The 144179-nt window shown below is 40.2% G+C and overlaps 2 protein-coding genes across 2 annotated transcripts; one reads left to right on the top strand and one right to left on the bottom strand.

Annotated features, from left to right (window-relative positions):
• Positions 1-29496: 29496 nt before the first annotated feature.
• Positions 29497-30958, bottom strand: LOC129412040 (sialidase-like). Its single transcript, XM_055164759.1, has 2 exons — positions 30927-30958; positions 29497-30298 (listed from the first exon to the last, which is right to left on the bottom strand). The coding sequence occupies exons 1-2, from the start codon at positions 30956-30958 to the stop codon at positions 29497-29499; spliced, it is 834 nt and encodes a 277-aa protein (XP_055020734.1).
• A 3379-nt stretch (positions 30959-34337) lies between these two features.
• Positions 34338-128600, top strand: lrrc7 (leucine rich repeat containing 7). Its single transcript, XM_055164758.1, has 34 exons — positions 34338-34347; positions 34715-34917; positions 42832-42949; positions 45301-45379; positions 47127-47216; positions 49460-49516; positions 53346-53409; positions 55624-55698; positions 55833-55977; positions 58510-58582; positions 58680-58697; positions 68112-68241; positions 69481-69596; positions 70702-70771; positions 72564-72663; positions 74478-74602; positions 77113-77217; positions 77260-77370; positions 80050-80172; positions 81561-81672; positions 89769-89973; positions 90739-91227; positions 91377-91598; positions 91667-91898; positions 92047-92394; positions 97527-97772; positions 107682-107894; positions 110517-110657; positions 112509-112628; positions 115523-115721; positions 117716-118005; positions 120286-120378; positions 126037-126111; positions 128487-128600. The coding sequence occupies exons 1-34, from the start codon at positions 34338-34340 to the stop codon at positions 128598-128600; spliced, it is 4911 nt and encodes a 1636-aa protein (XP_055020733.1).
• Positions 128601-144179: the final 15579 nt, after the last annotated feature.

The raw sequence follows: 144179 nt of genomic DNA, 5'->3' as shown, positions 1-144179 counted from the left end.
TTCTTTAATATGACACATTTGATTGACGGATGAAAAGGAATAAAGGAGAAGGAAGCGAGGAAAGAGAATTAAGGCGCCAACAAAACTAACAAAGCTAAAATTAGGGAGTGATTTAAAGTAAAAGTGGCCGAATTCTGGAGGCGCTTCTCTTGTCCTTGTTGAGACCGTTTCAGTGACTCATTTGTGGCCCTTCTGATGATGGAGTAGTATGTTATAGTACAATACAGTATGTGGATTTTGAACAGATACAATAATGAGTAAAATGCCCCACAGATGCTTCAGATATTTGCCATGTTTCAGTGTGTGTGTGTGTACAGAGGGTTTTAGTGTGTCCCTGCAGACTCCGGCTCAGGACAGACCCATGTGCTCCGCTCCATCTGACGCCGTTACTTTCCATTACAGGCAAATGTGTTGTATTTTGTCTGAATAAGCAACATATTTATTTTCCCGTACCGATAAATCTTTGCTACATTCAGCTGGCTGCGTGGTCGGTAATTGCAAATTTAAAACCCGCTCAGGGGGAGACAGAATCGCAGATAGGCTGATGCTACGGCCTTCGAGCTGCAATGTACAATTTCTAATCTCCCAAGTAATTACGGCAGATACAATGTTCTATTTGAACACTTTCCACAAAATTCACAAAATAGAAGGTGCGTGGTGTAGGTGGCGCTGTTCCCCTCTGCTATAAACGTGAGTGCAAATAGTTTTTAAAGGTTCTATATTACGAAAAAATTACTCTTGTGAGCTTCATGTCGTGTTATAATGTTCATGTACTTCATCAAAAGCAGAGCCGGAGCTGTGTTTTGTTTCATTTACACATGGTTGAGTAATCCTTTAAAATTAATCTGTCTGCGTCTCCAAAGCTCCAAATGGTCTGTTCCACCTTGTGATGTCATGAAGTAGTAGTTTTCAAGTAAACAGCTCCTTTGACCCTTCCTTAATTACTGAATGATCCAAAATTATTCTAGTGAAGGTGTGTGGAGTTGAAAAAACACACTGGAGCACTTCCTGTATTACCACATGACATCACAAAGTGGAACAGAGTGTTTTCAGTTTGGGAGAAGAATTGAATAAATAAGCAGGATGTGTTAAACGTGTGTGAATAAAACAAAACACAAGGTCCAGGTACACTATATTGCCAATAGTATTAACTCACCTATCCAGATAATTGAAATCAGTTGTTCCAGTGACTTAGTCAGGCTGGCGTCACCTAGTGCCTCCGCTCAATTTCATTTCTCTCCAGTGACTAGGTCAGGAATCAGAATACACTAGACGGTTCGCAAACACCCTGGAAGTGCGAGTTCAGGCACCAGCCAATCAGCAAAGAGACAGACATTCTGTGTTGGCAGCGATTCCCGAGATCGAGGATTTAAAGCCGGAACAAAGAGAATGTTTGGTGAATTTTATCAAGGGGAAAGACATTATTGTCCTTCTTCCTACGGGAGCTTAAAAGCTTAATATACCATACATCATGAATAAATAACAGCAATTGGTTAAATAAAAAAAAAGTACCCGCCTACCATCGAGCGAACGAATTCTAATGCTGCAAGGTCAGATGGTTTCTACGAAGTGAAATTGGCTGATGAATCAGGATCACTTCCATGGCTTTTCCATCTGTCAGTCTGATGGACGAGTCTGGGTTTGGCGGTTGACAGAAGAATGTTTTTTGTCTGACTGCACTGTGTCAAGTGTAAAGTTTGGTGAGGAGGGATTATGGTGTGGGGTTGTGTTTCAGGAGCTGGGCTCGACCCCTTAGTTCCAGTGAAAGGAACTCTGAGTGCTTCAGCAGAGAAAACTGTCCAAGACAATTGGACGATTCCCTGCTCCCAGCTTTGTGGGAACACTTTGGAGATGGCCTCTTCCTCTTCCAATATAACTGTGCCCCAGTGCACAAAGCAAGGTCCATTAAGACCTGGAGAAGAGAGTTTGGTGTGGATGAACTTGACCTGCACAGAGTCTTGACCTCAACCCGATAGAACACCTCTGGGATGAATTAGAGCGGAGACTGAGAGCCAGGCCTTCTCGTCCAACATCAGTGTGTGACCTCATAAATGTGCTTCTGGAAAAGTGCTCCAAAATTCCTATAAACCGCCTTCCCTTGTGAACCGCCTTCCCGATAATATGACCAATGTCAGATTAAACCCTATGGCCTAAGAATGGGATGTCACTTAAATTCATATGCGAGTCAAGGCAGGTGAGCGAATACTTTTGGAAGTACAGTAAACAGTACAGTATATTTTTGATGGAGATAAAGCATTATAACTTAGATCAGGAAAGTGTAATATAATAAGAAATAAATTAATGAATTAACGCACTCACAGGAGCCTATTCTACGCAGCAAAGACTTAAGAGATATTTCATACACTTAACCAAGGTTTGACATTTCAAGTGGAACATTTCATTGGTATAATTATGACAAAACTACCTCTAAAATCACTGTTGACTTATTTTAATAATTGGGACCATGAACACATTATAACACTACAATTTGCAACAAAAAACGTTTTTATCACAAAGACAGCACTATAATTTGAAACCAAAATGACACAAACGATTATAAATGTTATAATTTTAACTAAAAATACTCTTTATATGTAAATATTATCTGTTTATAAGCCTCTATTTTGCATATTTTAGGGTTTACAGGTCAAATCCTGCTCTGCACATAAACATCATTGGTTGAGCGGTCAGATCCACTCATCTACAGGTTTGTGGTGCGATTCCAGCTCCTACAGATGAATGCTGTTGTTGTGCGGGCAAGACACTTAACCCTCCTCAACCCCAGTTTTGTGAACTAGTGTTTTCACAATACTAACATTTCTCGATTTTAATACTTAGGAATGGATTTAGGAAGGACTTGATACTCAATACTGATTCCGATACCACGCTGATAATAAAAATAGTCTTTCTTTAGGCAGTATAGTGTGATGCGAAATCCGCGAAGTAGTCAGCTTTATAATTTACAATGAATATATCTGTTTTAAGGCTGTAAAACCCCTCACCACACACTTTATACACTTTTCTCACACAGGACAGTTACAGCCCTTTTTGCATCCTTCTTAAAACTTACATCTGCTGTCGTCCTTATGTTATTTTTGTCCTTTATGTAACGAACCGAAGATTCATTTATTCCGTAATGGAGCCTACAGCGCAGAGTCCTGCACAGGTCCATTTTTGGAGACGCAGTACAGCACCACACCCGCCCGTTAACCTGAGATTATATCAAACTTTTGCGCTGCATACGCAAAGAACTGAACCAAGACTAAACCAGGACTAACTCAGGACTGATTCCAGGACTGAAGAGGAGGACTAAAACAGGACTGAACGAGGACTAAAACTCGACTAAAACAGGACTAAAACAGGACTAAACCAGGACCAACCCAGGACTAATCTAGAACTGATTCCAGGACTGAAGAGGAGGACTAAACCAGGACTGAACTAGGACTAAAATGGGACTAAAACAGGACTAAACCAGGACTAAACCAGAACTAAACCAGAACTGAAACAGGACTCACTGTTGGGACGGGCTCAGAGGTGACCGCAGGAGAAAGGACCTGCGGACCTCAGTAACGGCTCAGCGTCGCAATAGCCCGCTTGCGTTTACGAACACCCTGCTTCAGTGTCAAGTCCAAGCTTAGTCCTGGATTAGTCCTGGTTTGAACCTGGTTTAGTCCTGGTTTAGTTCTCGTGTAGTCCTGGTTTAGTCCTGACCCGCCCATGTGTAATCACTACCCGCCCGTATCAGCAACTACTTGCACGTACCCGGTGCAGGACTCTGCTACAGCCGCATAACTTCTCCCTTCCTTCAGCGTGTCCAGAAGTCCATCTTTTTTGTGCGATGGTTACATCTTCTTCTGCCTTTTGGATGCGACCGCAGGAGCCTTTGTCGGTGCAGAACGTTTTGTCGACATTGCGGGTTTTGTCGGGGAGAAAACTTGCAAACATACAGCACTTCAGAATCACACTGCTAGAGATTCAACATTTATGTAAATTTGGCAGCTGAACACATTCTGTACTGTACAGGAGACACGGCACGGAGGAGATTGATTGACAGTGGTCTGCAGTCCCTTAGCCAATCAGGATGCAAGGGGAGGAACGCAACGCTCGTTCATACTCGGCATTTAAAATTGCACACAAAAAAACCCTGCGAAATAGCGAGACTGCGAAAAGTGAACCGCGGTATAGCGAGGGACAACTGTACTATAGAAGATCATTCTAAAAATATTCAGGTTTCTTTCTGTCCTGTGAATGTGAATTTTTTAGTATTTATATTTGCTTAAACGAGTGTCTACTTTTGATTAGTATCTGATTTCCGATACATTTGAGCGAATGGAGCCTCGTGAAGCATTGACACCTCAGTCGCAATATTGTCTCAAATGGTTGGACGTGTCTGAGGCCTCGAAGAAACACTGACCTCTAGTGGACAAATTTAACCATTGGCACACAGGTGTCTCAGCATCGATGAAGTATTATTAGTGTAAGACAATACTTGTGTGCAGAGCGACACCGTACCAACAACAACAATAATGATGAGGATTTAAAATATTATGTAAAGAGCAACATAAATAGCTGCTGTAAATAAGAAAATAGGTGTTACCTTGTTAGGTGGAATTAGATCAAAGTGATCCCAAACCATGGATCACTTTTTTCCACATGTAGATGCCATCGAAAATGAAACAAATGCCAAAAGTCGCCAAAATCACCACTAATGTCACATAATCCTCCTCACTACCCAACATTTTTAAGAAATATTTGTGCATCTTTTATACTGTAGCAGTTTAGCGCTTGTCAAACCACAGAAGAACACTCTGAAACACTCTGAACCAATCACAGAGCGGAACATTCACTGAGCCAATGAAACGCTTCGATACACTGAAGCGACTGACACGCAGAGCGTGAAGCAGTAGGGGAAGGGACCGACACTTCCACACTTTTGTTTCAGAAAGAACGAGACGTGCTCCGGAGCTCCGTCTCATTTGCCCATCACTACTTTTGACAACCCTACAATGTGCAAGAAAATAAACATTTGACTTTTTAACTCATCAAAATTATAATTACTGACTTCCAAATCCAAATCCACTTTATTTCTATAGCACATTTTACAAACAAAGCAGATTCCAAAGTGCTGCACAGAGATCAATAACATGAAAAGGACAACAAAAATTTGGTCATACCCATCCTAAAACAATAAAACCAGTCAAATCAAATACAATCTAAATCATAAAAATCACAAAATAGCTGTAAATAAGTAAAATAAAGAAATAAAAGACACAACTCACGCGGTGTTGAAACCCAGAGAATGAAAGTGAGCTTTAAAACGAGACTCCTCTGTGGGTTCTGTTGGGACGTGGGGGCCACAGAGAAGACCCTGTCCCTCCCGGTTTTGTGGATCATTAAAATAATAAACTACAGTCCTAATTCCTAGACAGATATAACAGGTCTTCATCTCATCTTCTCCGTAGCGTTGGTATCCTGCAGTATTGTGTAGTGTAGTAGGACAGTTCCCATAGGCCTGTCTCTATAGGTGTTCACAGCCCCGTGTGTGAGACTTAAACATGCACAGTTAACATGCATGAGGAGGAATGGAGCTTCATCGTCTCATTTAAAGTCATATACGGGCATGTTAGTTTCTCTCATGGGGTTGTGATAAAAGCAGGACTGTATACATGTAAGATAATGCAGCCATGGAACTAATCAGCACTGAGATGTTTTAAGTAGGGGTGGGACTTAATAAAAAATGAATGGAATTAATTACAGGCTTTGTAATTAATTCATCTCAGTTAATCGCACCAACAGTATTTGCCTTACTCATTTACTCGTTTTCTTCCTGAAGCCCGTTATTTGTTCAAGTTTGAGCGACTGACAGCGCTTATTTCTTCTTGGAGATGCCAACAGATCCAGTAGTTTCTGTTCTCGCTTTCACATCTTTTGCGTTTAAATGGTATCGTAGGGTTGAGCCGGTTTCACTTCGTGGAAGCCGCCTGACCTCGCAGCATTAGGATTCGTTCATTTGATGGTAGGCGGGTACTTTTTTTATTTAACCAATTGCTGCTATTTGGTCGTGACGTATGTAATGCGCCAAATCCAGTAGGAAGAAGGGCAATAACGTCTTTCCCCTTGATAAAATTCACCAAACATTCTCTCATTGTTCTGGCTTTAAATCCTCGATCTGGGGAATTGTTTCCAACACAGAATGTCTGTCTTCATCTACATCCATCTCGACTGCTTTGTTTACTGTTGTGCTGATCCACAAAAGGGACCCAGACAGACGCGACGAGTTTAACGTCATGGTTTCAACAGCTCTTCGCTGATTGGCTGGTGCGCGGTCTACAACTTCGGTTCTTGCAAACCGTCTAGTGTATTCTGATTCCTGACCTAGTCGCTGGAGAGAAATGAAATTGAACAGAGGCACTAGATGGTGCCAGCCTGGCTAGGGTTGAAGTGCTTTTGTGTTATGAAACTCTTTTCTGTACAGTTTGCAATAAATGACACCTTTGTCAATACTTCCATCAGGTAGTTTTTGGAATAGAAATGTACTGTCCAGCAGACCCAGAGCTAAGGCTGTGCAATAAATCGTATTTTGATAACGGTTTTTATTTGTCAGATGATCTCCAAACTCATATAATGGAGATGAAACCTTTTAAAGCTTAACAAATTTATTTTGGGATATTTTTTTTATAAATAAGCATTTTTAAATATAGAAATCGTAGAACAGCTGGATATAAAGTTTATTTAGGATACTTTTTTTTTCTGCCTTAAAGTTCAAAGTTTATTTTATTGATTTTATGTTTTATACATCGCAAAACTGCCCTAAGGTTCATATTTGTAGCCTATATTTATTTTCAATTTGAAAGTTTTGCGTAAAATACCAATCACAAAGTGTGAGAGAAATGCTGAATAAATGCATTGTGTAACTAAAAAATTATAATTTGAATAATCATGATTTCAATATTGACCAAAATAATCGTGATAATGATTTTTTCCATGATTGAGCAGCTCTACGCTGAGGCTTTCATGTTCCGTTGTTGTTGTAAGTCAGAACTAGTATGACTGTCGTACCATTGACAAATGTTCCGCATTGTTTGGTAAACTGCGATAAAATGCATTCATGGTTTTAATGCATTATTTTCTTTGTAATTAATTTATCGTAATTAACGCGTTAATGTCCCGCTCCTGGTTTAAGTATTATGGCAGTTTAAATTGGAATATGGAGGAGCGGTTGTATCAGGTTTTTTCTGTCTTAAAATCGTGAAAACTGTTGATTTGAAACAGTTTGCAGTGATCCAAAGTTCTTCCTCACTTACCTTCTGCATTAAGAACATCCTAATTATTCACTGTGATGAGTTGATACGAGTTTTTCACACTGTCAGATACATCATATTACAACAACATACTGAATTAATATATTTAATACGATTCAGTTTCATTTTGGATGCTGAATTCCAGCTCCCTTTTGCTCTCCATGCTAAGTCATTCCCCTTTCAGAGCGCTATCACATTACAATAATACAACTTATTTCAGGTCTGGAATTGCCAGTCTCTACTGAATTCATGCTAAAAAGTCGCTATGAACATGAAAATTATCACTACATGACATCACAAGATTGTCTGGAATGTTACACAGTATGGCATTAAACCTTTCTATCTTCATGGAGTCCAAACCAGATCACGTTACAGGTCAGATCTGTGGAGAGGCGACCCTGCTCACAGTCAGAATGCCTGTTTTTCTTGGTATTTCTGAGATATAAAACCACCTGTAACTAAATAAATGTAAAGTAGAGCTGTTTAATGTCATAGTGTGGAACATTCCAGGCAGAGCAATGACATTTCCATAGAAACACGCAGGTGGCAGACCCTCCACCAGAAAAGTTACACAATTCACCTTTAACCAACACATGCTGTAGGTGTTTTTAATGATCAGAGTTCACCCAAAAACATGATTTCAGTTTTGGAGGATGTGATTTTTTATTTTTATTTTTTTAGCTCTGTGACTTGTTCTCGTTTGTGGGGGCAGTGAGGTGAGGTCCAGTTCGTGTCCATGGTTTCGGTCGTGTTTTTGGATCTAGTTGAGTTTCCTGAAATTCGCCCGTTGTCGTGACTCCCGTGTCTCTGTCTGTGACTCACTGTCTGCAGCAAACTCATGTGGAAGTAGTGAGAGCCCTGCACCATAATGGACCTGCTCAGACTCACTCCAACACAGATCAGCAGAAGTACTCACGATACTGATATCTCAAACCCCATATCGATACTGAGTCAATGCTCAAGTCAATGCACCGTTTCCGATACCATGATGTTTGTATTACTATATTTCTATATTTTGTTTTTACTTGTGCATATACATTTATATAATTATGCCTTATTTGACCCCAGTCTCTTGCTATGTTTGCTACTTATTTAGATTTTAGTATGACCATTTATACTTTGACTCTTTGTTACTAAAATATATTGTGATGTGTGAGCTACTGTGGCCAAATTATTTCCCTTTTGGATCAATAAAGTTTGTCTAAGTCTAAGTCTAAAAATAATAATAATAATAATAATAAAACACTCAGAATATGATTTTCAACATTACCGTATTTTTTAGACTATAAGTGGCTCCGGAGTATAAGTCGCACCAGCCAAAAAATGCTTGATGAAGAAGAAAAAAAACATATATAAGTATAGGCACTTATTTTATAAAATCAGAGACCAAGAACCAACATTTCATCTCAAAATGGAAGTTCTAGTAATAACAACAGAACAGAGAACAACAGACTGTTAACGTCACATATGAACAGTTCTTCAGATAAACTATAACATAAACAACAGAACAGAACAAGTTTAACAAACTCTCCATCTCACTCCAAATCACTAAATCCATTCAATTCTTCATCCTCTATATCATTTCTTCTTCTGTGTCGCTGTTGTCAGACTCAGCATCAGTTCCAGTTAGAATTGTTCGGGTCTTTCTGAATCCTGACAGGATGGTTTCGGTGTCACTGAAGTCCAGGCTTTGTCCATCCATCCAGTGACTTCAGGAAAGTTTCATGGTGCATCCTCCCGGTGTCACAAGTTTCTCTTTCACTCCAAACTTTCTTTCTGCTTGATTACCGTTTTCAGCTGCAGATTTCACAACTTGCAGCTTGTAAATCTGCAAAATATGATTTTCTTTTTTGGGGCATTTGTGTTCAGTCTTCTCACTTGTCTTTTTAAGTTTGTTTAAATTTTCAGTGGTGCAGAAGTAATGGTGCGATCGACTGACATGATGCAGACAGGACAGAGGCTCTTTCTGCAGGAGACATGTGCAGTAGAGTGAAGTGACAGTGGTACAAGAGGAACTGGAGCAGCAGATACTCACACACAAGACTAGAGCGCCCTCTCGCAGCTGTCAGTGTGAACATTTTAATATTTAATATATAAGTCGCACCAGAGTATAAGTCACAGGAAAAACCCAAACCATAAAAAAGTGCGACTTATAATCCGAAAAAATATGATAAGAGACACAGCAAGCCTTTGTTGGGGAACAGTTAGATGCCTATAAAACATAAACCATTATCCATTTATCAGCACTAAATTAAGCATCAAATTTTACATTTACAATGGTAATGAATCAAATTTTATTTATTAAGCCCAATACATAGAATTCAGAAATCCTTAGGGCCCCTGGTTTAAGGTGTCATTCATATCGCTATAGAAATGTTATTGTTTTGCCTGGAATGTTCCACAGTATGGCATTAAACATCTTGTATTTGTTGAATTAAAAGTGTTTTCTGGCAAAATACATACTGTACCTTGTCATCTGCTTATATTCATGAAGATATGTATATATTTTTATTGCCAAACGGGCAAGGAAACAGCATCCCCATGGAGACAAGAAAGTGGCATCCCTTCCACCAGAAAAGTTACGCAATGCTCCTTTAAGGTTCAGACTTGGGTGACGGCAGCAGCTGTTAACCTCCCCTAGAGTTATTGCTGTTATTTCGTTTTATGATGGAGTATTTGTGGACACGGCGAGGACGTAGTAGGATGTACTGCTGTGAGATTGTGGTTAGGAGTTGCCAGATAAGGAGCACAGATTTATGGATAGTGACTGCAGCTTGTAAGTTGTTAAATAAAAAGGGATTTTAGTAGTGAATGCAACATGAACTGCCTGACTATTTTTCCATTTAGACAGCGCGGTAATGGCAGTTATTTTTAGAGCGTATGACAGGGTTTCATGTTTTAAGTCTCGTCTTAAGACCCACTTTTATTTTCTGGCTTTTAACACCTTAAGAGTTGTGTGCTCCTCTGTGGCTTTTATTATTATTATTTATTGCTATTCTTGCTCTTATTTGATTGAACTAGTTTTCTCATCGTAACGAGGACTAGTGGAGTTAAATAGAGCTTTGTTTTACATTTCTATTCAATATGTTTTATCTGTTTTGTGCAGCTCTTTGGAAACTGTTTTGTTTATGAAATGTGCTATAGAAACAAAGTGAATTGGACTGGATATTTTGATAATTATTACTTGACATTTTTCATAGTTTTACATCAGTTAAGAGGCACTTTTTTGAAGAAATTGTTAGAAATTAAGAATCCTAAAATCTCTCATAAATTTTTTTCAAAATTCTACTCAAAGTGCAAAGACAATTTATGCAGGATTTTTCCCCCCTGAATATTTAAAATAGATGATCTTTGACTCTTGTTATCGTTATGGTTGCTAGGTAACAGTTATGTTGCATCTGCTGGCCAGAAGGAAGTAAAATTATAAATGTCACGAATTTTTTCAAACTAGGGAAAGTTGGCACAATTTTTCCCAAACTTCTTTTTAAATTTTTTAGTGATTTCTTAGGGTGCACTCACACTAGGACTTGAGAACTGTGCCCAAGCACAGCTCGCCCCTAAAGCGCAGTGTGCTTGACCAGTGTGAGAGCAATCGAACCAGGCCCAAGCAAACACAGCTGGGACTTTGACCCGGTTGGAGGAGATGGGCCAAAGAACAGTACGGGTGCTCATGTATGACTTTACTATACAGCCCTGTGTGTGCGCTGATCTTATTTATACGAGGAAAACAGTGAATAAACTCATCATCATCATCATCTTCAATAAGGACTGTAGAGACAAAAGTTTTGCAGCGTCGTCTCCTCCTGTCCTCACACCTCCACACTGTTTTTATATCCATAAACTCACAGAGGAGCGCGTATCGCAGCACTTATGTTCTCCTCTAAAATGTTAGATCTGCTGCACGACATGTAAACAAACAGCGCCGTGTGATGACATCATCGGCTGTGGCCTGGTTCTGATGTGCAAGTGTGAGTGCGGGCCACAGAAACCACAGCAATAGTGCTTGGGCTTGGCACGGTTCGATACCGCCTCATCATTCTGTATCTATGGAGCTGTCACACTGTGGAACATTCCAGGCAGAACGATGACATCTCCATAGAAACAAGCAGATGGACCCACAACCAAAAACTTACATAGTGCACAATTAAGTACTTTAAACGTACTTGTATTTATACTTCTACCTGAGTGTCCGTGGAGTTGTTTGGACCTAGTTTCCGGGTGACTGGCTCCTTCTGCGTGTGTGCGTCTCGCTCTGGTCTGTGGAGGTTATTTTTGGACTCATTTTTCAGGTTCATTACGTTTCAGTGTTTTTCACCTGGAGCCACTGTCACAAAAATGGATCCTCGTACACCGATGCAGACTCACAGGACAGAATAGGATTATCTTGGACCATAGACTGTGTAATAGAAGAAATGTGTCGTCACCCACAGCAACCAAATGAAGCTCATCGAGGCTAGCAGTTACAGTGGCTAATCTGCAACTAGAGACCATATTTGGAAATCTGATTGTGAAACCAAAGAGCCAATCAAGAGCAAGGATGTTGAAGTTACATGTCTCTTCCTTAACAACACTGTCAATCAAACCTTTTGCTAACACTAGTGGGTGCCGCCCCGGGGAAAACAGGCAGAAGATTTGTCTGTTATTATGTTCAAATTATAAAGGTGCATTGTGTAACTTTTCTGGTGGAGGGTCCATTAAATGCTTTTCTCAGTGTAGATGTTATCAGACTGGAATGTTTCACAGTATGGTATTAAACCTTTCTGTCTTCATGGAGACCAAATCAGGCCATGTTACAGGTCAGGTCTGTGGAGAGGCGACCCCACTCACAGTCACAATGTCTGTTTTTAGGTATTTTTGAGCTATAAAAGCACCTGTCCATTCATTCATTTTCTTCCTCTTATCCGGGGCTGGGTCGGGGGGGCATCAGTCTAAGCAGGGACTCCCAGACTTCCTTCACCCTGGACACTTCCTCCAGCTCCTCCGGGGGACCCCAAGGCGTTCCCCGGCCAGCCCAGAGACATAGTCCCTCTAGCATGTTCTGGGTCTTCCTCAGGGCTTATAGGGGCCCCAGTGGGACATGTCCAGAACACTTCCCAAGGGAGGCGTCCAGGAGGCATCTGGAACAGACCTCAACTGCTCCTCTCCATGTAGAGGAGCAGTGGCTCTACTCTGAGGTTCTCCTGTGGGACTGAGTTCCTCACCCTATTTCTAAGGGAGCACCCAGCCACCCTGCAGAGGAAATTCATTTCAGCCGCTTGTATCCACGATCTTCTTCTTTTGGCCATTACCCAGAGCTCATGACTATAGGCGAGGGGAGGAACGTAGATTGTCTCTACAAACAAATTCATTATATTACTTCCTTATTATTTGCCAATCAGTAAATACTTTTAAGACAATAATCAGGACACTATTCTTGGATATTTTTCTCGCTCATGGGCTGATGGCTGTTATCAGAGAAAAAAAGTCAACATATAAAAGTCATGTACATTGGAAAAGTTAGTTTGGTTGTTTTGCTGTTGTGTAACTGTTCGTTATTATCAATAGTAGATTCGAAGGGAGTGCAACTGAAAGACAATGTCTGAATTCCCAGCCACGAGAGTTCAGTAAATGTACAAATATCCAAACATTTGTACATTTACTGACCAAATACTCCCAAATGTCACAGTATGGCATTAAAACTTTCTATCATCATGGAAACCAAACCAGGCGAAGTTACACGTCAGAAGCATCAGGTTTTAGTTTCTACTTTATAACTCTTGACATATATAAAGACAAAAAATGCATAAACTGTAATAAAATGGAAATTGGTCTCAGAAAAATTTGTCATAGTTTGTCCTATTTAGCACAAGTATAACATCTTGAAAAGCGTGACAGAAGAGCAGCTCGCCCGTCCTCTCCCACATTAGCGTGATGTATAGAGATGCTGTTGTGAATGGACTGTCTCCACATAAGGGACAGTTTGTCATTTTTGTGTCTCTCAGTAAAGCCCGGGCTCGGTTCCAGCAGCACATCACATTAACAATAATGTATGTGATAAATGACGTTCATTAGCAACGCAAAGATAAACACAAGTGTCAGACTGTGGTAGGGCCGGTCTCCGTGGAGTCAGAGGTCCTCTCTTTTTGTCGCCAAGGGTCTAAAATCAAAGTCTGGTTCAAGGAGTTCAAGAAATGTTTCACGGTATGTTTTTAAACTCATCATACATCTTCACTGTTGAACTGTTGGGATGATTTCTGACCAGAGTCCAGCACCGACCCGACGGGTACGGGCAAATAGTTCCTGAAACGGGCGGGTTTTAACGTTCTGAAATTTATATGTATGCGGGTGGGTAGTGATTACACACAGGTGGGTCAGGACTAAACCAGGACTAAACCAGGTCTAAACCAGGACTAAACCTGGACTACACCAGGACTACACCAGGACTACACCAGGATTACACCAGGACTACACAGGATTACACCAGGACTAAACCTGGACTACAGGACACCAGGACTAACACCAGGACTACACCAGGATTACACCAGGACTAAACCTGGACTACACCAGGACTACACCAAGACTAAACAAGGACTACACCAGGACTACAGAACCAAGACCACACCAGGACTACACCAGGATTACACCAGGTCTAAACCTGGACTACACCAGGACTACACCAAGACTACACCAGGACTACACCAAGACTACACAAGGACTACACCAGGACTAAACCTGGACTACACAAGGACTACACCAGGACTAAACCTGGACTACACTAGGACTACACCAGGACTAAACAAGGACTACACCAGGACTAAACAAGGACTACACCAGGACTACACCAGGACTAAACCAAGACCACACCAGGACTACACCAGGACTACACCAGGATTACACCAGGACTAAACCTGGTCTACACCAGGACTACACCAGGACTAAACCAAGACTACACCAGGACTACACCAGGACTACACCAGGACTTCACCAGGACTACACCAGGATTACACCAGGACTAAACCAGGACTACACCAGGACTAAACCAGGACTACACCAGGACTAAACCTGGACTACACCAGGACTACACCAGGACTAAACCAGGGCAAAATCAGGATTACACCAGGACTAAACCTGGACTACACCAGGACTAAACCAGGACTAAACCAGGACTAATCTTGGATTTAAGAGAGAGAAAACCCCAAGCCCATGGAGCAGGGTGTCCTCAAACCGCGATCGGGCGACCTCTGTGCGCATAGAGCTCTGCACCGGCCCTTTCGCTCACGGTCTCTCAACGGACTATGCAGGCCCACCTCCGGACCTGTCCCGACAGTGAGTCCTGGTTCAGTTCTGGTTTTGTCCCGGTTTAGTCCTGGTTTAATCCTGTTAGTCCTGTTTTAGTCCTAGTTCCGTCCTGGTTTAGTGCTGATTTAGTCCTGGATTTGTCCTGGGTTAGTTCTCAGTTAGTCCTGGTTCAGTCCGTGGCATGTGCGATGCAAAAGTCCGGCATCTCAATCAATGTTTCTTCCACTCAGTAAATAAAGCCTGTGGAGTGATGACGTCGAGTCGTGTCTGTGAATTCGTATTCATACTGAAGAAAGTGTAACCGTTTCATTTCATTTCGTGATTGTAATTGTTGAAGTCCTAACTTTTCAATTCGTATTCTGATGGATGTTTCAGTTAGAAAGTTTGTAATCCACGTGTGATTTATCATGGGCATGGGTGGGTAACGGGTGGAATGTTAATAGGTCCGGTGGGGTGTGGATTTAACTTTGATAAAATCACAGGTTGATAGGCGGGTGCGATGCGGGTCTCCAGATATGGACCTGTGCAGGACTTCGTTTCAGACCTGGAATTGCAAATCTCTAACAAACTAAAGATAAATGGAGCTGATCACTTACATTTTTTTTTCCGCTTTAAGGTCTAAAAATACCTTAAAAACATACAGATCTGACATACCTAGAACTTGTAAAATACTAATATTTTCCAAGCTTTTATGGCATGCTGTGGAACAATCCAGGCAAAGCAATCACGTCTCCATGGAAACGGGCCGCCTCCAGACAAGTTACAAGGATAAAAACTCCTTTGTGGGTTAATAATTGAATTCACTCGTGGTTCAAAATCAGACACAGGACCTTCAACTGCTAAGTATAACTCCAGATTTTGCTTTTTCATATTTTCAGCCATCAAACTTGCAATTTTGAGAATGTATAGTCGTCCCAGCCGGCAGTCTCTAACTTTATAGTGGCATACTTACGTTATAAAATGGTTCCTTTATCATTATTTTACTCAGGAGTCAAACTTGTATTTTGATTCAGGCATGTTTGAGTAATCCTGGCTTGAACCGCATTTGAGGCTCATTTGAGTGCTTAGAGATTTCAATTTTCATACCCCTTATCCCCGCCCACAGACCTGTACTTACTTGTGATTATTCCAGAAATTCTGATGTCATGCAGTCATTTTGAACAAGAAAAACACATGAATGAAAGTCTGTTGCTTGTTATGTGAAATATGTGTATCAGCTTTAAACAGGAAGTCACGGGGACTGTTTCTGTTTTCAAGATGTTTTAGATCAGTATTTACAATGTATGTTATAGTTAAAAGGGCCCATGTTAAGCTATTTTCTGATTGCTATAATGTTATAATGTAGTTTCCTCATCACAAACAGACCTGGAGTTGTGTTTTGTTTCATTCACACATGTTTAACACACACCCTGCAGATTAAAGACCTACTCATGCTTCATAAGAAGATAAGAACTTTGTTCTTGTTCTTGAGGTGATAAGAACAAGAACAAAGTTTGTTTGGGCTCTGACATGCTGCTGAACTGGCCCGCCCCCTCGCTTCTATTAGCTAAGAATTAACCTCTTCCCTCCATTTGACTTGAACAGGAGTCCAGCCTAACTGCTCCTTTTTTTGGTGGCCCGCCTTTTGGCTTTCGCTAACTTGTCACGGAGATTAGGCCAGACTTTTCTACACTGATTTTTGTCCGAGCCTAAAATGAATGAATGAGTTTCTTGCCATTTGGCGTCTTTATCACCATTGAGCGTCGTGTCGTACAGATGTTTGTATTTTCTCACCATTTCCTCCAACTGTGACTGAAAACCATCCATATTTTTTCTTGCTCCGCACCGGCAAGGAAGCAGATAAGCCACGCCCACATAAATAACCAATCAGAGCAACTATATTGAACAGCGCTGCCAAACTGTCGCACAAAGTTCTACTCAACTGAGGTTTTGAGAACAAGAACTGCCCAACAGGAGCTGGCCCAACAAACTGACGTCATTATGTTCGGCCAGCCCTGCAAGAGCAAAGTTCTTATGTTCTTATGAAGTATGAATAGGCCTTTGCGCTTCAAGAGTTTTTCTCTCAAACAGAAGACACTAAGTTCCACCTTGTGATGTCATGTGGTAATACAGGAAGTGCTCTACTGTGTTTTTAAACTCCATACACCTTCACTAGAACCACTTGAATGATTTCAGCCAAAACGACCAGAACAGATCATTTTGAGCGTTGGAGTTGCAGACACACTAATAATAAAGGTTTAATCAAACATGTGTGAATGAAACAAAACACAGCTCCAGGCATGTTTTAAGTGAAGTAACATTATTATAACTTGACTTAAAGCTCACAAAGAGTCAAGTTTGTGTAATATAGAAGCCTTATTCTCCCAAAAAAGCATAATTTTTCATTAAGATAGTGTTACAAAAACACTTAGTCAAACTCAGATGTCACTGTCTGAGTCCATAGAACTGGTCTATGCATGGGTTTCAGAATGAAGAAACATTAGGATCATTTCTATAGTAATAAACAATTCAAAACAAAATATTATGTCCTCAAACGTTTCCTATAACAAGAAACTAAAGCCATATATTCTGATTGAGCGTTTTCAGGTCTGCCTCTATAAATACGACAGTTATATTTGAGCTGAATGTGGAGCGGCCGGCTGCTCTGTTTTATCGCACACACACACACACTCCGGAGCGAAAATACACCGCGCTCCTGGGAGACGGTCGCCATGGCAGCCGTTACCGTGACGACGGCTCATCCCACACGTGACGCTCTGTCAGAGAAGTAGGAAGTGAACTAGAAAAGGGCGGCAGTAGCTCAGTTGGTAGAACATTCGCCCACTGATCTGAAGGTTGGAGGTTTGATTCCAGCTCTCGACATAAAACATCTCAGGTTGAGTGGTCAGATCCACTGACCCACAGGTTGGCTGGTGTGATTCCAGCTCCCACAGATGAATGCTGTCGGTGTGTCCTTGGGCAAGACACTTAACCCACCTTGCCCACAGTGTCTGTGTACACTGGTGTGTGAATGTGTGTGTGAATGGGTGAGTGGTTCCTTGTTGTAAAGCGCTTTTGAGTGCCTTGAAGGTGGAAAAGCGCTATAGAAAAATGTGACCATTTACCAAAAGGATTTGTTAACTAGAAAGAATGCAGTTTTGTGGATGGTAACTCAGAATATAGCTCCAGTGAGTCTGGAAATAAAAGAAGCATCATCACCGTATTTTAAGATCTTTGCTCCATTTTTACAGCATTTTTGGAGCGAGAACCCCTCTGTTCCTGTTGTGTGTTGGTTTGTCTCAGGGAAAGGAGAATACTGATTCTGATTGTGTGAGTGTTTTTAGATTTTAGACCAATAAGACTTATATTTTTCCTAAACACGCAGCAGGCTGTATTTGGGTGATTTACAGTTTTTTTTTTCTTGTCTCCAAACTTTGTAAATTTGACTCCTGATGAAACCAAGAGGCGACTTTACTGTTTAAAACTTGATGCTGTAGGCTCATTTTGCCCTTTTCTCCTCACGTTTGGGCTCGTCTTCGTAGGGGTGTGCAAAAATATCAAAATATCACTATATCGTATCGTTTAATGTGATGATACAGTATCAATATCGGGGACTCCTGTATCGGTATATTGGGTAAGAGTGTTTTTTGGTATATTTTTCTAAATTATTTTGTTACAGAGCTACAATTTTGTTGTTTGTTCAGTGGAAGGAAGCTCGTTTACGCGACACATTTGACATTTTCACTGTTTTGAGGATTAAAATGTTTGTGTTTCATACGAACTTTGCACAAGACGTGGTTTGACAAAGACTTTTAGAATCACAGCCAGCATTTAGCCTTTTTTTTTTTTTTAAGAATCGTATCGAATCGATTTGAAATATATCATATGGAATTGAAAGTGCACTGTATCGAGATATGTATCATATCGTGGCCTATGTATCGAGGCATGTATCGTATCGGCAACTTCTTAATGATACCCAGCCCTACCTCTTTGTCACATTCACCCGTCTGCGTCTTTGAATGTGTGTCTCCAGATTTAGGTCCGGACCAAGAGCGGAACTTTTTCTCGGACCGGAATATTACACCCTGACATTTTGTATATTTTTCACTTTGTATGTTTGTTTGTTTTTTAATTTGTACATTATTTCTGTTTCGACCAAAGATAGTTTTTTGTTGCATCCTTGGACAAAATCACACAATGCGTACGTATGAATGTATAATGTGTGTGTATGTGACAAAATGACATATGTGTCTTAACGTATTGAAATCAAATGTAATATAATGATCCCTACTGTTAAAAATGACTCTCACAGAATCAATTTGAACATTTTCTCAGAGTTTATATGAGTCCAATCTGTTCTAGAGTTAATTTAACATTTTTGGAAATGTTAATTAAGTAACACTGGACCAAAGTTCCTGTTTAACCCTGAAATCAAGAGTTATATTAACATTTTTAGAGTGAATGGATAACACTTTGTAGGGCTAACATGAGTTTAATTTTTACACTTTATTTTAGTTAATTTAAGATGAAATTATGCACAAAACTGGTTCAAACTTCTCTTCTCTCACGGGAGTTTGAAGTGGGTAGAAGGTGCCAAATTAACACTAAGGGAAGTTGAATGAATACTTATGCCATATCAACTCTGGTAAATAACCTCAACTCCAACCCCCATTTAACTTTCTAATAGTTAAAATAACACTTCTTTGTTAAAAATAACTCTGAAATATTTTACCTTGAAATTTTAATCGAGATAGGCATCGAATCATGGAAAAACCGTATTGTTGCATCTGATTTGTGAATGAAACAAACGTCATAACATGGCTTAAAGCTCAGAAGAATACCATTTTACAGACCTTTACCATTTTTAGTTACCGTTCTTTGTCTATGACTGATCTCAGGAGCTAAGCAGGGTTGGGCCTGGTTTTGGAAGGCAGACCTCTGGTGCCACAGTAAGGCTAAAATGGTTCTGGTGAACACTGTAACTGTGTCCTCACGCAAGACACTTCACCCACCTATTAAGAATGTGGTGCACTGCAAATTTCTCTGACCTGGCCAAGATTTTAAAACTTACATCAGGTTGTTCATCTTGTTTTCAGATTTATTATCGACTTGCTAGTTCTGAGATGCTTCATTCAAGACGATAGGTAGTTTATTTTAAGATAACTTGATTATCTGGTGCATGGACAGATAATTTCACTACTTTCAAATCATTTTCTGATAGATTTAAGTATTTATATCTTAAATTTTGGCAGAGCTTTTTCGCACTGTGTGTGTGTTGGTTTGGTAGTGGTTTGGTAGTGTTTACACAAGAACGCTTTTGGATAAAAACGACAAAATATTTTAACGGAAGTGCCTCTAGTTTAGATTGTGGTGGCGTTTCTGGGGCTCAAAAATGCAAAACCACCCTCCAGAGTGGAAAAGTTGAATATGCTCCACTAGGGGTGGGCAATATATCGATATTTTAAATATAAACTCGATATGAATTCTGACATATCGTATATATCGATATAATGCTTAGATTCAATTCTGATTTCGCCGCTTTGCTTGTTTACTCTCTCGTCACCTCCGCCTCCCTGACTTTGTTCGCTCGTGTCTCCTTCACTCCTCACTATCGCCTTGAACGCTGAAAGTTGGTGCCAGTGAAAAGCTTCAAGCACCACGAACCTGTTCCACCATTTACAAACAAAACCATCAGCAACACATCCTCATATTCCACCGAGTCGCGTCCTTAAGCCCGAAAGAAGCTAAACGAGCTGAGCTGCGTGAGAAGTGCTGTTTATGCAAATGAGCCATGCGCTTAAGTTTCGTTTCTGTAAAATGTAAACACACGTGCGCAAAACTGCATTAATCACATTTTTATCGCAAACGGGCTGATGTGGCTCTAGAGTCGTTATGCTTTATATATTGTAAAGTTTATTTATGCAGAATATTTTAATGAATAATCTGCTGCAGTGTCACTTGTACATTAGTGTTTGGAAACGTTGGGTTTGATCTGCAGTGGATTGTGGGATTAAACCTCAGAGCTCCTTACTGCTGGATAATAACATGGATCTATTGAAACAAGGAACCTCCTGAGCTTCTTCTGCTAAAGGAGCTCATGGTTCTGGTTCTGGTCTGGATAACAGAGTTAATGCAAAGATGAGCTTGTGTTGAGTTGTTTTATTTATGATTGAAAAGAAAGAAATATGTATTATTTCTTTTATTTTACAGTTAAATGATTGTTTATGTAATTAGGTTTTTTTGTAATCTTAAATGTTCCTATATGAACTGTCGACCTCTTACACTTCAATTAAAAAAAAGACCTTGTGGAATTTGGCAGATTTGTTTTTGCAGTTTTCAGTTTTAGGGGGTTATTTTTTCTTGAACATATATCGAGATATATATCGTATATCGAGATATAGCAAAATATATCGAGATATATTTTTTGATCCATATCGCCCAGACCTATGCTCCAAAATAGTGTTTCCGTCTACTCTGCCCAAGACGCAAAACTCTGGTCAGATCTGCTCACGTCATGTATGCGTTTACGTCACATACATACAGTACCCAACAGATGTACAGAATCTGCAGAGACACTGTTAATGAACAGAGAAGGATCTGCAATCACCTCTGTCAAATTCTGAATGCTGCAGTTGGTCACAGGTGAGACAGACGGATATGGACGAGACCTGGAGAATCAGTCGATGGTGGGACAACTTTGTGGAAGGAGTAGCTGATGAATAGGGGTGTGCAAAAATATCGAAATATCATATTATTTAATGTGATGATACGATATCGATATTGGGGGCTGCCGTATCAATATATCGCCAAAAGTATTTATTGGTATATTTTACTAAATTATTTTGTTACAGCACTACAATTTTGTTGCTTTTTTGGAGGAAGAAAACTTGTTTGTGCGACACATTTGGCATTTTCACTATTTTGAGGATTAAAATGTTTGTGTTTCATTTTCACTTTCCACAAGAAGTGGTTTAACAAAGACTTTTAGTATCACAGCCATGATTTTGCCTTTTACTTTTTAATTGAACCGTATCGAATCGATTTGAAACATATTGTATTGAATCAAAAGTGCACTGTATCAAGGTATGTAGCGTATCGGCGACTTCTTACCCAGCCCAACTGATGAAAATGCGTGGCTGTATGTCTAAAGACGTCCTTGTTGCTTCAAGTACAAGCATACACAATCGAATTCCACACACACTTTTGCGTCACTGTATGCACGCAGATTACCTCCCGAAAAAGCTTGTCTAAACGCGGACTAAAAAGTGAAGACGCGACACTACTTTTGCGTCTTCTGTTCAGACCGTCGTCATATAAACATAGCCTTACTTGCGTCAGTTTGTCCCAGGGCTGCTGTGGCTGCTCAAGTATAGTTACCACACACAGTATAACATGAGTGAATAATGCTCAGAATTGTAAAGCGACTTAGAGCATGTGAAAAAGCGCTGTATCAGACTAACGCAAAATGATGATTATATTAGGAAGGGAAACACAGACTACATTCACAAACATAAAAGGTGCTTCTTAATGATAACCCTTAAATCATCTCTCTGTGTTTCTCTCCTCTTTCTTTGTGCATCTGCAGAGTCAGTCTGCTCACTCATTCAGTTTCCATAGCAGCAGCCCCGGCCTCGGCCAATCGCGGCTCACTTCCTGGTCGGTTCTGATTGGGCCCTTGCTCTGACTCTGGGCTCTCAGTTCTGCTGCTGTACTTTTTGTTCAGACAGGACCCAGACAGCACCAGGCACCGGGCCTCTCCGAAATGTACCTCTAACTAACATGTACTGAAACACTAACTCACCTCTCCTCACTGCGGGTTACAAAGCAGCACAAATATTAGTAACACTCCCAAATCCACACACTGTTACCTGTTTTGGTCGTAAATATATATGTTTAATTGTACTGTGTGTTTATTTAAAGCAGCAGTGTGACGCTAACTGTAAGCACTGCTCTGTCTAAAGCTTTGTTATTGAGTTTTAATTTAACACAATCTGGCCATAAAAAAATTGTAGTATTGACAGGACACAGGGTCATCCATTACATAAGGGTGAGTTGTTGTACAGGTATAGGGAGTATTATCTGTTACATAAGTTTGCAGTTGTAGGGAGTATTATCTGTTACATAAGGCTGAGTTGTACAATTGTAGGGAGTATTATTCATTACATAAAGGTGAGTTGTGTACAGATGTAGGGAGTATTATTTGTTACATAAGGGTGAGTTGTACAGTTGTAGGGAGTATTATCTGTTACATAAAGGTGAGTTATTGTACAGTTGTAGGGAGTATTATCTGTTACATAAAGGTGAGTTATTGTACAGTTGTAGGGAGTATTATCTGTTACATAAGGGTGAGTTGTACAGTTGTAGGGAGTATTATCTGTTACATAAGAGTGAGTTGATGTACAATTGTAGGGAGTATTATTTTTTACATAAGGGTGAGTTGTTGTACAGTTGTAGGGAGTATTATCTGTTACATAAGTGTGAGTTGTTGTACAGTTGTAGGGAGTATTATCTGTTACATAAGTGTGAGTTGTTGTACAGTTGTAGGGAGTATTATCTGTTACATAAGGGTGAGTTGTACAGTTGTAGGGAGTATTATCTGTTACATAAGTGTGAGTTGTTGTACAGTTGTAGGGAGTATTATCTGTTACATAAGTGTGAGTTGTTGTACAGTTGTAGGGAGTATTATCTGTTACATAAGGGTGAGTTGTACAGTTGTAGGGAGTATTATCTGTTACATAAGGGTGAGTTGTACAGTTGTAGGGAGTATTATCTGTTACATAAAGGTGAGTTGTTGTACAGCTGTAGGGAGTATTATCTGTTCCATAAGTGTGAGTTGTTGTGCAGTTGTAGGGAGTATTATCTGTTACATAAGTGTGAGTTATTGTACAGTTGTAGGGAGTATTATCTGTTCCATAAAGGTGAGTTGTTGTACAGCTGTAGGGAGTATTATCTGTTACATAAGAGTGAGTTGATGTACAATTGTAGGGATTATTATTTTTTACATAAGTGTGAGTTGTTGTACAGCTGTAGGGAGTATTATCTGTTACATAAGGGTGAATTGTACAGTCATTCTCTCACTTTTTTGTTGAAAAACTCCTCAACAGAACCATGAACCCTTGTATTGATCACAGGCTTCTGAAAATGTGTTTTTAAAATCAATTTGGTGTCTTAAAACATTTTTGACAGTATTTGCTAACATTTGCATTGTGTCTCCATGGTAAGTGATGAACATTCCACCATTACACATACACGTAGAACACCCCCAGAGTGATGCTATCAATAGTCTTACATGAGTACATATATATAACTAATGATATTAATGATAGTACTCAAGCTCACTGCTCCTGACAGGTTGAAGGACGAGTCAAATGCATCTTCTTCTCTGATCTGTGTTCTAATGTTATTTCAAACATAACTGAATAATGAAACAAAACACAACTCCAGGTATGTTTTTGAGGAGGTAACAACATTATAACATGGCTTAAATCTCACAGGAGTCAATTTTGCGTAACTTTAATGTGCTGTTTTTGTTACTTCACCTGCTGTTTCTTGAATCTTCCAACATGTAGCTGAAGGACAGGTCAGAATTGTGATAGAATTTGCTGTTTAACTCTTAGATTGCAGATTTGTTGACTTTGTTTACGGCTCATATCTCAGTAATTATTTGATTTATCGACGTGAGATTATTTTCAGAAAGCAGTGCCATTATACATTCTTTATTATGTGATTGATTAAACAACTTTAAAGGTAAATTATGTAACATTTTGAATTGGATTCCGTCACCTGATTGTTTCTACGGATGTGTCCTTGCTCTGCCTGAATGTTCCACACTATGACATTAAAAAGCTCTACCTTATATTTATGCAATTACAAGTGGTTTTACAGCTCAAAAATACCTTGATCTGGTTTGGTCTCCAAGATAGAAAGGTTTAATACCATACTGTGAAACAATCCAATCCAATCCTAGAAAAGTTACACAGTGCACCTTTAAGTCTTAAAATAAATATGGCAAGTTTGTGGAGCCGATCCCAAACAAATATCAGTAATTTGTAAAGACGGTTTTAACGGTGATCATCTGGACACTGTTTTTGCAATCAAGATGTTTTGGTTCCCATCCAGAAGCAATTTCCATCTGAAAAACTGTTATAGGCAACATTTGGAGGACTTTTTCCTATTCAAACAATGTCATATTTTATTTTAAATAGTCAATCGCTCTTCCTTGCGCACACACACACACACACACACACACTCTCTATTCTCTCTGCCTCCTCCTCTCTCTTCTCTCTGGGCTTGATAAAAACGATCTATTTTTAGTCTCTCTGTGTGTGTCTCTGTGTGTGTGTCTGTGGTGTGTGTGTGTGTGTGTGTGTGTGTAGAGTGGTGTGTGTGGAGCAGAGTGCAGCATCAGCAGCTCCTGACAGCCTCAGATAACAGCTGAATACAGATGACTTCGACACGAGCAGAGACACAACCCACAAATACGGACCAAAGGAATTCACGAGGATCTCAAAGCTCAAGGGCCTGTGACCTGTACTCACCTGTACTCACCTGTACTCACCTGTACTCACATACTTTGAGCTCATAAATATATTTTTGTACAGAACCAGTTCATTATAAACAGTCTGCAGTTTTCTAAAGTTATTCCTCACTTTCCTATTCTGAATTCCTAATTATAAGTGTTTTCACAACCTTCAGACAGTTTTGCTGTTAACAACTACCATGCTAACATGCACTTCCTGAACGAGATGAGCCGGCTATGAGCTATCAGGTGCTGTGTTGAGGTGCTGCGTTCAGGTGCAGTGTTCAAGTGCTATGCTAAGCTGCTGTGTTCAGGTGGTGTGGTCAAATGCTGTGTTGAGTTGGTGTGTTCAGGCAGCATGTCCAGGTGCTGTGTTCATGTGCTGTATTCAGGTGGTATGTTCAAGTGCTGTGTTCAGATACTATGTTCATGAGCTGTGTTCAAGTACTGTGTTCAGGTGCTGTGCTCAGGTGCTGCATTCAGGTGCTATGTTCATGTGCTGTGTTCAGGGGCTGTATTGAGGTGCTGTGTTCACGTGCTGCATTCAGGTGCTATGTTCATGTGCTGTGTTCAAGTGCTGTGTTTAAGTAGTGTTCATGGGCTGTGTCCAGGTGCTGTATTCAGGTGATGTGTTCAGGTGGTGTGTTCAGGAGCTGTGATCAAGTGCTGTGTTTAGGTGCTGTCTTGAGGTGCTGTGTTCAAGTAATGTGTTCAGGAGCTGTGTTCAGGTGCTGTGTTCAAGTGCTCTGTCTAGATGCTGTCTTGAGGTGCTGTGTTCAGGTGCTGTGTGTAAGTGCTGTATTCAGGTGGTGTGTTCAGGTGCTGTGTTCAGATGCTATGTTCAAGTGCTATGTTCAGCTCCTGTGTCCAGGTGCTGTGGTCAGGGGCAGTGTTCAGGTGTTGTGTTCAAGTGCTGTGTTCAGGTGTTGTGTTCAAGTGCTGTGTTCAAGTGTTGTGTTCAAGTGCTGTGTTCAAGTGCTGTGTTGAGGTGTTGTGTTCAAGTGCTGTGTTCAGGTGTTGTGGTCATGTGCTGTGTTCAGGTGTGTGTCAGTGTGTTCAGTGTGTCAGTGTGTGTTCAGGTGCTGTGTTCATGTGTTCAGGTGTAGTGTTTGTAGTGTTCAGGTGCTGTGTTCAGGTGCTGTGTTCAGGTGTTGTGTTCAGGTGTTGTGTTCAGGTGCTGTGTTCAGGTGCTGTGTTCAGGTGTAGTGTTCAGGTGCTGTGTCCAGACTCAAAACATTTCTGTTTAACTGTGCATATAACTGAAAGGTTTTCATTCCGCACTCTTCTCTCCAATTTATGTCTCTCTTTTTTAATTTTAATCTTCATGATTATTTATGTTTTGATTTGTTTTTATTATGATTTTAATGTATTTCTTATTCTGTAAAGCACTTTGAATTACTTTGTGTACGAATTGTGCTATACAAATAAACTTGCCTTGCCTTGCCTTGCCTTCAGGTGCTGTGTTCAAGTGCTGTGTTCAGGTGTTGTGTTCAGGTGTAGTGTTCAGGTGCTGTGTTCAGGTGCTGTGTTCAGGTGTAGTGTTCAGGTGCTGTGTTCAGGTGTTGTGTTCAGGTGCTGTGTTCAGGTGTTGTGTTCAGGTGTTGTGTTCAGGTGCTGTGTTCAGGTGCTGTGTTCATGTGCTGTGTTCAGGTGCTGTGTTGAGGTGCTGTGTTCAAGTGTTGTGTTGAGGTGTTGTGTTCAGGTGTTGTGGTCATGTGCTGTGTTCAGGTGTTGTGTTCAGGTGTAGTGTTCAGGTGTTGTCTTCAGGTGTTGTGTTCAAGTGCTGTGTTCATGTGCTGTGTTCAGGTGTTGTGGTCAGGTGTTGTGTTCAAGTGCTGTGTTCATATGCTGTGTTCAGGTGTTGTGGTCAGGTGTTGTGTTCAAGTGCTGTGTTGAGGTGTTGTGGTCATGTGCTGTGTTCAGGTGTTGTGTTCAGGTGTTGTGTTCAGGTGTAGTGTTCAGGTGTGTTCAGTGTTCAGGTGTGTTGTGTTCAGGTGTTGTGTTCAGTGCTGTGTTCATGTGCTGTGTTCAGGTGTTGTGGTCAGGTGTTGTGTTCAGTGTGTGTTCAGTGTGTGTTCAGGTGTTGTGTCAGGTGTTGTGTTCAAGTGCTGTGTTGAGGTGTTGTGGTCATGTGCTGTGTTCAGGTGTTGTGTTCAGGTGTTGTGTTCAGGTGTAGTGTTCAGGTGCTGTGTTCAGGTGTTGTGTTCATGTGTTGTGTTCAGGTGTAGTGTTCAGGTGCTGTGTTCAGGTGTAGTGTTCATGTGCTGTGTTCAGGTGTAGTGTTCAGGTGCTGTGTTCAGGTGTTGTGTTCAGGTGTAGTGTTCAGGTGTTGTGTTCAGGTGTTGTGTTCAGGTGTAGTGTTCAGGTGTTGTGTTCAGGTGTTGTGTTCAGGTGTTGTGTTCAGGTGTAGTGTTCAGGTGTTGTGTTCAGGTGTTGTGTTCAGGTGTAGTGTTCAGGTGTTGTGTTCAGGTGTTGTGTTCAGGTGTTGTGTTCAGGTGTTGTGTTCAGGTGTGTAGTGTTCAGGTGCAGGTGTGTTTCAGGTGTGTGTGTGTTCAGGTGTTGTGTTTCAGGTGTAGTGTTCAGGTGCTGTGTTCAGGTGTGTGTTCAGGTGTTGTGTTCAGGTGTTCAGTGTTCAGGTGTGTTCAGGTGTTGTGGTGTGTTCAGGTGTTGTGTTCAGGTGCTGTGTTCAGGTGTTGTGTTCAGGTGCTGTGTTCAGGTGTGTGTTCAGTGTGTGTTCAGGTGTTGTGTTCAGGTGTAGTGTTCAGGTGCTGTGTTTCAGGTGTTGTGTGTTCAGGTGTGTGTTTCAGGTGTTGTGTTCAGTGTTGTGTTCAGGTGTTGTGTTCAGGTGTTGTGTTCAGGTGCTGTGTTCAGGTGTTGTGTTCAGGTGTTGTGTTCAGGTGTAGTGTTCAGGTGCTGTGTTCAGGTGTTGTGTTCAGGTGTAGTGTTCAGGTGCTGTGTTCAGGTGCTGTGTTCAGGTGTTGTGTTCAGGTGTAGTGTTCAGGTGCTGTGTTCAGGTGTTGTGTTCAGGTGTTGTGTTCAGGTGTTGTGTTCAGGTGTTGTGTTCAGGTGCTGTGTTCAGGTGTTGTGTTCAGGTGTTGTGTTCAGTGTTGTGTTCAGTGTTGTGTCAGGTGTGTGTTCAGGTGTGTGTTCAGGTGTTGTGTTGTGTTGTGTTCAGGTGTAGTGTTCAGGTGTGTGTTCAGGTGTTGTGTTCAGTGTTGTGTTCAGGTGTAGTGTTCAGTTTGTGTTGTGTTCAGGTGTTGTGTTCAGGTGTTTGTGTTCAGGTGTTGTGTTCAGGTGTGTGTTCAGTGTTGTGTGTTCAGGTGTTGTGGTCATGTGTGTTCAGGTGTTGTGTTCAGGTGTTGTGTTCAGGTGTTGTGTTCAGGTGTTGTGTTCAGGTGTTGTGTTCAGGTGCTGTGTTCAGGTGTTGTGTTCAGGTGTTGTGGTCATGTGTTGTGTTCAGGTGCTGTGTTCAGGTGTAGGTGTGTGAATCAGAGAGTGTGAAATGCTCTTCTTGTTGACTGCCTGTAATCGTGTTGTATTATTTATTTCTGTAAACCAGGGACTGCAGGTGGGAACGAGCTGTTTATCCATAATCTGGTGCAGAACATTTGTTTTTTATGATCTGAATATCTCTGTGTACTCGTATTGTCCTTTCAAATAAAGACCAAACTCAAGTGTTATTTTTGTGAAAGCTGCTGATCTTCTCGTTTCTATTTTTAAACGGAACGTCGCACTTGTGATGTGACTATAAAACAGAACATCCAACATCTCGGGCTTTGCTTTGTGCAGATTTTGCCAAAGAGAATTATGGAAAAATGAGGTAACACACCTGCTTGTCTCCATGGAGATGTTACTGCTTTGTCTGGAATGTTTCACAGTATGGCATTAAACCTTTCTATCTTCATTGTGACCAAACTAAATCAAGTTACAGGTCAGATCTGTGGAGAGGCAGTCAGAATGCCTGTTTTTCTAGGGATTTTTGAACAATAATACCAGTGTAATTTAAGAAATGTAAGATAGAACTGTTTAATGCCATACTACGGAACATTCCCAGCAGATCAATGACATATTCTTAGAAACAAAAAGGTGATGGACCCCCACTCAAAAAGTTACACAGTGCACCTTTAAAGATTGAAAGAGTTATTTTAAAATGTATTGTGTATGTACTCAAAAAAAAAAAAAAAAAAAAGTCCATGGATTAACTGTGTCCAGGTGTTTTCGGTGATCAGATTTCTCGTGTGCTGTAAACAGACGCCACAAATCAGATCTAGTTATAGCGTTATCAGATTACTCTCGTTATCTGATATTTACAGTCCATGGAAATGTTTCGACTGAAGTCTGTTTATCAAAGCGCACAGTTTAAGAGTGTTTTTGCTTCTTGTCCCTCTGGTCTCATTAGAGTGTGTGGAGTTATCGCACTTACAGGCCCGGCCCCGTCGGATAAACACAAGTCCTCAGGGGTCTGTGGGGTCTGTGGGGGTCTGTGGAGGTCTGTGGAGGTCTGCGGGACTGCTGCGGGGTCTGTAAGGTTTGTGGGGTTTGTGGGGTCAGTGGGGTCTGTGAGGTCTGTGGGCTCTCTGGGACTGCTGTGGGCTCTCTGGGACTGCTGTGGGCTCTCTGGGACTGCTGTGGGGTCTGTGGGCTCTCTGGGACTGCTGTGGGGACTGCTGTGGGCTCTGGACTGCTGTGGGTCTGTGGACTCTCTGGGACTGCTGTGGGTCTGTGGGCTCTCTGGACTGCTGTGGGGTCTGTGGGCTCTCTGGGACTGCTGTGGGCTCTCTGGGACTGCTGTGGGCTCTCTGTGACTGCTGTGGGGGTCTGTGGCTCTCTGGACTGCTGGGGCTCTCTGGACTGCTTTGGGTCTCTGGGACTGCTGTGGGTCTGTGGGCTCTCTGTGACTGCTGTGGGCTCTCTGGGACTGCTGTGGGGTCTGTGGGCTCTCTGTGACTGCTGTGGGCTCTCTGGGACTGCTGTGGGGTCTGTGGGCTCTCTGTGACTGCTGTGGGCTCTCTGGGACTGCTTTGGGCTCTCTGGGACTGCTGTGAGGTCTGTGGGCTCTCTGTGACTGCTGTGGGCTCTCTGGGACTGCTGTGGGCTCTCTGGGACTGCTGTGGGGTCTGTGGGCTCTCTGTGACTGCTGTGGGCTCTCTGGACTGCACTGTCTGTGGGCTCTCTGTGACTCTGTGGGCTCTCTGGGACTGCTGTGGGCTCTCTGGGACTGCTGTGGGGTCTTTCTCTGTGTTTGTCTGTCTGTCTCTGTGTCTCTTTCATTCTCTCTCTCTCTCTTCTCCCTCTACTCTCTCTTCTCTCTCTCTTTGCTAAATTACTGGTATATACCCCCTCTCTCTCTCTCTCTCTCTCTCTCTCTCTCTCTCTCTCTCTCTCTTTCTGTGGAGCTGAGGAGAGATAGAACTCTGTGGTTAATGTATGTGTCCTCTCCCTCTCTCCCTCTGTCTCTTTCTCCCTCTCTCTGTCTTTCTCTGTCTCTCCACAGAGCTTGGGCAGTGTGGTCAATGTGTGTGTCCTCATTTTCTCTCTCGCTCTCTCTTTCTCTCTGCAGTAGTATCCCTCCCTCTCTTCCCTACCTTCTCTCCTTCACTCTGCTGCTGCATTGTGTGTATGTCTCTCTTACTTTCCTTTCTCTCTCTGTCTCTTTCCTCCAATTCTCTCTCTTTTTCTTTCTCTCTCTTCATCTCTTCTGTTGCATTAAGTGCCTCTCTTTCTCTCTGTTGTGTTAAGCGCCCACCTTTCTCTCTCTTTCTCTTTCTCTTTCTCTTCTTTGTTTGTGTGGGGCTGTGGACAGGTCAGTGTGTTGTGTCCAGTGTAGATTCTATCTGAGAGACACCTACCTGTCCTCGTCATGTCCTCGTCGTGTCCCCATTGTCCCCGTCTGTCCTTTTCATCACCTTTGCCGCTCTTTGCTTTTCACTTTCCATCGATCAAAAGCACCGGCAGTGTTGATGTTTATTCATGTCAAACCTTTCTGTGCGTCTTTCTGTGGAGCTATGTTTAATCAAACGATGTAAGTTCGTTTCTTTAGAGGCGAGGTTCTGTATCACACAAAACTGACTCTTGATCTTCAGCGTCGGGAGTAACGCGATATAAAAGTAACGACTTAGTGTAATGCCTTTTTGCTGTAACGTAGTAATGTTCGGCATTACAGGGAAAAAAGTGGTAATATTTTACTCGGTACAAATGTCAGTAACGCGCGTCACAATGCTTTTTTAATCTGGATTGAAGTGGTGGGTGTTTCGGTTTTCTTCATACAAATTCGTTAAAATCACTGCGATATCAGCAGCGGTGAAATGCCGGAGGTGCGCCCGCGTAGACCGTGATCGCGAGCGAAAGGACCGGCGCAGAAGTCCGCGCTCCACTGAGCTAAACGCAGCTGACGCCCGGTCACGTTCAGGGGCTCTCTCAGGGGAGGTCCTAGAGTCCAAGTTCTAGTCCAAGATTAGTCCTGGTTTAGTCCTGGTTTAGACCTGGTTTAGTCCTGGTTTTATCTTGGTTTAGTCCTGGTTTATTCCTAGTTTAGTCCTGGTTTAGTCCTGGTTTAGACCTGGTTTAGACCTGGTTTAGTTCTGGTTTAGACCTAGTTTAATCCTGGTTTTATTTTGGTTTAGTCCTGGTTTATTCCTTGTTTAGTCCTGGTTTAGTCCTGGTTTAGTCCTGGTTAAGACCTGGTTTAGACCTGGTTTAGACCTGGTTCAGACCTGGTTTAGACCTAGTTCAGTCCTGGTTCAGCTCTGGTTTAGACCTGGTTTAGTTCTGGTTTAGACCTAGTTTAGTCCTGGTTCAGTCCTGGTTTTATCTTGGTTTAGTCCTGCTGTATTCCTAGTTTAGTCCTGGTTTAGTCCTAGATTAGTCCTGGTTTAGTCCTGGTTTAGACCTGGTTTAGACCTGGTTCAGCTCTGGTTTAGACCTGGTTTAGTTTTAGTTCAGTCTTATACGGCGCAAAAGTTCAGCGTCATCGCAGTTATTTTGAGAGTAACTTCAGTAATGCAGTAGTAGTGTAATGCCTTCCATTTTAAATGCAGTAATATTGTAATGTAACAAATGACTTTGAAATGACAGTAAAAAGTCATAAATAACACATTACAGCTTTAAAGTCACTTAAAGGTGTTGATCTTTGAATCATGTTATAAAGCCGGTACCTCCTCAAAAACAGACCCGCAGTTGTGTTTTGTTTCATTCACACGTTTGAGTAACCTTGGTTTATTAGTCGGGCTACATCTCTAAGGCTCAAAATGCTCTGTTCCACCTTGTGATGTCATGAAGTGGAAGTGGTGAAGTGGTTGCTTTCAAGTGAACAGCTCCTTTTACCTTTTGTTCAGTAGAGATTGGCAGTTCCAGGTTTGAAATACTCCAACTGATCCTAGTGTGTGGAGTTTAAAAATACTTTTCAGCGTTGATTTTCAGTATCGATACCTGCACATATGAGTATCGATACTAGTTTTTGTATCTATTAATAAATATTCACTAATAGAAAAGACAGGAGTGAAAGGTGAAATCTGAAGTGAGGCCTTTGTGTGCAGATGTGTTTCATGAGAGGAGCAGAGCTGCTGCTGCAGAGATAAATGTGATAAACTTTCAGTGGAGCTTTTAATAAAGCTGTTAACCCACTTCTGCCACTCAGAGTCACAGGAACCGAGCACGAGCCACACTCCAAGAGGAGCAGGGACCAATTTCAGCTTTAAATAGAAATTACATATAAACCTTACATTTAATGGTGTAACTTTTCTGGTGAAGGGTCAGCCTCCTGTTGTCACCATGGAGACATTATTACTTTGCTTGGAATGTTCCACATTATTAGTCTGATTCATCAGCTGGTTTTATTTCCTGGAAACCATCTGACCTCGTAGCATTAGGATTTGTTTGCTCGACGGTAGGCGGGTATTTTTTTATTTAACCAATTGCTGCTGTTTGGTCTTGATGTATGTTGGAAGAAGGACAATAACGTCTTTCCCCTTGATAAAATTCACCAAACATTCTCTTTGTTCCGGCTTTAAATCCTCGATCTTGGGAATTGTTGCCCACACTGAATGTCTGTCTTCGTCCACATCCATCTCGATGCTTTGTTTACTGTTGTGTTGTACCACAAAAGGGACTCAGACAGACACGACGAGATTGGCGTCATGGCTTCACAGCTCACAGCTGATTGGCCGGTGCAAACCGTCCAGTGTATTCTGATTCCTGACCTAGTCACAGGAGACAAATGAAATTGAGCAGAGGCACTAGGTGGCACCAGTCTGGCTACCACATTATGACATTAAACATATATATCAGATTTTTTTTTTTTTTTTTTACTATTTACTTTTTTACACAATTTACTCAGAAATGTTTTGAAAAACATGCTCATGTGACACAGTGAGTGGCGTCGGTGAACTGCAGGTTTGGTATTTAAATTGGAAACCTCTGAGATCCCATGTGCCATAGTGGTAGACTGCTTTTGTGTCTTTTGGCTAGACACTTCACCCCTTTGCCTTCTATGAACATGATGTGTTGGTGGGGGCCAGAGGAGCCAGTGGCTCAGAGTGGCAGTCTGTCCCAGGGCAGCTGTGGCCACAGGTCACTGTAGTATCTAACTACACTGACCATGGAGTGAATGGATAATTCACCAAATGATAAAGGGACTGGAACAGCTCTATTTCAGACCAATGCAGTAACACAACATCATGATGATCATCATTTTGAGCTGGTGAATCTGAATTATGAAGAGCTGTGGAATGAACTGTGTGAACATACTTGCCTGGTCTGTGGATTATAGCTGTTATTGTGTTTTTGCAAATTTACAATATCAAGTACTTTATAAACTGTAATTAAAACTACTTATACATGCAGATTACATAAAAAAGGTTAATTTTCATGTGAATTTAAATTTTGCAATACTTGAACTTTTTACAAACACATTTTAGCATATTTCTGATGGATGCTCACACTATGGTCTGAATCACCAGTGGGAGGAGAGAAGGTCCATGTTGCTCGCTGCTAATGATGGCACGTTCAGCTCCTTTGTGGGATTTGAATGTTTTGGATCTTTTCATTTGAAAGAGACGTTCAGACACTTCTTATATTTATTTATGTGACAGAAGTGAATGTGAGAACTCATGTTATCTACAAACTCTTCACTGAGAGAAATGACCTGAGACTCAGATTTGTTTAAAATGTTTCAGCCTGAGAGTGGAAGTGTTTACGGTTTGAGATGATGAAAATCTAAATAAAATGTTGCACAACAATGACAATAATTCAAAACTGTTATTATGATTTCAGGTATGTGTTTTGTGCACAAAGCTCTCACTCGTGTTGCTTGCTCTGCTTCTGTGCTCATTCTTGTGTGGGATCAGAATTATTCAGTGTAAAAATGCATAAAAATCTAAATCAGAAAGAAGAAAATTTGAGATCTGGTTCCAAATATTCACGTTAAAGGTCGTGTATTATGCAAAACTGACTCTTTAAACCATGTTAGAATACTATAACAATAACATTGCTGGAGTTGAGCAATAAGGAACTCAAGGAGCCGTTCAAAAGAGCCGATTCATTCGTAAATATCACATGACTAACTTCTGTCATTTTCAAACCAATAAACTTTGAACTTGCTCCGTAAGTCTAACCCTGTGTCCTCTGTGTGTGTCCTCAGTGCAGTGTCTGGAGATGACCACGAAGCGGAAGCTGATTGGTCGGCTGGTGCCATGCCGTTGTTTCCGTGGCGAGGAGGAGGTGATCTCGGTGCTGGATTACTCCCACTGCAGCCTGCAGCAGGTCCCCAAGGAGATCTTCAGCTTTGAGCGCACGCTGGAGGAGCTCTACCTGGACGCCAACCAGATCGAGGAGCTGCCCAAAGTGAGCACCACACACACGGCTCTGACAGACTCTGGGCAGGAGTTTACTGACTGAAAAACAGAACTAGGGGTGTTTAAATGATTTGTAGTGAAGCAAAGTTATTCCTCACTTCACTACAGCCTGAGCATCCACATTATTCACTGTGATGAGTTTATAACAGGCCTGTGCCAAAAACTTCAATTGAAAGATCAATAGATCTCCATCTAAACCATGGTACATCTCAATGATACGACAAGTACACGTCTACAGTCTACACCAGTGTTTCCCAAAGCTTTTTTTTCTGGGGACCCATATTTAAAAGTCACAAACCTTTGCAACCCAAGTCAAGAGACATAATAAAGGTGGATTTGACTGTTCTTGAACATTATTGAGGATATTTTATTCTTGCCTGAGTGATCGTGTCTCTGAACAGTTAGTATGACTCAAGTTTGAAACAATGAAAAACAGTCACTGAAGCAGCAATAAAAGGATCCATAAGTCGCCTATTTGGACGTTAAATGTAGAACATTTCTTTTTCTTTTCAACATTCAATTGAACCAGCAATATTAGAAGAAAATAGTCAATAATATAATTACAAAAAGATTAGAAATGATACAAAACATGTCTTAACATTTCAACCTACATGCAGAGCGTGACGAGGCGACCTAAAAAAAATCTCTTGCGACCCACCTGAGGGTCGTGACCCAGTCTTTGGGAAACAATAGTCTAGAGCATCATGTGGCGGTAAAAGTGTTTGGCGCTGTTGGTGAAAGCTCTGAGTCAGAGTCACAGCGTGTCTCTGTCTCCTCATGTGCACTCCACTGTCACAAGTGTTCACTTCAATCTGCACAATTTGACTAAAAGTTCAGTATTTCCTTCTCTCTGTGTCCGTGTGTGTGTCTGTGTGTGTGTGTGTGTGTGTGTGTGTGTCTGTGTGTGTGTGTGTGTGTGTGTGTGTGTGTGTGTGTGTGTGTGTGTGTGTGCTGTGTGTGTGTGTGTGTGTGTCTGTGTGTGTGTGTGTGTGTGTGTGTGTGTGTGTGTGTGTCTGTGTGTGTGTGTGTGCTGTGTGTGTGTCTGTGTGTGTGTGTCTGTGTGTGTGTGTGTGTGTGTGTCTGTGTGTGTGTGTGTGTGTGTGTGTGTCTGTGTGTGTGTGTGTGTGTGCTGTGTGTGTGTGTGTGTCTGTGTGTGTGTGTGTCTGTGTGTGTGTGTGTGTGTGTGTGTGTGTGTGTGTGTGTGTGTGTGTGTGTGTGTGTGTGTGTGTGCTGTGTGTGTGTGTGTGTGTGTCTGTGTGTGTGTGTGTGTGTGTGTGTGTGTGTCTGTGTGTGTGTGTGTGTGTGTGTGTGTGTGTGTGTGTGTGAGGGGATGCACTGATATGATTCTGGTATTGGATTAGTTTAGGTGTAATAAGAGGATTTACTGGACATTCACTGACCCAAACCATCTCATAATATTAAACTTAAACTGTTCTGTAATTACAAAACACATTTGGATCATTTTTTACTTTTTTACTTCACACTGAATCGTTGCATCGCTACAAGAAATGGTAACAATTTTCTTAATGCACTGAACAAAATTCAAAAGAATGACACACACGCTGTAGTTTAATCCTAATGAAACAATCATGAGGCTCCTCTACATGTTTATGATATACAATCTCAAAACCACCAGGACTAAACCAGGACTAAACCAAGATAAAACCAGGACTAAACCAGGACTAAACCAAGATAAAACCAGGACTAAACCAGGACTAAACCAGGACTAAACCAAGATAAAACCAGGACTAAACCAGGACTAAACCAGGACTAAACAGGACTGAACCAGGACTAAACCAGGACTAAACCAGGACTAAACCAGGACTAACCAGGAACTAAAACCGGACCGGACTGAACCAGGACTGAACCAAGATAAACCAGGACTAAACCAGGACTAAACCAGGACTAAACCAGGAGTAAACTAGGATTAAACCCAGTCTGAACCAGGACTAAACCAGATCTGAACCAAGATAAAACCAGGACTAAAACCAAGACTAAACCAAGACTAAACCAAGACTGAACCAGGACTTAACCAGGACTAAACCAGGACTGAACCAGGACTAAACCAGTACTAAAACAGGACTAAAACAGGACTAAAACCAGGACTAAACCAGGACTGAACCAAAATTAAACCAGGACTAAACAAAGACTACACCAGGACTAAACTAGGACTGAACCAAGATAAAACCAGGACTAAACCAGGATTAAACCAGGACTGAACCAAAATTAAACCAGGACTAAACAAAGACTACACCAGGACTAAACTAGGACCGAACCAAGATAAAACCAGGACTAAACCAGGATTAAACCAGGACTGAACCAAAATTAAACCAGGACTAAACAAAGACTACACCAGGACTAAACCAGGTTTGAACCAAGATAAAACCAAGACTAAACCAGGACTAAACAAAGACTAATCCAGGACTAAACAAAGTCTGAACCAAGATAAAACCAAGACTAAACCAGGACTAAAACAGGACTAAACAAAGACTAAACCAGGACTAAACCAGGACTAAACCAAGATAAAACCAGGGTTAAACAAGAACTATACCAGGACTAAACCAGGTCTTAACCAGGACTAAAACCAGGACTAAACCAGGACTAAAGCGGGTCTAAAGTGAGACTTGATGAGATGTGGAGCTGGTGTAAAGTTCTTTGTTGCAGCGTCTTCTTTGTTCTGTTGTATTAATCAGCCCTGATTTGTTGGTCTTCATTGTGCTCGAGCAGCTCTGTTCTTCTGTGATGGGAGGAGGTATTTTTAGATGAACTGTAGCTGGAATCTGTGCTTCTCTCTCTCCATCTCTCTCCCTCTTCTTCTCTCTCTGTTCTTTATGTAAATCCTGTTGTATCTTGATGTCAGTGTTTTCTCTCTGCCTCTCTCCCTCCCTCTTCTGTCTCTCTCTTTCCCTCTCTCTAGCCCCATCACTCTCTCTCTCCCTCCCTCCCTCTTTCTCCTCTCTCTTTCTTTCTCCTCTCTATATCATTCTCTCCTTTCCGCCCCCTTCTCTTCTTCTTTATGTAAATCCTGTTGTATCTTGGTGTCAGTGTTTTCTCTCTTCCCCCTCTCTCTGTCTTCCCCTCTTTCTCTCTCTCTCTCTTCTTCTCCTTCTCTTTCTCCCTCTCTCCTTCTTGTTTATGTAAATCCTGTTGTATGTGATGTCAGTGTTCTCCCTCCCTCTTTCTCTCTCTCCCTCCCACTCACTGTTTCTCCCCCCCTTCTTCTCTTTCTTCCTCCCTCTCCCTCTTTCTCTCCTTCCCTTCCCCCTTCCTCTCTTTCTCTATTTCTCTCCCCTCTCACCCGTCCTTCCTCTCCTTCTCCCTCCTCTCTCTCTTTTCTCTCAGTCCTTCCTCTCTTTCTTTCTCCCTCTCTCTCTCCCCCTCCCTATTTCTTTCTCTCCTCCTCTAGCCCTCCTCCCTCTCTCCTTGTTCATGTAAATCCTGTTATATGTGGTGTCAGTGTTCTCTCTCCTTCCCTCTCTTTCTCTCCCTCCCTCCTCCCTTTTCCTCCCTGACATTCATCCATGTCAGTGCCCCCCCTTCCTCTCTCTCCCTCTTCCTCGCTCCCTCTCCCTCTTTCTCTCCCTCCCTTCCTCCTTCCTCTCTTTTACCCTTCCTCTTTCTCTCCCTCCCTCCTCTCTTTCTCTCTTTCTCTCTCCCTCCCTCCTCCCTTTCCCTCCCTTCCACTCACTGTTTCTCTCCCCCCTTCTTTCTCCCTCCCTCTCCCTCTTCTTCCCTTACTCCTTTCTCCTTCCTGTCTTTCCCTCCTCCCTCCCTCCCTCCTCTCTCTCGATTCCCCCTCTTCCTTCCTCTCTTTCTCCCTCCTCTCTCTCTCTCATTTTTGTTCATGTAAATCCTGTTATATGTGGTGTCAGTGTTCTCTTTCTCTCTCCTGTCTTTCTCTTTCTTTCTCTCCGTCCCTCCTCCTCCTCCCTCTCTCCTTGTGTGTGTAAATCCTGTGGTTGGGTTGTTGTGTTGCTCTGTGGTTGTGTTGTTGTGTAGTTGTGTTGTTGTGTTGTACGTGTTGTCAGTGTTCTCCCTCCCTCCTCCCCTCTCTCTCTCTCTCTGTGTGTAAATCCTGTTGTTATGCAGTTGTTGTGCAGTTGTTGTGTAATTGTGTTGTTGTGTTGTTGTGTTGGTATGTTGTTGTGTTGTATGTGTTGTCAGTGTTCTCTCTCCCTCCTCCTTCTCTCCGTGTGTGTAAATCCGGTTTTTATGTAGTTGTTGTTGTGTAGTTGTTGTGTGGTTGTGTTGTGTTGTGTTGTTGTGTTGTCAGTGTTCTCCCTCCTTCCTCCCTCTCTCCATGTGTGTGTAAATCCGGTTGTTGTGTAGTTGTGTTGTTCTGTGGTTGTGTAGTTGTGTGATTGTGTTGTCAGTGTTCTCTCTCCTCCCTCTCTCCATGTGTGTGTAAATCCTGTTGTTGTGTTGTTCTGTGGTTGTGTAGTTGCATAGTTGTTGTATAGTTGTGTTGTTGTGTTGTGTGGTGTAGTGTAGTGTTGTTGTGTTGTGCTGTATGTGTTGTCAGTGTTCTCCCTCCTTCCTTCCTCTCTCCTTGTGTGTGTAAATCCTGTTATTGCGTTGTTGTGTGGTTGTGTTGTGTTGTTGTGTTGTCAGTGTTCTCCCTCCTTCCTTCCTCTCTGCATGTGTGTATAAATCCGATTGTTGTGTAGTTGTGTTGTTCTGTGGTTGTGTAGTTGTTGTGTAGTTGCGTAGTTGTGCTGTTGTGTTGTATGTGCTGTCAGTGTTCTCTCTCCCTCCTCCCTCTCTGCATGTGTGTGTAAATCCTGTTGTTATGTAGTTGTTGTTGTGTAGTTGTATTGCTGTGCTGTTGTGTTGTCCCTCCATGTGTATGTAAATCCGGTTGTTGTGTAGTTGTGTTGTTCTGTGGTTGTGTAGTTGTTGTGTAGTTGTGCTGTTGTGTTGTTGTGTTGTCAGTGTTCTCTCTCCCTCCTCCCTCTCTGCATGTGTGTGTAAATCCTGTTGTTGTGTAGTTGTTGTTGTGTAGTTGTGTTGCTGTGCTGTTGTGTTGTCCCTCCATGTGTATGTAAATCCTGTTGTTGCGTAGTTGTGTTGTGTAGTTGTGTTGTTGTGTTGTATGTGTTGTCAGTGTTCTCCGTCGTTCCTAACTCTCTCCATATGTATGTAAATCCTGTTGTTGTGTTGTTGTTGTAGTTGTTGTGTGGTGTAGTGTGAGCGTTGTCGAGGTGTGCGTCGAGCCGTGGGCAGTGTGTGTGTGTACGTGGAGAGGATGAAGTTGCATTATTCACTAAACAGCAGCTTTTCCACAACATTAGGGACGAGCTCGTGCCTCCAGCTCTCCATCTTATTCCTCCCTCTGTTATTGCTCCCTCAAAGTTTTCTGTTTTTTGTTTTGTTTTGTTTTTTCTGAACAAAACACGAGGTAGAAATTCGTCTGGCAAGTTGAGCCTACGTGGATTCATTTCATCCTCTCTAGAAGTCTAAAAGTTTTTGTTTTGGTTTGTTTTTTTTCCCGTCTGGATTCAGTTTGAAACATCTTACTCCGCCGTCGACTTTGATGAAACTAAATGCTGAGTTCCCCGTAGAGATGAGACGGATTCTCGCTTCCACGAAAAACGGCTCCTCCCACGTCATTAGACTTTTGAGTTAGTCTAATGTTAAACCGGTGCAGATTTTCATATGCTAAATACTGTGGTATTCTGGTCAAATGGTCTTGGGTCCTCTGCCGTTTAGAGTGGATAAATAACCGGGATCAATACCCTTTACGTGCTTTCTCGCTCCGTCCGTCATGTTGAATTAGTGTTTATTGCCGCCGACCAAAATAATTCCCAGCATGCAACGTGCACTTTTGTCAACATTGAAAGAGGGGGGTCCATGTGAGGCTTCTTGCCCCGGACTAGGAATGGGCATTCGATGAAATTTTCTTAATCGATCGTCGGAAGAATTAACGATCAATTTTCGATTAATCATTAATGTTTTTATATTGAAATGATCATCATTATTATTACTATCTGCACTACTAATCTGCATAAATAAATTCAACTTTACGACATATAAACCGTAACCACTCTAGAGCCACATCAGCCCGTTTGACATTATAATGTGTTTAATGCAGCTTTGCACAAGTTTCACAGAAACAAAACTTAAAACCACATGGCTAATTTGCATAAACTAAGCGAAGATAAAACTACAGCTCTTATGTCGCTGATGCGGTTCAGCTTCTGTTGGATTAAAAGACATGACTCAGTGGAATACAGGTTAGTGTGACCAGATTTGCATTTGTCAAAACCAGGACACCGTACGGGGGGAGGGAGGTGGGGACTCGTCATCGACATTGCTCTACTCTCACCTGGTAAAACTTTTGAATGGTTTCGGTGTCCTGGTGAACTTTTTCCCACTGGACACCGAAACATATGTGCTGCTTTGTACACTGTGCACATGGCCTCACACACTTGTCCCGACCGGAATGGAAAGCATGGAATTTCTTGTACAAGTCATCGTTAAATGTGCATTTGTTCTTCGGCACGTTGCAGACTGACTGACTGTTTGTGTGTCGCTCCTTCTGAGTGCAGAGACACATGTACAGACCTGTTTGGTCACACTACACACAGCAACCTACATTCGGTTTGTCGATTAAAATGAACATAATCAATTAAATTCTTAATGATCAATTATCGATTAATTGACTAATCATGCCCATCCCTACCCCGGACCCCAAACTTTCTGTTGACACGCTTGTCTGAGCTGCAGAGACGTGCGCTTCCACCTGAGCTCGTTCAGTTCACTTAAACAGGCGACAGACATGCCCAGGATGCACTGGATCAGTGTTGAGGAGTAACACATTTCATGTACCGGCATTACGTTATCAGAGTACAAATTATGAGTAACTGTATTTGGTTACAGTTACTGTTTCAGTGAGTGGTAATTGGATTACAGTTACTTTGTTGAAATAAATGGATTACATGGCGGTATTTTCCTGTTTTCACATTTTGGGCAATATCCCTCTTTTTTTTTTTATTATTTTACTTTGGTAATTCCACTCATTGCCGGAAACCCAAACAGAACGAGCACATTAAGAAACATGTAAACATCTTGTTAACGTTGGTGGTGTCAGTTACACAGTGGACGAGGTCGTTAATAATCATCGTTGTTAATCATCTGATTCTGCATCATTCTGAGTAAAAAACATTAAATATTACAGATTTTTACTGGGCTAGCACCTTTATGTTTGTACTGAATGTTATTATTATATATTTTTTTTAATAAAAGATAAGACACCTAACAGTAGGTGGACATAATTTAAAGCAGCAGTGATCTCATATAGAAAGTGTTTCTCTATCAATAATATTTTTAATATGGTTAAGGAAAGACTGGGCTTTTTATTGTCTTTAAACAGACAAAAGATCTTCGTCTTTGCTTCTCTACAGCAAACAAAAGTCTGTTCATGGAGACTTGGGCTCAACAGACAATTTGAAGAGAACAAACATGAATTTTCAGGATGTGGTTGGTACAATCATGTAGTTTTAAAAAGCATGACAATATCAAGTAATCCAAAGTATTCAGATTATGTTACTCACCTTAAGTAATTTAATGGATTCCGTTACAAACTATATTTTGGGGTATGTAATCTGTAATCTGTAGGGGAATACATTTTAAAAGTCACCTTCCCAACACTGCAGTGGATTAATGTTTGTGATTTAAATAAAATGTATTGACACGTTTTAAAGTAACACTTTCAACAGTGTTTAAAGTATTGTCTGGGAAAGGTGTCAGATAACGTAAGATTTAGTTTACTCTTCTTTCTGCTCCTTTTCATTAGTTTCTTGTACATTTAACTCTATGGCACTGTTGATATCTTTTTCTATTACGGTCTGTTCTTTGGAAGCATTCTCATCATAACACATATCTGACTTCTGTTTTTTTTCAGCAACTGTTCAACTGCCAGGCCCTGAAGAAGCTGAGTATGCCCGATAACGACCTGTCCAACCTGCCCACCACCATCGCCAGCCTGGTCAACCTCAAGGAGCTGGACATCAGTAAAAACGGTAAACACACACTCGAAATACACTGCAGCTCGTCTGGTCTAGATACACGTCTGAACTGCAGCCATTTGTGTGAGACGACGTCAAATAAATGCTAAATAGACTATGTAGCGCCAACGCACAGCAGCCACGGCTCTCAAAAAAGGCTTTAACACAACTCTCGCCGTGTTATACATTAGTGTTTTATCTATATATTGCTTAAAAAATGAGAAACACGTTACTCCCGGTGTGTTCACGCTCATAGAAGATAATGGAAGGTCAAAGTGTCTCGTGTGCGTTGGCCTTTACATTTATGTAGCCTGTTGTGTTTTGAGTAGAATACATTCAAGGTATTGTGTGCGTTTACATGCGCTCGAGTATCCTGTTATGATGTATGACGTCCATGTATAGGCCCTTGCCCTAGTCCTTATCTGAAGCACAATTACCGTAGTAACCAGTCTAAATATCCAGGGCACTCTGAAGGCACACGCACACAGGAACATGAGTATCCTGGTTTCTGTGAGCGCCATATCCACAATACTGTCAGAACCAGGATAAGACTCATAACATGGATAAGACCCAAAACCGGGATAAGACTCATAACCGGGATAAGACTCATAACATGGATAAGACTCATAACCAGGATAAGACTCATAAACTCGGGATAAGACTCATAACAGGGATAAGACTCATAACCGGGATAAGACTCATAACATGGATAAGACTCATAACCGGGATAAGACTCATAACCGGGATAAGACTCATAACATGGATAAGACTCATAACATGGATAAGACTCACAACCGGGATAAGACTCACAACCGGGATAAGACTCATAACGGGATAAGACTCATAACCAGGATAAGACTCATAACCGGGATAAGACTCACTAAGACTCACAAACTCGGGATAAGACTCATAACCGGGATAAGACTCATAAGACTCATAACCATAAGGATAAGACTCATAACCGGGATAAGACTCATAACCGGGATAAGACTCATAACCGGGATAAGACTCATAACCGGGATAAGAAAGGGATAAGACTCATAACCGGGATAAGACTCATAACCGGGATAAGACTCATAACCGGGATAAGACTCATAACCGGGATAAGACTCATAAACTCATAACCGGGATAAGACTCATAACCGGGATAAGACTCATAACCGGGATAAGACTCATAACCGGGATAAGACTCATAACCGGGATAAGACTCATAAACTGGATAAGACTCATAACCGGGATAAGACTCATAACCGGGATAAGACTCATAACCGGGATAAGACTCATAAACTCAGGATAAGACTCATAACATAAGACTCATAACGGGATAAGACTCATAACCGGGATAAGACTCATAACCGGGATAAGACTCATAACCGGGATAAGACTCATAAACTGGATAAGACTCATAAACTGGATAAGACGGGATAAGACTCGGGATAAGACTCATAACCGGGATAAGACTCATAACCGGGATAAGACTCATAGGGACTCATAACCGGGATAAGACTCATAACTCATAAGACTCATAACTCGGGATAAGACTCATAACTAAGACTCATAACTGGGATCATAACCGGGGACTCATATAATCGGGATACTGATGCGCATGTAAACGTACTAATTTATTGTACAAACTTACTCTTTGCTAATGTTGTGCTAACTATGCTAACACTCATTCCTGTGTAAAGTAAACATACAGTAGCTAACAACTTGCCTCACATGCTAACTTTCTTTTGTTTTCCACTATTAATAACATAATATATTTGATCAGTTGATGTTTTTTTTATGTTTTAAATTGGAGAAGAAAAAAACAACAACACATTACTTACATTACTATTTAGCAAAACCAGTATAAGTAACAGTCATTTTTACCCGGGAAAAGTCCCAGTTTTGAGCCCTGTGTCTCCTGTCAAAGCAGATTTATACAAAAAACATTTATTTGTCCCAGTTTTTATACAAAACATGTCCTTATTTTTGACCAGTCTGATTAAATGAGGCATAAACTGTCATTTGTTTAGGTAAAATATAGAAAAGCTGCTTAAAAACGACCAAAACACAAAGAAAATGTGACTGTTCTGACTCACATATTAGTCATGAATGGGCTCTGCATAATAATTTTCCTTGATTACGCACTCGTTTCACAATTTTATTATTACCAACCACAAAAAAAAAAAAAAAAAAAAAAAAAAAAAAAAGGGGATGTCGTAGGTTGTTATTTTGAAATTCTGGTCACCTTAAAAATTGGAGTACAGTCTAGTGGAAGTGTATGTGTTTATAATGAGCACGGCTAACCCAGTACTAACCCTGCGTGCGTGTCTGTGTGTGTGTGTATGTCTGTGTGTGTGGGTGTGTGTGGATGGAAACAGGGATCCAGGAGTTTCCAGATAACATCAAGTGCTGTAAAGGCCTGTCTGTGGTGGAGGCCAGTGTTAACCCCATCACCAAGTAAGACTCTAACAAGACTCACTCTGTTGACTAATGATGTAATGTACACACAGGTCCATATGCTGCACTGACCGATTTCTCTTAAAAAGAAAAAGAATATTCTGGGTGTGCTCACACTTGCACACACACACACACACACACACACACACATATTAAAATTGGGACAAAATCCGGATTAAAGAAAACAGGATTAAAACAAGGCTAAACCTGGAGTGAACCTGGACTAAACCACAACCAAACCAGGACTAAACCACAATTAAACTGGGACTAAACCAAGACAAAACCAGGACTAAACCACAGCTAAACCAGATTTAGACCAGGACTAAACCAAGATTATACCAGAGACTAAACCAGGACTAGAACCAGGACAGGATCTGGTGTAATCCTGGGTTAGTCCTGGTTTAGTCCTGGTTTAATTCTGGTTTAATTCTGGTTTAATTAGGATTAGAACAGGATTAAACCAGGATGAAACCAAGACTAAACCAGAATTAAACCAGGACTAAACCAGGACTAGAACAGGACTAAACCAGGACAAACCCGGGATTACACCAGAGACTAAACCAGAATTTAACAGGACTAAACCAGTACTACACCAAGAATAAACAAGGATTAGACCAGGACTAAACCAGGATTACACCTTGGACTAAACCAGGACTAAATAGGACTAAGACTAAACTAAACCAGGATTAGACAAGGTCTAAACCAGGATGAAACCAAGACTAAACCAAAATTAAACCAGGACTAAACCACAGCTAAACCAGATTTAAACTAGGACTAAACCAGGATTACACCAGAGACTAAACCGGGGTTAGATCAGGACTAAACCAGGATGAAACCAGGACTAAACCAAGACTAGAACAGGACCAAACCAGGACTAAACTAGGACTAAACCAGGTCCAAACCTAGATTAAACCATAACCAAACCAGGACTAGAACAGGAGTAAACCTTAAACCAGGACTAAATTAGGACTAAACCAGGATTACACCAAGATTAAACCAGAACTAGAACAGGACTAAACCAGGACTAAACTAGAACTAAACCAGGACTAGAACAGGACAAAAGCAGGATTAAACCAGGACTAAACCAGGATTAGAACAGGACCAAACCCGGACTAAATTAAGACTAAACCAGGTCCAAACCAAGACTAAACCAAGACCAAACCAGGACTAGAACAAGACCAAAGCAAGTGTGAATTCATCTGTATTAACTGTATTATTATAGATATTGGAATCGAACATCAAAAACAAAAATGTCTTAACAAAATATGCCATGTTTGTTTACCAGCGTGCAAACCTGTTAAACTGCAGGGTCCCACTGGTAAATCGGCCTATATTTAATCAGAAAACTTTCAAACGAATACTAAATGTAATGTGTAGTATCTGAAAATCCACATTGTTTTAGCATTTGGAATTAAATAATATGTTGACAAAACCCTGAGCTCTAGAGGCCCGCATCTGCTTTTGAACAGTGCAATTAAGAAATCCTGTGACATTTTATACACCCGTCACCAAATTACTACTACAAAATTACTAAGAGACTGAAAATAAATAAAAATCTTGCTAAAAATGTATCTCTAAGAAAAAAAAAAAGACTGGTCCGCTCTAATTTGCCTGTCCTTCACTGTGTAACTGCAGCGTTATCTTTGACCATGATTCATCCGCTCACGGCTAACACAGCTAACCCCGCGCTAATGTTTCTGTTGTCATGGCGATGTGTCTTTACGGGTTTCACTGTCTCCTTTCTCAGACTCCCAGAAGGGTTCACGCAGCTCCTCAATCTCACTCAGCTTTTCCTCAACGATGCCTTCCTCGAGTATCTGCCCGCAAACTTCGGCAGGTAATTACAATTAATATTACACCAGCAGCAGCTCTCGGCTTGACAAATATTTACACAGAAATACTTATATTCTAACTAAACTTGGTTATTAGTTTAGTTTAGTTTAGTTTGCACCAAATATCGCTTCAGTCGATGTCCTAGTTTGGCATATGAATTCATATAAGACTATTTACTGGTGGAAGTGTTTGAATTTTTATTTATTCAAAGCTCTTCTGTAGTTACTTCAGATATAAATAACACTTAAATAAAACATTTGGATCATTCTTGTCTTATTTTATTTTTGTACAAAGTAAATAAATGCTGTTTTCAGTCCCGGCACTTGTATCTGTTGATATCAATACTCGGCAGATACTTAGTGCTATAGTATCGAAATTAGTATCGGAACTGAAAAAGTTGGATTGATTTTCAGGTTTAACAGCCTTGATAATTATGTCTTCATTTCAAAGTTATCATTTTGAAACTTCTTCTGTAGTTTACTGACATAATTGGAAGAACAGATTTCATCATCTATTGTTTTTATATGCAAATAAGGTATTTGATGTGTAAAAGTTACAAAATTGGGACATATTACTGAGAAAAGATTTAATTTCAGAAAAAAAAAAAAAGATAGGGTTGGGTACATTTCTAGCTTCATTTTGTTGATATGGATCTAAAAAAAAAATATAACAAATTTTGGATTGTGGATCTTTTTTAGTGTTTGTGAAAACTAGATCTGAAAATCTGGTTGCTTTTTCTGTGTTAACTCTTTCCCCCTTGGACGCCGACTAGGAACAACCCGTACATATGTGACTAGGACTGCCCACAGCATAACTGCATAAAAAGAAAACGGACCTCCACGAGTGATTATAAATGATTTTCACTAGGGCTGGGTATCATTAAGAAGTTGTCGATACGATACAAACCTCGATACATAGGCCACGATACGATACGCTTGCGATACAGTGAGCTTTCGATTCGATAGGATTCGTTACAATATATTTCACACTGATTCGATATGGTTCAGTGTAAAAAAGGCGAACTCACGGCTGTTATACTAAAAGTTTACTAAGTTTGTGCGAAGTTAATTTGAAAAACACCAATTTTACTCATCAAAATTGTGAAAATGTCAACACTTCTGTAGCTCTGACACAAAATAATGTAGTAAAATATACCAAAAATTACTCTTGCCGATATATTGATACAGCAGTCCACGATATCGATACTGTATCATCACATTAAAAGATACAATATATCGATATTTCACTATTTTTGCACACCCCTAATTTTCACACTCTGATATTTATTGTAACGCAGACATATTTGTATCTCTGGAAACCTTAGACTCTGAACTCTTCATTTATGGATGTTTCAATGTGATTCAACTCATTTACAGGTTTATAACAGCTCACTGAACATGAGGATACTTTCTCGTGCGCAGAGCTCCACATGTTTGTTTCTGTAGCAATTCCGTCATACATCGCATCTTGGAAAAAAGGACTGAAATATTTCAAAGGACTTGCCTGAGCAACATCCAGATTTCAGGGCAATTTTGGTTCATAATCGAGTATCAAGTCGCTGAGAGTTTGTTCGGATATCGCAGGACTCCACACAGACATTCTCACCTTTATAAGTTTCACTCTCTGAAATTCTGTTGCTATCACTGTTTTCCACTTTACAGTCAACTTCATCATCACTTTGAAATCTATAAAAGTCACTTTCTCCAAAGTTATCGATAAAATACGCCCGCTACTCATTATTTCTAAAACTGTGCGCCGCAATCTTTCCATTGCACGTGTTTCATGTTGTGTTTTTTCCAGAAGCTACAATCATCACTACTTCGGAAAAAATCTGCGAAAATGTATCCTCAAATCCTATTGGTCGGTCTAGTGTGGGTTGTAGTGGCCCCCACCTATCACAGCCTCTGTTTACATGTGAAAAATACAAACTAATAGTTTCTAATAGTCGTCAAATTACGTCTTTAGTGATATAACGGAGGTGTCAAAAGACGTCACTAAGGAAACAAGGGGGGTCGTCAAATGTCGTCTTCGTGGGGGAAAGAGTTAAAGCTTTAATAAATCTGACTTGGAAACAAATTCTTCTGTAGCATGAGTCAGTACAAGACTGTAAAGTTTGGTGTACTTATGTCCCTACAGGATAAAAATGCATTTTGAGTATGTCCTGTATAAATGAATGAATGCAAGTGGTGCAGATTGGGCAGTGCTGTTGTTTCCTGGTGCAAACTTCCTGTTTTGTTTCTCTGTCAGACTCTCCAAACTACGAATCCTGGAGCTGAGGGAAAACCACCTGAAAACATTGCCAAAGTAAAGAGTTTTTTTTTATATATTCATTATGTCTTTTACTTGTCTGTCCTCTTTGACAAAATCTCCATGAGGGGATTCTTGGATTTCAGATTCTATAATGTGATGATGTTATACTTGTGACTGGGGGAAAGAGACAGATTTTCCTACTGATACTTTGCGGTGGCATCATGCTGGAGGTGTTCTGCACAAGTTATCATGGAGACACAGTGCACACATTAGTAAACACTAACAAAAAGTTTTAAGATCATATGAAAACTCAAGAAAAAGCACATTTCCAGGAGCCTGTGATCAATACGAGCATTCACAGTCCTGTTTAGAAGTTTGATTTTCAACAAAAGGTGAGAGTGAATACGAAATAAAAAAACTGTTGACTGTGACTGTAATTTTATATGTGAGAGGTTTGTTTAACAGCACAAATCAGCTCACCTGTTGTAGTTCCAGCTAAATCAGCTCTTTCTGGTCAGATTGTGTTCAAATAAAGCTCAGATTAAGTCTAACTTGAGTAATGTGTGTGCTTTCAGTTAGCCTCACACCCCCAGGGAATGTTGATGACATCTGAAATGTATATATCTACATTGTGTTTTGCCATTCAGATATCCAAAAAAAAAAAAGAATGAGGACTTCGCTCATTAATTACTAGAGATGGGTGCGTCGGAGGAGAGGGAGCAGCCAAATCTTGGGCCATTCAGATATCAAAAAGAATAATTAACCTTTAACCTGATGGTTTATATCAGTGACTATCCCCTACTGACTTCTTGTATTACAACAACAAACAAATATATTTTAACTATACTAATGTTAAGTGACTCCATTTGTGTGAAACCTTATAGAGCTCCTGCAGCCACGGCATTAAATCTGACATGGGCTAGTCAGGCTGGCACCACCTAGTGCCTCCACTCAATTTAATTTGTCTCCAGCGACTAGGTCAGGAATCAGAATACACTAGACCAGGGGTGTCCAAACGTTTTTCATCAAGGGCCACATATGTAAACCCAGATGAAGCAGAGGGCTGATTGAGGGCTGTAGACTGGTGCTCAGTACAGTGAATAATTGAAATATGTTTATATATTATATATTTATATTTATATGTTTCATGGTACACCAAGTAACACATCAAAAGAAACTACAATATATCACAGATGTTAAATTAAACTCTGCCAGGACACACTTTTTGCCTTTGGACATTCGGTACATTTAGAAGGCACCAAATGACAAAAAAATTTGAAAATAAATTAATTTCAAGCTTCATCAAGAGGCACTCCAGAATTCACAGTGATTCCATCCTTGTCCATGTACTCACGACAACAGCATGATCAGTGTTCCCTCTGTTTTTTTGCCACATGTTAAAAGAAATATCTTTCTCACCAAAATATGGAAACAAAACACGTTTAACACATTAGAATGATCCATCAGTCTTTATTCATGCTAAGATCCTCAAAACTACACACTAAATATTAAATATTCACTTTATCAAGGTAGATTTTCAAAAACCTTTCAGTAAAAAGTAAATTTTTAATTGATGCAAAGTCATTTGGACCAATTCACCTGGAAGCCTGAGGGCCAAGAAAAATTTGTCTGAGGGCCGCATTTGACCCGCGGGCCATAGTTTGGACATACCTGCACTAGACAGTTTGCAAGAACCCTGTAAGTGTGAGTCCGGGCACCAGCCAATCAGAGAAGAGCATTCAGACATTATGTGTCAACGATTCTTGAGATCGAGGATTTAAAGCCAGAACAAAGAGAATGTTTGGTGAATTTGTTCAAGAGGAAAGACGTTATTGTCCTTCTTCCTACGGGATTTGGGAAAAGCTTAATATACCAGTTATCCCTGTTAGCGGCACATTACATACGTCACGACCAAATAGCAGCGACTGGTTAAATTTAAAAAAGTACCCGCATACCATCGAGTGAACGAATCCTAACGCTATGAGGTCAGACGGTTTCTACAAAGTGAAACCAGCTGATGAATCAGGCTAGACAGGGACACCATATTGAATGAATGCGTTGAAGCACTTTTGGAGGTTTTTTTTTTTTTTGTCATTAAATTAAATCATTGACATTAATTTATCTTAAAACTAATCAGATGAAACATTGAAACATGAGTGCCCCTTACCTGGCACTGGTGTGATTTTAAAGAGAATAGATTGTGTAGATTTCTTGCCTTAATGCCTTAATTCATATCTGGATGTCTGGTTTTACTTTTCACCTTCTTATATCATCAAAAAGGTCCTTGGAGATGTTTGTGAAAAATAGACTTTATTAAAAAGCCGCTGTACATATAAGCTTTACTGATAGTGGCAGTTTAAATGATGTGAAATTGATAAAATAGTGAAAATACGATGTACTCTGACTAATATGCAGATGTTGTAGAGGACATAGCAGCTAAATCACTTATGTAAATGTAATAAACACACAAAAAGCATTGGGTTTTGAAGAGTGTGATTTTATTTTCTTACAGTCCATATTTCTAAGCAGTTAACGTTAAACATAGTAACAGTGTTAAGCAAAAAGCATTCGGGATCATTTAATTTCAATCTACTCTCTGCGTCATTAATAGACTTTTGTGTTTAAATATAGTTATTGATTTCGCAATATAAAACTGAAAAAACGCCACACACAGAAAAAAAAAGTTTAGTTTTTGAATCATTATGAGACTATGGTTTAATCATTCAAATTAAACCAAATAAAGAAAAAAATTTAGATGTAGGATAGGCGAGTTTCATTGTTGACAAAAGTGCGCGTTGCATGCTGGGAATTATTTTGGTCGGTGGCAATAAACACTATTTCAACATGATGGACGGAGCGAGAAAGCACGTAAAGGGTATTGATCCCGGTTATTTATCCACTCTAACGGCAGAGGACCCAAGACCATTTGACCAGAAATTGGTCGTAAGCATCGATGAAGCCACATCACCCTTTTCAACCCCGACAAAAGGTGGACCAAACCAAATTTCTGGTCAGAATCACCAACTACCTGGACAAATATTCACTTGGGCGATATCCACAATGACTTGGTGGAAACTCCTGGGCAATTCACAGCAGAAAAGATGAAAACCTCCAAGAGTCTCGATGTGTTGTTGAACTTGTTGGAGTCCACGGTTTGTTAGGATCTTCTACGTTTGCTCTGCGAATGTTTGAAAGCCATTTAATTCACCGTCAGCGGTTCTTTTCACTCAGAATACGAAAAAGACATTTTCCTTCTTCCGTGTTTCTATTTGTGCATCCGATAATGCAGCAGGAATTGACCATTATCGGGGATAAATACGCGAGGTCACGCACTGTGTTTGACCGCTATCGTGTTTCTTGCCTCCGACCAAAATATTTCCCAGCATGCAACACGGGCTTTTAATAACAATGACGTCAGCTGAAACTCGCCTATAGCATGTTTAACTGCAGAAATCCACTTCTCCCTTCATTCTGGAGCTTTGTGAATCCTGTAAAAGTTTACATCCCAGTGCAACAATAATCCACAATCCCTGAAACTCCGATAAAGTTTGTTCATTGCGGTTCACGGCGTTAGTTTCTATGGAAGTCTCCACTGACATTGTAGGGTTTGGAGGTGCATGCTGGGATGGCGAGACGACTGCAGGAGCTCTATGGGCCTATAGAATCTTGTGATGTCCCCCGAAATCCAGCGATAACTTTTTCCATCACGCACTTGCTAAACACGACATTATTTTTGGTTATTAACAATCTCGATTTGTGTAACACTGACCCATTTCTTTGTTTGTTAAAATTGTGAAATGAGTGTCCATATGTGGCACATCCTACACACTGACTGTACACACTTCAGCTTGTTTTCATAATACGAGCGTTGTTCTGTTCACAGGTCAATTCACAGACTCACACAGTTGGAGAGATTAGATTTGGGTAGCAACGAATTCTCAGAAATGGTAAGACTCATATATTTGTACTACTGTTCTCAGAAATGATTTTTATGTTACAGTTTTGTACATATGGATGTGCGAGAGTGACAAAAATGATTCTAAAATGTCTCTGTGTAAGTCTGGGCTGTGGTCCACTTACCCCACAGGTTTGACTGACTCAGATGTGGACTGTCAAATCAAATAGTGCACAAATACCAGTATTTTTTAGACAATAGATTTGATATTGTAATTTTGCAAATCTTCAAAAAGCAATTTCAGAGTGTTCTTGTCAACAAAGCAGCTTAACAGTCCCATCAGCTTTGAAAACCGCTGTGTTGTGATTCCAGAAGAAAATTTCCCATCGATTTTTGCCTCGGACTTTTCAAAAAAATTTTTTTACGAGACTAAACAGCTATGTGGTTTCTTTTGTCTATTGGTGAAATGTTTTAATAACTGTGCAAAATAAGTTTGCAAAACACATTTGAAAGTGTTATAGTAGTTTCACCTTCTTTACACTCTCAAATGTTGTATTTGGAATGATTCGTGCATTCGTCATCTTTAAAGGGACAGTCCAGAATTTTGGACATAGGACCTCATTTCCTAGTGAGTCAAAGTGTTGGAGACGTGTGGAGTCACTTTTTAAAATATTCCATCCAGTCCTTGTATTTGCAGAGGTCGTTGGTGCTAGGCTAGTGCATGTCAATGGCCATAGTTCTCCTGCCACTAAAAAATCTATTATTACACCAGACTAGGGATGGGCATGATTAGTCGATTAATCGATAATTGATCATTTAGAATTTTGTTAATCACATTCATTTTTAATCGACAAATTGAACATAGGTTGCTTGTGTTTACATGCACGTCAGTATCCCGGTTATGCTCGAGATTTTGGAGTATCCTGGTTTTGTCATGGTACATGTACAGTATACACAGTATCCCTCTGTCACAGAGAGAACAGTCATATTCCACTGAGTCTTGTCCTTTAGTCCGACAGAAGCTGAACCGCATCAACGCACAAGGAAAGAGCTGTAAAACGTAAACAAATGTGCCAAAGTTGCATTAAACACATTATAAAGTCAAATGGGCTGATGTGGCTCTAGAGTGGTTATGGTTTAAATATTGTAAAGTTGAGTTTATTTATGCAGAATAGTAATAGTAATAATAATGATTATCATTTTAATATAAACACTTTAATGATTAATTGAAAATGTATCATTAATTCTCCCGACAATCGATTAAAGAAACTGAATCGAATGCCCATCCCTATGTCAAACTGTTCAAATAAATGTCTGTGTTGATAGAAAAATGTCTGAAATAAAACTAACCTTGCATCACTTGAATCGTCGCATGTTGAGGGACTATTTTCTCAACAGCAGCGGAATTTTACTTTGCCGGTAAGATAGGTGCTACATGATATCAGTCCGCCACTACCAAACTTTCTATCAGGAAGTACAACTCACTCCTGCTGCTTAGACATAAATTCTTCAAATGCAAGGTTGGTTTTACTTCTAAAATTATTCTATCAACACAGACATTCACATGGACAGTCTGGTGTAATATTAGTTTTGCTTCAGGTGTTTTGTGGAGTGGGTAAGACGATGTTTTTAGTGGCAGGCTAACTATGGCCATTGAGATCCACTAGCCTAGCACCAGTGACCTCTGCAAATACAAGGACTGGATGGAATATTTTAAAAAGTGTCTCCACACGTCTCCAACACTCTGGCTCACTAGGAAATGAGATCCTATGTCCAAAATTCTGGACTGTCCCTTTAATCACTTATTTTCAACTCCTGTTTTCACCTCAACTCTGTACTTACCTTGTTCTGCAATTTTATCTTCTTAATCAGTGATACATGTAGGGTTTATCAGCGTCATATAATCATTTTGGTGAAGAAAAAAATCACTATTCAGTAGCATGATCTGCAGCTATTGATCCCAGTTACGACTCTTTGTTGTGAACTTCGCCTCCCATTTTGCACTGCAGTCTTCTAACACAGAAATCAGAGGACATGTTTCTTTTCTCAAGTCCTTTTAGATGAATAGTGTGATTTAAAATGTGCAAATTATAATGATATACTGATAAAAGTTATAATAATGTCATAGATTATAACTCTAGAGCAGACACGAGCGCAATATGGTAATGTACTTCTGGAACCAAGTGGCAGGCTGATTGTTGAGCTCTATGTGTTGTACCAAAAGTTTTGTGTTAGATTTCATTAAATGTGTGTTTCTCTATTTCAGCCTGAAGTATTAGAACAGATTCACAATTTAAAGGAGCTGTGGATGGATAACAACTCTCTACAAAACATACCAGGGGTAACACACATGTCCACATTATCAGCCTTATCCCATTATTATTATTTCACAGTTTGTTTTTAAATCTCTTCTTTTTCTTCTTCTTTGTCTTCTTTGTCCTCTTCTTCTTCTTCTTTTTCATCTTTTTCGCACAGTCCATAGGGAAGTTGCGGCAGTTGCGGTATCTAGATTTAGCGAAGAATCGGATCGAGACTTTGGATTCGGACATTTCAGGCTGCGAGGCTTTAGAGGATCTGCTGCTTTCTTCCAACATGCTCCAACAGCTCCCAGACTCCATAGGTGAGACTCAGTGAAATACAGTGTTTAGTTGTGATGGAGTGAATGAGAGAGGGATGGTCCAGAGGAGGGCAGAGGTCATTCTCCTCTTTAAAGTCCACAAGTTAGACGACTCATTTCACTAAACTGTGGTTAATACCATTGTACTTAAGATTTTATAAGAAATCTTGCCTTTACATTGACAGTTTTGGCTGGACATGGGCAACAGATGTGACAAACATAAATGTACAAAATCACTTTACAATTTTGTACAATATTCACTCACTCCCTACTGTGAAATATGGACCCATGGACACAGCAACACAGCAGCACATATTTGACCCCAAGTGTCCTGACAAGACTAGTACATTTCACAATCGTATACAATTGGCAACATAAATTTACTATGAATTTCCAAATCTCCAGCTAACTCACTTAATGACCTCTCATCACTGCTGTTGTCCAAACAAACCCTGAACCAGTCAAATCGTTCATCAGCGAATAAGAACTTTGGACAAACAGAACAAGATTCAGCCCTTTGCCAAGGTGGGAGTCACAGTGACGTTATGTTGTGTTTGTTTATGTGTCTCCCACACGGATCTCAGATATGACGTCATGTCCACGCTTCAAGTGCATTATTTTGTTTCGCGCATAGAACGTATATATGAATGGACATAGCTAACACACTAGCCGCCCGTTCACATGTCCAGCTTTGGAGAAAACACCAACCACCACAACACCGACAACCACAACACCAACCATAACACTGACCACAACACTGACCACCATAACACCAACTACCACAACACCAACCATAACACTGACCACAACACTGACCACCATAACACCAACTACCACAACACCAACCATAACACTGACCACAACACTGACCACCATAACACCAACTACCACAACCACAACACCAACCATAACACTGACCACAACACTGACCACCATAACACCAACTACCACAACCACAACACCAACCATAACACTGACCACAACACTGACCACAACACTGACCACCATAACACCGACCACCACAACCACAACACAACCAACACTGACCACAACACTGACCACATACACACCACACCACAACATAACACTGACCACAACACTGACCACCATAACACCGACCACACACACAACACAACCATAAACTGACACAACACTGACCACACACTGACCACCACAACCACAACACCAACCATAACACTGACCACAACACTGACCACAACACTGACCACCATAACACCAACTACCACAACCACAACACCAACCATAACACTGACCACAACACTGACCACCATAACACCAACCACCACAACCACAACACCAACCATAAACTGACACAACTGACCACCATAACACACACCACAACCACAACAACCATAACACTGACCACACTGACCACAACACTGACCACCATAACACCAACTACCACAACCACCAACCATAACACTGACCACAACACTGACCACCATAACACCAACTACCACAACCACAACACCAACCATAACACTGACCACAACACTGACCACAACACTGACCACAATAACACACCACCACAACACAACACACCATGACCACACACACACTGACCACAAACACCAACTACCACAACCACAACACCAACCATAACACTGACACACACTGACCACAACACTGACCACCATAACACCAACTACCACAACCACAACACCAACCATAACACTGACCACAACACTGACCACAACACTGACCACATAACACCGACCACCACAACCACAACACCAACCATAACACTGACCACAACATTGACCACAACACTGACCACCATAACACCGACCACCACTACCATCCCCACAGACAGTAATACAGACGCAGTAAGGTACTGCAGTAATACAGACGCAGTAAGGTACTGCAGTAATACAGACGCAGTAAGGTATTGCAGTAATACAGACGCAGTAAGGTACTGCAGTAATACAGACGCAGTAAGGTATTGCAGTAATACGCGTGACTGGAATAGTCATTTAAACCACCAAAGTGTCCAAACACAATGAAAACACTTCATACTTAAAAGTGACACTGCGTGCAGTCATCTTGGATTCTACCTCGAAATCTTTGCTCGATCTTCTCTGAGCCTCTGAGTTGTTCCGAGTTGCGCTGTCCAAGGAAAAGGGGCGTGTCAGTGCGTGTCGCTAGGCAACGTCGTTGGAGCTCCAAGTCGGATGGATAATCGAGTGCACCATTAGCTTGGGGTCATGAGCTAACTTGGTCGATATCATTTTGAAATGATAACACAAATGTAATTGTTTTTATTATTTTTGTGAAATTAAACCAAGTAACATGCATTCAATTACAGCTAATTTAGATTCTGAAATTATTACATAAGTCGTTTTATTTTGGCAGTGTGGTTCTGGGTTGGTTGCATGGTTACTTTACAGGTTCCAGTCTGAAAATTTTACAAACCCCTTAATTATTTGACAGAATCCCTACAGTCCTGTTGTGACTTCTCATAATTCTCTTTTATGTAGCCTACAACAGTCTAAAACAAATTCTCCTTTTTTCCAGGAATGCTGAAGAAGCTGACGACGCTGAAGGTAGATGACAACCAGTTGACCTCACTGCCAAACTCCATCGGGAGGTAACTTTTAACACCACAGTCTCACTTCTTCTTTTTCTCCTTCATTTGGCTCGGCCTCTGAGTTGTCTTTGTGTTGTGTTTGCTGCCACGGCATTAGCCCAAAGCCCAAGCAAGGGTGAGTAACTATAGTATCAAGTCTCCCAGGGGTGCGTTCAAGGACAGACGATCAATACTGTTCATCTTATCATCTGTAATTGACTATGGCCATTGCATTTTAATTGTAGTATGAATATTTGAGCTTACTGTGTGTAGTTTGCTTTAAATTTGTTTAAAAAAAAATGTTGTTTTAAATGTATTTGAAGTCCTTGAACACATCCCGAGCTATAGTCTGATAAGTTCATAGATAGACCCTGAATAGTTCCAGCCTTGGTCCTTATACTGCAAACTTGCCCTCTCTTTTCCTATTTGTGGTGTGCTATAAATATATACACAATCATGGTGTTTTAGTTAATTAATGTTCCAAACAGGGAGCCATTTTCGTTCTAAATATGATTCATTGACCTTATAATAGTGCTGCTGCAGTAGGCTCTGTGCACAATAGCGCCTGGCAACCACACTGTCCAATCTGATGTGTCTTTTTTTTTTAGTTTCGTGCTAAAATGAGTAAATATTTTAAAGCTCACTGTGTAATTTTTTGTTTGGGGGTCCGTCACCTGCTTGTTTCTATGGATATGTCATCACTCTGCTTGGAATGTTCCACTGTATGACTTTAAACAGCTCTACCTTACATTTATTCAATTACAGATAGTTTTATAGCTCAAAAGTACATTGCAAAACAGACATTCGGACTGTGAGCGGGGTAGCCTCTCCGCAGATCTGACTGTAACTTGGTCTAGTTTGGTCTCCATGATGATAGAAAGGTTTAATGCCATACTGTGAAATATTCCAGACCAAGTCATAACATCTCCACGGAGAAAAGCATTAGACGAGCCCACCACCAGAAAAGTTACACAAGAGTTGCATAGGGTGACCAGACGTCCCTGTTTACCCCGGACAGTCCCAGTTTTGAGTCCTGTGTCCCCCTGTCCCTGCAGATTTATACAAAACCACTGATTTGTCCCAGTTTTGAAAAGAAATGTAGTTAGTTCTGACAATTTGATCTAAATCAGGACTAAACTAAGATTAAACCAGGACTACATCAGGTCTAAACCAGAACTAAACCAGGACTAAACTAAGATTAAACCAGGACTACATCAGGTCTAAACCAGAACTAAACCAGGACTAAACTAAGATTAAACCAGGACTACATCAGGTTTAAACCAGGACTAAACTAAGACTAAACTAAGATTAAACCAGGACTACATCAGGTTTAAACCAGGACTAAACTAAGACTAAACTAAGATTAAACCAGGACTACATCTGGTCTAAATCAGGACTAAACAAACTTAGACTTAGACTTAACTTCATTGATCCACAAGGGAAATTATTTGGACAAAGTAGGTCACAGATACACAATTATATAATAACAAAGAGCAAAAATATAAATGATAAAATAAATTCAAAATAAGTAGCAAAAAAATAATAATAAAATAAAATTTAAAAAAAGCAAGAGACAGGTGTCAAATAAGGCATACATATAAAAATGTACAAGTAAAAATAAAATAGAAAGATAAGTAATAAAATATAAACATAGAAAGATAGGTAATAAAATATAAAAAATCTAACAAACAAAGAGGTCATAGGAAGACAGTGCAACAATGGTGTGATGATTGTCAGGACATAGGGATATCCGTTACATAAGGGTGACAAACTAAGATTAAACCAGGACTACATCAGGTCTAAACCAGGACTATCACAATTTTTGACAAATCTGATCCCCGCGAACACTAAAGAGGAGCATAAATTATCATTTGTTTTGCCAAAATATTGAAAACCGTGTTTGCAAATGACCATAAAGCAAAAAAAATGCAGCATCAGAAGTCCTTCAGATCATGACTGACACGAGAATTCATCATTTTTTTTAGACCAACCATCCAAATCCAGATGTGTCCGAGTTTAGAATTCTGAAAATCTGGTCACCGTAACAATGTACCTTTAAAGAGCAGGCAGCTGTGGGTTTTAAAAGTACACAAATAAAATGAATAGTTGTCTTTAGAAAGAGAGATGTTTGTGTCAAATGCTAATGGAGGCATAATAAATATTACAACAAAGCCACAGACTTAAGCATTTTACATATAAAAATAATGATGATTTTAATAAAAGTGATACAGAGTGCACAGAGCCAACTGAATCAAAATGTGAATGGCCTGAATTATCAAATAGCATAGACTGTAATTAATGTAAAATAAAACAAAATATCCCATCTTATTATTTAAAAAAAAGTTAACTGTGTAGTTTAAACCTCTACAAACATGCTCTGAAATGCATGGGAGTCTTGTATTAGTTGTTTATGCTCCTTGAGGTGTTCAAAGGTGCACTATGTAACTTTTTGGTTGGTTGTCTGTCACCTGCTTGTTTCCATGGACATGTTATTGCTCTGCCTGGAATGTTCTACAATCAGGCGTCTCTGTTTACTCGGGACAGTCCCAGTTTTGAGCCTGTGTCCCCTGTCCCAGCAGATTTATACAAAACCACTAATTTGTCCCAGTTTTATACAAGAAATGTCCCAGGTGTCCCTATTTTTGACCAATCTGATCCCGCCAACATAAAGAGGGGAATATGTTGCCAAATATTTTGTCTAAATACAGAAAACTGTAACTGGATCAGGAGGATTTAGAATTAGAATTTTCTGTTGCGTTATCAGAGTAATAATATTCTAAAACAGTAGAATATTTGTTCTTACATGTGCTCCTGATTATTCCTAGGATTTGTTCTTCCAGAAGAACATTTTCAATAAATAAAAAGTTTTGTGAATTCTAAAAATGTTCATAAGAAGGCCCTAAGTACAAATTTGTTCTTAAGAATGTTTCATGATTGTTCTTAATTATGACCACTACCCCAAACCGGCCGTGCCCTAGTTTTAAGTTTAAAAATCTGGACACCCTATCCACAGTGGGACATTAAACAGTTCTACTTTACAATATCTGGGTTTCACGTGACGTCACAGGGCTACGTTTGTCAGCACGCAAAATCAGATGGAGGGCAGGAAGTGAACTGACTGGAGGAAAATGCCGATGTGTTGTGTCGTTTACGGCTGTGCCAATCGTTCTAACCGAGAGAAGGAAAAGCGATTTTTTTAGAGTACCGAATATAGTCGTCCACAAAGGTCAGAAATGGGAAAAGCCGACAGAACAACGCTGTAAAAAGTGGATTACAAACCTGTTTGTGGTCGGGAGGAGCAGAATTCGCTAATGCTCGTGTCTGCAGTGACCACTTCGTCAAAGGTTTGTTACAAAGCTAAATTGTTTTTTGTGGTTTACCTAAACATAAACGAATCATTAACGACTAACGACTAACGACGTTTGTTGACATTAAATAGTTGGGATAGATGGGTCACTGCCGATACACTGCAGTTTTTCCCATAACAGTTTATACACATAAAATAAGAGAAACACTCACCCCGGCCAAGACCAAACGATAATCATCATTTAGGCGTTTTGCACCAAGGTTGAGGACCCATCCACTGACAAAAAAAGTTCTATGCCTCCAAACTTTTGTACGTCTTCATCTGTTGTCTGGTGTAGAACCATGTCTGAAGAGCTAAATAGTTCGTGATCTCCTCTGCCTCGATTGTCGGCAAATCTTTTAATTCGGTTGAAAATTCTCTCATTTTCAATAAGATGGAGTCACGCCCAATATATTTGTCGACTAACTGCTCGTACTTTTGCCTCGCTACTGGCTCTAAATCCTTACAATAAGAACTCTTCTCCATATCTGTGTTCTCCAGAGCCGTGTTTGTCGTGTTTGTCTTCACTTCCTGCCCTCCACCTGAAATTCGCGCATCATCGTGATCACGTGACTGAAACCCTCCTATTATTAAATTACAGGTGGTTTTATAGCTCAAAAGCACCTAGAAAAACAAACATTCTGACTGTGAGCGGGGTCGCCTCTGCACAGATCTGACCTGTAACTTGGTCTGGTTTGGTCTCCTTGAAAATAGAAAGGTTTAATGCCATACTGTGAACAATTCCAGACAAAGTAATAACATCTCTCAGAGAAACACTTGACAGACCCTCCACCGGAAAAGTTACACAATGCACTTTTAAAATAATGACACCATTTAAACAGTCATTTTCAAATCACAGCTGCAATGCTTGTCAGAAAACTTGCAAATACAGTTTTTTTTTTTAATGCTATAATCTCCTTGGTTAGGGGAGTGAGTTTTGTGCAGCCATAGCAAAACTCTGCATACTCCCAGTAATGAGCTCTGCAGGTACATAAAGCTGCTTAATAAGAAACATGGCAGTGTTCTCTACGCAGGGCTCCCACGACTCCACACATAAAAACAAAATGGAGGGAGAAGTCGCCATCAAATTCACATTTTTACTTTAAAGGTGCATTGCGTGACGTTTCTGGAGAAGGGTCCGTCAACCTGTTTGTTTCTACGGAGACGCCGTAGCAGCTCTACCTTACATTTATTCAATTCTAGTTGGTTTTATTGCTCAAAAACACCTAGAAAAACACACATTCTGACTGTGAGCGGGGTCGCCTCTCCACAGATCTGACCTGTAACTCTACTCAGTTGGCAGAGCGTTTCTCCACTGATCTGAAGGTCGGCGGTTCGAATCCGACTCTCGAAATAAACATGATTGGTTGAGCGGTGAACATCCACTGACCCAGAGGTTGGCGGTGTGTTTCCAGCTCCCACAAATGAATGCTGTTGTTGTGTCCTTGGGCAAGACACTTAAACCACCACATCGTCCCCAGTGTGTGTGTGTGTGTATAAATGTGTGTGTGTTCCTTGTTGTAAAGCACTTTGAGTGGCTTGAAGGTGGATAAAAACTGTCTAAAAATGTGACCGAGATAGAAAAGTTTCATGCCATACTTTGAAACATTCCAGACAAAGCAATAACATCTCCATGGAGAAAAGCATTTGACGGACCCTCCAGCAGAAAAGTTACACAATGCACCTTTAAGTATGAGATCGCTTTGGCCCAAATTTATTTCTGCTGTCATCTAGTGCAGTGTTTGTACTGCTGGTGATATCATAGACTGAATAAAGAGGTGGACTAAGGGAGTGTGACGTCACTAATAGGGTTCCAGTCCAGTCAAATGAAGCTCATCGAGGCCTGCCGTTGTAGGATAGAATTTGGAGCCAGTTGCATATTAGGAAGAGGAACTTGTTTACAGACAAAATAGCAAAATGAAAACACTAGGATCACGTAGAGCAGGTTAATACGGACATTTTAAGACCAAACTGATGAGGCTCACAGCGGCAGTTACAGAGAGAGAGGGGATGATTTTTCAATTAGAGTCTGAGCTGATGGAGCCGGAAGTGCCCCCATGCTCACTTCATATTCACTTCCTATATACAGAGTCTTGGTAGTATACAAGCGTTTACATGTTGTATTTTCACTGCTCTTTAGTGTGGGCATTTGAGTTTAATTTAGAGTTCATTTTATCCACTTTTTGTCCTATTTTGGATCTTTTCTGGTTTAGAATTATACTGGAAATGGTGTAGTCCGCTTTTAGACCTGGTTTAGTCCTAGATTAGACCTGGAATAAGTGGGTCTAATGGCTTATTTTCCAGAGATCAGAGTGTCACACTGTGGTCAAGTGTTATGACATTTGAATGTTTTTTTCTCCTTTTTCATCGAGGGGTGAGTTGAGTTGTGTTTTGTTTCATTCACACATGTTTGAGTAACCCTTTATTATTAGTCCGTCTATATTTCTAAACACAAAATGCTCTGGTCCACCTTGTGATGTCATGAAATGGTAGTTTTCATTTTAACAGCTCATTTGTTCAGTAGAGATTGGCCATACCTAGACTGTAAAATCATCTAATTGATTCTAGTGACCAGGGGTGTAGTGGGTGTAGTACATGGGGGTACACCGTCTACCCACTTCTCCTTACATGAGATATAAAAAAATAATAATATAAAAGAGCTACAACTTAAATGTTAAACCAGAGTTATTGGCAACGGTGAAAACAACCTGCATAGGCTCATGATATCTGCACTACTGTCCTTCAGTGACCTGAGACAAGAAAGACCAGGACTGAACCAGGACTGAACCAGAACTAAACCAGGTCTAAACCAGGTCTAAACCAGGTCTAAACCAGGACTAAAGCAGCAGAGCTCCGCGCCCCTCGGAGTTGAGCGCAGCTGTCACCTGATCACGCTTTGCGGACTCTCTGCTTCGCGAGCTCGGGGTTCTCCTTCTCTCTCAAATCCAAGATTAGTCCCGGTTTAGTTCTGATTTAGACCTGGTTTAGACCTAGTGTAGTCCTGGTCTATTCCTTGTTCAGTTCTAGTTTAGTCCTGATTTAGTTCTGTTTTAGATCTGGTTCAAGTTTTGGTTTATTCCTGGTTTAATCCTGATTTAGACCTAGTTTAGACCTGGTGTAGTCCTGGTTCAGTCCTGGTTCAGTTCTAGTTTAGTCCTGGTTTAGTCCTGGTTCGGTCCTGGTTTAGACCTGGTTTAGTCCTGGTTTAGTCCTGGTTCAGTCCTGTTTCAGTTCTAGTTTAGTCCTGGTTCAGTCTTGGTTCAGTCCTGGTTTAAACCTATTTCAGTTCTAGTTTAGTCCTGGTTCAGTCCTGTTTTGGACCCGGTTTAGTCCTGGTTTATACCTGGTTCAGTCCTGGTTTAAACCTGGTGTAGTCCTGGTTTAGTCCTGGTTCAGTCCTGGTTCAGTTCTAGTTTAGTCCTGTTTTAGACCTGGTTTAATCCTGATTTAGACCTGGTTTAGTCCTGGTTCAGTCCTGATTTAGACCTGGTTTAGTCACGAACCCCCACTTTAAAAAATCCCCACTACACCAGAGCTAGTCAAGTTGTACGCCACTTAAAAACACAGTGGAGCACTTCCTGTATTACAATGACATCACGAGGTGGAGCAGAGTGTTTTCTGTTTGAGAGAAGAACTCCGTCTAAATCTGCAGGGTTTGTGCGTTAAACATGTGTGAATGAAACAAAACCCAAGTCCAGGTCTGTGCTGAGGAAACATTAGAACATAGATGTGAAAATAGTGTCATATGAGCTCTTTAACCGTCCACATCACTCACAGACGCTGCCTTCGTTCTGTCACTGTCACTGGCCCCAGGTGTTTGATTTTCATCTCTAGAGTTTCATGTTCCAGAAGGACATTCACTCAAATATCTAAACAGTGTCCGGTCCACTTCCTGCTCCCTCACCTCTGCTCCTGCTGCCGAGCGTATGGTGGCCCAGATGGTCCAGTCCTGTGGGAGTAATAGCAGCAGACCAATGCAATGTTAGCTGTGACATTACATTATTGTGAGAGTGCTGGGTCATTAGCATTAGCCGCTGTTAGCACACAGGGGGTCAGGCCTGCCTCTGTGAGACCTGATCTGAATATGTGAGGAGTGAACTCATGCACCAATTAGATTTTTATTAGCGCCTTAAAAAGTAGATCTTAAATAGAACTGAAATTACTCTTACCTTTATATAGAAAATTAAAAATGTAAATGAGTCTTTCTGCTTACTGTGGCCTATAATGTGTGAAATGTGTTGATTTGACATGATGTTTATGTGATAATGGTTAAAGGAACTGTATGTAGCCCGCCCATTTAAAAAGATACTGCAATCAAAACTGAACCTGGGTTGCCAATACCACATACAAGTTTGTCTCATTGTCAGTACATTATGGACACACCACGCCTCATGTGAAAACTTCCAGAATTCACTCACTGAGCTGCAGAGGCTGCACTAGCACTGATTGGCTGTAATTGCCATCATTAGTGTGTGGTAGTGAGGATTAAGGATGTGCTTGATTAGTCAACTAATCGATAAGAATTTCATCGAACATGTTCATTTTTAATCGACAAACCAAACTGTGCGTAGCCTACGTAGACGAGGCTGCGTCTGACATAAACACTGGAATTGTGCCACGTTTGGGCTCTGACTCCTTGGAGACACCGTAAGACTCACTGTGTGTGTTTACATGCACATCAGCGTCGGGTTTTTCGAGTACCGGTTTCATCACAGTGCATGTATACACAGTATCCCAGTTACTGCAACATAAAGATGAGTGCACATGTGTCCAAAACACAAACACTTTTCAGTTTTTTCATCACAACAGAAGCCAACATAAATAAAGTGACCAACATAAATAAAGTGAGTGAAATTATATTAATTAAAGAGCTGCACAAAACCTGCACACGTCTGATCTCTGAAAACATGAACCATCTCCAAAGTGACACACACACAGAACACACTCACCATCATCATCATCAACATCCCTCTGTCACAGAGAGAACACTCATATTCCACTGAGTCATGTTCTTTAGTCCGACAGAAGCTGAACCGCATCAGCGCACAAGGAAAGAGCTGTTTTTTTCAGCACTTATAGTTTATGTAAATGAGTCATGTGGTTTTAAGTTTAATTTCTGTAAAACATAAACAAAAGTGTCAAAGCTGCATTAAACACATTATAATGTCAAATGGGCTGATGTGGCTCTAGAGTGGTTATGGTTTAGTTTATTTATGCAGATTGGTAATAGTAATAATAATAATGATGATAATTTTAATACAAAAACAATAATGATTAATGGAAAATCAATCAGACAGTCGAAGAAAATTTTATTGAATGCCCGTCCCTAAAGTCTACTGTATTTCAGCATTGAAACTGACAACCCAAATGAGAGATTCTTGTGAAGTTCATTCTGCTTTCTGACACTCTGAGAAACAAAACACCAAATTATAACATAAAGAAATGGGAAATCAGGCCCAAAGTTTTGTAACTAAGAATTCTTCAGGACTGAGAATGTAATCTGCTTATGGAAATTTAATCTTACATGCAGTTCCTTTAAGTGTTGGTTTAACTAAATAGAGATCTTTCCAGTGCTCATGTGTGCTCATGTGTGTGTATGTGTGTGTGTGTGTGTGTGTGTGTGTATGTGCTGTTGTGGAAAACAGTCTGACTTTTCTGAAACTGTTCGTTTTTATATTTGAACATCTGTACATGATGATAAGTTATTGTAGAATTAGGGTTTGTGGTTTTATGTGTGCGTGGTCTTGCTTTTTTTTCAGCAAAATACTTTTTATAGTTTTGTTGACATTATAAACTTGGATGAAATATTATGTGTCCATCAGGAATCATCAAGAAATATATTAAAAGTGCATTATGTAACTTTTCTGGAGCTTACGTCAAATGATTTGGACCAATGAGACCAAATCTGTCCAAGTTACAGGTCAGATCTGTGGAGAGGCACAGCTCATAGTTACAATTCCTGTTTTGATCTGTATTTTTGAGCTATAAAACCACCTCTAATTCAAAAAAAGTAAGTATAAAGTATAAAAGCAAGTGACGGAACAGAACCCAAAACAAAAAGTTACACAGTGCACCTTTAAAACGAGTATGTATGGCTAATAATGTTTCAAACTGTGTCAAATTATACAATAGTTTACACAGAAACCATTTGACTTCTCCCTTTTTCGCTGACTCCCTGTTGTGTGTGTGGTCTCTGTGCCTCAGTCTGTCTCTGTTGGAGGAGTTGGACTGCAGTTGTAACGAGCTGGAGTCTTTGCCCCCCACCATCGGCTACCTGCACAGTCTCCGAACATTTGCTGCTGACGAGAACTTCCTCACGGAGCTACCACGAGAGGTAATCAATCACGAGAAAGATTTTTTTAAAAACGTGAACCTGTCTTTTCCTTTAAAGCTCCTATATTATGCCAAATCGACTGTTGTGAGCTTTTAGTCTTGTTGGAATGCTGTTACTGTTATTTTGACATCAAGAGCTGCTTATATAATCTAACGGTACTGGACAAATATTTCTCACATACATGGGAAAAATGTGTATAGACCTTTTAAGCCTCTGTCTGATAATGTATCATGGGTAATGTAGTACAAGAGCTAATACTGTATTTTCCGCACTATTAGGCGCTCTGGATTATAAGACGCACTATTTTTGAACTTTTTCCACAAATAAACCTCACCGGACTTTAAACGAAACACAACAGTTGGATGTGTCAGTGGGACTTTGTTTGGTGCGTTCACGGTGACTCTGGGCTTTGTTCAGTTGTGGCGTGTAGGGAGGGTGTGTCTGGGACAACGCTGGATTGTCGGCGTGTTCGCAGTGACTCAGTTGTTCAGTTGTGTCTAGAAGTGGCACATCGCGCTCGCTTTTTCGGTTCGTTCCTCGTCGGCGTGGAGTGATGAGTGTGTCTGTGGGTGTGTTTCGCTGTGCGGTCGCTGTCTGCTCCGTGTGTGTTTGCGTGTTCTGTGGGTGGTGCGGCTTTGTAGTTTACTGAAGTCGTGCTGGGACACCCGAGTGGATTCGTGGACAGGGCGCTCTGGATTGTGGCGCACAGTCTTTTTTTGATGGGGTTGGAGGCTTAAGAGTGCGTCTAATAGCCCGGAAAATATGGTATTAGACTTTTGAGGGTATCTCATTTTTCATTTTTCTTTGAAAGGATGAAGTAGAAGTAGAGTTGTCCAACAAAATAATACCAGCTACTAAAACTAGTGTCTGCACTAAATACTCGTTTGAACTCAAAGTCGTAGCTTTTTCTAAACCATTTTAGAAATAAGTTTTAGTTTGTGTTAAAAATAAATTAATAAGTGTCTTTATTCAACTCAACCTTACTAGTTCCTAACTGTCAAACATACGGAGCTTTTTCAGTGGTACAAAGTACATAATACTGTATCCAGCTGAGCCGTTAATAAAATGTTTAACAGATAGACGCAGTGTGTGGTGGTCTGATACTCTCACATGATAATTTTTTCGAAAAAAACTAAACAAAACAAACCAAAACAAAAAAACCCAAAACTAATTTACTCAATTTCAAGGAAAATATGTGGCTCTGCAGCTGTAACTCCTGTGTGTCTGTGTGTGTTTCAGATCGGTAACTGCAGAAATGTGACAGTCATGTCTTTGAGATCCAACAAACTGGAGTTCCTTCCGGACGAGATCGGACAGATGACCAAACTCAGAGTGCTCAACCTCAGTGACAACAGGTGACATATAGAACATGTAACATACTATTTATAACATGAATAACAGGAAGTACAGGCACAAACAAACCTGCAGGACTGGACTGACTCACGAGCTTTTGCAGACACAGTTTGCTTCTTTCACATAATGAAGGTTTTTCTTAGACTGTAGATGTGTCAGGAATAAACAAAGACTAAACCAAGTCTGAACCAGGTCTGAACCAAGACTTGAACCAGTACTAAACCAGGTCTGAGCCAAGACTTGAACCAGGTCTAAGCCAGGACTGAACCAAGCCTGACAAAGACTTGAACCAGTATTAAACAAGGGCTAAACAAAGACTAAACCAGATCTGAACCAGGACTAAACTAGGACTAAACCAGGTCTGAACCAAAACTTGAAGCAAGTCTGAACCAGGTATGAGCCAGGACTAAACCAGGACTGAGCAAAGCCTGACAAAGACTTGAACCAGTACTAAACAAGGGCTAAGACTAAGACTTGAAGCGGGTCTGAACCAGGTCTTAACCAGGACTAAACCAGGACTGACCCAGGTTTGAACCAAGACTTGAACCAGGTCTGAACCAGGTCTGAACCAGGACTAAACCAGGACTGAACCAAAACTTGAACCAGGACTAAACCAGGTCTGAACCAAGACTTGAACCAGATTTGAACTAAAACTTGAAACAGGTCTGAACCAGGTCTTAACCAGGACTAAACTGAGACTAAACCAGGACTAAACCAGGACTAAACCAGACCCAAAGGTAGCAGCTTTAAGTAGAAACCCTTTCAAAACAAAGGGGGGAAGCCTCGTACTCTCAGAGGTACGGTGCGGGGACACGCTTTAAAGTCATGTGACCAAAACACTGACTCACTCCACTCAGTTTTGTCAATGGACGTTTTGCTTTACTGCCAATTCACTGATAACTAAAGACCAGATGGAGACTGTTACCATGGGAGCAGATGGGTTTCCATGGGGACGATGGAGACTGTTACCATGGACATGATGCAGATTGTGTTGCTGTGGAGATGATTGTGACTGTTGCCAAAAATGATGCCAAAAACGACCTGCTCCCATGTGTTGAAATAGTCACAGACAAGACCGACTCTTCAAGCATGTTTTTGTATTTCCAGGTTGAAGAATTTGCCGTTCACTTTCACTAAACTCAAAGACCTGGCAGCTCTGTGGCTCTCCGACAATCAGGTACATGTGTATTTCATAGACTTATACAAATGTTATTGATCCACAAGGGAAATGATTTGGACACAATAGTTCACACATCACAATATATTATAATAGCAAAGAGAAAAAAATACAAATGGTAATAATAAATCCCAGGGGTGTAATGGTACATGTATTCGTGCTGAACTCTTTTGGTGCGAGACGTTCGGTTCAGTGCAGGACTGTGCACGAGTGAACTCACGCAATTTGTGTGTGTTTACATTCCAGCACTACATGTGCAGCTACACAGAGACTCAGCTCTTTAATATTCACGAGGGAACTTGTCCATTGTTGTGGTGGCAGCGCTTTATAGTTAGCCCCAAATGTGTTTTTTCTTACCAAAAATCTGAAGATTGAGTAAAATTTCATGTTGGAACTGTTAGTGCTGCGCTTTACTTTTTGAAAAGTTTTGTTTACTGTCTACAGGGAATTTATTGAACTTATTAGTATTACCAAGCAGCACTTTGCATTTATTTTATTTTCCTGTTTGTGTAATGTTAAAACAAATTGTTGGTTTAATAAAAACACAAATAAACAACATGCAAATGGTTTTGCATTTTGTTCCCAAACTGTACCAAAAATGAACCAAACCGTGACCTCAAAACTGAGGTACGTACAGAACCATGATTTTTCTGGACCGTTGCACTCCTAATAAATGCTAAATATGTAGCAAAAATAGCAAGAGACTGGTGACAAATAAAGCATAATTATATAAATGTACATGTACAAGTAAAACCAAAATATAGAAATATTGTAATGCAAATATATCTCATGAGGAAAAACAGTTAAAAGATCAAACAATGATTGACAAGACAGTCAGGTCTGTGACACAAAGGTGAGTTGTTGTTTAAATGTCATATGAAATGGCAACAAAGAGGTTTTATAATGTGTATGAGACAAAAGACACATTTTTTGGACTGTACTTCTTGTTGAGTATCATTACCACTGTTTGATTGTCTCAAAGATACTTTTCTGGTTGGATTTGAGAGCTCATAACTATGCTTCTATAAGAGCCAACAAATAAGTCATATTTTAGTTAAATAAAGTCAACTATTTAAATCAAATATACTTATGCTTTCTTATGCTTTGCCTGTAATGTTCCATAGTATGGCTTTAAATATCTGTCTTGAATGTATTGAATTACAGCTCTGTTTATTGATTTAATATCTTAAAGTACCTTGAAAAACATTCATTCTCACTGTTAGTGTGCTCGCCTCTTCACAGGTTTGACTTGTAACTCGGCCTGTTGGCGCCATCTGCTTGTCATAGAGATAAATATGTTAAATGCCGTACTGTGGAACATTCCAAGCAAATAAATGACAGCATTTTTAACCATGAAAATCTTCTGTTTATACGTTGCATTTCTAAATAATTTTGTAAAATGCTTTTCTATAGCTAAAATAAAGACAACTCATAAAATCAAATACAGTTCTGCTTTCTTATGCTTTGCCTGTAATGTTCCATAGTTTGGCTTTAAATATCTGTCTTGCATTTATTCAATTCCAGGGCTTTATTATTGCTGTAATACCTTGAAATACCTGGAAATACTTTTAAAACACATGTACTCTTATTGTGATTGGGCTTGCCTCTTCACAGGACTGATCTCTCGGACTGTTGGCTCCAGCAGTTTTTCATAAAGATAGGCAAGTTTAATGCCATACTGTGGAACATTCCATGCAAGAGAATATTTTGTTTATATTGTATATTGCACTTGTAAATAAATGCTTGTACAGTGTAGAAATAATCCTGTGTGTACTTGAATGTTTCTTTGCAGTCCAAGGCTCTGATCCCACTGCAGACTGAGGCTCATCCTGAGACCAAACAGAAAGTTCTCACCAACTACATGTTTCCTCAGCAGCCCAGGCACGACGAAGGTACATGAAAGACACAAGTATTACAGTTTCACTTTGAGAGGCCGGGGCGGAGTTCAGCCGTCAGACTAAAGTTAACAACAACTAGCAGATTACTTTAATATGTATTAGGACTCTAAATTAGCATTAGCACTGAGATAAAAATACAGATCTTTATAAACTCAGAAGAGTCCCTTGGTAAAGTTTTCACCTAATTCATTTTGGCATGTTGGCAGTAATATCCACCCACAACTCCACCGCATTATCTCCATGTATTTATTCATTTTAGTATGACTCTGGAAAACCCAATAGAGATAAAACTGGACAAGAAGTAGTGATGACAACAGAGAGTTAGTCGTTCACTGTTGTGCACAGAGACGATTAGACGCAGATGCACACGTCTTATTTTGAAAACAGATGCACTGATGGTCCGTGTAGCATTCACTATTTTGAATTTCAAACTAAGAACGAAAAAAACTATAAAATGGGAAAACAGTTTCTTTCATTATTTCCTTTTGGTGTCAAGCAAAAACAGATTCCAACCTCTATTTCCAATATTTAATTTAACGTTTATTTCAAATAAAACACATATTTAAAAAAAGTCTCTGTGGCTATTTTAATTTTGATATTTTTATTCTCTCTGGTTTATTTGCCCAGGAAGTTGTGCTGTTTAGTAGCCTGATTCATCAGCCGGTTTCACTTTGTAGAAACCGTCTGACCTCGCAGTGTTAGCTCGAGGGTAGGCGGGTACTTTTTAGCTAGTTGGTCGTGATGTATGTCATGCGCTGTTAACAGGACTAACTGGTATATTAAGCTTTACCCAAATCCAGTAGGAAGAAGGACAATAACGTCTTTCCCCTTAATAAAATTCATCAAACATTATCTTTGTTCCGGCTTTAAATCCTTGATCTTGGGAATCGTTGCCAACACAGAATATATGGCTCTTTGCTGATTGGCTGGTGCCCGAACTCGCATTTCTGGAGTTTTAGTGTATTCTGATTCCTGACCTAGTCACTGGTGAGAAATGAAATTGAACAGAGACACGAGGTGGCACCAGCCTGACTAGCTGTCGAGTGCACTGTGTCTGAATTCTGCGTCAACTGAGTTTGTCGCTGCTACCTGTTTCTTTTCATAGAGTTCAACAATTACTTTTAAAGATGCGAAAGTAAACGGGTCACTATAAAAGAAGAGAACATGTTTGTCCACAAAATTGACAACAATTTAACTTCCAGAGCAGATAAACCAGAAAGAATAAAATATCAAACTTAAAAAAGGCACCATGACTGACTGTTTTTTATTTGAAATATTGGAAATAGAGGTTGAAATCTGTTTTTTGTTTGACACTAAAGAAGAATAATTAAATAACAAACTGTTTTCCCATTTTATTGTTTTTTGTTCTTAATTGAAATTCAAAAGAGCAAAGAATAATACTGGTATCGGATATTGGTTTCCAAATATCCAAAATACAGTTATGTAGTAAGAGTATTTTCTGTGTCATGGTGTACCAGAAAGTCTCACAATATTTGAACTTTTATTTATACAAAGCTGCTCTGTCATTGCTTGGGAGATAAATAACAGCTACACAGCACATTTGCATCAGTTTTGCCTTATTTTATTTGTGTTTTAAAGGAAATAAATGCTGTTCTGGTATTGGTTGTTATCAGGTATCGGCAGATAGTATCAGAATCGGTATCAGAACTCAAAAGCTGGATCAGTGCATCTCTAATTTTGAACCCAAGAGTTAATATGCTTTAATATACTCTATACTCTTATCTCTATTTATCATTTACAGGAGCATTATCGTGTTTGTACTGACGGTGTGTGTTTTGTGTGTGCAGATTATCAGTCGGACAGTGACAGCTTTAACCCGACGCTGTGGGAGGAGCAGAGACAGCAGAGGATGACTGTGGCCTTTGACTTCGAGGACAAGAAAGAAGACGAGGACAACTCTGGGAAGGTCAAGGTTAGATTTATATCTCTGCTCAGCGCCCATCAGTGTGTCCATACAGTGTCCACCAGTCTGTCCACCAATGTGTCCACCAATATGTCCATACTTTGTATATATGTACTACCTACACACCGGGGTGGTCTCAGGTGGAGGAGTTCAAGTATCTCGGGGTCTTGTTCACGAGTGAGGAGGGGATGGAGCGTGAGATTGACAGGTGGATCGGTGCAGCGTCTGCAGTGATGCAGTCGCTGTATTGAACCGTTGTGATGAAGAGGGAGCTGAGTCGAAAGGAAAAGCTCTCAATCTCTACGTTCCTCCACTCACCTATGGTCATGAGCTCCGGGTAATGACCGAAAGGATACAAGCGGATACAAGCGACCGAAATGAGTTTCCTCCGCAGAGTGACAGGGCGCTCCCTTACAGATAGTGTGAGGATTTCAATCACACGGAAGGAGCTCAGAGTAGAGCCGCTGTTCCTAGACGTCGAGAGGAGCAGCTGAGGTGACTCAGGCATCTTTTCCAGAGGAGGTGTTCCGAATATGTCCCACTGGAAGGAGGCCCCGAGGAAGACCCAGAAAACTGGAGGGACTATGTCTCTGGGCTGGCCTGGGAACACCTTGGGGTCACCCCGGAGGAGCTGGAGGAAGTGTCTGGGGTGAAAGAAGTCTGGGAGTCCCTGCTTAGACTGATGCCCCCGCGACCTGGCCCTGGATAAGTGAAAGAAAATGGATGGATGGACACTGGGATCTCTTGGGCTTTATAGGACACCCTCAGTCCAGAAGTTCCAGAATGATGAAAAATGGTCACATTCAAGGCACTCAAAGAGCTTTACAACAAGGAACCACTCACCCACTCACACACACATTCACACACCAGTGTACACAGACACTGTGGGCAAAGTGGGTTAAGTGTCTTGCCCAAGGACACAACGACAGCATTCACCTGTGGGAGCTGGAATCACACCAGCCAACCTGTGAGTCAGTGGATCTGACGCTCAACCTGTGATGTTTATGTCGAGAGCTGGATTCAAACCACCAACCTTCAGATCAGTGGACGAATGCTCTACCAACTGAGCTACTGCCGCCTAATATGAACTGTTACTGTATTGATATGTCAAAAATAATATTATAACAAATACATTATAGATTATTATTATTTTAACAATATTATAACCAAATATTCCAGCCTTTGATGTCACAGATAATAGGAAGCAGAACTGTGTTTTTAGATCAGTTTCTTTTAGGTGTAATCATGAAACACCCACAAGAGCCAGCTCAGGTCATCATCTGCTTTTAACACTTCTCTTAAAGCTGCACTCTGTGACCCTGGCTCCATCAAGATGTTATTGTTTTGCTTAGAAAGTTCCACAGAATGGCATTAAATTTACTTAGCTCCATGGAGACGAGAAGGTGATGTGACAGGTCTGTAGAGAGGCCGTATCACTCACAAACCGCCACTGTGGAACATTCAATGAAAAACTACTTTGCCATGGAGACAAGCAGGTGGACTGAACTCCCAACAGAAAAGTTACATAGTGCATCTTTAACAAATTAGTAAAGCAAAAATGTAGTGAAAGACTTAGGCTGCGTTCAGACTGCAGCCTGAAGTGACCCAAATCTGATTTTTTGGCCTCTATGCTCCTGTATCTGATCTTTTAATGACAGTCTGAACCACACAGATCCGATTTTTTCAAATGTGACCCAGGACACTTGGATATGTGCTCCTGAAACCGATACATATCTGATCTTTTGACATGCGACTTGTGTGTGAACGGCCAAAGTGCATCCATCCGACCTACACGTTATCAACAAGCCACAAACGTCACTATTCTGCGCTGAAGTAGGCGAAAATTGTTAATGAACTCTGCGTCACTGAAGTGAAGCACATCTCCACTCACCACTCTTGGCTCCGTCTCCACATCCACACGTTCCTTTCAACAGACGTCGCTGCCGCTGCCCCACAAAACACCACGACCAAAAACCTCGTCCTTCTCCTTCTCAATCTCCTCCTTAAAACAAGTAAGTTGTTCATGTTCTGGCTCCGGTACGAGAGGAACTTTAAAATCTCCAGGTGCTCAATGCTCGTGTCCATGTTTGGACAACTTCCGTAAACACAGAGCACGCTCGCTGCGGTTGACGTCATCGTGTCTCCAGTGCACATGCGGGACACTTTCGGGCCATTTACTGTTCACACTGTAGTTCACATACAAGTCACATTTAATTGGAAATGTGAACGACCTCGCAAAAAACATTGGATTTCACAAAAAAATCTGAATTGAGCGTTAAGCCCTGCAGTCTGGACGTAGCCTTCGAGATTCGAGGGTTATTATATTATGTAAAGACCATTGCATATTATTTTTGTTCCATTTGCTATTTGCTTGCAACATTTTCGTGCGTCATTGGCATTTTCTATGTTATAATCTTTTCTGTTTCTCTTTAATTCTGTATTTAAATGAGTTCATAATGAGACAAAAACACTTTATATCCGGATGATTGTTAGTAAAGATGCCCTCGTGTTGTGTTCAGGTGGAGATTAACCTGAAGCGTTACCCCACCCCGTACCCCGAGGATCTGAAGAACATGGTGAAGTCGGTGCAGAGCCTTGTGGGTAAGAGCGTGCACGCGGGTCACGTGCACCAGCTTCAGCATCAGCACCACCAACAGCATCAGCAGCACCACCAACACCAGATGAGCGGCGGCACGGTCACCACGGCGACCAACATGGAACATTCGCACATGGGCAAGGAGCCGTACGAGCCGCCCTGGCCCCTCCCGCCAAAAGAGGTCTGAACATGGACACTTTATTCATCTCTTTTAATGGAACGTTAGGGCTGCAGATGACTATTACAATTCTAATTTGGAATTTTATTTAAATAAATAAAAGTATGTTTCTTAATTTCATTTTTTATTGCACTGAAAATATGTTCCTCTCACTGTCCCTCTTTCTTTCTTTTTTCCCCCTCCCTTTCTCTCTCTCTCTTTTTCTCCCTCTACTCCTCTCTCTTTCTATCTGTCTCTCTCTCCCTTCTCTCTTCCTCTTAACTCTCTCCCTCCTTTTCTCTCATTCTCCCTCCCTCCCTCCCTCCTTCTATCTCTATCTCAGTCGTTCCTCTCTCTCTTCGTCTCTTTCACTGTCTCTCCCTCTTCTCTCACTCTCTCGCTCCCCTCTCTCTTCCTCTCTTTCACCCTCTCTCTCTTCTCTCACTCTCTCTCTCTCCCTCACTCCCCCCCTCTCAACTTCTCTCTCTTTCTCTCTCCCTCTCCCTCTATCTCTCGCTCCTTTCTCTCTTCCTCTGCCTCTCTCCCTCCTTCCTTTCCTTTTCTCTCATTCTCCCTCCCTCCTTCCCCCCTCCTTCTTTCACTGTTTCTCCCACTTCTCTCACTCGCTCCCTTATCTCTTTCCTCTCTTTCACCCTCTCTGTCTTCTCTCCCTCACTCCCCCTCTCTCTTTCTCCCCCACTCTCTCATCTTCTCTCTCTTTCTTCCTCCCTCTCTCTCTATTATCTCTCTTTCTCCCCCTTTTTTTCTCTCTCTCTACTCCTCTCTCTCGATCTATCTATCTCTATCTCTCGCTCTCTTCTCTCTTCCTCTAACTCCCTCCCTCCTTTTCTCTCATTCTCTCTCTCTCTCCCTCCATTCTTCTATCTCTATCTCACTCTTTCCCCTCTCTCTTCCTCTCTTTCATTGTCTCTCCCTCTTCTCTCACTCTCTCTCTGTCTCGCTCCCCTCTCTCTTCCTTTTTCACTCTCTCTCCCTCTTCTCTCCGTCTCTCTTTCTCTGTCTCCCTGTCCTTCTCTCTCCCCCGTTTCTTTCTTCTTCTCTATTCCTCTCGCTCTTTCCCCCTTTCTCTTCTGCCTTCTTTTTCCCTCTCCCCCGTTTCTCTCTTCCTCTCTCTCCCCCTCTCGCTTCCTCTCCTTCTCTTACTCTCCCTCCTTCTCTCTCTGTCTCTCTCTTCTTCTCTTTCTCTCTCCCTCTTCTCTCACTCCCCTCTCTCTTCCTGTCACTCCTCTTTCTCCCTACCTCTTATTCCCTCTCTCACTCTCTTTCTCCCCGTTCTTCTCTTCCCCTCTCTCTTCCTCTCACTCCCTCTCTCTTTTTCCTTCTCTCTCCCTCTCCTTTTCCCCTATTTCTCTCTCCCGCTCCCTCTCTCTCCCCATCCTTTTCTCTCCCCCATTTCTGTCTCTCTTCCTCTTTCTCATGCTCTCTCTCCCTCTCTCTTCCTTCGTCTCTCTCCCTCTTCCTCTCTCTCCCTCTCACTCTCTCCCCCTCTCCCCCGTTTCTCTATACATCCCTCTCTCCCTCTTTCTTCCTCCTTCTCTCTCCCTGTTTCTCTCTCCCCCCTCTCTTCCTTTCCCTCTCACTCTTCTGTTCCTCCCTCTCTCCCCCCCTCTCTCCCATTTCTTTCTCCCTCTCTCATTTTTCCCTCTCTCTCTCTCCCTCCTCTCCTCCTCTTCTTTTTTCATGTGAGAGTCTGTGCTCTTCACACAGGCTCTGGTATAAGTGGTATTTTTGTATTTAATTGCACTGAATTGTTGACGTGTTTTAGCACATTTCTGACAGGCTGTCACGATTGTCCAAATATAAAAATAATACATCAAAACATTCAGATTTTTTGTGTAATTTACCAACATTTCACATAACATAACTGGGTTTAATTTGTGTTCTGATTTGGAATCTCAGCAGAAATGCATCAAAATCATAAATCACCCTTATATAGCAGATAATACTCCCTACGACTGTACAACAACTCAGCTTTATGTAACAGATAATACTCCCTACAACTGTACAACAACTCACCTTTATGTAACAGATAATACTCCCTACAACTGTACAACAACTCACCCTTATATCACAGATAATACTCCCTACAACTGTAAAACAACTCACCCTTATATCACAGATAATACTCCCTACAACTGTACCACAACTCATCCTTATGTAACAGATAATACTCCCTACAACTGTACAACAACTCACCTTTATGTAACAGATAATACTCCCTACAACTGTACAACAACTCACCCTTATGTAACAGATAATACTCCCTACTACTGTACAACAAACTCAGCCTTATGTAACAGATAATACTCCCTACAACTGTACAACAACTCACCCTCGTGTAACAGATAATACTCCCTACAACTGTAAAAACAAACAAACAAACCAAACAAAACTCACCCTTATATAACAGATAATACTCCCTACAACTGTACAGCAACTCGCATTTATGGAACAGATAATACTCCCTACAACTGTACAACAAGTCACCCTTATTACAATTTATATTTTCCCTCTTTGTTATTATATTATATTGTGATGTGTGAGCTCCTGTGTCCAAGTAATTTCCCTTGTGGATCATTAAAGTTTGTCTGTGTGTGTGTGTGTGTGTGTTTGCGTGTGTGTGTGCGTGTGTGTGTGTGTGTGTGTGTGTGTGTGTGTGCGCGTGTGTGTGTGTTTGTTCAGGTGACTGATCGAGAGATGCAGGATTTCTCTCAGAGCCAGCTCATGGACCAGGGGCAGATGCACAACTCAGGCATCGATATCCCCAAAAGGAAAGACAAAGAGGACCTCACAGAGAGCTCAGAGGTACTGCTCACACGTATGAAAAAATAACACCGAGAATAATCTAGAAAGTTTTGTACGGACCCTTTTTCTAATCCTGCCCAGCTAGATTTGATTCTGAAATATCTGGGGCTTCACTTTCTCGTCCCAGTGTTTTCCTATGTATTCCTATTGGTGTAAGTTGTTTAGTCTCACTCATATAAGTTTTCATTTTATAGTAAAACAAAACAAAAAGTTACTGTGTTTTTTGTCCTGAAGCTAAGGGGATAACTGATTTAACGCATGAAAAAGTGGCATCGATCTACTTTTAGTATAATTTAATTTTACACAATAATAAATGTGAGGAGAAGAAAATTCTGTTTTAACAAATGGACAAAAGTTTTACAGTGATGACATTTCACTGCTCATAAAAGCGACTTATTCAATTCTGGACAGAGTATGTGAGCAGCTGTTGTGGTGGTCCTCGTACTTTCTTTTAAAGGGCCCATCTCATGCAAAATCAACTTTTCAGAGCTTTCTACCTTCTAAGAGTGATGTGTGGGCCTGGTATATGTCACTGAAGTGGTCTTTAGATTGATTTTTTAACAAATTATAGCATATTTCTGCCACCCTCCAACGTGACAACGAACTAAAGCTGCTACAACGATCACGCATTTGACGTAACAGAAAGCACTTCGCATCCGCCCCCTCCCCCGCTCCACCACCTCCACCTCGCATCGACTGACAATTCAAACATGAAAACCTCAACAAAAGCGACAGCATAAGCTCATTGTTCTACACTGCAGTGAACATGATATAATACGTTTATTTACTATTGTTTATTAATACTTTACCAATCAGTAATGTTCAGCTGATGTGGACGTGGTGCTTGAGCTTCGTGCTCCTCAAATTCCTCGTCCGATTCTGGGTCCAACACATGTGGCTGAACGCACTGTATCTCCATGATGAATAAAAGTTTATTCCTGCCGCTATCAGGGTGCACGCCTGTCTCCCCCTCCCTCCCTGAGATGGGCGGAGGAAGGGTGGCTCACTCAGAGCCTACGTCACGTTTGGAAGGTGGAGCCTGTGCTTTCTCAGGACGGGCGGGGGGATGAGCAATAGTCGGCCTTTCATAGTTCCTGGTCTGTGACTGACTCCAAGAAATCAGTAAGATTTTATAACTACTGTGTAATGGATGTTCCAAAACCCAAACTGTGCTTGTTTATGTGCAGAAGATACAATGTGAAAAGAGTTATTTTGCATGATATGGACCCTTTAAACAACTCAGATGGGTCAAGTTCAAGTGGTTTAACAATTCTATATGGTTTAAGACTCTGTATGAGTTACATATACTGTATACATGTGTGCTTGAGCACTTTTTCATATAATTTTTTCCCCTCTGTTTAAAATTGCAGGTGTATTATTCTCCCCAGGACTCGATGGGCGGCTCTCCCAATGACATCCGCATCTCGGACATGAGGCCCACCCTGGTGGAGCCTCCCATGTACAAGCCAAAGGTGGTGCTGCTGGGGAAGGACAAGAAAGGTACTCATTATACAGGTCGAAGAAGTCTGTAATACATACGTCATGTTGGTAGTGTACATGTACCTCAAGGGTCCAAAAACGTTTTAAGATGATCTAAAAAGTAAAAAAATAAAAAATAAAAAGTGATTTAAAGAGCACATGTTCAGGAGCCTGTGATTAATACGAGCGTTCATGGTGCTGTTTGATGTCTGAATTCCAACAAAAAGATAAATGTGACTAACTGAAACAGCACAAATCATCTCCTGTTGTAGTTCCAGCCAAGTCAGTTCTTCTGGTCAGATGGTGTTAAAATAAATCTCACATTAATTCTGACTTGAGTAACAGAGCTTCAGACTCAGGAAATGTATCTATAGGGTGTAGCTGTAAAAGTCAGTCCTTGCTATGGTGAGGTATGGTTTTATTTCTACAACAATACATTAATCAAGACAGAAGTAAAAAAAAAAAAATCTAATTTATGTCTGTAGTCCGTGAGCAGGTTGGTGTTTTAGGTCATAGATAAATTGACCACAAATAAATTAAACAGATAATACCAACAAAGACTCAAGCTGGAGACTGTTCATTTTCTACCAAAATACTAAAATAATGAAGTAATGCTATAAATGGACCGTATTTTTCAGACTATAAGACACACTTAAAATCCTTTAATTTCCTCAGAAATCTACAGTGCATTTTATAATCCGGTGCACCTTATGTATTAATTCTTGTGCTTACTGACCTCAAATCGATTTTATGTGGTACACGGAGTTAAAAAAAAATCTGTCAAAAAGTCTTAGTACAACTTTGGTAAACTACAAAGTAGCACTGCTACTTTACAGCTACATTAGTCAGGATCCTTGCGGAGTCCGACAGAACCTGACCACATCAGTGCACAAGGAGGGAGCTGTTTTTTTCAGCGTGTATGGTTTATGCAAATGAGCCATGTGGTTTTAAGTTTCATTTCTGTAAAACGTAAACAAATGTGCGCAAAGCTGCATTAAACACATTATTACTCAATGTTTATTTGAGTTGTCCTCGTAGGAAATAAAAAAAAAAAACTTAAATGATCCACCCACATTCACATTCATGATCCACATTCACCAAGAATTACGCCACGATCTGCAAATGGATCATGGACGCCTGGGTTAAGGATCAGACTCAAGTGTCTTCTGTTTGTTTTGCTTAATAGTTTTTATAATCTGGTGCAATTTATGTATGAAAAAAGAGGAGAGAATTCAACATTATTGATATTGTGCCATATAATCCAGTGCACCTTATAGGGGCCGTCCACTCGACAACAGTTTTTTGGTCAAAACTGAGAACTTTGTGTTCATTTTGGCCTTTCGTCCACACGGAGCCGGTGTTTCAGGGTGGGCGAAAACCGCTCCCATCACCCAACAACCGAGACACACTGCTAGTGCCAGTAGTAACAACACGCACCGCAGATTACGCACACGGATCAATAACATAGACTACGTTGACACTGAAATGAATCCGCGTATCATCGTATCACCATATCACCATATCAGAAACGATCTGCATCCAGACACGTCGTTTCTGTGTCTGCAAGCCTTCCCTATCCACATAGCTTTGTGAATATATGTTTACGTTATACAGAAACGAAACTTAAAATCACATGGCTAATTTGCATCGCTCAAAAAACAGCTCGCTCCTTGTGCGCTGATGTGGTTCAGCTTCTGTTGGACTAAAGGACATGACTCAGTGGATTATATGGTTCTTTCTGTGATTTATGTTTAACTTTTGCAAAACAAAACAGCTATATTTCTGGGATACATTTACAATAGGCTAAATTACCTTAAAGTAAAAAAAAAAAAACGTGATGAGATCTGCGTTATTATATATCATTGTTAACAGCGCCACATACAGGTGTGGCAGAAGTATTACATCGTTTTCACTCAGTGCTCTGTTGTCATGTGGACGTGAATATTTACTGATCCGAGTGTGGACGCAAATTTTTTTCAACCTGCACAGAAAAAAATCCAGGAGCGTTGTCGTGTGGACGTAGCCATAGTCCGAAAAATACGGTATTAGTTTGTTTTTTTAGGGTTTTTTTTTTTTTTTTTTTTTTTTTTTTTTTGAGAGTGTGCTGTGAGGTTCCACAAAAATTTTAAAAACAAACCAAAAATAACAGATTGTACATTAGGAGTGAGCTTTGTAAATAGACCATTTTGACCTCCACTTCTCAAATTTACCAGCTCAATCTCAAATAACAGATTCTTTTTCCATCACATAAATTTCCTCGATTATACAGCCAATTCCTTGTTCTAACTTTCTTTCTATCCATCAGCTTCACTTTAAACAAATAGAAGTCCTCACTTCGACTATTGTTTTCGTGCAACAAGCCCGTATTAGTTGAGGTTTAAGTATCTGACAAATCACTTTATACCCATATTTGGAAGTTTACACGTTTGTTTTTATTTTCCTCAGCTCTTTTTGCAGCATTTTTATCACAAATGACACTCGATATTGAAATTTTGGCATGCCCTCAAAACAAGACTCCAGCTATTATCCATATTTTGGTCATCTGCTTCTAATCTACTTCTAATTCCCTTAATCCTTAAAAAATGGCTTCTCTATCAACACTTGAAAGCTTGTATTCACAGTCGACATTCGGAGCGTACCGCCGTATTGCGCTCGGGGCCTTACTTCATTATTTCGCTTTGCCTCTAGGTGTGAGCGCAGACAGAGAAAGGGGTCAGGTTTTAAATGGACTTAGCTCAAATTAATCCTCCTCTGTGACTAATTCATGTACACTATTACAATCAGCCCGGAGCTATGTACATTATCCCGCATTAATCACCCCGTGTGAACTGCGCGAGATCTGACTTAGTCTTGTCTGTGGCTGAAGATACTGGGGGATTAACACCGCAAAGTCAAACAAACCTGCAAATTATGTATTGAAATCATGATATGCTTCTTAAATTTGCACTTTCACTTTCACGCTATGGTATTAAACGACCCATATCTCGCAATTTTTCTGATCTACACTATGTTATAAATGTGTTTTGATTCATTCACGCATGTTCAACACACAAACCCTTCTTGTTCTTCTCTCGGAAAACACTCTCTTCCACCTTGTGATGTCATGTGGTAACACAGGAAGTGCTGCATTGTGTTTTTAAACTCCACACGCTTTTACTAGAATCGTTTAGAAGAATTTCGAATCTGGAATTGAACATTTCTGTTGAACTAAATGTAAAAGGAGCTGTTAACTTGAAAACGACTGCTTCATGACATCACAAGGTGGAACGGAGCATTTTGAGCTTTGGAGATTAATAATAAAAGATTACTCAAACATGAAAAAAAGGGAAAAAAAAAAAAAAGCACAACTCCAGGTATTCAGAGACAGTAGAGACAGGGAGTAACATCATGTTTGGTCAAGTATGGTTCATGTCATTTTGTTTGTATTTGAGACCTCCTTTATCGTGTGAATAAATATTGTGAAAAATATAGAGCTCAAAATTGACCTTTAACCCTTATTTGTCAGTTTCTGTTCTCTGTCTTTGTATCATGAGCCAAAAATAAGTTTTCGTACAAAGACAAAAGGCAGTAACAGTGTATGTTTTGTATGTGATTTAGTTCATAAATATATTTTATTTTAAAATCCAACATCTCACCTCCTTCTTTTTGTTGCAGCCTTGGCTCAGGGTTTTAACACATTCAATAAATAAACCTTTGTATTCAATTATACTTCAGTGATCTTTAATGTGAAAGTTGGTGTATTTATTCATACTGTACACACTGTACTGCAAAGTCAAACTGTTTAACTGTGTAAGTGTCGCCGCACGATCAGCTGATCAGCACTAAACAGGGAATCCAAAGATCTTCTAGATCATTTCAGACTAACACATAATGACTCGACCTTGGTGAGGTGTTTTTATAATGGATGGATGTCTGGAGAAAATCAAACAAATCATGATTATGTCAATTTTGCCTTGTGCCTTTACACGATTCCTTATTTTTGGCTCATGATACAAAGGCCAAGAACAGAAACTGACAAATAAGAGTCAATATTTTTCACTTAAAAATATTTCTTCATTATAGCAACTAGTGGTCAAATTTTGGGAGCTCTACCTATTATACTTTTGTCTGGACAAAACTGGACAGAAACTTTGAAGTCATTTTTCTCAGTTTCACACTCTAGGGAGTTAAGACCTTTTGTCTTTGTAGGACAGTGCTGGTATCCATGTGACTAAGGGAGCTCATGAAAAAGGGTGCAGTTCATTGAGAAAAAGAAAAAGATCAGGCCTTCACTTAGTTACAAAATATTTAAAAAGTATGTATTTACAAAATAATATTTACATATTAAGGGCCTGTTTACACGAGAACCCTTGCAGGTAAAAACAACAAAATATTTGATCGAAGTTCCTTTTGTTTAGACGGTGACGGCGTTTTTGGGGCTTAAAAACGCAAAAATCTGAAAGCACCCTCCAGAGTGGAAAAGTTGAATACACTCCACTGTAGCGTTTCCACCTACACTGCCCAAGACGCAAAACTCTGGTCAGATCTGCTCACGTCACATACACGTTTACGTCACATACATCACCACCTAGCGTCACCACCGACCCACCTGGCATGCAAACACAATCCAATTTCACACACTTTTGCGTCACTGTTTGCACGCAGATTTCCTCCCGAAAATGCTCATCTAAATGCAGAATAAAAAGTGAGTTAAACATGTCAATCTTGCCTTTATTCAGTAATAAATCTTTTATTTCCAAAACTAAATACCATATTTTCCGGGCTATAGGGCACGCTCTTAAGCCTCCAACCCTATCAAAAAATGACCGAGCGCCCCACAATCCAGAGCGCCCTATACACAAATCCACTCGAGTGTCCCAGCACGACTTCAGTAAATTATAAAGCCGCACCACCTGCAGAACACACAAACACACGGAGCAGACAGTGACCGCACAGAGAAAAACACCCACAGCCACACTCATCACTCCACGCCGACGAGGAACGGAACGGAGGAACGAACCGAAAAAGGGAGCGCAATGTGCCACTTCCAGACACAACTGAACAACTGAGTCACTGCGAACACGCCGACAATCCAGCGGACCCAGACAGCACCCTCCATACACGCCACAACTGAACAAAGCCCAGAGTCACTGTGAACGAACAAACAAACAAAACCACTCACCCATCACACTGTTGTGTTTCTTTTAAAGTCCAGTGCAGTTTATTTGTGAAAAAAGTTCGAAAATAGACCATTTAATGACAGTGCGCCTTATAATCCAGAGCCCTAATAGTGCAGAAAATACCTTGAAAAACATGCATTCTTCTTCTGTCACCTGTTTGTGTCCGTGGATTTAATTTATTTATTCAACGCATTACTGTGAAACATTCCAGGCAAAGAAGTGTGGATCAGTGGCTTTCAGAACAGCAGTAAAAGCAGCGTGAAATCAGGTGGTTACAAAAATAACTCAAATTGTTGTCAAAATATGTCCAAATATGATATGTTGTTAATTTATTAGAGGCTGTGGAATAACCAAAAAAAAAATTACGCTGAAATTTGTCTAACACTGGTTCACATTGTGGTTTTGAAAGTTATTTAACTAGTGAAATGTAAGTTTTAATGTTGTTTCCTTCTCAAAAACAGACCTGGACTTGTGTTTTGTTTCATTCACACATGTTTGAGTATATATATATTTTTTATTAGTAGTTTGTTTACATCTCCAAAGCTCAAAATGCTCTGTTCCACATTCTGGTGTAGGGCTGGGAATCATTCAGAAGTTGCCGATATGATACGTATCTCGATACAGTGAGCTTTTGATTCAATACGATGATGATATGATATATTTCAAATCAATTCAATATGGTTCAATAAAAAATAAAGGCTGTGATATCAAAAGTCTTTGTTAAACCACATTTTGTGCAAAGTGAAAATGAAACACAAACATTTTAATCATCAAAACAGTGAAAATGTCAAATGTGCTGCATAAACGACTTTCCTTCCTCTGAAAAAGCAACAAAATTGTAGCGCTGTAACAAAATAATTTAGTAAAATATCCATCCATTTACTTCCGCTTATCCGGGGCCGGGTCTCTGGGGCAGCAGGCTAAGCAGGGACTCAGACTTCCTTCACCCTGGATACATTTTTCAGCTCCTCCAGGGCGACCTCATGGCATTCCCAGGCCAGCCCAGAGACATAGTCCCTCCTCAGCTGCTCCTCTCAACGTCAAGCTCCTCCCCTGTAACTAAGCCCCTCACTCTATCTCTAATGGAGCGCCCAGCCACCCTGCAGAGGAAACTCATTTCAACCGCTTGTATCCGTGATCTCGTCCTCGTTACCCAGAGCTCATGACCATAGGTGAGGAGAGGAACGTAGACTGACGGTAAATCGAGAGCTTTGCCTTTTCAGCTCAGCCTCCTCTTCACCACAACGGTCCGATACAGCGACCGTATCACTGCAGACGCTGCACCGATCCACCTGTCAATCTCACGCTCCATCCTCCCCTCACTCGTGAACAAGACCCCGAGATACTTGAACTCCTCCACTTGAGCAAAATATATCAAAAAATATTCTTGGCGATATATTGATTTAGCAGCCCTTGACGGCGTTACTGTATCATCACATTAAACGATACGATATATGAATGTTTCAGTATTTTTGCCCACCCCTATTCTGTTGTCATGTAGTGGTGGTTTTGAAGTTAACAGCTCCGTTTACCTTTAGTTCAGTAGAGACTGGCAATTCCAGGGTTCAGATCATCCAAATCAGGGGTCATCAGTGTTGGGGAGTAACAGATTACATGTACCGGACAGGACTAAAACAGGATTTAACAGGACTAAACCAGGTCTAAACCAGGTCTAAAACAGGACTAAAACCAGGTCTAAATAAACCAGGACTAAAACCAGGACTAAAACCAGGTCTAAACCAGGTCTAAAACAGGTCTAAAAGAAGGACTTAACAGGACTAAACCATGCTGTGCAGACCATGTCTCCTCCTCTTCTATCAATAATATTTTTTAATACGGTTAAGGAAAGTCTGGGCTTTTTATTGTCTTTAAGCAGACAAAACGTCTCATGCGAAAACATCCTCGTCTTTGCTTCTCTACAGCAAATCAAGTAATCCAAAGTATTCAGATTACATTACTCACTTTAAGTAATTTAGTGCATTACATTGCAAACTACATTTTGGGGTATGTAATCTGTAATCTGTAGGGGAATACATTTTAAAAGTCACCTTCCCAACACTGGGGTCATCAAACCGACACGTCCGTTTGAGCCCCTCTGCCCCTCATCACGTGAACTGGCCCTATGCAGCAATCCAAAATCCTCAAAAGTTTTCATGGCAATTTTTTTTTACTCTTCTACACTTCTACAGCTTGTATTTTGTTGATTTTTTTTTTTCAATTAAAAAATGATATTTATATGAAGTATTTATATTAAAATAATTATATGACATATTTACACTTGCTGCCGAATTTTCATCCCCTGACAAGCTCGAGATCAAACATTGACAGTCAACACACGTGCGGAGTTTTGTAGTGCAGTTAAGGACAGCGAAATGGCGAGTGTGAGTGTGCCGAGTTTTAATAGAACAGTAACCGACCGATTGATGTTGTTGCTCAGTGTAAAAAACCGTGCAGTTTGTCTGATATGTAAAGAAAGCGTGGCAGTTTTCAAAGAATATAATCTGCGTCATCAGGGTCAAACAATTGTGTTATACGGCCGACCAAACCCCGGCCCCCATCACAGTCAGGAGCGATAATGTGGCCCCCAGAGAAAAAACTTTGGTGACACCTGATCCAAATGATTCTAGTGAAGGTGTATGGAGTTTAAAAACACAGTGGAGCACATCCTGTATTACCAAATAACATTACACTGTGTTTTCTGTTTGAGAACTGAGCCTAAATATGCAGGATTTGTGTGTAAAAACAAATCACAACAGAATATAATATGGGTTTGCAGTGTATTTTTGTTCATATTTAGTGTTGAATTTCTGCCCAAAACTGCCAAATAGGAACCCTCTGTCTCCTTTGGCTCTGACAGAAATCTGGTGTGATGCAACGCTACTGTCTCCTGATGCAACGTTTACACAGTGTTTATTTATTGAGTCTTTCCTAAACCTGTCTCGTGTGTTTTTGTCACAGAATCGACGGACGAGGAGGTGGATAAAATGCACTGTCTGAACCACAGCGGCTCTTCGGCCACATACTCAGACTATTCTCCGTCTCAGGGCTCCTCGGGCTCTTCCAACCCCCCCAACGCTCACAACCTGCCCCACAACCACCCCCACCCCCCCACCATGGTGCCCCCCACCAAAGAGCAGCCCCCACAGACCCACTGGACCAACAGGTAACTCATCTCTCACGGTTCACATCATGGAGTGAATCTTGTTTGGCCGAATAAAAACAAAAAAAAGTGTATAGAATCAAAAAGTTTTCCAATGATCTAATTTAAAGTAAACCAGGAGGACGTGTCTGTTAAGAGTCCTTGTCTCTGTCTGGGGCTTGTGCTCCGCTCACACGTCTCAGGTTTGTGTCTCAGGTTTGTTCTGCTGAAGGTCAGAGGCTCATTAAGATGCTGCAGCTGCTGTTTAGTGAAATCTCTCTCCATCAAAGAGTTTCCTCTTTACATTCACACTCAGTAACGGAGCACACGAGCCCTCAGAGGACAGGGAGTAAAGACTCACACATACAGGGTTTAAACATACAGCACAGCTCAGGTACAGGCTCCTGTCTGTTCCTGCCTTTGTGCTCTAACACTTTCACCTTAAATGCATTTTGCACTGAACTTTGCTGCAGTGTTGAGATGATTATTCAGGTTTATGCGTCTCATGTGGAACATTGCTGGAGGCTGAGAACGTCTGTGTTTTACATAAAGTTATTTTGGAGCCTGGAGTGTTGCTCAGGGCACAGTCTCAGTGCGTGAGTCTGTTTTTAGCAGCAGAGACATCTGCTCTCATCAGGGGCCTGTGAGGGCCGTGCTCCCTGACTCTGTCCTCTGTGATTCTCAACAGTCTCACTGATGTGTGAACATGGGGCTTGGGCTCACTGATGGTTAAATGTGATTTACTGAAACCTTCAGGTCAGAGTCTAACAGAACCTTTCTTTGCTGTAGACTAGCACAGTCCTTCCCAAAGCCCATCGACTCCAAGCCCCTGCTGTCCCAGAGGGAAACCCCGCCCTCTGGGACGCTCCAACAGCGAGGGGACCGCCGCCCTCTCAGCGAGCCATTTGATTGGGCAGAAGCTCCTCACTATGACAACACCGGCTTCGATGCCGAGGAGTCGGCTCTGGAGCCGTCCTCCTCCAGCCAGGGCAACCCCCCGCTGGGCTCCAAGCCCCGCAGCCAGTCCGCCCACGGCCGCAGGCCCCTGCTCAGGCAGGAGCGCATCGTGGGGGTCCCTCTGGAGCTGGACGCCCAGACTCTGCCCTACCACAGCTCCCAGAGGCCCGGCCCTGACCAGGACCCGTGTGGTCCTCACAACCCCTGGCAGAACTGGACCCGAACTCCCAGTCCTCTGGAGGACCGCACGGCCTTCCCCTCCAAACTGGACATGAGCCCCAGCTCCAGCCCCCAGCCCGACCGCAAAGACATGGACCAGAGGTGAGTCACATGGTACACGGTCCAGGTGTCAGAGTGTGTCATAGTTGTAACAGAGTAGAGTACACAGTCCTGTAAGAGGAGTCAATAGGTGTATGTCCAGGTGGAAGAGTCTTTAATAGTGTTAACACCACTGTGTTTTTCACCCAAAGGCGCTCTGATCAAAGTGCAGGCCCACTGCCCGGCAGCTGGTCCTATAACCAACATGAACAGACCAGGAAGGACCAGCTGACGGTCTCCGGGGGCAACAAGGTCACTGTGGTGATGAGCAAAAGCTCAGACCGTCTGTCGCCCATGATGAGGGAAACCAGGTCAAAGTTCAAGAAGTCACAAAGTATCGATGAGATTGACATTGGTTCTTACAAAGTCTACAGGTGTGTGTATGTCTGCACCGAACACACACTCTGACCTGAAGTAACTTCTCCAAACCTGTTCTCTGCAGTATCCCAGTGGACAGCTACAGCTCATCCATAGAGCAGCAGACCAGTCTGGACCGGCCCGAGCTGCCCGGCTCCATGGAGCAGAGCAGTATGTCACGCTCTCAGTCTGCGCCCATGCTCGACGATGACCTCGTGTTCACAGGTCACGGGGTCAACCAGAACCAGCCCGGGCAGAACCAAAAGCCCAACATCCCCCAGAAGGCCTATCACTTCGACCAGAACTACAACCCCCAGGTCTGACAACTACAGGGCATCGAGGAATCTGGATAATATACTTGAAATAAAAAAAAAAAAAATGTTGCTAATTGTGTCCATTTCAATTGTGATTTTGCTTTGGTTGTGATTAATCCTGATTTCAATGTTGAATTTTGTTTTGTACCAGGTAACCATTGACCGACGCGTTCCTCCCCCGTTCCCCAACACGCCAGACTACGTGAACCACTCGACCAAGGCCATCGAGTATCTGAACCAGCCTTCCAAGACCCTGACGAAGGACCTGGTGAGCCCGCGGTACAGAGACTACCCCCCCATCGAGATGTTCTCCTTCCCCCAGCCCCCCCAGACTCAGGACGGACCCCAGACGCAGTCCCAGCAGCCCCTCCCCTCGCAGAGATCCAGACCGGGTTTTCTCAGGCGCGCAGACTCTCTCGTCAGCTCCACGGAACTGGCACTTTTCCGCAGAGTCCAAGAAGCCCAGCAGGAGGCGCTACAAGAGCAGTACAGGCAGCAGGTACAACTTTTTTTATGCTTTCACTACAGTTGTACTCTTTTAGGTGTTTAGCTGATTAATCTGCTTTTGGAATCTTAAGATGTGTTCATACTTGAATAATCACCACGTCAACATTGGGACTAAACCTGGAGCCAGAGGTGGGTATAGTAGACTAACACTGTACTCAAGTAACGTTACTTCAGAATGATCAAGTAGAAGTAGTAGTCCAAGAAATGAACAAAAAAATGCATTTCGGAAAACTACTACTGAAGTAAAAGTTACTGTCTGGAAGCAACATTTGATTTATAATTTGAAGTTCATGTAAATTGAAGAAAACCCAAATAATAATAAAGCACAAAATCTCGTATTTTCAAAGAATAGATTGCAAAAATTTGAAAAAGTACATGATATCTGAAGGAGTGCTGCAAATATTCAAATTATTTCATATTGTCACATAAAGCTTTTGTCTCTTGTAGACTTATAATCATAATGAAAAGAGGAACTAAAACTTGCCCAAGTAAGAGTACTGCTCCTTCACTGGATAGAAAAATACTCTGAGAAGTACAATTTCTTCAAAACGTTATGCAACTGAGTACTACTCACCTCTAGAAGACTGTAGTTCTATATTTTGATGCAAGTTGGGCTAAAATTAGAACCAAAAAAGTGTGAACGCACCTTAAGTTTGCCAATTTTTTTTTATTTGTCAAGTTATTATTTTATTAATGTTGATTTATAAACACAACGCCAGAAAGGAGAGTGCATTTGTACTTCTCACACTGTTCTTTCCATACAAGATAATTATTTAAAAAGCTTTTGTCAGCACCATGTCAGCCTCTAGATGTTAATACTAAAGAAAATGTCCCACATTATGCTGAGCTCACTTTGAAATATTGATACTTTGCTGGGACATCATGCTGGGGTTCTGCGTGTATGTCTACGGTAGAATGTTCAGCAGTTACCATGGCGATGCAATGCTTACTTTAGAAAACACTGACAAACATGTTTTAAGATTGAAAAAAAACTGGAAGAAATACAACATGCTACAACAAAATTTCAGGAGCTTGTGATCAGTATGAATGTTAAAGGTGCACAGTGTAACTTTTCTGGTTTTTGTCTCCATGGAGATGTTAATGTTTTGACTTAAATTGTCCACAGTATGGCATTGTGTCATTTATTGTTCAAACTATCTTAAAAATCATCCATTCTTACTGTGCGTGGGGTCATCTCTCCACAAATCTAACCTGTAATTTGGCTTGCAAGTCGCCACGGAGATTCTTTAGTTTATGGCTGTACTGTGGAACATTCCTGGCACATCTCCATGGAGACAAGCAGGTGACGAAACCCCCACCAGACAAGTTATACAGTGCATCTTTAGGTGAGAGTGAGTGGAAAACTGTTGCCTAGTGGTAGCTCGTTTTGACTGAAAAGATATTTGAGAGAAACACATATTTGCTCATATGTTGTAAATCCGTGTAGCATTCGTTCATTAGTTTTTCAAAATAAAACCAAAAATAAGAATAAACGAAAAAAACAATTCTTTTCTTTTTCTTTTCTATTATTTGTCTCTAAAACCAAAATGAAAAACAGGTAACAATTTGTTTTTTCATTTTTTTTTTCGATTTTATGTTTAAGTGAATAATGTAAAAAAGGGATAACGGCTGTTTCCTTTTTCTGTGACTTAAACTGTGATGCCAGGACTGAACTAGGACTGAACCAGGTTTCAACCAGGACTAAACTAGGTCTAAACCAGGACTGAACCAGGACTACACCAGGAGTAAACCAGGTCTAAACCAGGACTAAATCAGGACTAAACCAGGTCTAAACCAGGACTAAATCAGGACTAAACCAGGTCTAAAAGAGGTCTAAACTAGGACTAAACTAGGTCTAAACCAGTATAAATACATGACTAAACCAGGTCTAAACCATGTCTAAACACGGACTAAACCAGGTCTAAACCAGGACTAAACACAGACTAAACCAGGTCTAAACCAGGACTAAACTAGGTCTAAACCAGGACTAATTCAGATTTGAACCAGGACTGAACCAGGACTAAACCAGGTCTAAACCAGGTCTAAACCAGGACTAAACCAGGACTAAACCAGGTCTAAAAGAGGTCTAAACTAGGACTAAACCAGGTCTAAACCAGGACTAAACTAGGTCTAAACCAGGACTAATTCACATTGAACCAGGACTGAACCAGGACTAAACCAGGAGTAAACCAGGTCTAAACTAGGACTAAACCAGGTCTAAAAGAGGTCTAAACTAGGACTAAACCAGGTCTAAAAGAGGTCTAAACTAGGACTAAACCAGGTCTAAACCAGTATAAATACATGACTAAACCAGGTCTAAACCAGGACTAAACACGGACTAAACCAGGACTAAACCAGGACTAAAGTTGGACTAAACCAGGACTAAACCAGGACTAAAGTTGGACTTGAGAGAGAGAGAGACGGGACCCCGAGCCCGTGGAGCAGGATGTCCATCTGGTTCAGTCCTGGTTCAGTCCATAAGGGTCTAAATAGGATGAAATGGAAAACGGCCGTTATCTGTTTTTTCATTTTGGTTGTGGAGACAAATAATGAAGAAAATAGTTGTTTTTTCGTTTGCTTATTTTTGGTTTTATTTTGAAAAACAAAGGAACAAATGATACACGGATTATTGTAGTTCCAATTAAATCCATTCTTTCAGGTGAGATTGTGTTAAAACAAACTCCGATTAAAGTCTAATTTGAGTATGAGAGCTTCAGACAGAGCAGTAGCTTTACCCCCCGGGAATACTGGTGACACCATGTGCAAAGTATCAATATATCTGTCCTGATGTCTCATCCCAAACACGCCTGTAGCTGTGTTTTGTTTCCTTTTGTAATCCTCGTCCGTGTTCCTCTTCAGCTCTCAAAACGCCTGTCCCCCACTGGTTTACGTCAGCTCATGGTAAAGCACTTTTCTGTGTTTTCAGTGTCTCATCTTCACCTGCTCATGTGCATTATTCAGTGCTGTTCATATTCATATTGCTTGCACTATACAACTTTATATTATTGTATTTGTTAGTGTAGCTCCAGTTCCTTCACTCCAACAGCAGATGCAGAGATGGAGTTTATGCGCCCCCTGCTGTTGATGTGTATATGACATTTCAGAAATAGACTGGTTTAAGATGTGTTTTAGTAGCCTGACTAAGACTGAGTGGTTCTATTAACTTTTAAATATGTTATAATAGTGTTCCCTCAGCATGTACAGCTCTCCGTAACACTGGTTGACTCTGATCAGCCCGTTTAAGCTCATTTGGAATTACAAAATAAACATATTTTATCGTTTTACTTCATGCATGGACTAAAAGCTGCATTGGTTTTATTTTAGATTTAGCTTTTGCCATTTTTTGTAAGGCAGCCTCACTTTTTCATTGCTTAGTCATAATATAAACTCTTATCAGTCTTAGCAGTGCGTCAAAACAATGATATTTACTGCATTTTATAAAGAAATACAATTAATATTATGCGGAATTGAGTTAAGCATTTTGGCCCGGCCCTCCACAATATTCTGTTTCTCATGTGGCCCCATGGAAAAAAGAATTGCCCACTTCTGCCCTACACAGAGTTGTATTTTAGTTGATTCATACATGTTGCAATGATCCATTTGAGACTCAGGCTACGTCCACATGACAATGCTACTGGATTTTTTATTTTTTGGGGGGGCGTTGAAAAAAATTTGCGTCCACACGCGTGTCGGATCAATAAACATTCACGTCCAGACGACAACAGAGCACTGATTGAAAATGATGTAATACATCTGCCACACCTGTATGTGGCGCTGTCAACAATGATAACAATACAAAATAATACAAATATCGCCGTTTTGTTTTGCAAAGTTTTTGTTTATAGCCATAAGATTTCGATGAGAATAATTAGAATCACTTGGTCTCAAAATCCAACAGTTTAATTACTCGTGTGTAGTCTTTGTTATTGATCCGTGTGCGTAATCTGTGGTGCGTGTTGTTAGCAGCTCGGTCTTGCAGTCCACGGAGGCCAGTTCAGAGGGCTGCAGCCTTCTATATCAGACGACCCTGGTGATGACGGGGTCGCGACGTCATCATTTTCCAAAAGCTGCGCTTTGCTTGTCCACACAACAACGCAACGCCGGTGTTCACAGATTTCTCCACTCTGGAACCTGTTCTCAAAAAACACCATTTTCGCCCACCCCAAAACACGCTGGCTCCGTGTGGATGAAAGGCCAAAACGAATAAAAACTTCACAGTTTTGTCCAAAAAACATTGTCGTGTGGACAGGCCCTCAGAAAATGACTGTTTTCACCTACCCCCTATCTCTGCCCACTTCTCTGTGCTGAGTTGACATTGTTTTTAAAAATGATTGGGTAGTGGGTAGGGCTGGGTATCATTAAGAAGTTGCTGATACGATGCATATCTCAATATAGTGCACGGTGGATTCAGTACAATATGTTTCAAATTGATGCGTTACAGTTCAACAGAAAATATTAGGCTAAATCATGGCTGTGACACTAAAAGTCTTTGTTAAACCACTTCTTGTGCAAAGTTCATATGAAACACAAACATTTTTATCATCAAAACAGTGAAAATGTCAAATGTGTCGCATAAACAAGTTTCTGTCCTCTGAACAATCAACAAAACTGTAACTAAATGATTTTGTAAAATATCCCCAAAAATACTCTTGACAGTATATATCGATACATCAGCCCACAATATCGATACTGTATCATCACGAATACAGTGATATTTTTTGCACACCCCTAGTAGTGGGTAATGCATATAGAGTTAAAAAAATATAAAAACAAATGAAAATCTTCTGCTTGCTGTGAAATGACACTATTACAAGGGAGTAGAGGGGCTATCAGTTCTGCAGTTTTGAACAAAAAGTCAATGAACCTGTTTTTATTATTAAATTGTTTTAGATGAATATCATAGTTTCCAATTATCTACAAATCATATAATTCCACACTAAATACTTGGAAAAAGCATAAATCTTCTTTAATCTTCTTATCATCCTTACAAACACTTACTTATACCATTATGTCATATCTTATTTGAATTTTTTTTTTATGTTTTCATGCATAAATCACTCTTGTAAAGCGAGTACTCCCACACTCACTTGTTTACATCTTCCTCCTGTTTTTTTTTTTGTATAGATGGAGCCTCCTCTGTACGGTCGGGCTCTGGCCTATTCCACCATCATGGACCAGTCCGCCCTCTCCAACATGGCCGACTCCCAGACCCAGATGCTGCACAACAAACGCAACGGTCGCTATGACGACGACTACAGCGCGTACCAGGACCAGAAGAAGCCCATGATCGGGTACCCCACCAAGAGCCTGACGCAGCGCCGCCCCCTGTCTGCCCGGAGCTACAGCACGGAGACGTACGGGGCCTCGCAGGTAAAGAGAAGGAAACAGGGAAAAATGCATATTCTGCTGTTTATAGTTAATCATTTATTCATGTATTTAGCCAATGAGGAATAAAGAAAGCCAAAGGAAGCGTGGATACTGACGCCGTGGTTATTGTGCTGGCCGTCTTGTGAGAGTGGGAAGAGTAATAAAATAATAAATAAAATAATGTAAAAACTGAGCAGGAGTTTTATTGATTAAAAGCCTTAAAGATGTACTGTGTAAGTTTTCTGGAGGAGGGTCCATCACCTGCTTGTCTCTTTGGAGATATTACTGTTCCCTTGATTATTCTACACACTGTAAACTCAAATGTTTAAAATGATGAAATAGATTAAGTTGTGTATGCTCAAAGTTTTAGAAATAGTCCTACTAACATAATTATATCAAGTTGCTGTAACATGTTCTTCTTTTTGAGTCATTTTAACTAATATTTCTTGATTAAAGGAAACTATTGTAGGTATAAGTGAGTAGCTTAAAACCCCAGATGAAGTACAACCAGTGTTGGGGAGTAACAGATTTCATGTACTGGAGTTACGTAATCAGAGTACAAATTATGAGTAACTGTATTCGGTTACAGTTACTGTTTCAGTGAGTGGTAATTGGATTACAGTTACTTGATTGAAATAAATGAATTACGCTGCAGTATTTTCCTGTTTTCACATTTTGGGGTATTCCCATTTTTTTTTTTTTTTTTTTTTTTTTTTTTCTCGGTAATTCCACTCATTACCGGACACTAAAGCAGTTCTAAACCAGGTCTAAACCAGGACTAAACCCTGGTCTAAAACCAGGTCTAAACAAGGTCTAAACCCTGGTCCAAACCAGGTCTAAACCAGGTCTAAACCAAGACTAAACCAGGACTAAAACAAAATTTAACAGGACTAAATCATGCTGTGAACAGTGTTGGGGAGTAACAGATTACATGTACCGCCGTTACGTAATCAGAGTACAAGTTATGAGTAACTGTATTCAGTTACAGTTACTGTTTCAATGAGTGGTAATTGGATTACAGTTACTTTGCTGAAATAAGTGGATTACAAGGCGGTATTTTCCTGTTTTCACATTTTGTGCTACATCCCATTTATTTATTTATTTATTTCGGTAATTCCACTCATTCCCAGAAACCCAAACAGAACGCGACAGTAAGAGCGATGTAAACATCATGTTAACGTTGGCGGTGTCAGTCACACAGTGGAAGCAGCAGTGCATTGGTAAAAACACATTTGTGTCTTGGAAATTCTTCTCCCGATGTGAGATAAATATATAAAAAAAAAACAAATATAAAATCGCCTACAACTTAAATGTGAAACAGGAGCTACTGGCACTGGTGAAAACAACCTGCATAGACTCATAATATCTGCACCACTGTCCTAAACACAAACACACACACACACACACACACACACACACACACACACACAAACACACACACACACAAACACACACAAACACACACACACACACACACACACACACACACACACACACACACACACACACACACAAACACACACAACACACACAAACACACACACACACACACACAAACAAACACACACAAACACATACAAACACAAACACACACCTTCATCATCATCATCAAACTGAGAACCCGCGGCCCACGTCTCCTTCCGTAGTTACTGCGTGGACACCGACGTCTCGTGCGCCGCGTGTGGAACGTGTTTTCTCGCGTAAACCTCGCTTCCTCCTGTGCACCTCTAAACCAGAACTAACACCAGGACTAAACCAGGACTAACCCAGGACTAAACCAGGACTAACCCAGGACTAAACCAGAACTAACCCAGGACTAACCCAGGACTAAACCAGGACAAAACTAGGACTAAACCAGGACTAAAGACCTGATCTAGACCTGGTCTAGACCAGGTCTAAAATCAGGAGTAAACCAGGTCTAAAAATCAGGACTAAACCAGGACTAACCCAGGACTAAACCAGGACTAAACCACGACTAAACCAGGACTAAACCACGACTAAACCAGAACTAAAGACCTGGTCTAGACCTGGTCTAAACCAGGTCTAAAATCAGGAGTAAACCAGGTCTAAAAATCAGGACTAAACCAGGACTAAACCAGGACTAAACCAGGTCTAAACAACATGACACCTAACAGTAGGTTGACATAATTTAAGGTGATCTCATATACAAAATAATTTCTCTATCAATAATATTTTTTAATATGGTTAAGGAAAGGCTGATCTTGTTTCTGTCTTTTAACAGACAAAACCTCTTATATTAAGATCTCGTGGTCTTTGTTTCTCTACAGCAAACAGTTGCTTATTCATGGAGACTTGGGCTCAGACAATTTGAAGACAACAAACAAGAATTTTCAGGATGTGGTCGCTACATTCATGTCGTTTAAAAAAACATGACAATATCAAGTAATCCAAAGTAATCAGATTACGTTACTCACTTTAAGTAATTTAATGGATTATGTTACAAACTACATTTTGGGGTGTGTAATCTGTAGGGGATTATATTTTAAAAGTAACCTTCCCAACACTGGCTGTGAGGACCATGTCTCCTCCTCTTCTCTCAATAATATTTTTAATTTGGTTCAGTAAAATCTGGGCTTTTTATTTTCTTTTAGCAGACAAAACATCTTATGTGAAGATTTCCTCGTCTTTGCTTCTCTACAGAAAATCAAGTAATCCAAAGTATTCAGATTATGTTACTCACTTTAAATAATTTAATGGATTATGTTACAAACTACATTTTGGGGTTTGTAATCTGTAATCTGTAGGGGAATACATTTTAAAAGTCAACCTTCTCAACACTGATAGTAAGTATGTGTTATCAAACTATATACATATTATATAATACTGATTAGACTAGTAAAAATGGTGTGTATAATATATATCTATAATGTGTCTATATGTATAATATCATATACTTATACTATAATGTAGGATTTTACACATGTGAAAATCAGGGGATTTACTAATGTAATCAATATTATATAATAGTTGAATAATACGCATATACTTTCATGCATTACACATTATAATATAAACATAGTACATTATACACACATATTATTTTTAATTACTTAATTTTACTAAATTGTACCTCATCTGTGTTTTTAAGTTATGCTCATTTAATAGTTTTCTTTAATCAAGAAATATTAGTTAAAATTACTCAAAAAAAAAAAAAAAAAAAAAACATGTTGCAGCAACTTGACATAATTAAGTTAGCAGGACTATTAAACTTTGAGTAAACACAACTTCATCTATTGAATTACTTTGAACGTTTGGGTTTACAGTGTATACAGTAGGAAATCAACTTGCTAATCACAATGGAGACACACATGATAAGATTTCATGTTTTGAGCTATAAAACACATGTAAGGGAACAAATGCAGGGGACATGTGTTTAATGCCCTACTGTGGAACTTTTCAGCCAGAAAATAACATCTCCATTGATACAAGCGAGTAGCAGATCCTCCACCTTAGAAAAAGCTTTAAATTGACATATAATGGTAGTTTGGTGTAATCCTTTTAATGCAGAGAACTCACTTTGTCTCTATTAGGACCTGTTTTCACAATAAATATTCATAAACCACTGATAGTTGTTTTATTTACTAAGATTTTTATTAGAAAAAAAAAAAAAAATAGAGATGCACAAATCAATTTTTTGTGGTTCCATACCAATGTCGATACACTGGCTTGAAGTATTTGCCAATATCGATACCAACCGATACCAGAGCAGAGACTGAAATTAGCCGTTTATTCATTGAAAGACAAATAACATCTGATAAAAAATGTTATTAACAATTTAAACTCTAGAATAGTTTTATAGTGTAATCATTATGAACAAATCTGGGCCAACAAAACAAACATAAAGAACAAAACTATCGGAATTTATGCCACTGACACGATAACGAAAGAGCAGATTTAAGCTACAATAAATAAACAAAAGAATGGAACTCTTTTGTATTTTGTTTGCATCTGTAATGAGTTATAGAAGTTAATAATTCAACATTTTATGGCTTAAATCTTATTGTAGAGCCAAAAAATAACCAAGAATCTCCCAGTACTGCAAAGAAAAAGCACACACGATGTACAATGACCCCCAAAAATGATTGTTCCATCCACCAAATATTGAACAATAAGACAATATATATGATATTTATCGTGAAATTGTAGAAATCGCATAAGAATCGTTGAACATGGGCATCAAATACAGTAACGCTCAAAAATCAAATCAACAAAGACGAAAAAGAAAAGAAAACTCTCTACATTAGTTTCCATGAGTTCTTGAGTAGAATATTACCGTCTCCTGGCTCTAATCTATATTTTAATAAATCAAATCAAATCAAATCAATGGTGAAAAGTCCTCAAAATGTCACGTACTGTATAAAGAGTGAGTCAAACCCACAAATGTATTACCATGGCGACTGTTCCTCTAGCCTTCTTTATGCCTCATTGGTGGTAAGCGTCTGTTAAATACATGAATAATAAAATGATTGTGATCTGATTTTTTAGATGCAAAGTCGGGATTGGAGTGGTCTAAATGCTGGGTCCAATATCAGTGGCTCTTATTCATCTCAAGTGTTACAGGCAGAGAAAAGTGTAAGTGGGTGAACGAGGCTGTGCCAGGGGGCAGCGAGCGGGCAGAACCAGGAGGGGGGAGGTTCTGTGCGGAGTGCTGCTGCTGCTGGTGCTGCTGGTGCTGGTGGTGCTGGTGGTGCTGGTCCTGTTGCCGTAGTTACTGTGCACATTTGAGACCCTGGTTCATGTTTCTGTGTTTGCGTTCTTGGTGGTCTCTGGGTTTGACTTGGCATTGGATGTTGGTGGTCAGTGCATTTTCACTCCAGAGATTCGAGGTGGTTGTGAAAAGGGTGTTTGTACATTTGCATTCAAAAGTAGAACTAGAAACTGTGGAATGGTGAATCTATTTCAATAGGAAACCAAAGTGAAATGCTTTATTTTTAACTTACACTGCAAATTACAATGATTTGGTCTGAGAAAATGTAGTTTTAGTTTAGATTTTGGGGAACTATACTGAATATCAATACTAATATTTCTGAGTTAGAGTCATCCATACTCCTTAAAGTGGAACTAACACGTGGAACTAAGCATTTTTTGGCAACTTTAGGTAAATTTGCAGCTTCTTTTTCAAAATCTTAAATGTGTGCTGCCTCCAGTGGCCTCTGCAATTTCAAGTACTATGTGACATCATGCAGGACTGCCTTGATTACAGCCAAGTGTTTCTGATACAAACGCCTGGCTGCAGGGGGCACTTTAGTCCCACTTTAAGAAATCTGCCTGGACACCAACATAAAAAATACTGAACATATGACTGACTGATAGCTCATGGAAATCCATTCTCAACAGCAGAAGAGAGTTTTACAGTACAGTACAGTCATTAAAATACCATAGCATTTTACTTTTGCACTAGTGCAGTAGTTTCACTTTTCCACAGTTTGGTCTCAGAGTGGCGTTTGCATGTTCTACCTGTGTTACTGTGGGGTTCTCTGGCTTTGATCTGATGATCTGCATGTAGGCTCAAATCACAACAACAAAACTGAACTCAACAGCCTCTGTTCACGCTTATGTTATAAAACCAGGAAGACGTTAGGAAACATGCACATGACAACTTCCGACGGCTCTGTCTGCGGTAGTAACCCTGAGGTCGATTATCCTTTCGAATCGGTTTTCTGAGGAAGTTGCCTAGCAACACACGTGACACGCCCCTTTTCCTGGGACGGCGCGACTCGGACCTTGGTGGTGGAAAAAGTGGCCAAGCAAGAATTCTGAGTCAGAATCCAAGACGGCTACTCCCACTGTGACATGTAAATATGAAGTGTTTCCATTGTGTTTGGACACTTTGGTGGTTTAAATGACAATTTCAGTCACTTGTATCACTGCAGTAACTTAACACGTTCATATCACTGCCTGTGGGTTTGGTAGTCGGTGTTGCAGTGAGGCCAGTATTGAACAAATACTTGATTTAACAGGCGTTAACGTCCCTAAGGTTGTAATGGAAGAGAAATCATAATATAAAATGAATAAAATGACATTTCAAAAATGTAATTAATTAAAGTGGCAGTGTGATAAGATGAGGGAATAGTCATAATCATAATCCACGTAGTCCGACATGCGAAGCATAATAATAAGCTTCAAGCTCAGACGTGACGTCAAATCTGTGGTTCAAATGAGAGTGGGAAGATAATCAAACGCAGGGACTGTCTGACAAAATCTAGGAAAAATGAGAAAATGTCCCAGTTTTCTTCATCTCCATGTCACTTTGTTGTTCCGTTATGTTTGTCTAATCAACAATTACAACCATACCTCAGTTTTCATCATTTCCCCACTGACACACAACTCCGAGTGCACTGGGTACGTGCAGAAGAGATGAGACGCCAAATTCCAGATGATTTCAAACAGCACATATGTATACAGTCTTCATTTTACCATTGATCACATTTACTTCAGTGGGTTTGATCACAGTCGGTCGGCGAGTCCAGTGTCGGGAAGTACACCGAAAGTCAGTTTTATTCCATCTCTTCCTGTATATTTATGTTACTACTCGTGCGTCTTGTATGTCTTTTGTTTTGCCTGTATGAAATTAACTGTAAAAGCATTGAATGATTTCATTAATTAAAAAATAATAATAAAATACACTGGAAATTGTCATCGCATGTTTCCAAACGTCTTCCTGGTTTGTGACGTAAGCGTGAATAGAGCCTATACTGATAATAATTGCATAAATATGGCAAATTTTTACCTTTCCTGAATAGTTTTAGAGTGTTATCACTAAAATTTACCTCATACTTGGGGACACAGATAAGTCAGGTTTATGGAATTTAAAATTTAAATCTTAGATACTGTTCCTGTCAAGAAACTAGTACATTTTCTTGTCTTAAAGTGTTTATTGTCAAAATTGCATTGGAAATCAAGCCATTTCCATCAAGATAGAAATGACATGATATTTTTGTGAAACCTTTCAGCTTGTAGCCTGGCAAGTCTTTCCTCATTGTTTTCAAGCCCAGTTTCTCTCATTGTGATGGTGATCGTGTGGCATGAAGTAACCAAAAACCCTTCATCTTAGCGTCCTTTTCTCTCCTCTGTCCTCACTGAGTCTTCCCTGGCCTCAAACTATAATCCATCTTTGTGTCGACTTGAGATGGACTTTCTAAAAATATCCCCTGATGGTCTGTGTGGGGTTTTAAGATGCTTCTGGTTATTTTTAGAGTTCAAGAGTCTCTTCTCTCCCCAGCTGTTTTGTCTTTACCATTTCAACTGACAGTCCTCCTTTTTCCTTGTGATGGGTCACTGTTGGCAGAATAACGCAACTAGGGATGGGCGATATTGGTAGAAATTTATACCTAAATATTTGTTTCATTTCACTTAAAAAAAAAAACATTATTATATTATGATGTGTTTCTTTTTTTCCTTTGAATTAACCATAGACTGTAAATGGACTCAGCTTCCAACAAAAGTAAACATGGAGGTTCTTCTGGCTCCTTCTGACCCTTGCTCCCATTGACTTACATTATAATATTGTCATTTTGAGCCTTGTTATTTTGGTCTTAAAGTGTTCGAATGAACCATAGACTGTAAATGGACGTAGCTTCCAAAAAAAGTAAACATGGAGGTTCTTCTGGCTCCTTCTGACCCTGGCTCCCATTGACTTACATTATAATATTGTCATTTTGAGCCTCGCCATTTTGGCCTTAAAATGTTCGAATTGACCATAGACTGTAAATGGACGTAGCTTCCAAATAGGGAGTTAACTTGGAGGCGCTTCTGGCTCCTTCTGACCCTGGCTCCCATTGACTTACATTATAATATTGTCATTTTGAGCCTTGTCATTTTAGTCTTAAAATGTTCAAATTAACCATTAACCAGACTGTAAATGGACATAGCTTTCAAATAGGAAGTGAACATGGAGGTGCTTCTGGCTCCTTATGACCCTGGCTCCCATTGACTTAATATTGTGATTTTGACCTTAAAACATTTTGTTCACTCCCCTAGTCCACTTCTTTATATGGTCTATAGTTTTGATGCCTATTTTGTCAGTAGATCAAGATATGAACATTAATAACAGATCAATGAGCTGCTCATTTTCCCAAAGGTCACTCCAAATTTGCTCCTATAACTGTTGGCCTCGATTGGCTTCATTTGACTGGAGACATCACACTATCTTAGTTCACTTCTGGATACAGTCTATGGTTATATTCAACATGCAAATTTTCATGAATGGGCTGTAAAATTACACTCAAAAATGCAAAGATATCACATGTTTTTGTTGACATTTGGCATTATCACTGATTCGTATTGGGTAGGATTATATAAGTGTACAATTCTTCTTACTCCTTTTGAGCACAAATACACTTGACTAATGCATAATTATGTATAGAATTAGAAACTTGCAGCTCTCAAATCAACACAATTAAACTCCAGATTTTTTTATTAGATTCGATACCAAATAATAGTAAGGATATCAAAATATAACCTTTTTGGTGTTGATCTGTTTGTCACTACTTACCACTGGTGGGACCAAGTCTTTGATTTAAAAGTCTCAAGTAAGTCTCAAGTCAAATACAGGCAAGTCCAAGTCGAGTCTAGAGTCACTGACCCATAAGTCCAAATTAAGTCCAAGCTGTCTGCTTTGAGCTTCAAGTCATTTCAAGAAATCATCAAATTTTTCACCAAAAATATAGCTTAGATTTTTGCTATTTATATGACTTTTAAGATAAATTGTGCTTAAAAAAATCATGGTATATTTATATACGAGTATTTAAGAAATTAATTTAGGGTTAATTTAAGAGTTAGGGTTAGGGTTAGAAAGAATTCAGATTTAAAAGTGCTTCTCAAGTTTTCTCAAATCACAGGCATCAAGTCCGAGTCCAGTCCCAAGTCTTAGTCCATTTTATCAAGTCAAATCTCCAGTCCTAAAAATATTGACTCAAGTCTGGCTCGAGTCCAAGTCACGACTTGCAAGTCCCCACCTCTGCTACTTACTACGTACAATATACTAGATAAGGAGTCTCCAAATTTTTGTCTAGTGAGCTCCTTTTACGAAAAAAATAACAGAGAGCCACTAATTTTAGGGATCACAAAGTTTAGGTTTAGGATATAGTTATATTACAATAAAACATAAACCATTATCCATTTAGTACACACATTTAGGAGTCAAAAAGATACATCTACAAAGGTAATTAATCAATTTTTTGTAATTCAGTACAGTATGTATAATTCTGAAATCCCATGGAGAGGCACTTGGAATAGGATGGAGAGCTGCTGGTAGTTCCTGGGATACAGGTTGGAGACACATGTTCTAGTTCAGACATGTCAAACTCAGGCCCAGGGTCCAAATTTGGCCCACAATATAATTATATTTGGCCCGCAAGATTATATCAAATATGTATTAGAGCTGCCCACTGGCTACTCTTAAACTATAGAGACATTAATTATTTAAAGTTTAGTTTATTTTAATAAGAAAAGGTTTAATATTACAGATCTCAAAACAAGAGAAAACATGCAGATGTTGTTGACATTTTTCAATAAATATTTAGTTTGGCCCATGACTTAGTCCCAGTTTTTAATTTTGGCGCTCTGTCAATTTGAGTTTGACATGCCTGTTTTAGATTGTCGCTTTGGATATTATATTGAGGATTAACATTGTCCAACTTCAAGGTAGTATGAGCTTCTACGTCCAGTACCTTCAGATTCAAAATAACTTCTGGGTAACAGTTAAAACACTTCTATTTTAAAAGCATTGTGCAGATAACTACCTCTGAAACGTTTCTACCATATCGCCCACCTCCTTTTTGCCAAATGCCTGGTTTTGACTGCATGAAACTGTCTGTTAACTGTATTTCATCAACTTTTTTAACACTACCTCCTCATAACAAACCCCACGGATGGTTTGTTTTGCCACAGGCGCGCCCAGTCTCCGCCCGCCCGACCATGGCTGCCCTTTTGGAGAAGATGCCCCCAGATTACACCCTGGCCACGTGTCCAGAGAAAGCTTCAGAAGACACCATCAAAGTTCGGCCGGTGGTCCCCCAGAAACCTGAAGATATCACGTCCAAAATGCCCCCAGACTGGAGACAACAGCTGCTCCGCCACATCGAGGCCAAGAGACTGGACCGGGTACGAAAACAAAACATGCACTAAGATTCCACCTTTTCACAATGCAAAAAGGAAAATGAGTTAATGATGAACTGTGGAACTTTTTGGTTGTTGTTCCATCACTTTCTTGTTTTTATGTCATTGCTCTGGTTGGAATGTTCCACAGTATGACATTAAACAGCTCTAACTTACATTTATATGATTACATGTTGTTTTATAGCTCAAAAATACCTAGAAAAACAGGTATTCTGACTGTGAGCAAGGTTACAAGTCAGATCTGTGGAGATTTTTGAGCATTAGAAACACCCATAATTAATACATGCTAGACTGATATGTTTAATGTCATACCATGGAACATTCCAAGGAAAGCAGTAACATAACATTCCAGTTGGACCTTCCATCAGAAAAGTTGCACAGTGCACCTTTAAATTAAATTGAGTTAGTCTAGATGACTTTACAGATTTAATTTCACTAGTGTTAAGAAAATGTTATTTATGTTACTATAAATAATCTCAAAACCAGTCAAAATTGTGACAATACAAGTTGAATAATTTATTGGTCCAGTCCATGTTTTTAAGCATGAAGATTCCTTTCAGATTTTAAGAGTTTGTTATAGAACCTCTTCCGTTGTTATTGCAATAACACTATTCAAATAAAAGTATTCTAGGGGTGTAACAGTACACAAAAATCACAGTTCGGTACATACCTCGGTTTTGAGGTCACAGTTTGGTTCATTTTTGGTACAGTTTGGGAACAAAATGCAAAACCATTAGCTTTTTGTTTATTTGTGTGTTTATTAAACCAACAATTTGTTTTAACATTATACAAACAGGAAAATAAAATAAATGCAAAGTGCTGCTTAATAATACTAATAAGTTAAATATTGTCCACGTTGTTTACTACTGGCAGTTCCAATGTCCCCAGCGGTTGAAAATACCCTTTTGTTCAGAGCAGAGGTCGCGGGTATGGGGACAGATTGGGGGGGAATACTGAACGTGTGGGGAGATTGTTGTCAAGGCCTCGCTAACTATAAAGTGCTGCAGGAAACACTGCCCCAATCACAAGTTTCCTCATGAATATTAAAGAGCCGAGTCTTCCATGCAGTGCACATGTAGTGATGGAACACACACAAATTGTGTGAAATAACTCGTGCACAGCCCTGCACCAAACCAAACGCCCCATACTGAAACGGTTGGGCAAAAAATACATGTACCATTACACCCCTAAAATATATATTTTGAATGGGGAAAGGTCATCACAAAATGTTTTAAATAATAAGTGTTATCTGTTAAGGTACATTTGCTTTCCTTTGAAACATACAACAACAATATTATCCAAAAAAAACTTAATTTATGGCAAGTGACTCTAAAATATCAAAGATAATTTCCCTTGTAGTGTATCTCATAGCCTCTAGAGGGAGCTGTTTCATGCATCTCGCCCTCACTGCCCTGTCTGTATCGTCTCAGTTTGTCCAGATGCATGTTCACTTCACTGTCAGCCTGACCCAGCTCCACGTACTGACCCCAGCACACAATACCACAAGTCTACAGAGTTATCTATTCATTATGATCAATATTTGGAAATTACAAAACGTTAAATTATCGCTATCTCTATCTATCTATCTGTTTGTGCATTTCTGTCAAGTTGTTGCATTAAAGCTGAGATACCTGATTTCTTTTTTGTTTTTTGTTTGTTTTTTTTAATTGAATATATTGTTATAAAGGCAAATCCTAAACCTACTTTCTTCTTTCACAGTTTGAAAATCAGGTACCCCAGCTTTAAAAGTGCATTGTGTAACTTTACGAAGATGTTATTGCTTTGCTTGAGATGTTCCACAGTATGGCATTAAAAGTCTGTTTAGCTTTTGTTTCATTAGAGGTGATTTTATTGTTCAGGAATACCTCACAATGCTTTACTGTGAAACATTCCAGGATGAACAATTAATGGTGCATTGTGTAACTTTTCTGGTTGAGGGTCTGTCACCTGTTTGTTTCTATGGAGATGTCATTGCTCTGCCTGGAATGTTCCACAGTGTGACATTAAACAGCTCTACCTTACTCATTTCACTTATTCAATTGCAGATGGTTTTGTAACTCAAAAAATACTTAGAAAAACAGACATTCTGACTGTGAGCGGAGTCGCCTCTCCACAGATCTGATCTATAACTTGGTCTGGTTAGGTCTTCATGAAGATAGAAAAGTTTAATGGCATATTGTGGAACATTCCAGACAAAGCAATAACATCTCCATGGAGAAAAGCATTTGCTGGATCCTAGAAAAGTTACACAATGCACCTTTACCCTTCCCAAAAAGTTACGCAGTGCACCTTTAATACAACAAGTTGACAGATACGCACAAACACAAATCGCTTTGATAAATACTAACAGATTTATGATCTCGTGTAAGCTAACTACATACCACATCTGCGTCATTACAATCTCAGTCTAAGTAAAGCGCGTTTCCTTTGACACGTTCTGTGCAGCGCCGCGGCTAACAGTCTCTGTGCTTTCAGCTCCTCTGCACTGCTCTTGTTGTTGTTGTTTATAAGTGTTTTATTGTTGTTTGTGGAGCTCACAGTGTGATGTCACCACGCTGCAGCCCCTCCCATTCACCCATGTCATGTGATGTTGTCTCCTCCAATCAGAGTGGTGTCCTAAAGCACAACACGCTCACGCTGGGCATGCTCTGTCAGGGCGGGGGGCACTTTAACCTTTACAATAACAATAAGCATGAGCCCCCTGCTGGCCGCTGGCTGCCACTGCCTCCTCCTCCGAACTCCAATGCTGTGAGTATTCGCCATGTTACTCCAACTTATCGCTTTTACTCAAACTCATACTGTGTTGCATTGTTTTATGTGTCTGTAAAAACACTGTGGTACATTTGTAATACAGATGTTAGGGTTTTCCAGGTCAGGTAAGGCACCAGGCAGCCTCACCAACTTCTATGTTTTATTAATTATCCTACAGAAGTCTTTGTTTGTATCTAATCAGATGAACACTACACTTTAGTCATTATTTATTCACTCCATACTCTGTGGTGTCTTTATATTTATTCAATTACAGCTGGTTTCATAGTTCAAAAACAGCTAGAAAAACAGACATTCTGACAGTGAAGGGTTGCCTCTCCAAATCCAAGCACATGTTACAAACAAAGCAGTTTCCAAAGTTCTGCACAGAGATCATAAAATGAAGACAACAAAAAATTGCTAACATTTTGTCATACTAGTTCTAAAACAATAATAATAAATGAAAGACACAACTCACGAGGTGTTAAAAGCCAGAGAATAAAAGTGGGTTTTAAGACAAGAGTTAAAACGCTCCACAGTGGGGGCTGTTGGGACGTGGGGGGAACAGAGTGCTCCAGAGTTTGGGGCCGGTCACAGAGAAGGCCCCTGTCCTCTCTGATTTTAAGTCTCGTCTTAAACATCATGAGCTGGAGCTGGCCCTCGGACCTCAGAGCGCTCAGGGGTGTAAATATGGATGAGGTCTGAGACGTACTGTGGGGCCAGTCCATTCAAAGCTTTAAAAACAAACAAAAAAGTCTTAAAATTAACACTAAAATTAACTGGAAGCCAGTGCAATAACGCTAAAATTGGGGTAATGTGCTCACATTTTTTGTTAAAAGACACATATCACTTAAAAGTTGGCGATACGATATAGCCCTCGATACACTGGCAATGATACGATACATATTTCGATACATTGCCCTTTTAGTTTAATGCAATATATTTCAAACCAAGTTGATACTGTTCAATAAAAAATATTGGCTAAGTCATGGCTGTGATACTAAAATTCTTTGTTAAATCAGCTCTTGTGCAAAGTTCATATGAGACACACCAATTTTAATCATCAAAACAATGAAAATGTCAAATGTGTCACATGAAAGAGTTTCCTTCCTCTGAACAAACAAAAAACAACAAAATAATTTAGTAAAATTTACCAAAAAATACTCAATATATCAATACAGCAGCCCACATGATACTGTATCATCACATTAAATGATATGATATATTGATATTTTGATATTTTTGCACGCCCCTACTCTCCACAGATCTGACCTGTAAATTGGCCTGGTTTGATCTCTAGGAAGATAAAACGGTTTACTGTGAAACATTCCAGACAAAGCAATAACATCTCCATAAAGAAAAGTATTTGACAGACCTTCCACTAGAAAAGTTACACGATGCACCTTTAAGATACTGTAGCCACACCTTCTCTGGAGTAGACAGAAAAGGAGGCTGCCAATCTGCCACCACCAACACACACACACACACACACATACACACACACACACACACACACACACACACACTAACTACATTTATCTTTGTGCTGGTGGATGAGCGAATTTCAGTTGCCACAGAATTTATTGGAAAGAACAAACAAAAAAAAAACAGTAAAACAATTTTGCGCTAGTTCTCCTCAAAGCCCAAACTGGCTGATTTCTCCATCAACAGCCTGAAGGTAGTACCAGCACAGACCAGCGGAGGTGCTGTTACCACACAGTCACTCAAGACTAAACCAAAACAATCCCCTATTCTTTGACATGAAACAGGAGTAGGTATGTTTTGGAGGTTGACCATATTCTTCGCTGTCTCCGTGCTGATGAGCTCTGTGTCTGTCTGTGTCCCCCTCAGACGCCCTCTCAGCAGTCGGCCATCCTGGATAACGACCAGGAAGGAGGGACCGCGGGGAACCAGTGGGTGCCCTACTCACTGGGCCGAAGAGACGTGCCCCCGGATAACCTCATGAAGAAGGTGAGAGGGGGAGGAGGTGGAGAGAGATTTACACAAACTTCAAAGTGCACTGTGTAACTTTTCGGTTGCGGGTCTGTCACCTGCTTGTTTCTATGGATATGCCATTGCTCTGCTTGGAATGCTCCGCAGTATGACATTAAACAGCTCTAACTTACATTTACTGACTTACAGGTGGGTTTATAGCTCAAGAAAAACTGGCATTCTGACCTGTAACTTGGTCTGCTTTTTTCTCCATGAAGATAGAAAGGTTTAATGCCATACTGTGGAACATTCCAGACAAAGCAATAACATCTCCATGGAGAAAAGCATTTGACACACCCTCCTCCAGAAAAGTTACACAATATTTAGACTTAGACTTAGACAAACTTTATTGATCCACAAGGGAAATTATTTGGATACAGTAGCTCAAACATCACAATATAATATAATAACAGAGAGCAAAAATAAGGCTGAGTTGTGGTACAGTTGTAGGGAGTATTATCTGTTACATAAGGGTGAGTTGTTGTACAGTTGTAGGGAGTATTATCTGTTACATAAGGGTGAGTTGTTGTACAGTTGTAGGGAGTATTATCTGTTACACAAGGGTGAGTTGTTGTACAGTTGTAGGGAATATTATCTGTTACATAAAGGTGAGTTGTTGTACAGTTGTAGGGAGTATTATCTGTTACATAAAGGTGAGTTGTACAGTTGTAGGGAGTATTATCTGTTACATAAAGGTGAGTTGTACAGTTGTAGGGAGTATTATCTGTTACATAAAGGTGAGTTGTACAGGTAGTTGTTACATTTAGGTTTGTAGGGAGTATTATCTGTTACATAAAGGGTGAGTTGTTGTACAGTTGTAGGGAGTATTATCCTGTTACATAAAGGGGTGAGTTGTTGTACAGTTGTAGGGAGTATTATTCGTTACATAAAGGTTAGTTGTTGTACAGTTGTAGGGAGTATTATCTGTTACATATGGGTGAGTTGTTGTACAGTTGTAGGGAGTATTATCTGTTACATATGGGTGAGTTGTTGTACAGTTGTAGGGAGTATTACATGTTACATAAAGGTGAGTTGTTGTACAGTTGGATGTAGTCCTGTGTCTCTCACTGTATTCTGTTGTAACCGTCGCTGCATTTATACTTCCGTCGAGATCAATAAAGTATCTATCTAATGTCAAGGCTGCATTTTCTTAAACATCCACCAGATGGTGCTAAAAGTCAGTTTGAGTCAGCAACTCGGATAGCTGCACATTACACAAGGGAGCAATGGTTCAGAGAAGTGGGTGTGTACCGGTGGTGATAAAAACAGGCAAGGCAATGCAAGTTTATCTGTATAGCACAGTTCATACACAAAGTAATTCAAAGTGCTTTACAGAATAAGAAATATATTAAAGCCACCATAGAAACAATGCGAGAGAGGACTGCAGAATAAAACTTTTCAATTATTTGCAGCTAAACAGATCTTTTTCAATCTTCAGGAATACTGATCCAGGATTTAGCTGCATGAATCTGAAACTCTGACTGCCCATGTTTAGTCGTGACTCTGGGCACCAGCAGGAGGCTGCTCCCTGAGCTCCTCAGGGTGCAGATGGTTCATACGACACTAACATGTCAGAGATGTAAGATGGAGAAAAAGAGGTAGAGTGCTTCACTGGAGCTTAAAAGAGTAAAAAATAGAAGTACAGGTGCTCTACGAGGGTTAAAACAGTAGTCTTTAAACAGAAAATTACCCTTACTGGAAAATGTAAAAATGGGCAAGGTACAAACCCGAGGCAATCCGACTGAATATATTAAAAGTACTTTATTGCATGAAGGGATGCTAACATGTTTTGACCAGCAAGATGGTCTTCATCAGGGCAAAGTGGTCATGTCAGAGATGTACTTGTCATGTCAGAGATGTACTTTGTTACTAGGCCATAGAGAGACTTGTACACGAACAGAGCCGCTTTAAAGTCTGTTCTCTGAGCCACAGGGGGCAGTGCAGAGACCTGAGAACATCTGCAGTATGTTGTCATGAAAATAAATGATTAAAGATTACTCAAACATGCACGAATCCCTCCAAATACAACTTCGATAATGTTAATGAGAAAGTGAAACAACTATAACAAGGTTATCAACTCTGAAAAGATGATTGCTGTAAAACCACCATGTTTAAAAAAAGGGCTAATTTGTGTAGCATTTGATAGCAGGATTTGACTGGTTTGTGACAGAAAGGCAGAAAGTCTGTAATTTACTTGTCAACTTCAATAACTGTGAGCTTATAACCTAAAACAGGATTTGTGTTATATTTAAACCAGTGTCCAGTTAACCTTAAAGGGTCTGTGTGCAATTTTTATTTCAAAACTCGAGGCACAGCTAGTTCATTAGCACAAGACGACAGAAATAAAAATATATACCAAGGGTCCATATTACGCTACTTTCTGAACTGTGTTATAATGTTGTTTCCTCATAAAAACATACCTGGAGTTTTGTTTCATTCACACGTTCATGACATCAAGGTGGAACAGAGCAATGAAACAAAACACAACTCAACTCCAGGTTTGTTTTTGAGGAGGTGACAACATTCTAACATGGCTAAAAGCTCACGAGAGTCAATTTTACGTAATATAGGACCTTTAAAGTATCACGAAACTGAAACTCTTGCTCGTAAATTCTCTCTACAGTTTGGATGGTTTTTGTTTGGTGACATAAATAGAGGGATTTTCCTTTTTAGAATTCAAAACAATTTCCTTTTCTTCACAAACTGACACATAACCTATGTAAAACTATGATAAATCTTTACCTCACATTCTATCCCACCAAACCAAGTAATCAGAAAAAAATCATGTCATATGCCCTTTACGCCTCTTTTCCTCAGAATCTGCAGTTTTATCCAGAGCATTTGTCTAAGTGTGTTTTTCTTTTTTCCAGCAGGGTGGCCACGCCCATAACCCATCACATCAAACGCACAACGCCATGATCGTCACCACCTCCTCCTCCTCTGCCACCATCTCTCACCGTGTGGGGGGGCAGCAGGGCTATGACAACATGATGAACAAGGGGGGGCAGTACCAGCCTGGGATGCCCCTGTCTGTGGTGCCAGCGGGGCAGTACCAGGCCTCCATGCAGCAAGGTAACTAGTGAGACAGTAATATCGGACAGTACAGTTTGACACGTGACATTACTCTGGGGCTATTCTACATGTATGTTCAATGCCAGGCATACACTGTGTGATATTTTCGATCATTTTACTCAGTCCCAGCTCAAACTGTACAATCAAATCGCAGGGTTTAAAAGTTCACAGCTCATGATTCGTGTTCTCACACTATACGAACGACTTCAACAGTGTGAAACCCTCACGAGAGGCGAGTGGATTTCAAACAAGTTTGATATTCTTGTGACCTACAATTGCTGATCAGGAGCTGGTTGTGAGGTATTAATCAGTTCTTGTTACCCCATGTTTACTACACGAAACACAACACACGATTAAGCCAAAACTCGGTCCCAAAAACATTCACACAAGTAAAAATCAACTCAAAAAGGACCAAAAATCACACAGTGTACGCCCGGCTTAATGTCCATATGTTACCATGGTCACACTATGTCCATATTAGTAAACACAGACAAAAAGTTTGTAGATTGTCTGAAAACTCAATATACAATGGATTTACACAGCACATTTTCAGGAGCCTGTGATCAATACAGAACATTCATGGTCCTATTAATTCACCTGTTGTAGTTGTCAGATCTTTCTGTTCAGATTGTGTTAAAATAAAGTGCACATTAAAGTCTTAACAAGCCTCAGACGGAGCATGCCTACAGTTAGCATCACACCCCCAGGGAAGTGTGTAAAATCTCTTAGTCGTCCAGGTAGAATCCATGGCAAAAGGAGAAGTTCAATTTGTCAACTGGACAGAAGTGTTTTTGGTTGAATACATTTGACAGCTCATCCAAGCTGCTTCTTCAGTTCTGGTCAGAATGCTGATGGACACTTCTTTACTAAAGATGTATTGTCTTTCCTAATAATAAAACAAAAAGAGCTAAACATCAGGACAACAGAGAATCAGAACCCAGGAGAAAGGGTGTAACTATTCCTTACATGGCTGGTGTTTCTGAAAAACTACAGAGGATGTTTAGACAACATGAGATCCCAGTCTATTTCAAACACTTTAAGACAGAAACTGGTCCACCCAAAGGACAAAACACCAAGCCACAAACAAAACAGTGTTGTCTACTCCATTCAGTGTAGTGAAGACTGTAGTGAACGCGACACTGGAGAAACATAACAGCCACTTCACAAGAGGATGTACCAACACAGACGAGAGAGCAGCAGTGGACCTCAGTCTGCTGTACATCTCCACCGAAAAGCCACGGGCCACTCCTTTGAGGACAGTGAGGTTCAGATTTGAGCCAGACAAAAGAATAAAAAAAGCTATTCTGGTTAGACAATCCATCCTTGAACAGACACCACCTGTCTCCTATTTACAGCTCCATCCTCAAACCTAAATCAAAACAAACAAAGAGAACAATAGGGGCAGCCAGATCAGGTCCAGAGGTGTGAAAGCTCCAATAGGGCCCTGAATGATTCTGCTGATATGATCCCACACTTAGCGCATTTCAGTAGGCTTAACTAACTAACAAAAACTCTAAACAAGTAGGTGTGTTAGTTTCATTGTAGTCAGCTCCTGCCTTCAGACAGATATAAGGAAGTGTCCACCAGTGTCTGACCAGAACTGAAGAAGCAGCTTGGATGAGTCGCGAAATGTATTGGACCAAATAAACTTTGTCCTGTTGACAAATTGAACTTCTCCTTTTGCCACCCACAGGGAAGGTTAATGACATGAGCTGCAAATTATCATATTATGTCAGATGATCTGTCATTGTTTGGCAATGCATTAGTGTTATATAATGCTTTTCTGGACGCTCAAGTCACTGTACAGTTTTGTGTTCTATTGCTTCAGTCCAGTGGTAAGACACATGCAAAAATTCGCACTAGCCTTTAGTTTACAGAAATGAGCTGGTTTCCAATACGACCCTCTGGTAAAAGTAATCCCCTCTCCTGTCCTAGTGCCAGTCTGTAGTACCATAGGACATACCCTGTTTAATGCCGTGGCGTGTCCCCTGCAGCCCTCCCAGCCCCCGGACAGGCCTACCCCAGCTCAGGCTTACCCATGGCCCTGTCACCTTCAGGAAACCAGCCCCAGTTCACCTCTCACCAGCCCGCACTGCCCGCCACCAACCCGCAGTACCACGCCAACCAGGGCATGAGCCACTCCAACCAGAACGTCATGCACGCCAACCAGGTGGTCATGCACAGTAACCAGGTCGTCACGACAACCCACACCAACCCCCGGCCCCAGAGCGCACGCTGCCTGCAGACCAAAGGACAGAAGAGCACCGACGGCTTCCAGGAACAGGTGCCCCCATAAACATAAAACATAACAGTGATGAGAACTTTACTGTTTCAAAGTTCAACGTTAGCTTTACTGTCAGTTTCTTCACTTGTACTAGACATACAAAAGAATCGAAATTATGTTTCTCTCTATCCCATGTGTAATAAATAAATGCAAAAGACCTTTGACCTGTGGAGTGGGACCTCTGGGTTCATTTAAATGTGTGTGGAAGAACTGTGAGTGCTTAAATATTACTTCAGACTGAGACAACTCTGACAACTTTGACACTAGAGACATCTTCTGAACACTTTTAGTACAACAATCTACTGGAATAAAATGTTAATTACGAATATATTAATTTGAATGTGTCCAAATGAACTTAGAGTGTTTGGAAATGTACCGTATTTTTCGGACTATAAGTTGCTCTGGAGTATAAGTCACACCAGCCAAAAAACGCCTAATGAAGAAGAAAAAAAACATATATAAGTCGCACTTTTTGGCAGATATTTATTTTATAAAATCAGAAACCAGGAACTGACATTTCATCTTAAGAGTCAAGTTCTAGTAATAACAATAGAACAGAGAACAAATGACAGTTCTTCAGATAACATAAACAACAGAACAGAACAAGTTTAACAAACTCTCCATCTCACTAAATCCATTCAATTCTTCATCCTCAGTGCCACTTCTGAGCAACTCTGTCATTAGCTATTAGGCTTTGTCGGTCCATCCAACGACTTCCAGGAAAGTTTCATGGTGCACCCTCCAAGTTACCGTGAAGCTGTGTTCTCCATCCCCACTTTCCGTCAGTCCCACACAAGTATCTTGTTCACTCCAAACTTTCTTTCTGCTCCTCGATTACCATTTTCGGCTGCAGATTTCGCTACTTGCAGCAGGACAGCAGCTTTTTCTGCAGGAGACGTGCAGAAAACTGGCACACGAGCCTAGAGCGCCCTTTTGTCAGTGTCAGTGTGAAAATTTTAAAGGGCCCATTTCATGCAAAATCTACTTTTTAGAGCTTTCTACCTTCTAAGAGTGATGTGTGGGCCTTGTATATGTCGCCGAAGTGGTTTTTAGATTGATTCAGCGTTTTTTTTACAAATTGCAGCATATTTCTGCCACCCTCCCACGTGACAACGAACTAAAGTTGCTACAACAATGACGCGGCAGATACACCTATGATGCATTTGATGTAACAGAAAGCACTTCGCACCCGCCGCCCTCCCCTGCTCCACCGCAACCGCCTGCCTCCATCCCGCATCGTCTGACAATTCCCACATGATCACCTAAACAAAAGCAACAGCATAAGTTCATTGTTCTACTCTGCAGTGAACATGATATAATAAGTTGCTCTACCAGTGTTTATTAATATTTTAACAATCAGTAATGTTCAGCTGATGTGGACGTGGTGCTTGAGCTTCGTGCTCCTCAAATTCCTCGTCCGATTCCAGGTCCAACACATGCGGCTGAATGCGCTGTATCACCATGATGAATAAAAGTTTATTTCTGCCACTATCAGGATGCACGTCTGTCTCCCCCTCCCTCCCTGAGATGGCGGAGGAAGGGCGGCTCACTCAGAGCCTACGCCTCGTTTGGAGGGTGGAGCCTGTGCTTTTTCAGGACGGGCGGAGGGATGAGCAATAGTCGGACTTTCATAGTTCCTGGTCTGTGATTGACTCCAAGAAATCAGTAAAATTTCAGAACTATTGTGTAATGGATGTTCCAAAACCCAAATTGCACTTGTTTATGTGCAGAAGATACAATGTGAAAAGAGTTATTTTGCATGAGGTGGGCCATTTAATATATATATATATATATATATATATATATATATATATATATATATATATTATATATATATATATATATATATATATATATATATTTATTTATTTATTTATTTATACATATATATATATATTTATATATTTATATATATATATATATATATATATATATATATTTATATTATATAAATATATATAAATCGTGCCAGAGTATAAGTCGCAGGAAACACCCAAACCATGAAAAAAAGTGCAACTTGTAATCCGAAAAATACGGTAATTCTTAAAACTTTGTAAAAGTTGACAAAATGAGGGAAGACTTTTGCAAAACTAGGAACATTTTTGGTGCTTAGGCTTTTACAGTTTAAAGTCTAATAATGATAATAGAGTATCAATAGCCTTTATAATCCATTTACCCCATCATTTATAGTAAACATGAGTCCAAGCTTAACAAACGTGTCCAGTTAATCTTAAATGTGTTTTTTTTTTCTAAACCATAACAGCGTGTCTCTCTTCTCAGCTCTGTGTGCGGATAGAGAAAAACCCAGGCCTTGGCTTCAGTATCTCTGGAGGCATCAGCGGTCAGGGGAACCCCTTCAAACCCTCCGATATGGTACGACCCGCCCCCGACCGCACCAGCAAATCACGGCCAGCGCAGCTCTGCTAAAGGGGTTGCCGTGGAAACTGCCACTGGTTACCGCAGTGTTGCATCTTTTTCACTACCTTCCTGTAACTATGTGGTATTTACAAAGTGAAATTTGAAGCCCGAAAACTTGACTTAAAGGTGCGCTGTGCGACTTTTCAGGCGGACGATTCGCTACTTGCTAGTTTCCCTGGAGATGTTATTGCTTTGCTTGGAATATTCCGCAGTTACAGATCAGATCTATGGTGACGCGAGTAACAATTAAGTGTTTTTAAGCAATGAAAACACCTGTAATTGAAAGATTGCGAGATACAGCTTAATACCATGTTGTCAAACTGATCAGGTAAAGAAATAACGTCTCCATGGATACAAGAAAGTAGCGTAACTCCCACAAGAAAAGTTACACAGTGCATCTTTATGTAATATCAACCCTATTTTGGTTTGGCTTTACAGTATATTTGAAAGTACTAAACTTAACTCATTCCATTCACTATTGGAGAACTAGTTTAGTCTCTTTAGTTTTGGTTTAGTCCTGGTTTTTAGAAAATTTACACTTTTGTCTGTCCCACAAGCGCAGTGTTATTTTGTACTCTTCATTTGGGACGATATGGTATCTTCTTTAATTTGAGCACATTTTTCATCCTTTACCAGTTTCGACAGAAGACTCCAAATCATAGCCAAAGGAATGATATTAATCAGGTATGAAACAGCCAAAACTCAGGGCGGCATGTGCTCACCCCCAACCATCCAGGACAGCTCCATTTAAACCATCCACCGTAAACTAATACAAGGCAGGACGCAGTTTCTGGTTTGAAGTGCACATGACGGGCTTTGATCATTCTCTCATTTCTACTTCATCTGGTGGGACAGTACTTGTTGCAAATATAAATTATAGTTTTACACAAATCAAGAACCAATTTGAGAAGAAAAGTTGAAAAATATTTTGAAAACTACAGAAAGTGGACAGTGCGATTTTAGAGAGTCCTACACTGATGAGAAATCGGCAAAAGAAAACTACATTTTCTGATACTTTAAACATTATTTCAACATAATAAAGGTGTTTTCTTAAATTTGTGTTTGTCAAATATTAATTTATGTGTAAATTGGAGGAGTTTTGGCATGTTTAATAGGTAATAGTTAAGGAATTACCTAGTGTGATTTCCTAAGTTCCAACTAAGAAGCAAAATTTTAAATATAAACGGCCAAACTCGGGGTAAACAATATTTTTCTTGTAGTAAAATCTTAAATATAAAGATGTTAACTGTCTTTTAGTCAAATGAGTAGTCCAACCTGTCATAGGCACTTTAAGTCCTCATTCAGAGATACGAAAAAACAGCTCTCTTACTTGTGTTACATCCAGCACAATTAAACAAATAATTATTTCTATATTAATGTGTGGCAAAACGAGGGAAGAAACACAAACAAAACTGATTTAAATTGTATTCTGTGAGGTACCTCATTGTAACTTCCCCTCAAAACCTCTTCAGTCACTTGACTTGATCCTGTTTTGTAGGACTTTTTGTGCACTTTTGCCCATTTAAAACTATAATTAATTCACCAATGAGGTTCATTTGGTCTTCCGATAATTTATGTTATTAGGTTCTTTTTTCAGACCAAGAGTTTGTTTTTATATCTGACCCAGAGTGATGTTGCAGTAACGTGTCTGGTCAGCTGATTTATATAGGTTATGGCTCTGTCCCGGTTTATACGGGACTATAAACCGAGACGAGGGGGCTTTTTTACTCTCACACACCTGGGATACTGTCCTGAGGAAGTAGGTCTGCAGGTGGCGCTGTTTTCTTGCCTCTAAAGGTAGAAAGACAGAGCCAAAACCTGTTTAAACAGCTGAGCGGACACATCACAGCAACATCACGTGACCACTCTGAGCAGTTCAAACTATCAGGTATGAAAACAAACTCTTGGTCTAAAATCAGAACCTAATAACATACAATTAATTCATTTAAATTTTACCTCATGACAATACATCAATATTTGTAGCTCTAGTTTCCTCAGAATTCTCAGAAGAGCACTTTAGTGACTCTTTAACTCAAAAACTTCATCATTCTGAAACATTTGTCACTAAACCAGAAGCAGGTGTAGAAGTCCTACACCTCAAATACTCTTGACATTCCAAGGTTGAAATTAACACTATACCCAGTGTCCAACAGACCAATACAGAAATGACCATTTCACATGAAGTTTGCAGATTGTAAGCTTTGTACAGCCGTGGAGAAATACTGCTTTACAGTTTTGCTTTTGTTTTTTTGTTTTGACATTTGGAATATTTAAAATAAAAAATGTAATATCATCAGAGGTGCACTACATAACTTTTCAGGGGTTACTGCTATGCCTGGAATGTTCCACAGTATGGCATTAAACTTATCTTGCATTTATTCAATTTCAAGTGTTTTTATTGCTGAAATAAAAACATCTTGAAAAACCTGTACTGGTGGCGCCGCCCTCTTGTCACCATGGAGCTAGATAGACTGTATATATACAAATGGACATCCTTATCCCGCCAGCCGCCGCATTCCAAATAGGAAGTGAGCATGGGCGCGCTTTCGGCTCCATCGACTCTGGCGCCAATTCACTTTCTATTGGAAAACCGTCGCCCCTCTCTCAGTAACCGCTGCCGTGAGCCTCGTCATTTTGGTCTTAAAATGTTCGTATTAACCCGCTCTACATGATCCCGCCGTTTTTATTTCGCTATTTTGTACTTAAATCAAGACACAAACATTAATAACAGAAGGACTCCCCGGCCCTTGCTCCTGATTGGCTCTTTGGTTGCCACGATACACGCGGTCGAAATTCAGAACACGCAACTCGGCTCCAAATTCGTCGCTGTAACCGCAAGTCTCGATGAGCTTCATTTGACTGGAGCTGGACCGAACGCCGCGGGTGACGTCACACTCCCTCAAGTCCACTTCTTTATACAGTCTATGCCCTCAACCGGAAAAAGTTACTTAGTGCACCTTTAAGGGATTGCTCAGTAATTTGACAGTGGGTCTAAGAAATACTTTTGGATAGTAGTTCTTAAAGACCCACTTTAACAAAATACTGTCCGTCATAATCTGTCAATCCCTTTAGAGGCACTGTACCTGATTTTTACTGACTTAAAAATGTAAAAAACTGAACTTTTTAACAGTTTGCCGTCGTCCAAAGTTAATCTTAACTTACTTTATGCGTCCAGAGCATCTTAATTAATCACCACGATGAGTTTATAAGAGCTTTTCACACCTCTCAGAAGCCAGAGCTGGGTTTTTCCAAGACGTATTTTCTAATTATCAACAATTTTGCTGATTATTGGATGTTAAAATGCTTAAACCATCTTACCTTCTTATAAAATATATCTGTACTATGGTAAGAAGTCAAAGTTTGCTCAGATACATGGGGGAAAAATCAGGTACAGGGTCCTTAATGTTTATTTTGTTGTATTGTTTTTTTTATTTGAGATTTCACAACGCAGTCTCTGTAAACGCTGGCTTGTTGTCACTAACGCTTATACCACTTTACAGCCGCTAACTGCTAACTTTGTGCTTTGGCAAACAGTGAGCTTCATAAGAAATCTCAAAAACTTTCAAAACTAGATCAATGTAGACTCCATTCATTTATGCTGCTCACTGTACAACGCTCCCACTCGTTACTAACCTGCTTTTTTATCTATGTTTTCAACTGTCAACCTCCGACCGATTATTTCTTCTTTCTATGTATTATTTCTGTCCTAATCCGTTTGTGTTCAACTCCTGTGTTGAACCGTCCCTGTGCGGTTTTCTATGTGTTTCCAGACAAAACATCTTTCAGCTCCAAGTGAAAAGATGTTGGTGAATTTACAATCTCTGCCTTGGGTTAAAGAGGGAGATCTGAGTGTGTCTGGCCCTTTCCCATCCCCTTCACTCCACCTGTTCAAACCACTTTCTATCTCCGTGCTCAGCGTCGGCAGTGATCTGGAGTGGACGAGAGGCGTGATTGCTCTTGGCACGAAAATGCTTATTTATTATTTGTTTTCAATTCGTTCAAATGCAAAGACGAAAGTAGGAAGTAAAAGGAGGTACTGTCTCTACAACTCTGCGTACAATCTTACAGTTTATTTAATAAGCTCTTGCCTTTTTGTTATATTTGCTAATGAAGTGGAAAAAAAACTTCAGTGAGAATATTTAGCGTTTTGTCTTTGAGGTCACAGATAAGGGAGTCAGGCTGATGCCACTAGTGCCTCCGCTCAATTTCATTTCTTTCCAGTGACTAGGTCAGAAATCAGAATACACTAGACGGTTTGCAAGAACCCCGGAAGTTGTAGACCACGCACCGGCCAATCAGTGAAGAGCTGTGAAGCCATGATGTCACCATAGGTCACCCTATGGTACAGCACAACAGTAAACAAAGTGGTCGAAATGGATGTAGACGAAGACAGACAACAGACATTCTTTGTTGGCAACCATTCCTGAGATCGAGGATTTTCACTTCCTGCTTTGTTTGCTGTTGTGCCGGCAGTCACTTGGACACCAGTGGGCGTTCCAGCGCATTACATACGTAATAGCAGCGATTGGTTCAGTAAAAAAGTACCCACCTAACGTGTAGTGAACGAGTAATAATAATGCTGCGAGGTGAATCATGCTACTTATAAGACCTTTTGCAGAGCACTTTGCAAACTTATGTTCTGGTGCTTTTTATTATCAAAGTACAGTTGCCTCCAGGTTGACAGCCCCCTCTGGGCTCTGCCTCTGAGCATGTAGTGATTTGCATAATTTAAAAGTTATTTCATAAAAATGCCATTTTACAGTAATAGAAAGTATGAAAGGGCTCCACATACCTGGAGATGAGTTTTGTGTCAGTCACTTGTTTAACACGGCCCTCTTGAATTGTCAGTCTCTAAACTAAATGAACTAAAGGTAAAGAGGAGCTGTTGACTTGAAAACTACCACAACATGACATCACAAGGTTGAACAGAGCATTTTGAGTTTTGGAGATGTAGACAGACTATTAAAGGATGACTCAAACATGTGTGAATGAAATAAAACACAACTGCACGTCTGTTTTAGATGAGGTAACAACATTATAACATGTCTTAAAGCTCACAAGAGTCAGTTTTTAGTGTGCTATAAGAGCTCTAATAGGATTTTAATCTGTATTGTCCCTGTTCAAATAAACAAATACATAATTAAACTAATACATAATTAAAATTAAACTAATACATGACATAATTAGATTGTTAATTAAATAAAGTTAATTGAAAAAGTGTTGTTATACCTGAGGAAATGAGTGTGCTTCCTTTTAAACTCCTAGTAGAAACAAGTATTAATTGGTTTGAACTTTTGGCTTTGCATTCTGCACTTGTGCCACTAGAGAGCGCCAGAGCTGCACATTACCCACAGCACCAGTCTCGGGCAGCTCACTCCGTCCGCTCCTGTTCACTGCCAACGATCTGCCCTCAGGTCCGACTGCCCCGTGAGCCTGCCCTATTGAATCACTGTATTTCTTCTGTGAATATAAATTGCAGTTTTGCTCTCTGCTTTAATCAGACTGAACTGTTGCATGTGTCTAAATTGAGATCGGGGGGTTTTGGAGAAAGGCAAAGATTCTAAAGCATCGTGTCCCTGTGTTGTCCTAACGGTGTATCATTTTGACTTATAGGGTATCTTTGTTACTAGGGTACAGCATGACGGGCCTGCAGCCTCCGTCCTGCAACCGGGAGACAAAATACTGCAGGTAAGAACTTCATCCCTGTGCTACTCTATATTTATTTTACTCTTTCAGTAAGTTGTGTTCATGCGACATCACAAGTTTCCCTGTAGTTTAAACTAAACTGGAGGACAGGTCAGAATTCTATGGTGCAATTTGTAGTTTAAGTGTCAGATTGCAGATTTGGTTTTTCTTTTTTATATGATTTTATTTTCCATTTTGAAATTTCTCAAAATGAACACATAAACAGACAAAAGCAAGCAAACAAACAAACAAACCCTCCCACACATCACCTCTCTCTCCACACTCCACAGCCCTTTGTCACACATACTACACACATAAAATGAAAAATAAAGAGAGAAATAACAATATTAATAGTAAAATGAAATCACTGGGTATTCAAATGCCAACAACCACGTCCAGTCTCGTTACAACGTCTAAGAAAGGTGACCAAATGTCATAAAAGATACACTGCCTCCCCCTCACAGAATGGAGAGATCTCAGATTAGTTGACCTGGTTTATGGCTCAGATCTCTGAATTTACTGGGCCTATCCACATGAAACAAAACTGGCAACTGTCATACATGGAGTGGTTTTCATATTTTAGAGCAAGTGCCTGCTTTTTCATGTAAAAATGTATGCACAAAGAGACTCAAATTTCAAATTGATGCAAGTTTATTTTGACAACAGTCCAACATTATGAAATAGTACCAAATACACTACAGACTTACCAGTGATGTAGTGGGGATTTTTTAAAGGGCCCATCTTATGCAAAATCAACTTTTTAGAGCTTTCTACCTTCTAAGAGTGATGTGTGGGTCTTGTATATGTCGCGTATTTCTGCCTCACACCCACGTGACAACGAACTAAAGCTGCAACAACGATGACGCGGCAGCTACACCTATGACGCGTTTGACGTAGCAGAAAGCGCTTCGCACCTGCCCCCCTCCCCCGCTCCACCACCTCTGCCCCTCCTCCACCCCGCACAATTCCCACATGAACACCTAAACAAAAGCGACAGCATAAGATCATTGTTCTACACTGCAGCGTACGCGATATAATAAGTTTATCTACTAGTGTTTATTCATATTTTATGATGTGGACGCGGTGCTTGAGCTTCGTGCTCCTCAAAGTCCTCGTCCAACTCCAGGTCCAACACATGCGGCTGAACGCGCTGTATCTCCATGATGAATAAAAGTTTATTCCTACCACTATCAGGGCGCACGTCTGTCTCCCCCTCCCTCCCTGAGATGGTGGAGGAAGGGCGGCTCACTCAGAGTCTATGTCACATTTGGAGGGCGGAGCCTGTGCTTTCTCAGGACGGGTGGGGGGGATGAGCAATAGTCGGCCTTTCACAGTTCCTGGTCTGTGCCTGTCTCCAACTATTGTGTAATGGATGTTCCAAAACCCAAATTGTGCTTGTTTATGTGCAGAAGATACAATGTGAAAAGAGTTATTTTGCATGAGATGGGCCCTTTAAGTGGGGGTAGGTGATTTGTGACTGAACCAGGAGGACTAAACCAGGACTAAACCAGGTCTAAACAGGGACTAAACCAGGACTAATCTTGGACTTGAGAACAAGAGGGAGAACCCCAAGCCCTTGGAGCAGGGTGACTGCAAAGCGTGATTGTGCAATGGCTATGCTTACCTGTGCGGTGCGGAGTTCTGCTGGTCTTTTTGCCTGCGGTCACCTGATGGTCAGTGCAGGTGTACCTCCGGGCCTGTCCTGACACTCAGTCCTGGTTCAGTTCTGGTTTAGTCCTAGTTTAGTCCAGGTTCAGAACTGGTTCAGAATGACAGAATAAGATGCATCTACTCTAGACTACAGTGTTGTAATATTGGAGCCAAAAAGTATTCCTCCATAAATACAGATCAGAAATAAAATAAAAACTATAACCAGTTTTAATACATGATCCACTAATGTCACAACTGAAATATGGATGATCAAGAAGGATTAATGCAAACTACAGCAGAAGTAAATGGGTCCAACTGTGTATGACTGTATGGACACAGCTAATAGGTTCACTTTCTACCTTCTTTACAGTGAAAAATTGTCACTCTTTTCTTTGTAATGCTGTAGTTAATCTTGTCATTTTGGTCTTAAAATGTTCATATTAACCCACTCTACATGATCATGGCGTTTTTATTTTGTTATGTAATGTATATGTATATCTAGAATGCACTTTATTCATAAATATTTTCTCTGTTTAAGTCTTCGGTCATCATATTTTAATAGTTTGACTAGTCTAATCATAAAAAAAAATAGACTAGCCTAACAAAAATTATTGTAAGTTGCCATTACCCCAGTCTTTCATGAAATTAATCTATTCAGGCTCCTCCAAATCACACTAACATCTCTATCCATCTCCTTCTCTCCTGACTGGGCTGTGTCTCTGTTTCAGGCCAATGGACATAGTTTTCTGAACCTGGAGCACGATGTGGCCGTGTCTTTACTCAAAAACTTCAGTCGGACCGTGGATTTGGTGCTTCTGAGGGACAGCAGCTCTTCACACTAGGATCACTTTTCTATCTGCCATCCAACGCTTCAGCTCCGCAGCGCCCCCCGGAGGACTACACGGACTACACGCGCTTTTCTACCTTCGCATTGCCTTTTGCTGGATCAAAGGCAATCCCGTAGTGCCAAAACACAAACATATCATCGTATATTTGAGCGTTACCGGGGCAACAGCTGGTTTAACAATAAGAACACTTCACTTTGGTTGTTCCGGTTTTTACATTTGAGGCCTTTTGCAGCAGTTATGTCCAAGTGGATCAGTTGGTGCATTGTGTAGCTTTTCTGGTGCAGGATCCTCCACCTGCTTGTCTCCATGGAGATGCACTGTGTTGCCTGGAATGTTCCACAGTATGGCATTAAACCTTATTTAGTCATTGGCGTTTCATTACGATTAAATATCCACTAGAAAATATACATAATGCACCTTTAAAATGAAGAAGCAGTGGTGATTAACAGTTATCGAAGAAGTTTCCACGTTTGGTTTCCAGGTTCTGTGTGGAGTTTGCGTGTTCTTCCTGTGTCTGGGTGGGTTTCCTTCTTCTTCTTATCAACCTTAAACATGCACATGAAGTCAAATCGTTCAGCTAAGACAGTCCTAGTCAAGCCAAGTTGATTTATAAAATGTATTTATAAAGAACCACAGCTGCCCAAGAAAGTGCAGTCTAATCCAAAAACACAAAACAGTACAAATGTCCCGCTCAGCTTGTGTTAAAAGTCAGTGCATATAAATTCGTTTTCACCAAAGATTTGAAAATATTTAAAGATTGGGCTGTTCTAATACCCAGAGGAAGACAGCTACAGGTCCATTCGTTTTGGTCTGGACCTTGGAACATCTAAAATCATCTGGTCTGCTGATCTCGAGGTTCTATCGGGAACAGAAGCCCAGGGAGATGAATGAGCCCTGACAAAGAATTGGTCAAGATCTGGAGAATGGGTCTTGAAGAATGGGTCAAATGCAGATAATTAAGTCCATCTTATCTTAAACGTTTGTTGAAGGCTGAGCAGCTGTGGTTATGTTTTTTAAATGCATAAACAGGGAATGTATAAATCACAACATTTTACACAAATATATTTTTAAAGATGCACTCTTTGATTAGGAGTCTGTCACTTGTTTGTTTCTATGGAATGTTCCACAGTGTGACATTAAATATCTCTACTTTACATTTATTCAATTACAGGTGGTTTTGTAGCTCAAAAGTACCTAGAAAAACAGACATTCTGACTGTGAGCGGGGTCTCCTCTCCACAGATCTGACCTGTAACTTGGTCTCCCTGAAGATATCAAGGTTTAATATCAAACTGTGAAACACCTCCACGGAGAAATGCATTTGACGGACCCTCCACCAGAAAAGTTACACAATGCACCTTTAATATAAATGACCCCAAGACTGAATTTCATTGATTGCGCATTAATCTGATAATAATTAATTAATTTAGATTACTTTCACTTTCACAACAAGAGATAAGAGGGCATCAGTGAGACCCATTCTCCATAAAGCATGTTTGAGTTGAGTGTTAAAATTGACTCTCACTGAATCAGTTTGAACATTTTCTCAGGGTTTATATGAGTCCAATCTGTTCTAGAGTTAATTTAATATCTTTTAGAAATGTTAATTAAGTAACACGGGACCAAAGTTGCTGTTTAACCCCGAAATCAAGAGTTATATTCACGTTTTGAGAGTAAACGGATAACACTTTGTAGGTTTATTCTGATTTAGCTAAACAACACGCAGAGATGATTTGTTTTTACACTTTATTTTAGTTAATTTAAGATGAAATTACATACAAAACTGGTTTAAACTGGTCTTTTCTCACAGGAGTTTGAAGTGGCGGGTGGGAGGTGCCAACTGAACACTATACGGCCGACCCGACACCAGCCTCCGTCACAGTGAGGAGAGATAACATGGCCCCCGGAGAAAAAAAGTTTGGTGACCCCTGTTCTAGTAAAACCATCTGAATCCAATAGCAAAGCTTGGGTAAACTGGTCGAACACATTCTAGAGCATTCCATAGAACCAGGAAACAATTTCTGCACCTTATTTGATTTGATTTCAGAAATAGCCAGTTTCTATATTAATATTTTTAACACTAGAATGATGGTAACATGTTCAGTATTATTCTTTAAGGACAGTGCTGGGAAGGTGACTTTTAAAATGTATTCCTCTACAGATTACAGATTACACACACCAAAATGTAGTTTGTAATGGAATCCATTAAATTACTTAAAGGGAGTAACGTAATCTGATTACTTTGGATTACTTGATTTGCTGTAGAGAAGCAAAGACGAGGAAATCGTAACATAAGATGTTTTGTCTGCGAAAATAAAATAAAAAGCCCAGACTTTACTGAACCAAATTAGAAATATTATTGATAGAAAAGGAGACACGTCCACGCAGTATGTTTTAGTCCTGTTTTAGTCCTGTTTTAGTCCTGGTTTAGTCTTGGTTTAGTCTTGGTTTAGTCTTGGTTTAGTCTTGGTTTAGTCCTGGTTTAGTCCAGGTTTAGTTCTGGTTTAGTCCTGTTAAATCCTGTTTTAGTCCTGGTTTTAGACCTAGTTTAGACCTGGTTTTAGTCCTGGTTTAGTCCTGTTTTAGTCCTGGTTTTAGACCTAGTTTAGACCTGGTTTTAGTCCTGGTTTAGTCCTGTTTTAGTCCTGGTTTTAGACCTAGTTTAGATCTAGTTTAGTCCTGGTTTTAGTCTTGGTTTAAACCTGGTTAAGATCTAGTTTAGACCTGGTTTAGTTTCTGGCAATGAGTGGAATTACCAAAAAAATAGCCCAGAATGTGAAAATAGGAAAACACCACTGTGTAATCCATGTATGTCAAAAAAGTAACTGTAATCCAATTACCATTCACTGAAACAGTAACTGTAACCGAATACAGTTACTCATAATTTGTACTGTGATTATGTAACCCCGGTACATGTAATCTATTACTCCCCAACACTGATTAAGGATGATCATATGGGCCTGAATGATCTTTATACAGTTTGTTATTTCATTTCATAACCCGAACAACAACACAGGTGAAATTATGTACAAAACTGGTTCAGTCGCAGGAGTTTGAAGTGGTGGGTGGGAGGAGCCAAATTAACACTACGGGAAGATGAATTAACTTCTAACATGTCAATTATTACCCCAACTCAAACCCCCATTTAAATCTGAAATAATTCAAATAACGCTTTTTGTGTTAGAAACAATCTAAAATATTTTATCCTGAAGTTTTGACCCTCCAGTTTTTGCTGTGTGGATCTTGGGTTGCCAGATAATCAAAAAATACATATTAAAACTAAAATATTTAATCACCAAATGAATATATCTTTAGTTTTGGCATACTTGATGAAGAGAATCCACGTGTACATAGCTGCTGCATCGGCCTGTTTCCCCTACACTCTGTGAGGTTGGATTAAGGACACACTGGCTCCAGGTTTGATCATTCGATTCTAAACATATTCCACATTTGGTTTTTCCTGTAGAGTTTGGATTTTTACCCATAATCCTCCTCTGTTAGTGTTCACCGCTGGGACTTTTGTACATATCCTGTATAAAGACACGCGCTGGGCCAATGGGATTTTAATGTTTAAAGTTTATCAGTTTCTCTTATGAACAAATGAATATGAAATGAGCCACAACTTTCTGTATAGATTTCCACGTGTTGATGCATTTAAGCTTGAAAGTGCTAAAGCAATACAAAAGGAGCCATTTTTTAAAATAAAACTACAAATCCCAATACGAAGGATGTACAGTTTTACTACAAAAATGGCCCCAACAATATTTTCAACCCAGTCTGTGAAAAGAATCAGTTACTGTGATGTTAATTTTATTTCTTCTTATAAAATTCCACAGCTATTTTTTTTATTTTAAAGGTGCACTCTGTAACTTTTTTGGGGGGTTTCTATGGATATGTCTGGAATGTTCCACAGTATGACATTAAACAGCTCTACTTGATGTTTTATAGCTCAAAAATACCTTGAAAATCAGACATTCTGACTGTGGGCAAGGTTGAATCTCCACAGATCTGACCTGTAACTTGGTCTGGTTTGGTCTCCATGGAGATATAAAGGTTTAATACCATACTGTGGAACGTTCCGGACAAAACAAATCCAAATCCGCTTTATTTCTACAGCGCATTTTACAAACAAAGCAGTTTCCAAACAACAACAAAAAGATTCATTGCTTAACATTCGATCATACCAATCTTAAAAAAAATTAAATCAGTAAAAATCTAATAAAAGTGGGTTTTAAGACGAGACTTAAAGCGCTCCACTGTCGAAAAGTATTTGACGGATTCTTAACCAGAAAAGTTACACAACTGCACCTTTCAATATCCACATTGGTAATTCTAGTATTCCAATTTTGTGACGTACTACTGGTTTCAGATGACATCCAACATCGTAACATCCTATTGGCCGATCATTTTTAATACAGATGGAGGGAGTCAATATTTGTGAATTTACTTTTTGTATATTTCATGGCAAAGTACGATGTAACCGATGTGGAAATCTGGCTCTTACCTCCATCTGAGAGTACGACAACATCACATTGTAGAATCTGAAAACTTCTGAAAAATTCTAATGCCGGACGTACGCTGTGTGATATTTTCGATCGTTTCACTCAGTCCCAGCTCAAACTGTACGAGCAAATCGCAGGGTTTAAAAGTTCGCAGCTCGTGGAACTACTTCGACGGTGCGAAACCCTCACGAGAGGCGACTGGAGCTGGTCGTGAGGTAGTAATCGCTTCTCGTTACCCGATGTTTACTACACGAAGTACGACACACGATTAAGACAAAACTCGGCCCGATTCCAAAAACGGTCGCACGAGTAAAAAATCAACTCAAAAAGGGCCAAAAATTGCAAAGTGTACGCCCGGATTAAGGGATGTCCAAAAAAAAATCAGTACAAGATAACGAATATTGAAACTAGACACTCATTTGAACATGAATCAAGACAAATTTTGACTTTTCCTGAGTAGTTTTAGCAAGAATTTGGCTTAAATCAAAGCTAGTAAACCCACACAGTTAACTTGAAGATTTTTGCCATCACCGTAATGCTAATGCACTTCCTGATTATCGGATAGTAAAATGTTTTCTGGTTAAACGCAGGCAGCACACGGGACATATTGCTGCTTTTACCATTTTTCTGTATTTGGGGAAGGCAAAGTTTCCTTAAATACATGGTAGAAAATTGGATGCAGGACTTTTAATATCATTTTATGGTCTTATACTTCTTATACTTCTCATATCAAAGTATTGCAGTACTGAGCTTATTTTAGTACTTCAACAACACGTTTTTGTTCACAGGTTTGAATCTTTAAACACAGACTGGGTTGAACCGTGGCTATGAGCTGAGCCTTGTTCTGCAGTGCCATATTTAGAGCACATTGTGTTTACACTGTCCGCCATCGGTCAAAGACTCCAGCTCCCATCATGCATTGCGCCGTCCAGTGTCAAACCAGTCACTCATTGAGCTGTATACTTGAGCCTGTGCCATAACGACATAATGACTTTGTGCCAAAATTGTTTGAAGCAGTGTTTTCCTTAAAGTGGCCTCGACTGTAATGTGGATTTTAGCTTTCGATTATGTTTGCACCATTCAAAAGATAAAATATTTGATTTTAAATTGATAATCGCTATGGTAACAGTCATAAATTTTCATCATTCTGAAACCCATGGATGGACTGCAAAAATAAAAATCTGGATTTTTAAAAATAACGTCAATCATGATATGCTTTTGTCTGCTATAGTTATAATCTATGGATCATTATGTTATATTTTGAACATTTTAAATCGCAATATTGATCTAAATGACTTTATTTATTTACATTTAAGACCGCATTTACACTGAAATGAATCCACGTATCACCGTATCACCCTATCGGAAATTATTTGCGTCCACACATGTCGTTTCTGTGTCTGCAAGCCTTCCCTATCTACACAGCTTTGAGCAGATTTGTTTACGTTTTACAGAAATAAAACTTAAAACCGCATGGATCATTTGTATAAACTGAGCGCTCAAAAAACAGCTCACTATTGTGCGCTGATGCAGTTCAGATTCTGTCAGACTAAAGGACACGACTCGGTGGATTATATGTGTTCTTTCTGTGACAGAGGGGTGTTCTGCTGATGGTGAGTCTGTTCTGTGTTTCTGTCGAGATGGAGATGGTTCATGTTAAACGTTTCAGAGATTATACGTCTGCAGGTCACACGCATAGACCGTATATACGAATATATGCTAGCCTCTTAGTGTTTGGGCGGTGAATTACTTTGATCTACATCTGCGTATCAGCGTGTTCAGGCGTCCACACAGTGCCGGATCAGATCTGTACTCAAATGAATTGGTAGGAGCTGGCGGCATCAAATCGTTCCATCTCTGGAGCCGCTTTCCATCGGATTCTTGTGGACGAACACTGCACCCACAATGAAAATGATTCCAATACGTACTAGTGTGGACGGGGCCTAAGAAAGACTCTATACCGTTTGGCCCAGGAATGTTCCGAGCTTTAACAGAATGAAATAAATGAGAAGGTAAAACTTTCATAACATGATTAAAAGCTCTAAAAACTCAAATTTTGCGTAATATGTTTACAGGTGCATTGTGAAACTTTTCTGGTTGAGGGCCGTCACCTGTTTCCATGGAGATGTCATTACTCTGCCTGGAATGTTCCACAGTATAACATTAAACAGCTCTACTTTACAGTTACTTTTCAATTACAGGTGGTTTAATAGTTCAAAAATACCTAGAAAAACTAAAGACATTCTGACTGTGAGCGGGGTCGCCTCTCCACAGATCTGACCCATAACTTACTCCATTTTGGTCTCCATGAAGATAGAAAGGTTTAATATCATAGTGTGGAAGATTCCAGACAAAGTAATAACATCTCCATGGAGAAACGGCGGACCCTCCATCAGAAAAGTTACACAATGCACCTTTTATAAATAAACAGAACTGCCCCATGTCATTTAGTCTGACAGAAGCTGAACCACATCAGCGCACAAAGAAAGAGCTCTGTTTTTATCAGCGCTTGAAAGTTTATGCAAATGAGCCATGTGGTTTTAAGTTTCTTATCTGTAAAACGCAGACAAATGTGCGCCTGAAGCCAAAATGCTGCCAAATTGCAGAAGTACTAGTATATATTTATTTTTTTTGGGGGGGGGGGGGGGGGGGGGGACCAACTCGCTTGCGGCCGGACTTGCCGTCTTGTCTTGTCTCCCTTATGAGCGTCATGTGCCCACGCAGTTAACAAGAAACATTACAGATACTATTAGTTTTAAATTGTGATAGCATTAAATTGAAAATACAATCACACATTCATTTATGCTGGGCAAACAAATTTAGGCATCAATAAATTATAATATTATATTAGGTGCCCTGCAGATTTTTTAATAACAGTAATGAAACTGATACCGTTGACACTTTTTGGTACCACAGGATACCATAATACCATAATACCGGCCCAACCCTAATGCCCACTGCTCTGTACTTACATCGTTTGATAATTGTTTTCTTAATCGGTGATACAACTGTTTTTAAAAGCTGCTCACCCGTCCATCGCAGCTGTTGACGGCTGCACGACTCTTTGTTGTGACGATGTTTTACAGCGACGTCAGCTCCCATTGGGCACCACGGTTTTCTAACACGGAAATCAGTGGAGTTGTTTCTTTGATTAAGTCGTTTTAGATGAATATTGTGATTTAAAATGTAAAAATTATAACACAACGATTCTCGGGTGTCATAGATTATAACTATAGAGCAGACAAAAGCACAAAATGACTTCGTTAAAGTATCTTGAAACCTGCCAGTGAAATATTGTACATAATTTAAAGGTGCACTGTGTAACTCTTGGAGGGTCCGTCACCTACTTGTTTCTATGGAGATGTCATTGCGCCGCCTGGAATGTTCCACAGTATGACATTAAACAGATTTACCTTACATTTCTTCAATTACAGGTGGTTTTATAGCTCAAAAATGCACTGAAAAATAGACATTCTGATATTTCAGATGAAGCAGTAACATCTCCACGGGGAAATGCGTTTGACGGAACCTCCACCAGAAAAGTTACGCAATGCACCTTTAAGAATTTTAACTGTAGCTGAGATTTATTGTGTTTTTCAGTTCATCACTCTCACCTTTTGGTTGAAAAAAAACTTCTAAACAGGACCATGAACACTCGCATTGCTATTCAACGCTGATCATTCTGCCATAGACATCCATGCGAGTCATTCCATATTGCACTTTTAATGGGCGCTTTCGGAAAACACTGCTGTTGTTTTATTTGAGTTGTTTCATGAACCAGCTGCATGTCTGAGGTGATTTTGTCTCGAGCTGTGCCGCATGGACCCACGCGAGTCCACTTTAACACTGAGCCCAACACCAGAGCTTTACCTGTGTGTGTGTGTGTGTGTGTGTGTGTACGTGCGTGTGCGTGTGTGCCAAAAGGGGGCGCTGTAGTCATGAGGACAGGGGGCAGACAGAGGGAGCAGCAAGGAAGAATGAGTATAAAAGTACGACGATAAGTTATTTACTTTTAACTTATGATAAAAACGTAACTATATAGAGAGAATTTATATTTTAAAAAGACGCTGTACCAGATTTTTATGATGTTAAAAACATGAAAAAAACTAATTTGAAACAGTTTGCAGTGGTCCAAAGTTATTCCTCACGCATTCAGAACATCCTAATTATTCACCGCGATGAGTTTATAAGCGCTTTTCGCAACTTTCAGAGGCCAGATTTACAATAAAACTAACAGCGACTAGCATCCGAACATGCACTTCCTGATTCTCTGACACTAAAAGCTTTAAAATTAGATGCAGACGCTACACAAAGGACTTATTTTGACCTCAAGAGCTGCTTATAGATTAACAAAATTTGCTCAAATATATGGAAAAAAATAATCAAGTACAGCGTCTTTAATATTCGATTTTCACTGCGTTGATGTATTGTACAATCAAAATCAAATGTTAAGAATCTGCCGAATTATTATGTGCAATTAGAGAGAACATATTTTTGGGGAAATTTGGGAAGTTTTGACGATTTAAAGTTTTAAAATAGTGAAAACTGTTCACTGAATGTAACACTAATGTGACAATTTGCCTTGTTATGATGATGTGCAATGAGAAAAATCTACTTCAGTTGTAGGTTATATTTTAAAAAAGTATAAAATTTCTAAAATAGAAGACAGTCAAAGTATAAATAATAATTAAAACTCAAAATTATGCGTACCAAAGTGAATACAGAAAATACACTGCCAGTCAAATGTTTGCACACATGATTTTCTTTGTATTTTTTCTTCATTTCCAGTTCAGATTCTCATTGAAAGCAACAAAATTACAAATGAAAGCATCTGTAATGTAGTAAACAAAAATGAAACTCTAAAAATGACTCAAAACTTCAATTTTTGAGTCTTTGAAATAGTCACCCTTTGCACTTTTGGCATTTCTTGACCCTGACAAAACACAGCGGTGAAGTGAAAACCATCTCAGGAGAAAGTGCATCGTTTAACATTTCTGGTGGAGGATCCGTCACCTGCTTGTTTCTATGGAGATGTCATTGCTCTGCCTGGAATGTTCCACAGTGTGACATTAAACAGCTCTATGTTAGATTTATTCAATTTTATATTCAAGGTGGATTTATGACTCAAAAATACTTAGAAAAACAGTCATTCTGGCATTTATCTCTACACGTCTTAAATACTGTACTTTTCGGACTGTAAAACGCACTTAAAGTCCTTTAATTTTCTCAAAAATTGACAATGCGCCTTATAATCTGGTGCACGTTATATATTAAGTTTGGTTGTGCTTACCGACCTCGAACCGATTTTACGTGGTACACAACGCACAAAAATCTGTTAAAATGTTTTAGTGCAACTTTGGTAAACTACAAAGCTGCACTGCTTGATGGATTGTTGGAGCATTACGGCTACTGTAGTCAGGAGCCTCACAGAGTCATGTCCTTTATTCTGACAGAAGCTGAACCGCATCAGCGCAAAAGGAAGGAGCAAGCTGTTTTTTTCAGCGCTTATACTTTATGCAAATAAGCCATGTGGTTTTAAGTTTTACTTCTGGAAAATGTAAACAAATGTGCGCAAAGCTGCATTAAACACATTATTATTCAGTGTATTTAAGTCGTCCTCATAGGAAATTAAAAAAACTAATTTACCCACATTCACATTTGTAATACAGATTCATACACATTTGCCAATAGATCGTGGACACCTGGACTAAGGGGTCAGTCTCAAGTGTCGTCCGTTTGTTTCGCGTAATGCGCCTTATAATCTGGTGCAGCTTATGTATGAAAATAGACAAAAAATGCAACATTATTGATATTACCCCTTATAATCCAGTGCACCTTATAGTCTGAAAAATAAGGTACTGTAATGCACTGAACAGTGGTATAAGCTGAGCAAACCTGTCACACTTACAGTTCAGTCCAAACTTGTGCAGCATGTCTTTTAAGTGGCACACTTTGTAGAGAACACATTACACCTATTTTATCTTCATTGCACTGGCTCCTCGTTCATTTTAGAGTCGAGTTTAAAATGTTATTGTTTGTTTTTAAAGCACTTCATGGACTGGCCCCAACGTACATCTCAGACCTCACTGATCCTACGCTCGTTTACGCGCTCTGAGGTCTGAGGGCCAACTCCAACTTGTCGAAAAATGAGACTCAAAAGCCGGGGCGACCCTGGCTCGACTCTGGGGTGACTCTGGGGCGATCGGGCCTTTTCTGTGTTCGGCCCCAAACTTTGGAAGGCTCTCCCCCCTCACATAAAGAGCGCCCCCTTCAGTCGATTCTTTTAAGTCTGGTTTTTACTCACTTTTACTCACCATCTTTTAACACAGCGGGAGAATTGTGTGCTCCTCTGACTGTCTTTTATTGATTTTATTTTAGTTATTTTTCTATTTGGTAATTTTAGTTTTTTTTTTTATATTTTTTATTGACTTGCTTATTTATTTTATGCTTTATTTTATTGAATGTGTCAATTTATATCATGCCTACTCTGTACAGCGCTTTGGAGGCTTTGTGTTGGGATCGCCTCTCCACAGATCTGACCTGTAACTTGGTCAGATCTGTGCAGTAATAACATTTCCATAGAGAAAAGCATTTGACGGACCATCCACCAGAAAAATTACACAGTGCACCTTTAACTTGACCTTTTACTTACTATATGGGTAAGAGAATGTGTTTTTCGCATTTTAAACTTAAATAAAACTTAATTAACTCAATATAATTCTCAAAACTACTCATATCTAGACATATATTCTGAATTCAACTAATTTGAAGTGAAAACCATTTGAAAAACGAGAAGGCCAAAGGTTTACTGCTCTGTCAACAAAGCAAAAGGTGACTACTTTGAGGATAAAAAAAACCAACATATTTAATTCAGCTATTTACATGTTTTTCTTTGCTACATATTTCCATATACGTCGCATCTCATATTTGATGTCTTCCATTTGTATATAAAATACAGAAAGTAGAAAAGATACAGATTAAAAAAAAACACTGAACGAGAAATAAAACTAAAAATACGATAAAGAAAAAAACTACTTTTTTTTTTTTTTCATTTTTTATCTCCAAAACCAAAATGAAAAGACAAATAAAAACAGATTAGTTTTTTTAATTTTCGATTTTGTGTTTAAAAGAATACCGTATTTTCCGGGCTATAGGGCGCTCTGGATTATAAGGCGCACTGTCATTAAAAGGTCTATTTTCGAACTTAAACAAAACACAACAGTTGGATGGGTCAGTGGGACTTTGTGGCGTTCACGGTGACTTTGGGCTTTGTTCAGTTGTGGCGTGTAGGGAGGGTGCTGTCTGGGACCAACGGATTGTCGGCGTGTTCACAATGACTCAGTTGTTCAGTTGTGTCTAGATGTGGCACATTGCACTCACTTTTTCGGTTCGTTCCTCCGTTCCGTTCCTCGTCGACGTGGAGTGATGAATGTGTCTGTGGGTGTGTTTCTCTGCGCCGTCGCTGTCTGCTCCGTGTGTGGTTGCGTGCGCTGCGGGTGGTGCGGCTTTGTAGTTTACTGAAGTCGTGATGGGACCCCCGAGTGGATTCGTGTATGGGGCGCTCTGGATTGTGGCGCGCGGTCGTTTTTTGATGCGGTTAGAGACTTAAGCGCGCATCTAATAACCCGGAAAATACGGTAATGGAAAAAACCTTTCCGTGACTAAAACTGCGCTTGTCTAACATTTTTGGCGATCATGTTAAGAAAATAACACTGTTTCCAAAAAAATATGTATATGAAAGTGCATATGTAGAGCTTGGACATGCTTACAGCTTGCACTTCTTTTATGTACTGATGACAGGAGAGGAGCAGTTTCCAGTGCTGCATCTGATACTTGGATGAAGTAAGAAAGCTTGCAGAAATGTTCATGTGCATAGGACAGAGATTCATGCATATTTTGGAAATCCGTGCAGATTTGTCTGTAGTTGAAGACCACTCTCAAATACGTCCAGTCGTACATAAATGTATTCTGTGTATTGTATCCATCAGAACACAAATTGAAAAGTTATGACATCAAGAATTACTTTCACCAAATGAAAATTTACGATTGCACTTTCTTCAGTACGAATACGAATTCACAGACGCGACTCGACTGTCAAAAATACATCATCACTTCACAGGCTTTATTTATTGAGCAGAAGAAACGTTCGATCGAGATGCCGGACTTTTGCGCCGCACACGGACTGAACCAGGACTGAACCGTTCAACACAATATATTCAGATAAACTATTACAAGTGGAATTGCTTTTGACATTTGGATGCAGTTGATTCGTCTCAAATTTTTGGCTTTTCTTTTAACAAACATTCTGCTCCATCACAGAAGATTCTTGTTCAGTCCTGGTTCAGTCCGGTGCAAAAGTCGTGGAAAAGGGAAACGGCCGTTATCAACTTTTTCCATTATTCATTTAAACACAAAATTGAAAACTGAAAAAAACAAATCGTTATCCGTTTTTCCATTTTGGTTTTGGAGACAAATAATGAAGAAAATAGTTGTTGTTTTTCGTTTTTTTGTTTTATTTTGAAAAAAGAATGATACACGGACTGATAGGGTGTGTCCAGATTTTTGACTGGTAGTGCACATTTTCAGCTAGAACCCATCATAATAATATAATCTGATCAATGTAAAGATATTTTAGGTGAGGTTTGAGGTGCATGTGTGAAGCCTGAACAGAACCGAGTGACTTGCTGTTCCTTCCTCCATGTCCGTCGTACAGTTTCATTAAGAACAGTTCATTTTGCTTTTGTGAATGAGAGGCCAAGTCCGGTCACTCTTATATAATCTGATTTATAATTCTGGTTTATTACGTTTGAATTGGACTCAGCTCCTGTTTTCTTCTGTTTTAAAATGCCCATATGACTCCAATCGATGTTCTAATGACGTTTCCTTATCACAAACAGACCTGGACTTGTGTTTTTGTTGTTTCATTTTGTTGTTTAACACACAAACCAAGCTCTTCTCTTTAACAGAAAGTGCTGTGTTCCATTGTGATGTCATGTGGTAATACAAGAAGCTCCACTGTGTTTTTAAACTCCATACACCTTCACTAGATCATTTGGATTGTTTCAGTGAATGGTAGCTGTCGACTTGGAAACTACAGCTTCATGACATCACAAGGTGGGAAGGAGCATTTTGTGTTTTAGAGATGTAAACAAACTAATAATAAAGGTTTAATCAAACATGTGATTGAAACAAAACACAAGTCCAGGTCTGTTTTTGAGGAGGCAACATTAGAACATGACAGGAGTTCATTCTGTGTGACATAGGACTTTAATTCTAGTTTTCTGTATTGTAAGTGGCAGGACTTGGCGTCTCAAAAGAAGCGAGCGGTTTGCGGTGAAATATTTTGCAGAGAAAGAGCCAAAGCCGCTGTGGCTGTCTTTAAAACGACGAGTAGAGACTTTATTTTGTGTTGATTGTGTAAATTAATCTGGTCGCTATGACGACACGTGCTCGGACGGTCTTGTTCTGTGTAACATTTAACGTTGGAGAACAAAACCACGCTGTCCTTTCTTTAATGTGACATCACCGCGTCACGTGGCGGCCATTTTGTGTCAGACCTGTACAGAACTGATCAATAAGGGACACAAAATGGAGCCTTTTCTACTCTGAGGCTGAGACCAAACCTCACGAGCCCACACGTTTAGACCGAACAGAAGAGGTTTGATAAACACTTATTTTTTACTACATGTTTCAGGTAATTCTTTCTAAATATATTGATATACCTTAGCTTTGCTCAAATTGTGAGATTTTATAATGACACTTATAGTTATGGATGGAAGTACGCACATATGACTTGGAAACTTACACATGTACTATCCAAAACTGTACAAAATGTATTTCTACTGTAATTGTGAATTTGTGTTATACAAATATATATTATATATATGTATATGACTATAAAGACAGTCATTTTGTATGTGTTCAAGAGTATGGGCTGAGGGAGTGTCACTGTAAATAGCTGCAAATGAAGATAACTTAGGCTCATTTTGTGAATGTACCAAACCAGCCCCCCACAGCCTGGTCCTGGTCCTGGTCCTGGCCCTGGCCCTGGTCCTGGTCCTGGCCCTGGTCCTGGTCCTGGTCCTGGTCCTGGTCCTGGTCCTGGTCCTGGTCCTGGTCCTGCCTCCACACACGCCACACACATTTAAGATCAAATATACACAACTTTAAATACTTTTATACGTTACTAAATAAAGACAGATTGTTCAAAAGGATTAAGCACCAACGCCTCAAACTGGAATCTAAAAAAAAAAAAAAAACGTTCAAAATGATGTATATCTAGACTTACACATATATGATTTAGTACCACGTCAGACACATTGTTAAATATAGATTCCAGTGTTTATTCTAGTGTCATTAAACAGACATTAAGTGTGATGTAGTGGCTATCAGGGCTTCACAGAGACATCCCATAATCCTTTGCGGTGCTGGGGGGGTCTGGTTTGGATGTACTCCTGAGTTCTGCAGTACTACCCACTGAATGCTGCTTCTTCTGTTCGTGACTGTACAGTATTTGAGAGGAGAGCGCCCGCGTGTGGCTGGGCACATTAGTGAAAAGATCTAATTTATTTATCTCTGTTTCTTTGCACATGCCAGTTAAAAATCCTTCCAGTTTAAGTTTGAGTATTTATGCGGAGAAATGTACCTGCTGAATTATATATAAAAATATATCTTGTGTTTAGAATGCATTTTGCAGCAGAAGCTATCTGTACATACTATTTAAGATACAGTTTTTACAAAAAATCATATATGTATAAAATTGAAAAAATGCTGTGCAGCGATTCTACTGGAGCCATTTTGGGCTTTGGAAAAGTACCATTTTTTCAGTATATAAGAAGTGTTTTGAATAATGTACTAAAGTCTATTGTACAAATAATAAAATGTCAATATTGGTATCCTGAGTGTCTTTTATTGTAATATAAGTGTGTAAATATTCATATGTATTACCATAGTCAGACTCAAATGCAGCACAAGAATGCAGTCAAATGTCTATGTCTTAATGCAATGCCAATACCCAAAATGGGCAATAAACAAAGGGAAACAACAGGTTAGAGAGAAAGAAAAACAGAACC

This window comes from Boleophthalmus pectinirostris, unplaced genomic scaffold (genome assembly GCF_026225935.1).
Source record: "Boleophthalmus pectinirostris isolate CB_2022bp ecotype Guang Dong unplaced genomic scaffold, ASM2622593v1 HiC_scaffold_7, whole genome shotgun sequence".
Taxonomy (NCBI): Eukaryota; Metazoa; Chordata; class Actinopteri; order Gobiiformes; family Gobiidae; genus Boleophthalmus; species Boleophthalmus pectinirostris.
The sequence above is the reverse complement of the archived record's forward strand: the minus strand, read 5'-3'. Positions and strand labels throughout refer to the sequence as shown.

What these genes read in the sequence shown, in the direction of transcription:
- lrrc7 (XM_055164758.1), top strand. An exon ending in CTGCCCGCAAACTTCGGCAG is followed by an intron (nt 47,217 to 49,459) that starts GTAATTACAATT and finishes TTTCTCTGTCAG; the next exon opens with ACTCTCCAAACTACGAATCC. An exon ending in AGGCCAAGAGACTGGACCGG is followed by an intron (nt 107,895 to 110,516) that starts GTACGAAAACAA and finishes TCCTCCAATCAG; the next exon opens with AGTGGTGTCCTAAAGCACAA.
- LOC129412040 (XM_055164759.1), bottom strand. Translation starts at nt 30,958, where the DNA reads ATGGGGACACGACGAGGACATGACGAGGACAG. An exon ending in CGAGGACATGACGAGGACAG is followed by an intron (nt 30,299 to 30,926) that starts GTAGGTGTCTCT and finishes AAGACCCCACAG; the next exon opens with CAGTCCCAGAGAGCCCACAG.